The 144,179-nt window shown below is 38.9% G+C and overlaps 4 protein-coding genes across 5 annotated transcripts in view; all 4 read left to right on the forward strand.

The window, feature by feature from the left end:
• Positions 1 to 1,695: 1,695 nt before the first annotated feature.
• stard9 (StAR-related lipid transfer (START) domain containing 9) lies at positions 1,696 to 46,932 on the forward strand. The gene is made up of 32 exons (XM_084097779.1): positions 1,696 to 1,973; positions 6,141 to 6,210; positions 11,130 to 11,258; positions 21,416 to 21,532; positions 21,616 to 21,648; positions 23,024 to 23,082; positions 23,214 to 23,326; positions 24,936 to 25,078; positions 25,969 to 26,036; positions 26,409 to 26,506; positions 26,582 to 26,782; positions 26,862 to 26,959; positions 27,052 to 27,129; positions 27,630 to 27,707; positions 28,486 to 28,665; positions 29,295 to 29,349; positions 30,629 to 30,754; positions 30,876 to 30,958; positions 31,636 to 31,697; positions 31,991 to 32,163; positions 32,476 to 32,947; positions 33,536 to 40,642; positions 41,442 to 41,642; positions 41,717 to 41,900; positions 42,007 to 42,147; positions 42,230 to 42,323; positions 42,408 to 42,574; positions 42,694 to 42,758; positions 42,833 to 43,035; positions 44,865 to 44,944; positions 45,036 to 45,194; positions 45,623 to 46,932. Exons 1-32 carry the CDS (start codon positions 1,927 to 1,929, stop codon positions 45,722 to 45,724), a joined length of 10,986 nt encoding a protein of 3,661 aa, XP_083953905.1. The 5' UTR covers positions 1,696 to 1,926; the 3' UTR covers positions 45,725 to 46,932.
• A 2,026-nt stretch (positions 46,933 to 48,958) lies between these two features.
• On the forward strand, positions 48,959 to 84,565 carry LOC311072209 (spectrin beta chain, erythrocytic-like). Its single transcript, XM_084097043.1, has 37 exons — positions 48,959 to 49,220; positions 55,257 to 55,495; positions 68,922 to 69,073; positions 69,164 to 69,337; positions 69,921 to 70,027; positions 70,136 to 70,216; positions 70,570 to 70,685; positions 70,780 to 70,892; positions 70,980 to 71,167; positions 71,257 to 71,374; positions 71,982 to 72,140; positions 72,280 to 72,582; positions 72,720 to 72,870; positions 72,992 to 73,862; positions 73,976 to 74,113; positions 74,201 to 74,960; positions 75,142 to 75,344; positions 76,056 to 76,146; positions 76,269 to 76,415; positions 77,227 to 77,496; positions 77,646 to 77,870; positions 77,963 to 78,052; positions 78,220 to 78,504; positions 78,661 to 78,791; positions 78,958 to 79,162; positions 79,303 to 79,526; positions 79,738 to 79,888; positions 80,057 to 80,301; positions 80,389 to 80,527; positions 80,620 to 80,704; positions 80,790 to 80,986; positions 81,146 to 81,219; positions 81,296 to 81,359; positions 81,559 to 81,815; positions 82,141 to 82,314; positions 82,453 to 82,495; positions 82,605 to 84,565. The coding sequence occupies exons 2-37, from the start codon at positions 55,339 to 55,341 to the stop codon at positions 82,788 to 82,790; spliced, it is 7,074 nt and encodes a 2,357-aa protein (XP_083953169.1). The 5' UTR covers positions 48,959 to 49,220; positions 55,257 to 55,338; the 3' UTR covers positions 82,791 to 84,565.
• Positions 59,388 to 62,227, forward strand: LOC311072459 (uncharacterized protein; the record flags this gene model as incomplete). Its single annotated transcript, XM_084097483.1, has 2 exons — positions 59,388 to 59,973; positions 62,031 to 62,227. The coding sequence occupies exons 1-2, from the start codon at positions 59,448 to 59,450 to the stop codon at positions 62,225 to 62,227; spliced, it is 723 nt and encodes a 240-aa protein (XP_083953609.1). The 5' UTR covers positions 59,388 to 59,447.
• A 3,763-nt stretch (positions 84,566 to 88,328) lies between the features above and the next one.
• ccdc88c (coiled-coil domain containing 88C) overlaps positions 88,329 to 144,179 on the forward strand; it is a 58,300-nt gene continuing 2,449 nt past the window's right edge. Inside the window, exons 1-29 of one of the 2 annotated variants that reach the window (XM_084097044.1) lie at positions 88,329 to 88,772; positions 90,501 to 90,601; positions 95,158 to 95,266; positions 110,094 to 110,163; positions 115,273 to 115,331; positions 116,627 to 116,710; positions 116,789 to 116,929; positions 117,047 to 117,234; positions 117,480 to 117,561; positions 118,143 to 118,301; positions 118,677 to 118,823; positions 119,510 to 119,654; positions 120,631 to 120,812; positions 120,897 to 121,034; positions 121,142 to 122,212; positions 123,915 to 124,042; positions 125,998 to 126,139; positions 126,275 to 126,460; positions 126,548 to 126,709; positions 128,013 to 128,290; positions 131,383 to 131,526; positions 131,835 to 132,021; positions 132,198 to 132,343; positions 132,919 to 133,008; positions 133,130 to 133,416; positions 137,483 to 137,689; positions 139,396 to 139,470; positions 139,561 to 139,629; positions 141,710 to 141,957. In XM_084097044.1, the coding sequence (XP_083953170.1) occupies positions 88,692 to 88,772; positions 90,501 to 90,601; positions 95,158 to 95,266; positions 110,094 to 110,163; positions 115,273 to 115,331; positions 116,627 to 116,710; positions 116,789 to 116,929; positions 117,047 to 117,234; positions 117,480 to 117,561; positions 118,143 to 118,301; positions 118,677 to 118,823; positions 119,510 to 119,654; positions 120,631 to 120,812; positions 120,897 to 121,034; positions 121,142 to 122,212; positions 123,915 to 124,042; positions 125,998 to 126,139; positions 126,275 to 126,460; positions 126,548 to 126,709; positions 128,013 to 128,290; positions 131,383 to 131,526; positions 131,835 to 132,021; positions 132,198 to 132,343; positions 132,919 to 133,008; positions 133,130 to 133,416; positions 137,483 to 137,689; positions 139,396 to 139,470; positions 139,561 to 139,629; positions 141,710 to 141,957 (5,106 nt within the window). In that variant the 5' untranslated portion in view covers positions 88,329 to 88,691. Of the gene's footprint in view, positions 88,773 to 90,500; positions 90,602 to 95,157; positions 95,267 to 110,093; positions 110,164 to 115,272; positions 115,332 to 116,626; positions 116,711 to 116,788; positions 116,930 to 117,046; positions 117,235 to 117,479; positions 117,562 to 118,142; positions 118,302 to 118,676; positions 118,824 to 119,509; positions 119,655 to 120,630; positions 120,813 to 120,896; positions 121,035 to 121,141; positions 122,213 to 123,914; positions 124,043 to 125,997; positions 126,140 to 126,274; positions 126,461 to 126,547; positions 126,710 to 128,012; positions 128,291 to 131,382; positions 131,527 to 131,834; positions 132,022 to 132,197; positions 132,344 to 132,918; positions 133,009 to 133,129; positions 133,417 to 134,938; positions 137,021 to 137,482; positions 137,690 to 139,395; positions 139,471 to 139,560; positions 139,630 to 141,709; positions 141,958 to 144,179 lie in introns of those variants that run through there. The other variant, XM_084097045.1, reaches the window with a different exon arrangement.

Here is a 144,179-nt window from a genome sequence, read left to right on the forward strand (position 1 = left end):
TCTTTCAAGACAATTGTCTAAATTACTAATCAAGTCATTAAGTTTATAAAGCAGAGACAGACAGGCAATTAACGTGTGCCTTCAGGCCAGTGGTGTAGTCTAGTTTTTTGTAGTGAGTATACTGTAATATACCCCCCCCCCCCCCCCCCCCCCGCCTCATACTCACCCATCCCAGACCGTCACCCCACCACACTCACTAATGCATACAGTATGCATCGACATGTAATTGAGAGCATTATGAAATATTAGGTGTTATCAACATGTCAATTTATTATAAGCAACATAAGACTTTAACAGCCAATGACATTTACAGCTGGGGAGACTGGACTGATTTTCTACTGTTTAGTGTTAATCACCATCTAACTCAGCCAGTTAAGAGCTACATTTAGCCTTAGATGTTATATGAATATGGCCCCTGAAGCACAGGTTTTATCAGCTGACAATTAAAAAAATAAATAAATAAATAAACATTATAGGCACAAATACAAATTTACTTTTAGAAATGGTGTTTTTGAGGAAAAAAAATGGTGTTATTGTTTTGGCAAGTTTACTCTTTAAATTAAAACATGTATGAAAACTTCTGTGATATTCCCTTAAAATAACGTTTTAATAGATTTTATTATTATTATTATTTTTATTCATTTTACTGTGCAATTTCTTTCTAATTTCTTTGAGTTAGACCAAACTTTTATTTTGGTGTGTTGTAGACATTTGAGTTTCTGTGTGTTTAAATAAACTATTATTATTATTATTATTATTAGGCCTACTTGAAGTATACTCTACTGTGCAATAGTAATATATTTCTGTTATAATTTCTTCAAGTTATACCGAACTTTTATTTTGACAGGTTGTCGTAAAGACATTACAGTTTCTATGTGTTTGTATATGAAACGAATGAATGACTTTTATCAAATGAAATGGTGAAATTCTCGTGAAGTGACTCTCATAGCAGCTCTGCGATGAAGTGCACATGTAGTAGCTCATGTCTCAATACAGTGAAACGTTGAAAACACCACGAGCGTGATCACGCGTGCTTCCTTCAGTGTGTGTGTGTGTGTGTGTGTGTGTAGTGGAGCACACACTGAGCGCTCATTCATCCCAGAGACGCGGAGAACAATTGCAGTCTCTTTTAACTTTAATATTCACAGACACTAGTCCATATCGAGATTTGATTCATTGTACAGCCCTACTTTTGATTTATTCATTCAAAAATAGCCAAATTCGGTGACGTTCGCTTAGAAAGCTCCATTTGTGACTGGATTCCGCGATTCGGTGTCGCTTCGCAAACACAGACGGGGTGAATTTATGAATGAAAGTGAAAGTTCTGACACAAAACGAAGTTGTTACGTATCCTCACGATTTTTTAAGTGGGTATACGGAAATCCTTGGCCTTTTCTAGTGGGTATACGGCGTATACCTGCGTATCACGTAGACTACACCACTGCTTCAGGCGAGCATTCGCCTTTGTCTTGCCCTAGTTTCCTACTATGGCGATGGCTGAGCTCATTAATGTTAAAGTCCTACTGAACGAGCGTCCAGTAACAAATCATTATGAATGTTTAGAAGCCACGCCTTATGCAAAGTAAGCTTACTCGTTCAGCAAATCAGAAAGTACTATTGAACTAACGTCACGTTGCACTCTGAATATTCATGAGCAGAGCCTTCGCTATAGTAGGATTCGTAATCTCCCCTCCTGAAGAGTCGGCAGGAAGTTTTAGCGCAGTTCAACTGCGGCCACGGCTTCATAATGTGCTCTGTGATTGTCTAGACTCTAGACGATATCAATAACATGACCCGAAAAACGTGCATTCGGTTTCATCACTCTGCTCGGGATAATTCTATGCTGTTGAGACATTTAATAAATGGACTCTAACGGACAGCTGAACTTTAATTCATCGTTTCCCTCCTCCGCCTGGTGTCAAACGAATGGCAAACGTGAAAGTCGCGATTCGAGTCCGTCCGCTGAACTCCAGGTACGACCAGCTTTCATGGATCTTATATGCAATTGATTGTAAAAGTGTATGACAAGAACTGCTGAATGATGTCCTATGAAGTACATAAACAGCCTTGAGTTGTTGTACTGTTGCTATGTCTGGGAATAGACCTGCGCTGACAGCCAACTTAAACAAATAAGCTGCCATTCAAAAAAACTATTGCTTGATGTTTGCATGTAGCTACATCTCTTTATGTTATGTATATAATGTATAAGTAAGTAGTTTTAACATGCATCAATTTAGAGATTAAAAAAACTAAATCAAAGCCTATTCAAAAACCTGTATAAGCAGTGCATAAATGGAGATAATGTATCAGCAGTGCATGTTAAGTTTGAGATTAAGAACAATGTGTTTTGCTTTTTGTGCACAATACATTTACTATAATCTCCAAAATCTCATTAAATCCCCTTAAAACCCCTCCCCCAAAAGTTTATCTGGTACTGTATGATTTTAAGATCTTGCTTTTATCAGTTTCACAAAATTGCATTACAAATGTTATGCATGCTGTGTTAGTAAAAATCCAAAGCATGTGTTTTGCTTTAACTTTTTAAAAAGGGGGGTTTTCAAACAGAGTTTGCCCCATGAGAGCCCATTGCCCCACCCTCCAGCATTAGCCAAATTACTACAGTATGTGGGTGCTGGACAGGGGGGTAAAGAAACTCCTCCCAGATTTAGACACAAAGATGTGTGCGTGTGTTTGGCCGTTTCTGCTAGCCTTGACATTTAAAGAGTCTCCCTGAAGCGTGCATCACAAAGGATGACTTCATGGCTTTCCAACACTGTTGTGCTAATGAAGATGGCCTTTTAATAGGCAGCCGTTGGTTTTTATGAGCATGCGCATAATACATATTTGACTCTTTGCACTTTTTTGCATTTGTCAAATGCTTGAAATACAACTTCTTTTAGCCTTCTTTTTGAGTTTAGCTATTCAGCTGGAAACAAACTAATACTCATTCCTGGAGATGGCAGGAGTTGTGTTGGAATTGCACAGAAATCCAAGTTTGTAAACATGCTTTCCTCATAACGAGAGTTATTTTTTCTTTCCACTGATTATGTTATAAAATGCACCATTTCTAGGCAGAAGCATGCACACACACACAATGACAGGCGAGGTAGGTTGTGGTTGTGGACAGGGCCTTCATTCATCATTGGCAGAGTGAAACAGACCCATGTACTACACAAGCTAAGAGCTTCATAACAAGCTCCCAGCCTTAGGTGGATGAGTCCATTGCTTAAAGGGATAGTTCACCCAAAAATGAAAACTGTCGTCATTGACTCGCCCTCATATTGTTCCAAACCTGTATGAGTTTCTTTCTTCTGTTGAACACAAAAGAAGATATTTTAAAGAATGTTGGTAACCAGACAGTTGACAGTACTAGCCATTGACTTTCATTGTATTTTTCCCCCATATTTTTTCCCCTGTATGATTTTTTAAGTGTCTGGGACATGGCTTTTAACGATGAGCCTTTTGTATTTGCAATCAGGCTCTCAAAGTATTTTAAAATTCGGATTTAGATTTAAGACGATATATTAGACTGCCAATATATCGGTTATCGGCTTTCAGATATAAAGAATTATCGGTTATCGGTATTGGCCAAAATGTTCATATCGGCGCAACACTAATAATAATTGTAAATAATAATTTATTAAATATTATTTCAATTTTTTATGCATTTAGAAGACGCTTTTATCCAAAGCAGCTTACATTGCATTCACGGGTGTACATTTTTTTTCAGTTCCCTGTGAAGCAAACCCATGATGAACATGGTGTTTCTAGCGCCACGCTCTACTGTTTGAGCCATTATTAAGTATTTTGTGTTTTGAATATCTCGTTTGTCATTTAATGTTTGATGATTTCAATTTATATACAGTCTTTTTCATGTTTTGTGGTTCCATAAAAACATCAACAACAAACAGGTTGTTCCACCCCAAACTGAGCCAGACATTGACGTTGGCAGTGTTTTGAAAGTGCCACAGAGTCACACTGTGAAAGTCCACATACAAGTGACTTGCTAATAGTTGTGTGTGTGTGTTTGCACATTGAGCTGGATTGGAAGAAAACATATTTTTTAACATTGAAAAATGACACGCTTTAGGATGCAGTGTAGATGACAAGGCCTTCCCCAGCCTGCTCACGTTGTCAGACTTCAGGTTTGTACACAGCCATGCTCCTACACTGGATTTCATTCTCTTGCATCAGTTTATCTGGAACCCGATACTGGAGAGATTGAACAGCTGTCCTCGTTGCTCTCTCACACACTGACACACATATCCTGCACGCTCACGCACACACCTGCTTCATCTCAGCTGTGCGGCTCATGGAGGAGTTTTCAGCGCTCTGTTTTCATTTAAAGCTGACCTTCTCTGTGCAGGCGAATCCTGCAGACCCCTGGCCTCTCACTCTGCTGCCCTGTCTGAATATGATCACAGCCAAATAAACATGCCTCTGCGGGTTTTAGAAAGCTCAATGTTAACCTGGAGTCATTGAAACCATGCAATATAAAAACAGAAAAGTTACATATAAATTAAGTCTGTTATCTTGGAGAAAAAAAAATGATATGCAGAAACGAATCTTGCCGCATGACACATGATTCATTTTCGGGATTCTTTGAGTAGAAAGTTTAAAAGAACAGCATTTATTTGAAATAGAAATATTTTTGTAACATTGTTTAATGTCTTTATTGTCACTTGATCAATTTAATCAGTCCATTGTAAATAAATTGATTTTTTAAATCGTACATACAGCAAACTTTTGAATAATAGTGTAAAAAACCAGAAGAATTCTATGTGGGCTATTTTGCCTGCATATTCCAAATATCTGGTTCATTTTTGATATTTTTAATGGCCTTACATTCTACACTTTCACACCGTGTTCTAACCAGACGTGACACAGTGACATTCGATTAAAGGTATCTATTCATAATCAAAGTTTTTGTCCCAACCAGCCGCAACGGCAATACTCAACAATCCCATTTTAGAAACGTTTTCTATTTTTCGGCAACGTTGCAGCAGGAACAACACAAAGTATGACAATATTAATGTCAGGTACTGTTAATGTTGGTCATTCCTGGGATTCTGTGCCCTTTGTGTCCCCAGTAAAGATCATGATCTTACTGCCTTATAACATTGAACAATATCAATTTTAAACCTGTCTTTCTAAGCATATTGACATTAATACTTTTGTTATACAGCATTTTGAACCATATATTCACTATTTCACTATCTTCCCAAGAAAAATGTGAAATGGTGTGTTTGTGAGAAAGTACAATTTATACACAATATTTATATTTTCTGATAATTTATTAACTGATGTGCTTTTAAATGGATTAAGGTACATGAGTTGTTTAATGTACACAGTGCCCAATGCCCATGCATTAGAATCATAAGTATTTGATACAGTTGTTCATTTGATCTTCCATTTCATTTATTTTGTTTAATAAATGGTAACATTTATTTACCCGAGTTTGACAAAAAAACATGTTTTCAAATGTTTTACATCACCCTATCATGACTGAACAATTTATTTACATAATTTTTATTTTTTAAACTATGTTTGATTTTCTACATTTTATGATATTGAATACCAGGAATGATCCACATGCTTTATTTAATGTTAAAAGCATCTAATGTTAGTTTTAATATCATTTTGCATGCCCTTTATAGCCATACTGCATCAATGGATAATTCACCTCAGATCTTGAAAATAAATAAAAGGAAACAAGAATGTTCAAACTGTCAACTCAGTGTGAACAAACAAGTGTATTCTGTGACAAAGATTGTTTCAGTCACACAGTATGTATTTTTTAATAATGTCAAAATGGTGTAATAGTTATGAATTTGATATTTCATTGCAACTGTAGTGTGTTTGCAGAGAGACTCCGCCCACACGCTCTTCTGATTGGCTGTGATTTTGATTGGTTTTGTCGCCGCGTTGCGTCTGGTTTGCTTGTCACTGGAATCTCATCGCATTGCGTCTTGTTGGGATATGGTGTCACCTTGATCTTTTAGCGTGTTTCAACAGTGATCATTTATTAATAAGGAACTAGTCTATAAAAATAATGAATATGCTTGTATTGTAAATGTTTACTTAGCAGTGCTCTCTGCTCTGTACAGTGTCTTGAATATCAATTTGTTTTTGTTCTGCAGGGAGAGTCTGGATGGAGGACGGTTAGCTGTACAAGTGGAGGACAAAGTAGTGAGGGTCCGAAATGTGAAGGTAAATTCATGTTTGTTTTTTTAATTAAATGTTATTTTCAATAATTATTGAGCCTTATTTATGAAAGATTTACACTTCAGTTTAAAAGTGTATGGTGTCAGAAAGTACCTGCTTTTATAAAACACAGAAATACCACAGTTGTTGACATTCATTTACATTAACATTTATTCATTTAGCAGATCCTTTAATCCAAATGAGGAATACATGAAGCGATCTTAAAGAGGCAATACACGTGATAATCATAGATATGTATACATAGATGCCTCATTTGCGGCTGTTTATTTGGGCCGCGATACTCAAGTCATCTGCCATCTTGGAATGGTTAAAGCCGAGAGTGAGTTGACTGAGTCTGCAACCGTAGTTAGACGCATGTATGATTATCTATATCTGATACAGTATATTCAATTCGTACGAATTCTACGAGGTGGCTAATACGAATTAGATTTTTGCTAAATCGTACATATTTTACGAATTGCCCAATTCGTATGAATTCATACGAATGACCTACACCTGACCCCGCCCCTAAACCTACCCATCACGTGGGTTTAGACAAATCGTACAAATTTGTACGAGTGAGGTCGTACGAATTCGTACGAATTAGCCACCTTTTTATCACTCGTACGAATTTGCTGCTCACGAATTTCAAACTTCTTTTTACCCCTAGCGAAGAACGAAAAAGAACTTCGCCGTGAGTATATCAGGGCCAGCAAGACAAATGCGTTAGCTAACATAACATTAAAAAGATACCATAGTTTAAAAACCTGTAATGAGTTAATACATATAAAAACACAAACCAACACATTCTCACCTGTGAAAGGTTATCCCATTTCTTCAGGGCAGTTTTACAACCAGAAGCTATGCAATGTTGCGGCATCATTGATTCTTACTGTGAGTGACGACACTTTGACCATTCCAAGATGGCGGGCGCTCCCGTGTTTAGAGCGGAATGTGGCATCTACGTATATCTATGATGAGAAGTGTCGAATAGTACAAGCTAGAACATGGAGGGATTAATGAATAGTGAAAGCATAGAAGAAGAGTTTGTTGTAAGAGGAGTCAGTGTCAGGATTAGACAGCTATTTGCAGTATCTCAGTGACAGGAAGTTTATAGTGAAAATTATTCTCTTCCTGCTGGATTACTCAGTTGTTTATTTATGCATGTATGAACTGAGTAAACATATTCGAATAGCAGCACCATGCAATTATCGCTTTCCTCTTGGAATCCCCAAATGCCTAAACAAGCAGCACTCTTGCCTCACACTTTCTAATGTCATTCCACACCTCATTCTTCACTAAAGAGCTTCAAAACCTGATCGGTGGGATGACTTTTAAGATGGACTGCTTCTAGACCAAATAGTGATAACTACAGGCCAAAATATAAAAAAATAAATGTACACTATTGTTCTAAAGTTTGCGGTCAGTTAGATGTATACATAATTCTTTTTTCTAAAGAAATAAACACTTTTATTCAGCAAGGGTGCATTAAAATTAAATAATGTTTTTTTAATTTTTATTTTTATTTTCTACACCTCAAAGAATCTTGAAAAAATGTATGATGGTTTCCACAAAAATATTATGCTGCACTACTGTTTTCAACAGTGATATGAAGAAATGTTTCTTGAGCAACAAATCAGTATATTATAATGATTTGTGAAGGATCATGTGACCCTGAAGACTGAAAATTTCAGTCTTGCATCACAGGAATATATTTTTTTAATATTTTCAAATAGAAAATTTCACAATAATACTGTTTAATTGTATTTGTGATCAAATAAAAGATCTTGCTGAGTATAAGACACTTCTTTCAATAACATTAAAAACATCTTACCGACCACAAACTTTTGAATGGTAGTGTATGTAATTAGAAAAAATAGACATTTTATTTAAATTGATTCAAATTTAAATAAGTATGTGTGTCTAAATGTTAAGACTAATGCATAGCCTACATTCTTCCTCCTGAAGCAGTAAATACTCCCTTGCATTCAGTTCATGATTGATGGATTAATGAAATAGCAGGAGCCACATCTGGTCACCTGCTGTGAGCACGAGAGCAAGACAAAGACTTGCTTTCCACTAGTTATTTAAGGAAAGTAGGACAGTTTTCAAGGGAAAAGATGGGCTGACATAAACAAACAAAAGACAGGTGTGGAAAGCTGACAGGAAGACTTCATACAGAAATTAAGAGGCACACAAATTGACATAATATTATTTGTTCATGCTGCACACTTTCCCGGGTCCCGGGGCAGAAGGCAGTCACATTGATGAATGCCTTGAGCCCAATGTGTGTCAATCGACAGAACCTCATTTAAATTGTTAACATTTGAATGAGAATACAGAGGTCCAAGGAAATATGAAAGATCAGATGCATTATTATCCTCATCTATTGTTCAGTAAAAAGTTAGGATCTGGTTTTATATCAAACAGTTTTGGTGACCACTGACTTCCATTGTATAGAAGCCAGCAAACTTCTGTATTTTATACCACAGTAAAATTACGGTAAAACGAACTATATCAGTTTTAAGCATACTGTCAAATAAAGTACAGCATTATACTGTTATTTTTATTAGTATTATTATTTAATTTTACTGTTATATATTCAACAACACAAGTTATTGGTTCACATCAACAGCTTTATTCAGGTTTTATCTTTTACATTTCATCGCTGAACTTTAATAAAATATACAGAATTACCAGCATATTAACCACATTTACAAAATACAATTACAGCCATACCAGTAAAATCACAGTAACACATTGTGCCAGTGGAAATTATAAGTTACTTAATTAGTAGAAGTATACAACACTAACAAGCAAATGCATATCATCTTAAAACATTTTAAACCACATGCTTTAAAGGAAAATGTCTTCTTTATCGTGATGACTCTTCCTGCCTGTCTCACAATGGTTCAGCCGGTCTGCCAGTGACGTTGTGGGAAGAAAATGCTAGTTAGCATGGAGTAAACTTATGTTTCGTATTGTTTCAGGATACCAGGCCTATTGGAGCATGACAATATAATCAGATCTGATTTTGATTATTATTATTGAGCCTAAATATAACAGTGCTGAGTGCAGTGTTAGGGCTCATTAGTGTAGCTGTGGGCCATATTGTGAGGTCATTAAGTCAGCTGCGGGATTGCCATTTTGTGAATAATTACACACCAGAGCCGCAAAAGTAACGTCGTCGTGGTGATAGGCTGGCAATGCCCGGACATGTTTCTGCACACTATGCAGTGAAGATCTGTTTGACTGGGCGAATAAACTGCTGAGGTTTATGTGGTATTTGTTTTCTGAGATCTGGGTAATAACTTGATGCTGACAGTCAGGTCATGCTCAGATGCTTAAGTCATTTGTCCCCCAGCCTAACTACTTCCTAATTGTTGTCTTTGAGTGCGCTGAAGAGTATCCCAGGCGTAGGCTGTAGGCACACAGCCTTGCTTCTTGGCATCAGTGTGCTGTAATATTATTATTAGTAGAAAAATTGAACACATAAAGGGCTTGTCTCCTAGTAACCGATTAAATGGACTAAACAGACTTTCAATGGAAAAATCACTTTTCTCAATGGAGTATAATGTAGTTTGTGGCAGCACTTAATCAGAAGCAAATCATAATGAAGAGTTATCAGCTGTTATGAGTGTTGTTGTATTTGAAAACGCTATAATAGAAAACTTGGCTGGCTGGATAACGAACAGTGTGTGAAACCTCTTCAATCATTTTAACAGAAAACATGATATCACTGGCGCCAGTGACTATATCTGATGTAATATGATTTATGTTTTAGTGAAGTTGTTAAATATCACTACTGCTCATTCTTAGGGATTTCAATAAACCACTAACCCTGAGTATTACACTTTACCATGTACCTTAAATTGCATGGCTTGTTGAGGAGAGTTAGCAACTGCATAGCAATGCCATAAAAACACTCTTAAAACCCTAGCGACTGCATAACACCTCTCCGGCAACCACCCAGGGGTGCATTTTCTCAGAACCATCGTCAGCCAGCTATGTTCGCAATTTCCATTGATATAAACATTGTTTACCGAAACTAGTTCCAACAAACATTCGCAAACAGCATCGCAGTTGTGTTCTGAACTACAGCTCTCGACCTGTGGTTAGAAGCATCGTTTCTTGTCAGTATAACGTGGAGTTAAATATATAATTGAGCAAAATAAGCAAGCTATCATGTAGTACAATCTATATCTTACATCCAATCATCATGTGTATATATACATGTACAAATATAATTTAATGCCTTTTAAGAAATGAAAGGTTTTTTTAAAGGTAGGGTAGGCAATTTTCTGAGTGGCTAGCAATAGTGATCCCACCCTCCCTTCAGAGCGTCTCCAAAGCCACGCTTCCTTCAAAACACATGAACGCACAGCAGGGAGCAAACAAAAGCGTCAATAGAGACGGCATTTAACTACCTCATGTCTCAAAGCACATAACATTACAATAATGAACATAAACAACTTAAAGAGCACTGACCTGTACCACCTGACTGCTGCAGATTCATTTCGGCGTTAATAGTGTTGCCATTGAATCAATCGGTTAAAAAAAAGCCAAAAAAACAGAAATCATTATTTACAGCAATAATCTGACATAAATTCAATCTCTAACCGAAGTATTAGCAGAAGTTTTTACTCCACCATCTGCATGGCATCAGCATCATATATGTTGAACCAATATGGTTTGACTTTGAACGTTGGATGTGCAACAAAATTACTACAGTTTTGGGAAACAGTCATTACTAGCTAGTTCGTTTCTCCAATGACGCATTGTAATATGACATCAGTGTACAGGAAACACACCCCAGAACAGCATTGTGGCCGGGAGGAAGCACCGCTCTTCAGAAAATGTACAAATCTAGTTTATTCTGCTAACCACCTCCCGTTTATCACTCTTTTTTTCCCCCCTTTATATAGTTGGAGGGGCGTTTGGACGGGCGATCGGAGGGACTGGCTGACTCCAGGGAGAAGTTGATGGAGTTTGGGTTTGATTACTGCTACTGGTCTGTGGATCCAGCGGCTCCCAACTATGCGTCACAAGAGGAGGTGGGCTTCCACTCTCATGACTGTTTACTGCATCTGTGCTGATGTTGATGACACGCTGATGAGATTGTGTATGTCCTGTGTCGGGGCTAGTGCATGAGAACCAGAGGACTAATCAAAACAAAAAAAGCGTGCAAGCATAATCAAAAAACTTGACCCACAGGGAAAAGATCTGAGGATATATTATCCTTCTGCAGAATCAAAACACTGCTTAGAAGATGTTACATCATCTCGGTGAAGGGAGTCTTCACCTCCCTACTTAATCTGAGATTTAGTTCATTTTAACTTGTATGTGGGTGTGCTGTTGGCTGGACGAAACATATACAAGTGCGCACATGTTATGAATACCTAATCAATACCTCATATGAATTGAGGCGATTTTAATACATTGAATATTTGTACTTTGTACATTGCATTATGAAGTATTTGAAAACATTTGTGTGTGTGAAATAGACCTTGCGTAACTGGAATTCTTTGTGTTCACATGCTTACTTTACTTAATTTAAAGGCTCATTCATACCAAGAACAATACCTATAAATGGATGATATTGCACACTGCAGTTATGTCGTCAGGCGCTTTAAATACGCAAGCGCTTTAAAGTCGGGTGGATTCTGATTGGCTAAAAAATTATCGTTCTAAAAGTGATTTCAATGATATTATTCCTCTGTGTCGTTATCATTATAGTTGTGGTGTGGACTTCCCTATTCTCATAGAATTAGAACGACTATTAAAACTTTATAGTTATCGTTCTTGGTGTGAACAGGCCTTAACTCAATAAACCTTTTATTTGATTCACAAGTGGAAGTGACAAACTGACAGCCAATCAGAACATATTTGATGTTTAATATACAGCTGTGTGGGATATTGAAACAATGAGATATCAGCAAAAACTTCAGACCAACAAAAAGCATGGATCTCATATATGCAGTACTCACAGTTAACCAAGTTTACTGTTAAACAAGTGAACTTTATCTTTCCTTTGTCCTTTTGAGAGATAGACCGAGAGAGGCAGTGAATCGTCTCCTCAGTCCCGCCCTGGTGTTCCCTTCAGAGTGTCTTTGTCCGCACTGTATGAAAGAATGAGCTGTGATGGCCCACGTACAGAGGATGACCTTGTCTGCACAACACTTTTCTTTCTCCTCACTCGCTTCCTCTCTTTCAATTTTGCCCAGTCAGAGCTTTACGGCAGAGGCCTGGAGCTTGCATTCCTGAGGCGGCCTGCAGCAGGGTCTGCTCCGGAAGAGAGAAACTGACCTCTTTTTGGAGTCCTGTGGGAGGGTGTCCATCTGAAGCAAAAAAATAAATAAATCCAGACAATCTCATCATCATGTGTGCTCAGTGATCAGCTCACAGTCTGTGAGCTTGCGTCGTGCTGTGACCACTTAAAGGTAGAGTAGGCAATTTTCGGAGAGGCTAGCAATACCGAGCTAGCTTTGAAAGCATAGGATCCCACCCTCCCTTCAGAGCGTCTCCTTCAAAGCACATGAACGCACAACAGGGAGCAAACAAAAGCGTCACGTGAGATGGCAATAAACTACCTCATGTCTCAAAGCACAGAACATGCATGAAACACATTGATGACATGTGATGTCTGTGCGAGCAGAATGTGCAGAGGTATAAAAATACATATGTTAAGAGGCAGGTAGGACATCGGACCGAATGCAGTGATTAGACGAACATTTTATGGTCCTACGCCTCCCACAGTCGATATAAATACATATAAAAACATTTAGACTTAACTTAGTGATTGCTATCAGGATGTGAAGAGACTTTCAACCAGCTTAACAAAAAATGTTTCTAGTACAAATCACCTAATCTGCCTGTTTACACTAAACATGTCAAATCAAAAATTCTAAATCTATATTTGTACTGTTGTCAAGTCAAGTCAAGTCACCTTTATTTATATAACGCTTTTTACAATACAGATTGCATCAAAGCAGCTTCACAGTGATAACATGAAAATAATACAACAAAGTTTGTTTCTAGAAGAAAATTGCGTCATCGTCCACCTTAAATAAGGCAGATCAATAATTTTGTTGAATATTAAATGTCCCCAACTAAGCAAGCCAAAAGCCAAGGCAAAAAAAAGGTTGTCAAAAGCAGTGCAAGCGTGTGGAGTATTTCAGAAATGGAACGGGGCGTCAATTTACTGTAGGTGTTTCAATGGACTGCATCCAGTGTAGACAGTATTGCTTATTTTAATGGGTTCATTTTGATTCTTGTGTCCAGTCAGTGTAGACACTGAGTTCAAATTTGGCCCTATTTACTTTTTTTTTAAGTCAGCATGAAACTGAAGTTGTGATAGTCTTTTCTTCCCTATTGTGTTGTATATCCCAAGTGAAACTGTAGGTTGAGAATTGATTTGTCCATCGAAAATGTATTGGATTGTTGGATTGTTGTGGTTTGCTATTGCTGTGATCTCATGTGAGTGACAGGTTGTTCCACCCTCATGCCGGTAAACACTTCATCAGAGAAGCACAGATTTTTCTAATTGTGCATACTCTGTACACTCAGCTCTCAGATACGGCTTTAACTAATCAGTTTGTCGACAAGGTGGCAACACTGGCCAAAGTCATTGTCACATTGACACAGTCAAAAAAGAAACAGACAGAATAACAAAATACACGTAAGTCTAGTTTAAATGAGTACAAAGACATTTTTATTGCTCATAACTTCTGGAAAGACACAGTATACTTCGAAAGACTACGCGTTCAGCTGTACGCATACGCTAAGTACGCGTCAAAACTGAAGTTTACTTTGGGCTTTAGAGCACATTACTAGCCTTGTGGTGAACAATTTATCCATGCAAGTTAATTTTAACTCTCTCTCTGTTAAAAAAAGCTTTGTCTTTGTAATCTTTAATCAAATCTGAAAATTTGCTTCCCCTCCGGGATGATGTTTCTTCTCTGGTGACGTCAGTTTGACTGCTCTGACAAACATCCTTAAACCATTTTCCTCCAACCACCAGTTTACTGCGAGCTAAAGTCATTTCAAGCAGACTTTAATTTTTCTTAATCAAGTTAAGAGCTTATGCCAAGTTACCACAGTTTTACTATAGTAACAATAACTGAAGTCACTGTGGGATTTTGAATGAAAATTTGGTTAGCATGTAAATCTTTCCAAGGGTAAGTCTGACCACATCACAGCCAGTATAAATGCATTTCTCTGTTCACTACTTTTTTTTATTATTATTTAAATATTCACTTAATAAAGTCAGTAAATGCCGTCTTCATTTCAGATTGCACACATTGCTGGCATCATGAATTATTCCGTCTAATTTAGTTTAAAAGAGTCTCATGAAGTCTCACGTTACTCTTTAATTGGAACTTTCCGTGAAGTGCTGTTCTCTAAGGCTGCAAGCAACAAAATGAGACTGGAGTCTGTCCTTCCTGTGGGGTCTCCAGAGACGCCTCAGTGGAGGGGAAACCAGCCCTGCTCCTTCTCTCCGACTTCTCCCCTATTTCTTCCCTTTAGGATCCAGCTGCCCCTCCCTGCCCCCTTCTATCTGTGCATGTGGGAAGATACTGGCCTATGTGTTTGTTTTAGTGGCTAAAAGATTGGTGGTTGTCTTTGGCGGAGCATGTTTATCTGTATATTTCCATGTGTGAAGAGAAAATGGAGCACAGAGGGCTGAGAGGAGGACAGAGAAGAGGATCAGGCCTTGGAGCAGAATAGATAAAGATGAGAAATGGAAGCCAGCTGTTGTGAGGGCAAGGTTGCATCACATCCTGAATTCATTAAACAGCATCTTAACCATCTTTAAAGCTTTGGAGTATAACCCACACTTTTGTTACATCATAAACATAATCATTTGTGAGTGAATCATTCTTTTGAGTTGGTTCTTTTTAATGAGTCAGTTGAACAGATTCACAAATCAGTCAATAATGAATCACTCTTAAAGCGGTTTTAAAAATCCAGTAATCACAAATTACTGGACAGATCATGGAAATTCATCCGACAGATAACGACAGATCATTTCTTCCATATTGAAGAAAAAATGTAGGGGACTTGGTTCAGTTCATCAGTTGTTGATTGGATGGAGACAGGTCTGAATCCAAGCTTGCAGTCCATTGTAAGAAAGGGGCATGGTTTATGCGGACAAAAGGATCGGAGAAGTCCGACATGAACAAATACAATTAAAAAAAAAAATGCCTGGATAAATTGATCACAATAAGATCAATAATATACATTTAGTACATAAACAGGGTAAATTTCTGTTTTGCAGACTTCAATCAAAATGTGTCCAGACTAAAAGTAAAAAGTAAAGAAAAAAGATGTTTTTCATAATATGTGCCATTTAAATCTATTCTATTTTAGTTTCAATTTATTTGATTTTCTCAGGTTAATTTTCAAAGCTTCAAATAATGATTTTATTGGAGAGGATTGAGATGACACAGACATAAATAAATTATGAGTGTAAAGTATAAGGTGAAGCGCACTGGGGTCACTTTAGCTGCAGCCCCTCTCTCGCCAACAGCACAGCTGCTTTAGTAAATCATTTTACACATACAGATTGCACTAGGAAGACGTCATTGGTCCAGAGCTGGAGCACAATGCTGGTTTTCTTTTCCAAGTGAAGTCAGCTTTGTGGGGTTTTTTTTTTTTTTCACCCTCCCTCTTTATCACTCTCTCTCGAGTCTCTCCCCTCCCTCTTTTCCTTTTCGATACAGTGCACGACTTTATTATGCTCTTGGTATTTCTGGGTTTCTGTGTGAGTGGCATGAACAAAATTTGCACAAAACATCTTTACACACAGTCTTACCACGTACGTCAACTATCTAATTTTTTCAGTGACGCACAAATGAAAATGTTTCTTTACAAAGAAATTCTTTGATTTATACTTTTATTCAGCAAGGACGCATTAAATTGATTTAACGCATTTACAATGTTACAAAAGATTTCTTTCAAATAAATGTTGTTCTTTTGAACTTTCTATTCATTAAAGAATCCTGAAAAAATTGTAAGCAGCATAACCATTTGTTCAACATTAATAATAAGTAGAATTGTTTCTTGAGCACCAAATCAGCATATCAGAATGATTTCTGAAGGATCACGTGACACTGAAGACTGGAGTAATGATGATGAAAATTCAGCTTTGCAATCACAGGAAGAAATTACATTTTAAAATATATTCGGATAGAAAACAACTGTTTTTTACTGTGTTTTGATCAAATAAATGCAGCCTTGGTGAGCATAAGATAATTATTTTTTAAAAACCTAAAACATTTTGCAGACCCCAAGCTTTTGAACGGTAGTGTATGTACCTCTCCATAACTGTAGCATGGACTTTAAATCACGCTGCTGGCTGTGGAAGTCATTTACCCTCATAAGAACAGCTGCGATGGGAAGAACCTTTATTTGAATGGGAGTAGAAAAACTCCATTGGTTTTGGGTCTTTTTCTTCAATCCTTTAGTTTAGTTTTTGCTCCATTCGGCTAATTGCATCACCAGTTGGTGTCTTGGCGTTCCTGTTTGAAACTCAAGTCCAATCTCTCTCTCTCTCTCTCTCTCTCTCTCTCTCTCTCTCTCTCTCTCTCTCTCTCTCTCTCTCTCTCTCGCGCTCTCTCTCTCGCGCTCTCTCTCTCGCGCTCTCTCTCTCTCATTCTTTAGCTCTTTCTGTGGGCCGTCTCTGTGTAGCCCTCAGAATCCCCTGACCTCCTTCCCTCCCCTTGCAAATTTGACCCACATAATGTCTGTGAAAGTATGACAATCGTGTAGCAAGTTGAACCCCTGCCAATCAGCTCCGTGTCATTCTCTCTCCCCCACAGCTTTCCCTACAGTCGCATGCAGCTATAAACAGGATCTCAGTCATTCCATGAAAATATCTCAGTCAGAACAAGTCTAGTTGTTGTTATTCCCAGGTTTGTGAATACAACATTTGGATTTTGAGACAAAATCTCAAAATCGAGTGAGACAAGTGACAAAAATTACTTTCTCTTTTTTGCATGGAACACAAAAAAAGATGTTTAGCACAATGTCCAAGCTGTTCTTTTTCCATAAAATAACAGTCAATCATTTACAGTTGTGGTCAACACTCTCTTTCATCTTGCATTAGTTTTTTTGCAGTGATGATTTTGTATTTGACATTTTTAATATTTATTACTTATATGTTACATACACTACCGTTCAAAAGTTAAGTACAGTTTTTAAATGTTTTTTAAAAGAAGACTCTTATGCTCACCAAGGCTGCATTTATTTGATCAAAAATACAGTAAAACAGTAATATTGTGAAATATTATTATTATTATTATTATTATAATAATTTAAATGGTTTTCTGTCCGAATATATTTTAAAATCAAATTTATTCATGTGATGGCTGAATAAAACTGAGAAGTCCCTTCAATGTAAACCATGTGTTTCAGTATTTTTGTCCCAGTGCTCTGTATAAAAGCGGGACTGACGTATTGGTCTGTGGTCTGGGACGGCCCTTGCCTTGGATGAGCTCCAGTTGGCACTCCCATGAGATATCACAAGAAACAAGGAGTTTTTGAGAGGTGGCTATTAAGAAAGCCACATTAAAGAGCCTCTCCTCACTGTAGCGCTCCACACTCTGATTACAGGCCTTAGGATTTTAAAAGTGGGTGTATTATGAACTAACAGCTTTTTAACGGAGTGGATTATTCGTCCTTTAGCCTCCTTTTTAGAGTCTTTCACCGAGGCCTTTAAACTCTTTCACTGAGAAGCCAAGACTGATCCCATGATGGTGGAGTTTGTTATTGAAAGACGTCATCTCCCATAATTTAGACTGCCTGACACTTCCTTTCCACTGCCCCACTTTTGGATTTGCCCCTCCCAGACTGAGCATCTCCTCAAAGGGGTCTTTGGGATCACATGTTGCCTAAAGCACTGACCTTCTGGACAACTTCCTGTCCTGAATCAACTCTAAATTCAGCTTTCCTCTAGCATTGTGACCAGAAGTACATTTGTTTTTGTTTGTGGTATGAGGAGGAAAAAGGAGGAAAGCAAACATCAGATGCTTTTGTCCAAGGTTTCCTATGTCTGTACACATGCGCACATTCATAATTGCATGTACACATAATCTTAGAGGGGGATTTAATTCTATTTTGGCCAAAGTATTATTATTATTATTATTCATAGGATTAATAATATTAATTGTCATTGTATTTTTTGTGTATTAATGTTTACACAGTGAAACCGGTTAACATGAGCTGCCTTTTTTGCAGTCTATCAAATAAACTGAAAATATTAAGTTTGGTTTGTCAAAGTAAACTTCTTTGTCATGACACACATTATGTTTCTGAATTTTGTCATAATTGATCATCTCCATTTTCTCATGCCTGTTTGTGCATGTTTAATTGTGGGACCATCTCTAAAGAATCTACACTTACATTTTTTACTTTTGAATTGTTTTTAAATTAGGAGCATAAGTGAGCAAGTTTTGCTTTTAGTGTAGTCAGACAAATGACATCTGTGTTCGAAATCGCCCCCTGCACCATTAAATAGGGCACTATTTGAGGGTACAGCCATTTGTAGTAATATCCGAAACCATAGTGGATGTTATTGAGTGCACTCATTAAAATCCCATAATACACCGCAATAATGTGTACAACTGATGTGCACTCAACGGCTAGAGAATACCCATAATTCTCTGTGAGGGTCACGCCGAATGAATTCCCGCATTGTAAGGTTTATACATGCTATTTTCTGTGACAGTGTACAAGATAAATTGGTTATACTTTATTTTATGGTGACGTAGTTACATTGTACTTGCTCAAATAAGTACTGAGTAATATTAATTAACTACATGTAGTTACTATAGATTTACGGTTAGGGTTTGGTTTAGGGTTAGTTACTTGTAATTATGCATAACATCCTGTTATTACTATGTAGTAACGTGTAACTATGTCACCTTAAATAAAGTGTTACCGATAAATCTTTTCATTACTACTGGAATTACCAGTTTGCAAAGTTTCAAATGATTATTAAAAAACAAGCAAAAACAATGAAAAAGCGGCAGTCCTTACATCGCATTCCGTGTCCGAATTCACTCACTCCTTCAAGTGGACTATATTAGTGGAATAATGTAGGGCCGATATCGAACACAGCCCATGTCATGTGTCAGTTCACTACTTTAAGCCATAAACACTAATATAATGCTGTTTAAGAACTTGTTTGAGACTTGAGAGTGGTTTTGGCTAAAGTCCAGTAGTGACAGAGAGAGCAAATTAAAAGAGAGTGCTGTGACATTGAAAAGCATCTAACATGAGCTGAGTTCAGTGGAGAGTGAGTTAAGATGGACTTGTCTAACGAGCTCCCTCACTGATTCTTTCAAGCTGAAGAATGGAACTCAGGATAATTAGAGTAAGTCAGACAGAAGCGGCTGCTAGATCCACTCTCCCTGCAGACAGCATCCCAATTAGCCTTCATTCACACCCTACACAGAGACCGGCCTGGCCCCAGGACTCTTCTCATCTCTGCCAAATACATACCTGGGTTACAATACCCTGAGAGAGTCTCTTGTTTTGCTGACTCACTGGGTTTTCAGTGGACGTGAAGGTCAATTACTTTCTCTCTCTCTCTCCCACACCTGTAGTACACAAAGAAAGATGTATTTTATGTGTTTAGTTTTGTAATCCTTTTCAAAGTTCATGAAGATAGACAAGGGTGTATGAAAAACAAACGTTTGTGGTGATTTTGTTCTTTTCGGCTCACTGGATGGTGCTTTATTCGCAAATGTTTTGTGTGATATTCCAATTTTGCGCACAAGTTACATTCACAACTTTGGATGGAAATATAGCTACTGTGTCAGTATATGTTAGAGGTACAAAACAGATTTTAGTAGCAGAAAAAGGGCTGAATTAATTTGTTTTTTTCTGTAAAAATGGCAGTTTTACAGTGTACAATCCCTCTTAAATTACTCATACTATACATAATGGGGGTTGTTGATATGGTGTGCTTTTTTAACATGTCAGACTGGCATGTGTCAGTGTCTTATGAAGTGTAACATAAACACAGGGTAAATGCCAGCGTAGTGCTGAGATGGACAACATGCTGTCAAGGAGATTTCGTTTAGACACAGGAGTTCAATGAATTCTGAAGAAAAACAAACTGAAGGAAGAGAAAGAGGAAAATAGAGCAGTCCAAGTGGGGCTGGTGATAGAGGAGTAGGTCTCTGTGTTTTCATTTCTCCTCTCCTTACAGTTAAAAAGGCCAAAGCTTGATCTCCACTCGCTCTGAGGGTCTCAAGCAAACACAGATGCAGCACATTCTCTTCACTCTAAACATACACAAACATACGCAGGCAACCTTCAAAGACCAGGTTGGCTCTCTCTCTCAAACAAACATGGATCAACAATAACGCTCTCACAACAAACTCATTCAAAGTATACAGAACAAGAATTTCAACACCTTGAGATTGTGGTAGATTTTTCCCTAAACTAACTATCTGGGGCGTCTCCAAATCGACACCCAATCGATCTTAATATCTGTGGCATCTCCAAATCGACACCAATACCTTTATCTTGGGGCATCTACAAATCGACACCCAATTCCTTAAACTGGGGCGTCTACTTATCGACACCCAATACCTTTATACTCTAGCTCTTGCGTCTTCAGTCGACAACTGGCCGAGTTCTAACTAACTTGCTTCCCTAAACTAGCTTCCTGCGCAGGAATAAATCGACAAACAGACCTGCAAATGTCCTTTAAATGCTTTAATCACGGCCAGGAGATCTTCCCGAGCAGTTCTCAGGGAATCTCTCCCAAGAAGCAAGACCGGAGGATCTCGGAGGATTTCACCGAAAAACACATATACCACAGTTTTTATAGAATCGAGAAAACAAATAAGACTAACATGTCACCTTCAATATGATTGGTTCAAAAGCCCCAACCCTTTTCCTCTGTCACTGGCACAAGCAAACTCTGATCTTAATGATGACTTCATTGTTAATCACAAGATTCTAACAGACTGTCTAGTTTCATTTCCCCTTTCTGTATTTATACACATAGACACATACAGTCAGTCACAAGTTTTTCCCCAAGAGTTTTGACACATTAAAAGCATATGAATGTTGTTCCTGCAAGAAAAACAAATGTTAGTTGATTAATTATAGTTGATTAATTAAAATCCATCACAAGATCCAGGCAGGTTTTGCACTAACCTAACAAAATTTGTCTAAAAAAGTGTGTCGTCTCTAGGTGTTTCAGGACCTGGGTGTGTGTGTCCTGTCTGGGGCTTCAGAGGGGTATAACGTGTGTCTGTTTGCGTACGGACAGACGGGCTCAGGGAAAACGTACACCATGATGGGTACTCCGGTGAGTAACAGCACTAGCATGAGATGAAGTCATTGATGAAGCTTTATTTCAACCTAAATATTATGTTGTCTTCATCTTTGTAGGACTCCATTGGGCTGACACCAAGGATCTGTCAAGTAAGATGCACACTAGTAATGTTTTGAAATTTTAAAAAGTTAATTAAATGTCCTAATTTAACTAAGGTCCTAAACCTAACCAAAACCTAAGCCAAAACCTAGTCCGGGCTTAATCTAAGCCCTGTCTCTGAAACAAGGCCATCATTTCTTTCATCTTCAAAATACAGTTGAATATATTTCTGTCCCTCCATTGAAAGTCTATGCAACCAAAGTTGATACTTGAAAAAGTTGTAATTTTTGTCATTTGTAATATTTGCGGAGGTTGTCTGTGATCTTAATCCCGTGCAAATTGGCCATGTCTGTAATTTGTAAAGTAAAAATTCCCCCGCAAATGACCTACCATATTTCGGCGAACACCAAGGTCCTGTGATAATATTAGTCCAGTGCGAATCGGCATCTCTGTGATTTGGCAGGTTCGTATAGAATTTTTTCAAGGTTTTTGTTTCCTGTGCGCCTTTTTATCCATCTTTCGCGAAGAATGGCGGCTGCGTTGGAGAGTTTTGATAGTAATTTGGGTGCTGGGTAATATCGCTATACCTACACCACAACTATACAATTTGCAGAAAGATAAGGCTGAAAATCATCAGAAGAGCGAAAACAAAAAGAATGTTTAGATGGAGATGGATGACATGTATAACAGCATGCGGTAAGGAACATTATTCTGTTTATGATATATCATACAGCTAGACCTATAACGACAAGACATTTCCAAGCAATAGCCTATTGACATCATATCCGGGAGATAAGTCAGTAAATTCAAGTAAAATCACAGGCTTCGCTTATCCTGTGCGAATGCGCCACACTAAATTCAGATGTGGGTGGGTAATTTCTAAATCACACGAGGTCCCCAGATAATACTAATCCAGTGTGAATGGGGCTAAAGACATTGGAAAAGTAATCCATATAAATCAACCTGTTTTAAGCATGTCTTTTGAAGTAATGGACTATTTAAATAGAAAATGGAAGATCAAATGAGCTTTCTTGACACACATGCATCAAGCAAGTACCGTTGAGCTTCTGTTAACCATATTTGATGTGCTCTGTGTGTGTTGAACAATGATCATAAAAAACAATTGTAAACAGAAGACTTGGATTAAACAACTCAGTTCAGATGAATTACTTTTATGATGTCTTTATGAACTTTTTGAAGCCTCAATTTTTTCTTTTGTGGATTTTCAGTGAAGCGCTGAAAAAATTCTCAGTTATAAAATAAATATGTCTGCATTTGTGTTCTGAAGATGAACGAAAATCTTTTATTGGGTGAACTATCCCTTTAATAATGACATTTATTTACCAGCACTGCCACTTTACATTATCCATGGCGTTATCTTTGAAAGTTTTCTTACAAAACAAGCCTTTTTTATCGTTTATTAAGGGTCTATTTAGGTCTGAAGTTGACTCTTCTGATGGACAGAGCTGTAGAGTTGAAATAAGGTGAGAGGAAAACCCTTGGATTCTTTTCCTTTGACACTTTCGCAACAGTACCAACAAACATATGCTGAGAATGAAGCAAGAAAAATGCCTGTAAGTGAAAGCAAATCACAACCTTATGTTTTCCCTCTCAGTTTTTTAGAGATTTATAATGAGCGTGTCCGCGATCTGCTGAGAGGTGCGGAGCAGAAGAAGCCAGCACCCCTGAGGGTTCGAGAGCACCCAGAGAAGGGGCCCTACGTGCAGGGTGAGTGTTCACACAGCAAACTTTAAATGGCTTTCAAGCTGATTTGTTGTAGAAAGAACAAAACTGGTAAAGTAAGTCTGGTGAATCTCCTCAAACAAAGTCAAAATATCTCTTGTAACCTACACTTATGAAAACAAGAGGAAAGCGCTCACTTTGTTATAACGTTTAATTAATGGTTGTATATTTTTATTAAAGAAGTAATTGTGTACATAAGTTATTCGTTCCTGATTGTTTGCATTTGTAACTCAGGGTGTGTTCACACTTGGCAGGTTTGGTTCGATTAAAACGAACTCTGGTGCGATTGCTCTGTCATGGCGGTTCATGTAAATAAGAATGAATGCTGCCATCCAAACCCTGGTGCACACCAAACAAGCGGACTGAGATGGTGAAAACAGTGGGTCCAAACAATCGCTAGTGCGGTTCAACCGAAATATGAATGCAACACAGACCAAAGACATAACTAACCAAAAACAGGACGTAATGTCAGAAGATGGGGCCCTTAAAAAGGACAGAATGCTGAAGCATACCTGTTTTTTCTCATCATAGTCACGGTGTTGCCCATCACAGTTCGGTACAGGCATCAGAAACACTGTCTCCTTGCATCAGATCTTTATTTGTGCGCTATGGAAGACTCCTTTACACATTTTATAAACTTTTCACGAGTTCTCAGCTGGTCAAAATACCATCATACGTACGCACATACAAGCCTAGAACACAGCATTGTTTTGGATGTTCAAGTTAAGTTCCGTCACAAAATAAAACTTTTTTTTTTTTTTTTCTTTAGGTTCAGTCTTAAAATGACAGTGTGAACGCTAAACGAACCAGGACTAAATGTATTGTTTTCTTTTTTTAGTCCAGACCAAAAGAACCAAGAGAACCGAACCACAAGTGTGAACATAACCTCAGTTCCCACCACAGCTTGTGTTGAGAGTAGCCAACTTGTAGGCTTTGCTCTCTCTCTCTTCCTTCTTGTCCAACATCCAGTCATTGTGTGTATTAGGAGAAAGCCCAGTGCAGCAAAGGAAGTGACCTCACTTCAATGTGGCTGCTGGGAGCTGAGTAGAAAGGCATTGTGTATTGACCAGATGTCTTTCTCAAACATGTAAACACAGTAACTCCAAAAAGTATTTGGACAATAATGGATACTTGAAAAGGTTGAATTTTCCTAGCGTTAAATAACAAAATACATACCTTTTCTCATAACTGTTCTGTTTTTTCAATTATTTTGAACTGTTTTGCTAATTCCCGACAGATTAACATCCAGTTGGACAACCAAAACTATATTATAATATGTATATATTATACATATATTACAATTTAAAACCTAACAAATGAAAATATAATGTAAATGTTTTGCTTAAAAAGTTGTGGTCACTGTACGCACATGCACATTTAAACTGAGGCTAAACTCAGACCAAATTACACCATAAAAGACCAATTAGTAAATGTTTTAGCACCGCAGTCCATATTAAAAGAGGATTTTGCATCATTCTCTTCCTGATTTTGTTCCTTTTACAGTAATCTGAGTGTCATTCTCAGGCAGGAAGAGAGTATCTGTGACTCAAATTGTGGAAAGGATGATGATGATGCTATTATGTGTTTATCATAGGTCTTTCTCAGCATGTAGTGACCGACTACAAGCAAGCAGTGGATCTGCTTGAGGAGGGCATCGCTAACCGCATCACAGCCGCTACACACGTTCATGACGCTAGCAGTCGATCTCATGCCATCTTTACTATTCAATACACACAGGTTTGAATCTCTGATCATGTCAATAGCATCTGAAGAAGCTCTAAATGGCTGCAAGTCACACTGGATGTTTTCTTGCTTCATCATCCAAGTGTCAAAAAATATAATTAAATTACCTCTACATTACCATTCATATGTTTCGGGACAGTACGCTAATACTTTTTAATACTTTTAATATACAGCAAGGATGCATTAAATTGGTCAAATTATTTCTGGTCCTAATAAAAATTTAACATAGAATTGAAAAGAGTTGAACTTTCTATTTATCTGCAAAGAATCCTGAAAAAAATGTATCACGGTTTCCAGAAGAATATTAAGTAGTACAACTGTTTTCAACATTAATAATAATAATAAGAAATGTTTTTTAGCACCAGATCAGCATATTAGAATGATTTCTTCAGGATCATGTGACACTGAAGACTGAAGTAATGATGCTGAAAATTCAGCTTTGCATCACAGAAATAAATGACATTTTACAATACATTCAAATAGAAAATAGTTCATTTAAATTTTAATAATATTTCACAATATTACTGTTTTTCCTGTAGTTTGATCAAATAAATGCAGCCTTGCTGAGGACAAGAGACTCCTTTCAGAAACATAAAATATCTTACCGACCCCAAGCTTTTGAATGGGACGCTGTAAAAATTATTTTTAGAAGTTGTAAATAAAACAAAAATTGATGGAGTATGTTTTACAAAAAAAAAAAATACTATTATAATTTTTCTAAATAAAAATGTAATGTTTAATTCAGTGTATTACTTGCAGTATCTTTGTAATTATTTGTGACATTTACTGGAATTTAGCAATTTCTGAGTGAAAATGGTTTCTACACCCATTTTCTTTTCCAGTGTAGTGTATATTGTAGTGTGAATAGTGTTTTCTTTTTATAGGCTATTCTAGAAAATAACCTTCCTTCAGAAATAGTGAGCAAGATCAACTTGGTGGACCTGGCTGGCAGGTTAGTGTCTTTTGTTTAACTTTAAATAATCATTCCTTTCAGGCAGTATAGATCCTGTAAAGTCAACATCTAGATCAAGGATGTCCAAACACAGTCCTGGAGGGCCACTATCCTGCAGAGTTTAGTTCAAACTTGCCTCAACACAACAGCTTGGATGTTTCTAGTATACCTAGTAAGACCTTGATTAGCGTGTTCAGATCTGTTTAAATTGGGTTGGAGTAACCAGGAGCAGGATTGGACACCCCTAATCTAGAATGTGTCTTTTACTGAACATGATAGAGATGCCCCCTAGTGGGTGATCTCTGGAATGCAAGCGCAATGGTGAAGAGTAAAGTTCTGACACTGATTCTGCCCCTCTTTGTGCTGTGTCAGTGAACGAGCAGACCCTCAATACTGCAGAGACAGAATAACTGAAGGAGCCAACATCAACAAATCTCTTGTCACCCTTGGCATTGTCATCTCCGCTCTTGGTAGGCACTGGCCTTCTTAACTCTTATCATCCTTTCTTATCTTCCTTGTCATCACATTTCACTTTGTTTTTCTAGCCCAAAACTCTCAGATGTTCAGCAGCAGTCAGAGCATTAACAGTGTGCTCAGTGAGGGTGAAGGGAGCACCGTGGGCAGCCAGTCCAGCTCTCTGTCGGGCAGTGGGCGCAGACACTGCTTCATTCCCTACAGGGACTCTGTCCTCACCTGGCTTCTCAAAGACAGTCTGGGTGGCAACTCCAAAACCATCATGGTTGCAAGTAAGTCATTCAGAGTGGTGAGTTGTTGGTGTTTGTTGCAGTGCCAGAAGAATTGATTCTGAGAGTTGTTTTTCGCCAGCTGTCTCGCCTTCCAGCAGCAGCTACAATGAGACTCTGAGCACCCTCCGCTATGCAGCTCATGCCAGGAACATCGTCAACAAGCCAAGAGTCAATGAGGTTTGTCCAAATGCATTCAAAATGTCGGCACAACATGTTTTTCTTGTGAGATGAAGTTAAGGAAACTAAAAAAAAAACGTGTTTTACCTCAGGACGCCAATGTGAGGTTGATCAGAGAACTGCGAGAGGAAATTGATCGTCTGAAGAGCATGCTGCTCAACTTTGAAATGGTATTAGAACGTGTCTGTGTCCTGACTTTTTCATTGTCTACATATTTTAGTAATCATCATTGATACCTTTTGAATGCATAAACACTGCAAATTCATCCTGTTTTAAAATTGGACATTACATTTTCTTGGAACTTTAAAACTTAGCGGGCTCAATTTGTGTGACATCAACTTCAATTTTGGAATACAGCTTTGATTTGTTTTTGTTTTAGAGTCCAAATTATTATGTAGTGAGTAACCTGTCAAGCCATTTAGAACATATTTGAGGTTTACTAACTAAATGGAGTGAGAATTTGGACATATGAGATTTCACTGTCCAAATTTCACATCAACAATAACAGAAATCAGTCTTCTTGTCCTGTGCTCTTTGCTGGTGCTTAGGAATGGACACTTGTCAGGTGCCTGGTTAGGATATGGTGTCACAATGCCAATGATGTTAGCCAAATTTCCATACTCGTATAAGACAAAAGTTGCTGACTGCTAATTGTTTTTTCCATCCACAGCAGAGGAACCCCAGTCCATCTCTCAGTGATGAGAGAGAAGGTAGCTTGTCTGATATAGTCCTACAGAATGAACTGAAGGTTAGTTCAAGTCCTTGAAACGCTGGAGTCTGTGTTCATTCTGAGCTCACTCTGTAGGAGCTCTCTTTTATGTGCACTACTGTTCAAAAGTTTGGGGTCGATAAGATTTTTAAATGTTTTTGAAAGAAGTTTCTTATGTTCACCAAGGCTGCATTTTATCGTGACTTTACTTCATGTAATTGCAACTTTATAACTTGCAATGTGACCGTTTCCTCATAATTACTATAACGAAAAATACAGTAAAACGAGTAGTATTGTGAAATATTCTTCAAATAAAAATAACTGTATTTTAATATATTTTAAAATGTACCATAATTTATTCATGTGATGGCAAAGCTAAGTTTTCACATGATCCTTCAGAAATTATTCTAATATGCTGATTTGCTGCTCAGAAACATTTCTTATAATTATCAATGTTGAAAACAGTTGTGCTGCTTAATATTTCTGTGGAAACTGTGATATATATTTTTCAGGATTCTATGATGAAAAGAAATTTCAAAAGAACAGCATTTATTTGAAAGAGAAATCTTTTGTAACATTATAAAAGTCTTTTTATATAAAGGTATTTATTTCTAAACAAAAAATTAAAATCTGACCCCAGACTTTTGAACAGTATTGTACTTTTATAAGGAATTCTGTAACTGTTCTGTTACACTTCTCATGTTACTGTCTTCCTAGGATGATTCACTTGTGTCGTTTTTGTGTGTGCACGCACGTGTGTGCTTTCCAGTTGTCTTTTCACTTACTTTTTTCACAGTCGCTCATGTTTCCTCTGCAGGTGGAGCAGCTGACTAAAGACTGGTCTGACAGTTGGCGTGATAAGCGAGCTCTGTTGGAGCGCTACAGTGTGGACATTAACCAGGACAGGGCAGGAGTTCTTATCCGCTCGCTTCTGCCCCACCTCATCGCTCTAGAGCCAGACGTCCTCAGCACAGCTGTCACTATCTACCACCTTCGGGTAGAATTATTCAGCTAATTATACATTGCTTTTTCCTGTCACATCCATATTGCCTTCAGCTAGTCTTTGCTCTACAAAATCCTTTGCTCTTTCAGGTCATTAACCAATGATTCTTTCTCTTTTCCCTCCAATAGATTCTCCCTTCACCTTTATTTCTCTTCTGTCTTTTATTTTCTTGTTCTGTGTGCAAAACTCTTGAGATTCTTCTCACAGGAAGGTAAAACAGCCCAGAGCTATGGTCATGTGGTCCAGATATTCGCCCTCTCCTTTTTCACTTTCCTTCTTTCGTACTTTTGTGTGATTTGTGCTGTAACATTTTAGTGAGTTACTCAGTTGTGTATGTAAATCTGTGCGAAGAGGTTAATCCTGATAGCCTGTAAAAAAACTCAAGACTGCAATTTCAGCAGTTTCCTTGCTTTAAAAGTTAAAACCACCTGGGAATGATTGTGCGCCCTTGGAACCAGGCTTATATAAGCAGGCTTTTTATCCTTTATAAACAGTAGACAAATCCTGTGCTAGGCTTTGAGGTGTGAAAGAAACAAATGGAAGAAGAAAAAGGTTTCATTCTGGCCATGCACTAAATGCTCACATTGACTCCTTTTAATGTTTATTTCATTTTGGTGCTATAGGAAGGGGTGACAAGAATTGGGCCTCAGGGCGACAATCTGGAAGAGCCTCACATAGGTATCTGATATTTATCTCAACATCTTTAAGTACTATGGTCCGTTTACATCTGGTACTAACAGTGCTGAATAGAGTTCTGCAAGGATGATTTTGTAGGCCAAAACCTGTGACCTCTAAAAAGTTAGCATTTTAGAACTTCCGGTTTCATTGTCCTGAAATCAACAGGTGTTTTGAATGGGGTTTTTGGTTAAATGCCTGAAATCAGGTCTGTGGTTAACACAAACTCAAAATATGTTTATGTTTTATTCTAAGGCCGTGTGTCCACCAAAGTGTTTTTCCACGCGGCTGGCGTGTTTTTTCAATTGTTTTCAATGGGAACGGCGCGTTTTTTAAACGCCATGAGCGTAACGAGGCGCTGAGCGTCTTTTTCACGCTGAAGCGCTGAGCGTGCGGCGTTTTTTACAGGTCGCCGAGAGTTGAAGAATGTTCAACTTTGGGTAAAACGCTGCGCTCATCACTGTCACTTTTTACCCAACCGACCAATCACAGTGGAGGAGGGGCGGGACTAAAACCACACCGACCAACTGTCACAACATTCTTTCTGTACAACGACATCAACCAGCAGAGCTAACCAAACAAAATGAATGAAAAATAAATTTTTAGTATGAAACAAATTATCTGCGAACTCAGTTACAAGTAAACTGTGCTGCAGATATTCTGTATCATAGCAACGAAGCGTCTCAACTGAAAAAACACTGCACTGCCAAAACGCTCTCAACCGCCCACAGCCAGGCGCTTTGGTGGACACACGGCCTAAGACATAAAATACATCAGTAATACCCCTTGTGATTTTTTAAAAAAAGCTTTTACTCATCTTTAAAAGGTGGTTGCTAACAACTGGCTAAATCGGACTACTGAGGTTGTTGGGGGCATTAAACATCATTATGAACAAACTTTATGAAAACTCATCTACTGACGAGTCCACTTTCACAGCCTCATTGTGTTTATAATCATGCTCTTGCAATTATTCTATCTTAAACTTTCAGGGAACAAAAAGTGGTCAGAAGCTTAGTAATGGTTATGTTGAAGTCATGAAACTGGTGTAGATTGTCTATAGCCTACGTTTAGCTTTTTTCATGTGGCGACTGTATTTAGGCTTGCGTCTTGTGATCCGGTCACTCAAACCACTTTCGGAGGTGGTCAGAGACGCATATTTTGCCACATCGCAATTGTAGTGTAATACCAGTGTTGACATGTGTTGATACCAGTTGAAGACCTGTATGGCAATATAATAGTTTGAAGTGGACAGCAGTGATTAACTTGCACCTCAAACCCTCAGTCTTGCCAGAAGGTTCCTCCTGTGAGATCGGAAATAAGAGCGGGGTGGTGACTCTGAAGCCAGTCTCAGGGAACATCTGCATGGTCAATGACAGAGAAATCACGGAGCCCTGCAGGCTTGCACAAGGTAAATGCAATGTGCAGAAAATTACCCTTCATACCTATTTCATGTACGAACAAAATAATGTGTTTACATGACATATTTTGATTATCCTGATGTATTATTGTGTATCTCTATTTCCCTTAAGGTGCAGTGATTACCTTAGGAGGACTCCATAAGTTTAGGTTCAACCATCCTGCAGAGGCGGCTGTTCTGAGGGAGAGGAGACTGGTACAGTCCATGCTTTGTAATGCATGTATCCACTAAAAATTACTTTGAGATACGAGGGCTGAAATATATTTTAACAATGTCTTTTGTACTTTTTAATGTGAAATATTACGTACAAAAATGAAAAATATCTTCTGACTAGTCTAAAAAAAAGTCTTCCTTTTGGGTTTGGAATGACTTGAGGGTGAGTATATGATGACTGAATTTTCATTTTTGGGTGAACTATACCTTTAGGTTTTTAGTCAGTGGTCCTAAAAAAATAATATTACTTGTTTATAGGCTTTTTTTCCAGTTTATTAGCATATTTTGTAGGTCATCTTTTAATTTATTACTCAGTCAGCCTTATTTACTTAAATAGTGGGCAATTTTAAAGGGAGACTTTAAGAACTTTGTTACATTCCTAGAGATATTAGTTTGATTTGTGCTAGTGCACTGTTTTTGTAATAAAGAGTAATTGTATTTCTTAAATCTAAATGCCTAGCCAAGGTAGAAACCTTCTGAAAAATAATGTCTCTGATCCAAATCTGTTGAGAAAAATCAGATTTATTGAGGTATTAAATGTATTTTTTTTTTTTAGGGCTTTCAAAGTTAACATACAATTAATTAATTAACTTGTCTAATGGCATTATTTTTTATGTAATGCAATTAATGGATATAATGTAAAATGTTGGTCTTTGCAGACCAGTGAAGGAGGTTTGGTCTACAGCTCTACAGAGCTCAGCCTGCCCAGTTCTGACACCAGGTAAATATGATTTTTTCATTCAAAAGCAGTAAATTTTCAAACTATATATATATCGTACAAGTTCATGATGTTTCTAAATGTTCCTCTGGTAATGAGCCCTCTGGAGAAAATATTGTTTATAGAGTTGTCACGGTGTTGCTTGGTTACTACAGGGAGTATGTCGAAAACAAAAGAAATGAACAATGGAAGTAAATTAGACTTGTGTTAAAAGGTCTCTGATTTTTCAGCACCATCTGTCATTTTCTGGTTGACAAGTGCATCATCCGTAGAGTTTGCGTTTGTTGTGTGCTTAGGGTTGCTGGAGCAAGTGTCCATGAGAGCGGCAATGGGACAGCACCCAGACATCGACTAGAGGAGCAGCAGTGGTACATAGAGTGTCTAGGAGAGGAGATTCAGATGGAACAGAAAAGAGCGGAAAGAGATCTGGAAAGAGAGCAGGCATGTCTCCGACAGCAGTATACTGAGAGTGAGTACAGAAAACACACTGAGTTGTGCTTAAATGCTGGATTAAATACTGAATTGCACTTTTGTTATAAGAGAGTTTACTGCTATTTTTATAGCATTCAGAAAGGTTGAACTGAAATGCTATTATGTTCTTCAGCAAAGAACTTAAAACATAGGCTTTTAAGTAATGGATTAAAACCTTTCACCCTAGTCAAATACTAAAGCAAATGACCATTGAATACCTGACAGTAACTAAGAAATTGTCCTTTCAAATTATTGTTTCAATTGTAAAGCCTTGTGCTTCTCTAAACTCTGGTTTCTTTTGCATCTAAAGTCAAGCGGTGGATCTTGCAAGAAAAGCAACGGCTTGCAGCCCACAGGGAAAAGGGAACACTTGAGTCAGGGGTTCAGACAGATCTCATACTTCCTATTGGTTTATCAAGTCAGGGGACCGAGAAAGAAGGCAGTGCTGAAACAGTCCCACCGTCACTCTTAATGGGTGACAGGAAAAGGGTGGTGCAAGAGGAACTGCTGAAACATCATGCATTGCGCAGAGCTGAGAACCGTGTGCGCCGCAAAAGGTTACATTACCAACTGGAGAAGATTGCACGAAAGCGCCATCTGTTGGAGGCTAAGCGAGAGCTGCAGAGGATGGAAAATGAACTTCTACAAGGAGGCGATGAAGCCTTGTCTCCAGAACTGGGGTGCTCCTCAAAGTTCAGGGGACGCCCAATGACTTTACGGAGGCATTCCTTTTCTGCTGATCTGCTGTCCCGATTGTATCCCCAGCACACTCCCATTTTTAGGTAGGTGTAAACCAGGTGAATAACTAACATTGGGTCTCATTCACTAACCGTGCATACGCACAAATTTGTGTGAAATCTGGGTTTTATTGTGTTTGAACTGGTTTTGAGGATCAGGATTTCTTTAGGATCTTGCTGCCAATGCTATCAGGCCAGAATGCATCTTTAGAGAGCATCTTAAGTGTGCTGAGAATGAAGAAAGGCTCTAAAGGAAAGCTTGTGTGGAAAGTACTTATATGGAGATGGTTTGAGCATGCAAATTTTATGCAAATTACTAACCTTGTGCACACGATTGCTTATAATACCTCACTTCGTTTATATAATAAATGTATTAATATTAGAATGAGCTGAAGAACAAATCCATGTGTGTATGTTGTGAATTAGGCAAAAAAAGTGATGTTTTTTTGTGAATAAGACCCCTGTGCCTGTTTTTTAAATTTACCTCATCAAAAGAAGGAAGTAGTCAATTTGAATGAGCAAAGTTTTATTCATGTGAAGATAACACTTAATTTAAAATAATAATCACTATCATTACACCAAGAACAGTATATTTTGTTTTTACTTAATCTATTTTCCTATTTCTCCAAACAGCCAATTCCTTAAAAGGAATAGATCTTCTGAGTGTACAGCATCTCAAGCTGGCTTAGCTTGTCCCACTAAATGGGAATCTGATGAATGTCTCCAAGATCAAAAGATCAGAAGGCGTTCAAACACAATGCCCTCAAGATATGACCAAGTATCCTCAAGTTGGGCCAGTTTCTCAGACAGCTTGAAAAGCCCTTTAAAAGATGCAAATTCACCTGAAGCGAAAAAGGCAAAAACTGCTTCCTCAAGATTGTTAGTCAAGAAAAGCACAAGTGACCAAGACAAGCACTGTCTGGATTCAAACACCAAAGGCACTAGAAAAGTATTACCTATAATAAAACAGAAAACTACTGTTAAGGGAACAAAGAGTCTATCTCAAGGTGGAAATAAAAGTTTAGAGACCATCCGCAAGGTTTTTGCACACTCGGTTGGTTCTGGGTTCAGGACTGCCTTGGCAAAAGTTTTCCGCAAGCCACCGTCAGGCTCGAGGGGACATAGAAGTGTGAAATCTGTTAACCAAGTGATATGTCAATTTAATGAGAAGTCAAACGAAAATAAGTCTGTGAAAGACCTAGAGAAAAAACAGGAACAGTGCCCTATCAAATCAACAATGTCTTATGAAAGTTTGGAGCAGCTTAGCTCACTAAAAAATAAGCAACCAAGGCACTGGCATAGTGCAGAAGCTCTGACGAGTACCAAGCAATGTGTTGCAGTGCAGAAAGAAGCAGCTGGGTGGATGAAACAAGGTGGTGGAGAGGATCCCAATGGTTCTTCAGATTGTGATAGTATTTTCTCATTGGATTCGCTGTCGTCAGCTTATGCTACAGCTCTGTCTGAGCAGCTTCAGCAAGAGGAATATGATTCCAGTGAAGCTGAGAGTGAAGACAGTCGGATGTCTCAAGATTCTCTTGTTATGGAGAGAAGTGGAAAGCATGTAACTGTCAGACCAGTGCTCAGGTTTAAAAAAGTCCCAAGCCACTTAACCTCCCATACATTATCGGCGTCATTCAGCTCTCAGTCATTCGGCAATAAAGAGAAGATGAAAATATCCAAAGATGTACCTGCAGAGGTTTTCTGGAGCCTAAATGGTAGTCAAAAGTTGAAACCGACGAATGGCCAAGGGTCTTATCAAGCGTCTGAATCTAGACCCTGTAGTGGTGCCAGTATCAGAGAAACAGAGAATCATCTTGCTCTTACTGATGCTTGGTCATCCACTGACGCAGCAGACAGTCCCAGAACCATCAGGGCTTCAGGACACTTGCTCAAACAGGATCCACACACACAGAGCAGTAAATGCCAAGGCTCTACTAGTCTGGATCTGTCAGACAACATGAATGTCTCAGAAAGCCAGAGCTCACCTCGCTCTGACTCCACTCAGGATGAAAATGCAACACTTGAAGAGCAAAATGACACGTCCTTTGAGAATACCTTGTTGTTTGATAGCAATGAGAGTTATTCTAGTTTTATAGTTTTAGGGCAGGAGATGGATTTTAAGGAGCTGATTACCAATGCAGAACCATGTATAACTCACACAGTGTGTGATTCTACAGATATCAATCCAGATGGGGTAGCATACACAAATAAACTAACCACTGAATATGAACCACTGAATCCCATTGTGACTGAAGCATTGGTGACTAACTCTTGTTCCAAAGATGGTGACATCTCAACAGATACTAGAATTTTAAAGTGCTTCCCAGTTAACTTGAGTAGGAAAGATTCACATATTAGTGAGGAGAACCCATCATCTTATCCAATGTACCCTGAGGATTCTTCTCTGAAGTCAAACTTAAACCTAACAATTGGTTATCAGGTTTCAACACACAACAATGCAGGAGATCCAGAAGTAAAGAACTCAAAAGCAACACCGATTCTAAATGAACCACTCATCAATGCAAGCAATGAACATGGCAAAACCACGGATGATGAAGAAAATAATTGTTTCTACTCAAAACAGTGCACTGAAATTGCTTGTGTAAAAGATACCAACAATTATGCCTTGACAATCGAACAATCAGAAAAGCATGATGAAGAAGTTAATAGTTTTGGCAGAGATGGTAAGCGCTTTTGTGTCCAGTTGGGGAATGAGTCAGTCACTGGAACATGTAAAATGAAAGACTTTGTGGGAAATTATGTTTCAGACATTGAGACAACACTCTTAAATATGGATCAGGAACAGTCTATTTGTTCAACTATCAACAGAGAATCAGTAAAAAATGTATCTGTTTTGGAAAATGTGCTCACTAAGATGGAAAACTCTGATCAAGAGCTTAAAGAGAAGAAAATGGAAAGTGCATCACCAACCAGTGATGCTCACAAGGATTTAATCAGCAAAGATCACATCAATATTTTTAGAAATGACAGCAGTACATTCGATTGTGGATTGACACCAACAAATTGTGATAGCCTGAAATCCTCTAGGAGTCCTGAGATTAAAAACATTAATGACAACTGTAAAGAGGATACAAAAGATACAATTCAGATTTTGGAGAGAAAGACATTCAATAACAGATATTTTCAAATGAGCAACTCTGCAATTAATGATAAAATATCAGAGGTGGTGAAAGAACATTTTAATTTGTCTCTGAGAGAAGGCTGTGGTGAAGATCATGAGTTGGACACAAAGAAAGAAAACACTTCTTTTGTTAAGCTGGATGATTTCAAGTCCAAGACAAACAACTATGAATTTGATTACAAAAGTACTCAGGATGGACATGGTGAAAATAGTAATTCCCAGCATTTCTCACGTATGCCAAAATCAGAGAATTATACGGACAACACTACTGTGCACTTGGAGAATGGAACAGAATCAAGACATTCTTTGACTATGAGTAGGAACTCTAATGGCACAGAAGAGTTTATTGTGAGGAAGACAGAGAGAAAAGTAGAACAAGAAAGTCCAAAATGTGGATATATTAACGAAAACGTGGAGTCAGTGCCATATTGTGCTATAGAGGCACAGAGCACAGATAGAGTAAATTCAAGTGAATCAGTGTTGTCATGTGTTAAGGAAACTATTATTGGGTTGAATACATCAAGAGAGAACATTACTGTATGCACGCAATTAAGAAAGTACATTGATGCTTCAACCCCTATTCAAAAACCACCCTGCATGTATGCACAAGCTACTCCATCTCTTAAGCTGACAAATGGGTTAGATAAAGTCCAGAAAGATCATCAGTCCGCATACCTGAATGCACAGATTGTCAACAATGAAACAAAACAAAATGAAAGTGTGCCGACCTCAATGGAAATGCACAAATTTGATAATAAACCACTAACACATGGACATTCAAGACTTTTGAATGAAACCAAATGTTCACTGAATGAAAACTGTTTTGTGAAGACCTCAACTCCTGTAATGTCCAGTCAATGCAACATTCCTCAGGTGTCATTACCTACCGAAGCAACAGTTAAACACACAGTCTCAGTCTCAGATTTACTCCCTGAAGAGACAGATATGGCTAACACATGTCAGCAAACCATGGAAGACAGTACCATAACGTTACCTAATTCAGAGGTAAAAAATAAAAAAACACGTTCATATAATTTTACAACATCAAGTATGGAACATTACCATTCAGCAGTGGACGAGAATTACCCTGCTCCTGAAGCCCGGCCTTTAAGCAAGCTAACGTTTTATGAATTTGGTCCAGGAAACCTTGGAAAATATACTGGTTTTGTAAGCCAAGATAAAAATTGTTCTAAACATTCCTTGGAAATCATTACTACTACTATCAGTAGTAGTAGTGATAAAGACAGAGTAAGATCCGTGGAGCACATACCTAACAGTTTCTCTGAAGATTTCATAAAAGATGTTACAATTTCAGATGTACACCATCAGGCATCACAAAGACCACAAATGCACAATGTGCTTAAAACTGGTGATATTGAAAAAGTTGACAAGGATCTACAATCAGAGAATCAGTCCATCTGCAAAAGTAATGATGTGAATTTTGTGATTAAATCTCAGTATAACAATAGTTACATCAAAGGGATTCAAAGTTTTGGTAACCAACCAATGGAAAAACAAGATCCATATATGCCTAAAAATCACCAGTCAAGTCACCAGTCAACTTGTAAACCTGATAAATCTGTGGCCAACCCCTCATCAACTGTTGAGGTATGTCACAGCACAAAACCAACTCCTTGCAGTCAAAATACAAAGGAATGTTATAACAGATGTAAATCTACAGACAGAGGTAGAGGAGAAAATTGCACAACAGCAGATGCTACAAAACATTTTGTTGGCAATGGCAATGATGATCGACGGAAAGGAAAACAAAAGCGATGCAGAAGGGCCCACTTTATGGCACCTCCAAGTTCATCCACTGATTCTGCACCTGATTTATCCTCAGATGAGAGTACCACATCTAAAAGTCATGTTTCTCATGCCAAACCTTCTTCACGGGCAAACCTGCTTGCTAGCAGACAAAATGTCCTTGGCAAACACGAAAAGACTCCACAAAACGAAAGCATTCCTTTACCTTCAAGAATTAGTCCAAGATCATTAGAAGCACAACCAAAAGAGAGATATACCCAGCAGCCTAACACAGGAATTACACCCTCTGTGTTTGGAATTTCCTTACGTGGGGAAGCAGAGATTGAGACAATTGCATGTCAACAAGAGCTTGGTTCCACTGAAGAAATGCAAAAGATAGAGATGATTAATTCAAAGGGCGACAAAGACATTACTTTCAGGATGAATGCTTCTTCAGAAGATATTTTAGATGTTTGTGTGAAAGACCACGCACATCCATTTGAGAAGACACAAACACAGACAAGGGATTCTGCAATGCATTTTGCTTCAAGTGATATTAACCCATTTATTCATACAAGAACTACTATAGGGGTGAAAACAGCAGTCCCCAAAAAGCAGGTCTTTGGAAGTGCTGCTAGTATATCCTGCCAACACTCTCCACTTAATAGTTCCAACAAGAATATGACCAGGTGCTGTAGTGTAGACAATGGCCTAAATATTCAGGACCCACCTTTCAGTTCCCATTTGAGCACTTATGTAAATCATAAAGGGCTCTCTAGCACAATGAGTGGGAATGGATATTCTAGAGATCAAATTTCTTCTGAGCCTGTGCTGAAAGATGCTTCTTATTCCTCTAGTTGTTCAAATAAGCAGACCCTAACTGCTTTGAAATGCGACTCTTGCAGTGGTGCCTCAGAGGAGTTACGCCACAGTTCAGGTCAAGTTGACGAAATAGTCCTGGTCTACTCCTCTGAGTATGAATCTCAGGAACATCCGAGTCCAAGCAGGTGTGATCATGGCACACAGACCATTGAGGTTAATAAGGATCTTAAAAGAAAGAGTCGTCACAGAAGAAGCAGCACCCAGACACCAGTGTCCAAACCGGGGAATCGTGCCCCAACCACATGGGCAAGTCTACAGAACATGTCTGAACATCTCTCTGACCTGATACACAACACCTCTGATCTTCTGGGGAACATACAGTGTATGCGAACAGGGGAAAGGCCACCAAAATATGACTCTCCTAAACACTGTTTCCAGGTTTCTACTGTGCATTCTGGCAGTAACCACAAGGTGGACAGTTGTACACAAACTTCATTGGATATTGGGGTCCAGACAGAGAATGCTCCAGTGTCAAAGAATGCTACGTCCCATGAAGTCAATGTTATTGTCAAAGTGATTGGCTCAGATATTTGCAATGTGTCCCAGCTAGATGGTGATGCAGAAAGTGAACAAGCCTTTGAAAGGATTAAAAGCCTGCCCGATTTACGTCCCAAAGGCTCAAAGGGAACTGACAGCCAAAATTTTCAGATTCCTCCCCAAAAGGTTCTTTCATTAGAGACTATTGTGCCGAATCTGGATTCCTCCACTTTGGAGGCTTTTGAAGGTAACACTGTAGATCATTCTTATAAGAAACACTCACATATAAAGCAAAAGGATAATCAGACTTATCACAGAAATGTAGACCAGAGGACATGCTTTAATAAACACATTATGCTCATGGATCGTGCATGCTCCCCTATCCTTACAGTGAAGGCTGCAAGATACACCCAGCAAAGACAAATAAAAACAACCCATGGTTTAATAAACTATAAGACAACTGAGGGACAACATATCGCAGAGAAACAATGTTCAAAAGTATACAACATGCAATTTAAAGGTCATAAAATGTCTAAACATGAGAATATTGTACTAGCCCAGGAGAACCTTCACAGTAAAAATTCAAAAACAATATCTACATCAGTATCATCTGTGACCTTTGAAAACCAGAGTGACCTTAGTTGTCCAAAACTGAATGGATCTGACTACTCAAATAGTGTCTTTCCACGAAGCAAATGTATGCAAAATGAGAGAAATGAATACTCTCGTGAAGTTGAGGACAGGGTAATAAGTCAACCCACTATTAACTGTTCTCCATCTCACCTACAAAGAATCTCCCTCTCTCCTTCAAGCAGTACCATTGGTGTCCAACTTGCATCATCCTCAGTTCAAGTTAGACCATCTAAATTGGAAACTTCAGAAAGGCCTCATTTGTCACCTGTGAAAAGCCAGTTGAGTCACAGATCATCTGAGTATATAATAAAGTGTTGGGATCATTCGAATCAAAGTACAATGCAACAGCAGGAAGATGATGTGATGTCTCTGGTGCCAAGCGATTGTAACACAGATGTTCTGGTCAGCATCAATCCTCTGGCAGAGACCACCATGCTCAGAGAATATCAGTGGATCCCTGATGATCTGCCCATGCACAACAAATTTACTAACTGGTCTGGCATCAGTCAGCAGTCACCATCAACACTTAGTAAAATAAACAGACCAACTGGACATCACTTCACAAGGCTCAGTCCCAGTTACCGGCAGCCAATGGAGTCACAAAGCCCTAGTTCTGTCTATAGACCAGAGTCATCCGAGAAAGTGGATAGGAGAACACAAGAAATTGAGAAGCTGAAGAAAGAACGTGAACAGGTTTTAGCATCTGTACATCTGGATCTGAGCCCTCATCCGCTGACTGTTGAACTCACAGAGGCCAGGCTGCACTATGGCCAAGGGGAAACAGACACTCTGCTTAAAATGCTCAAGTCTGGTTCTAAAGAAGTATCTTCAGCCTGTAACAAACAGGAGCTCCTTAACAGGTCTGTCTAATCTGTGATTTACGTATTTTAAGTATTTTTAAAGGTTTGCTTTCTTTAGTTTTATTATAATATTTGACAGTTGACATTTAGGGTGCTTTCACACTAGCACACACGCCTAAGAAATCTATTGGACGTCTCCAATAGATCCAGATTTTTCCCTCTATGAATGGAATCGATCCAGTCCGCACCCCACAGAACCTCGAGTTTAATTACACGTCAAACTCACTACTCCACCACAGACCCAGGTCATCAGCATGGTTTCATCTCTCAATTTCCCCAATTAAGTAATTTATGTTTGTCTCTTACCCAATTCTCAGAGCCACTTGAGTTCAGTTTAGAATCAAAAGAAGGAATACAGCGCAATCAGTCGGACGCACAGTGGATAAAGTTATAAAAAGAGTAAAAAGATTATACATAGATAAACTTCTCATCTGGCAAATCACCGGTGTATCATATTTTGCACAGCTGCTTGTTTTACTGTGAGATTTTCCCATGTTGATTGAACTGTGTCTGTGGTGTTCTTTTGGCGCGCCTAAGAAATCTATTTGACGTCTCCAATAGACCCTATTTTTTAAAATCAAAGTACAAAACTTAGATGAGCAAACGCTATGCATTTTGCCGTCTCCTCCTGTGTAGTCATTAATTAGCAACAAAAATACAGTGTGAACACAATCCAGTGGGTCAGGGGGAGAGTGGAACAATCAAACTCTGGTTTGAAACAACTAAGCAACTGAACCTAGTGTGAAAGCACCCTTAGTTTACAGAGCTTGTTATGAATGGAATTATATCCTGTCATAAGGCATAGGAAGAGCATTGCAAGTTTGAGAAAAGAGAGAGAAGCCCGTCTCCAGATGTGTCGTCGTGCTCGGAGTCTCAGTCCCAGTAAGCATCGGATCCCTATAAATTCTGAGAAGGAGCAATCTCAAAGAATTTCAGACCTGCCTAGCAGACGTCAGGAATATCTGCAGCAGCTCAGACAAGAGATTGTCGAAACCAGCAGGTAATTTGGAAATGCATTAATATAATGCATTATATTAATGCATTCTATATACTAAACCAGATGTTCTTCCCCAGAGTTCCTGATCCACCAAGGCGGGAGGGTCAGTGTCCATCTGATATTGAGCTTCTATTGCGTGACTACAGCCGAGCCCGCGAGGAGGCAAGAGTAGAGATTGCCCGTGCACGAGATCGACTCCGTGAGAGGGCCGAACAGGAGAAGAGACGAATACAGCAGCAAGCTGTCTCGCAGGCAGTCAAGGTCAGTGGCACTTGATCATTCTTAATTCTTATAAAGTATTGCTGCCCTTTTCTTATTTAGAAATCGTTTCATATTTTCTTTCCTTTTCTCCCTGTGTCTTACGTAGGATGACCTGCTGTTTCGCACACACATTAGTAACAGTACTTTGTGTAGTGGTTCAAACCTGAGTCTTTCCTCAGGGCCCACTTCAGGGTATAACAGCAGCAATGCTGCCATACTGAAAGACATTACCTCACCATTAATACAGGTAAGGCACCACACTTATAGTGTGTTTAAGTGTTATTTTAATTTAGAAAGCTATTTTTCAAGCTCTTCACCTCATTCCTCAGGTAAATGGAGCCTCAGAATTCAAAGCAAGGACTCGACCTCCTATGATCCCGTTGCAGACTTCAAAAGCTCAGCGTAGATGGCTGTCAGTCCAGGGTGAGCTATAACCCATAAACAATTTGAAACCCAAGGGCTATGCTTCGAATTCACTTAATTAATCAGATCCACTATTATCTCTAGATGTTAGCCTGGAGACATCGGTCACTGGATATGAGCCTGAGTCTTCCTCCACTCCATCATCTCCTCCCTGTGCTCGACAACGCACTCTCTCCTTTGGCTCTCCCTCGTCTATATCAACTTCATATCAGGATATTGCAGACTGTACTCTTGCCAGTGCTATCTCTGAAGTATGCTACTCCAACTTACTTAAGTATCAAAATATGCAAAATTTGCAACAACATAAGTTTCAAAACATGCAAGAGCATGTCAATGTGAAATACTTCATGGACTTACTTGTCTTTTTTAGGTATATTTGGCCTCTGGAGGTAATGCAAGGAATTTGCTGGCTGGGAAAGCAGCTTCTGGCTGGAGGTACACTAATATGCATATTGTGCATGTATAAATCTTTTACATGGATTCCGTCCTCAAGTTTCATTTCTCACCAGGCATCAAGGTGTGGAGAGAGGTGTTCAAGTCTTTCACAAGGCTACTTCCAGACCTTCAGCTCATGGGTTTCTTGGAGCAGTAGAGCTGGAGAGACCTTTGGCCAGTCTGTGGTGTATAATTCGAGATCATTCAAAGACTCACCTCTACCACGAGTCTATTAAATCTGCCTGGACACGACCACTGGACGAATGCACACAACTAGGTAAATACCAGTGTACACTGTACGATTTTGCCATCTGAGACAAATTTCTGGGATTGTAAAGGATTTCTGTTGTCCTAGGGTAAACTCGTGAGTCTTTGGTCACCTAGTGCAGTGGTATTCAAATAGCGAACCGGTTCCGGACTCCGGCTTGGAGTGTCCATTCAGACCATGGGACATAACTGTGGCTTTTTACAAGTTCTACAGTTTAAAGTGAACAGTGTGTAATAACAACGGAGCGGTACACACCACAAGTGCTCAGGGTCGTTTAATGTGATGACCTTTTGGTGCTACATCCTCTAATATTTTTATCTAGAGCCATACGCGCTTCATTCAAGCCCTTTCTGCTCCGTGCGTGTTACTTCTCTCTCCTGCTAAAGACATAAAGCGCCACATTAAGAGCTGCAGATGACACATATTTTAACAGTAGCAGAAACATGGTGCGTAGCAAAATAGATACTTTTGCTAAAATGCTGCAGAAAATGAGAATGTATAAATTATGTTTATGTGTCATACAGATGACACCGACCATTTAACTTAACCAGGTTTGTGACAAGTTAACTTGTGGTACCTTTAGATGTTTTTTCCCCCATACATTTAGCTTTATTCATTTGCATATTAAGAGCATTTCATAATAAATAGTGTTATTATTTGGAAAATTATTTAGAGATGGCAAGGGAAGACAAAAAACTATGAAATTACTAGTTAAGAGCTTTGATTATTAGATTATGTACATTGTTTGTTTTTAGTAGTTTATTACTTTAAGATAAATATAAAAATGGTCCATACCTTTCTTAAGATGTAAACCCCAGTGTTTTCTCACATCCCGAGGCCTTCTATGTGCCATACACGTAAGTGTCTAAATATAAAAAATGAATAAATAAATAAATAAATATACTGTAAAATAATAATAATAGCCTGATAAAACATCTGATTTGACCTTTTTATATTCATATCCAATTGGGAGAAATATTTACTACTTTTGGTATTATTGGTAAAAATATTAAAAATCATCACTGCTTTGGCTCTCAGGGCCCAAGATTCTCATCTTTAATGACTATTTTAAGTGTATAGGATTTTGTCATATACAAAGTACAACGGCTGCCCTGATGGAAATGTATAACTGTTCCAAAAAAGTTCTGGACCTCCGCTGGGAAGGAAATATAGAGACTTGGACCTCTTGGAACTTTAACTGAACACCACTGACCTAGTATGACATGTGGTTGATGAATCTAGATGTTGACGAAGTTCTGGCAGAGTCAGAAAATTTGAATCACGCCTACATTGTTACAGCTCGTGTGCACTGAAGAACCAATAGGACTAATGAATTTCAAACATATTGTTTTCTATGGATTGCAATGTTTTCTGTTGTGCTGACACCGAACTTCAAACCAACGCCACTTTGTTCATTCTTGAAGTGAAATTTTGTCTGTATGGTAATTAGATTCAACTGTCGCCTTCAACTTGAGAACACAAGTACAGAATGGTTTGTCCTGTGTGCGATACGATACCCGTGAGTTGTGTCTGTGTCGCAGTGCTGTTTGTGTGACAGGTTCGTCAACGCTGGCTAATCGTGGCTTGATGTCTTGGCTACAATTCATTATATAGTCTGACATGAAACACTGTACACATTGCACAATCTGTCTTGTCTATGTCTTTGAGATCACATTGTACACAATCTCATTACATTATCTCATTGAACAATCATACAGTGAACAGCAGGCTTAATAGGTAAGAGAGGTACCGATTATAACTTGCCTTCAAATGCAGGCAAAAGCAAAAATGTACTCTTACTGATGGATTGCTTTGTCTCTGTCTTTCTCTCCAATCAGTGTATTTGTTGATGGACATATCCAACTGCCAGCTTAAACAGCCGCGCGACTTCTGCTGCCTCAGTACAGAATCTAAACAGGTGCTCTGTACACTCTTTTCTGTGAATGGCTTTATCCAAAAGTACCTTACCTTAATCACACATTCATTTTGATACATCTTCTTTTCTTTAGGATGATATGTGGGTGCTGGCCATGCAGTCTGTATTTGAGGAGACACTGCCACGTCCCAGTGTGGATACTATCCGTGGTGAGATGCTACCCAGCGCGTGGATCCTTCAACCCAGCCAGCGCAATGGTCGAGAGGTTGTCACGGTCATCTACTTGTTACAAGTAAGCTTGTTTACCCTTGTAAGCATTTACATTAGCATTATGCTTGCTTAAAGGAATAGTTCACCCAAAAATGAAAATTCTGTCATCATTTATTCACCCTCAAGTTGTTCCAACCCTGTATGAGTTTGTTTCTTCTGCTGAACACAAAAGAAGATATTTTGAAGAATGTCAATAACCAAACAGTTGATGGACCCCATTGACTTCCATAGTCTTTTTTTTTCCCACACAATGGAAGTCAATGGGAATGTCAATGTTTGATTACCAACATTCTTCAAAATATCTTCATTTGTATTCAGCAGAAGAAAGAAACTCATCAGGTATGGAACAACTTAAAGAGTGAGTAATTATGAAATTTTTGGGTGAACTATCCCTCTAACTATGACGTTACCTGAGATGGTAAATAATCAGTTGTCAATCGTTCCCTATAGGTAGATTTGGGAAGCCCGTCCTTGGCTGCTAGACTGCTGAATGCAGTATCTAGGAAGCAAGCAGCTGTCATAGCAGACCTTGATTCTTTCTTTTCTTTGTGACAAATCAGGTTACACGTGTAGCAACAAGCACTTACACTAAAAGCCTGAAGGTTTTTGCTAAGATTTGCACCTTGTGTTCTTGCTCTTTACTTGATTCTTTTTCACATAGCACTGATGGTATGAATATTTTGTGTAACAAATTTATTTTGCCACTTAAAATATTTTCTTTATTTTTTTGTTATTATGAATATGTTTGGGGTGCCCCTATGTGCCAAAGTATTGTTTATTCTAAAACAAGGTTGTAATACTTTGATCAATGTAAAGACCCAAAGCTATTTTTGTTTTCATTTATGTACATATTTATCACGATTATCACTATATATTGATTACACTAAACATAGCTCGGCTTCACAATCCACTGTATTACAGTATTCCTTTAATGCATTGCATTGTCTTAAGCTACTCCATCAGCTGTAGAGAATTTTTTGGAAATCGTTTCTGTAATATGCAGTACAGTGCCTTCCATACACATCATTTTTGTGGAGTATTTGTTGGGTGTAGCATAATTTTGTTTTTCTGTTTGTGCAAAATTTCTGTGTAATTGCTAACACACAGAATTTATGACAAGTTCTATATCAGCTGAGATAGAATAGATTTACTGTCATAAAACTTATTGACTGCAAAGCAATTGTTGATATTGATACTTTCAGTATTGTCATTTTATTTGATTAGAAATGTGTATGCAAAATGTTCTTTTAAGTTTCTTGTTTAATGAAATGCAATCAAATGTTAATAATTTTGAATAAGAGTTATGCTCTACAGTGGCTTCAGCTATATAAATTATACACACATCTGGATTTGCAAGCCATTACAATTTGACATGGTAATAGAGAGAGCCTTTGCTCAAGCACTGTAGAATGTTACAAGACCAGTGGGTTTTTTTGTAACATAGACAGCTGATCTGAAGAATTATGTTGCCACTGAAACATTCAAAAAGTATACCCTATAAATGAAGGTTATTTTTTTATTATAATCGCATTGTTTTAATATTCTGTAAAGGCCTTCTATAATATGTAATCTACTATATATAAATGTAAAATAATTTATCATTTGATATGTTGTATGTTATTATTATATGTTTTTATGTTTTAAAATGGTCTCTCTTCATTATGACTTTTTTCTTTGCAAGAGCTTCCAAAATCTTAATGTCTTAATTTATGAACCAGAACATATTTTTATTAAATGCATTTGCCATTTTTTTTATACAAGTTTCTTGTTTTCTGTCTTTTTTTTAGTATTTAAAAGGTTCTCACTTGCATAATAAGAGACAAGTCAGTGAACAAGTACTTGAGTGCAAGGTTAAAACCACATCAGAGAAAAAAAAAAAAAAAAAAAATTGGTTTAAATTACTTTATGTAGTTAACATATGAACGGTAAAACTATAAAATGGGTTGTTTATATGTATATATGTGTATATATATATATATATATATATATATATATATATATATATATATATATATATATATATATATATATATATATATAGTGTGTGTAAAATATTAATTAAGCTTTAATGGTTTTGGAAATCAGAAGTTATTACAAACCTTCATAATGCATTCAAAATCTGATTTTTTACACTCTGGTCTATTTGAACCTGGTGGAACGTAATCTTATAAAACACTTTTCAACTAAAAATGGTATCTAATCAATAAATATTTTATTGTATATTGTATCTAATCAATAAATTATCATTAATGAGTGAATGTGGAAACATGTTAACGTTTTCAATATTACTGTGTTACTACCATGTTATTACTACATTTTATTAGAACATGTAATCTGAGGATTACCAGCATTTCCTTTGATTTTATTTAATTTTAACTCATGACTGCTCAAAAACAATCCAAATGTAAGAAACCCACATATTATTTCCTAACAAAACATTTTTTTTTTTATGTTTTCAAACTATATATATATATATATATATATATATATATATATATATATATATATATATATATATATAAATTCTGCATAAATGTTCACTTTCAGTTGAAATTTTTTTTTTCTTCTGCAATACACAGATAGTTATTTATAGTTTAAATGTTTATTAGTTTATAGTACATTTATCAGTAATTGTATATAAGCCTATTCTGTATTTTTTAATGTATGATCCCGAGTTAAGAGGCTGACCTCAGGATATTTGCTGGTACGAAATCACGACACTACATTTATAACTGTAAATTGAGTTGCTCAGATCTTTCTGGATTTTTAGTGACTACTGAAATTACTGTGCTCGCTTCTTGTTACATGAATGAAGCAGTAAACGCAGAAGATGATTTCTTAGGCCATTATAGTGGGGTGAAGATGACCTCTGGTGGTGATCTGTCAACATAAATCCTAACCAAAAAACATATTTAAAAAAGATAATGAGGTGATCAGGTAGCCTAAGTATAATTGAATCTTTTTCAATAAAATGTCTGTTAGTTATTTAGTAGGTTACAGGACTGATTGCCTAATCATATCAGTAGTGCCGAATTCTGTGTCCCTAGGTGCTGTAGTAATGGTTGGGATAGGATTGGGCAGGGGCGTAGTTTGTGGGGGGGTGGGGGGATGGGGGGGGAGATACCCCACCCCCCCAATATTTAAATCTATGCATTACAACCCCCCCAATATTTATACCATGATCACAATATCAGGAGGCATACCCAAACTTCAACCCCCCCAATGTTCAAACCAAATCTACACCCTTGGGATTGGGATTGGGATTGGGATTAGGAGGAGTAGGTCGGAAGAGCTCGATACAGCGCAGGCCTACTAGGGTGGGTCACAGAATTCAGCACAACAGGGGAACTGTGGTTCGGATCTAGCCTGGGTCATTCACCGATCCCATTCCCCCTCTACCCCCGCTTTCTGCTGTCCTTTCCCAAAAATAAGGCCAAAATGTGCTCTTAACTACTCTGCCATTAAACATTATAGATACAGTAGGCTAAGTAAACTGTATAGTAGCCTAGCCTAGCAAATATGTTATTGTTCAAGTGTAGTGTTTTTTTTTTTTTTTTTAATAGAACATTTAAGGAGGACTAGAAAAGCACAAACGAGCAACAAGTGTTCACCATGTAAAATAATCCTTAAAGAAAGTGTATTTAAGTAGCATGTCCTTAGCGGCACTAGTCGCTATTGATTCGTAGTAGGCTACAGTTTTGCGGTTTTATATTTATGCTGGGCTTGTGATGTAGAGGCGGGCAGTATAAGGGTGGGGAACGCCATTTAAAGTCAGCGACTCTTGACAGGAATGCGCGTGCCCTGCTCTCAGGCAGCGAGCGCTCCTCCGCTCCTCTACTTTATTTTTAACTCTTTGGGAGGGTCAGACAGCGCTGAGGAGAATGAGCGACCCCGCGCGCGCTCCCTGCCCCTTCAGCAGCTCCCCACCGTGACCTACACCTCACCGCCTCTCATGGGATTATTATTGCCCTTCAAATAACGGACTTTTGTTACAAAGACATCGATAAAGAAGCGTGTCATCCTCCCGGATTGCTTTTCATTTGTTTAGGTAAGTTTGTTACATATCAAACTGTGTATAGTTATACTAGAGCTTCTGTCTTCAGGTTAGGATTCCCAATGTTATTCGATAGCCTATTAGGCGTATTTCGCAGTTTGTTTCTTGCTTTGTTGTAATCAAATTTTATATAATATGTTTATCTGTGTGAATAGCAAAAGCATGTTTAATAATCCCACTGACAGGTCTGATTATTGTTTGTGAAAGTATCGCAGTCTTATGGGAAGAGTAACAACCTGTTGAGCACTGACCAATGTGTGAGCAGGAGAAAACATACTGAATACAAAACGATGCAAAAATGTCAGAACTGCTTTGAGAACTTTTTGAGAAGTCTTATGAAAGTTCAATTCTATTACAACATTCATCTCTCATACTTTACTTTGCTTTTAAATGATCAAAACTATGAGCAACTCTTTTGTCCTAGGTCCAAGCTGGTAATTAGGTTGGTAGACCACACTGGACCAGCAACAAACGAGCTTGTCATATAAGTTTAAAGCAGTTAAGCTAGATTTTGAAACATAATGACTGGTCAACCAGTGAATGACCAGTTTGGGCAGCTAAAACCAGCTACCATTTTTTTAAGCTGGATTTTCCAACATTTGCCTGCTCTTTGTTTCTCATCGAATAAACAAAAGAAAGCAGTTTCACAATATTAGCGAAAGAAAAACAGCTGTCACTACGTCTTTGAAATAAACCTACATCTTTGTTTCAACTTCACCTTATAGGGAGAACTGCCGTGATGTAAACACCATTACTTACTGCTCATAACTTCACTATATGACCATAAAGTTCATTTCAGGAATAGTTTTGTATCATACTGTTCTGCTTGCCTGAAGATCACTTGTGCTTAACTTACTGCACCTTTAAAGGAATAGTTCATTCACTTTGTTTTCATTTCATTGTGGTATGGAAAAGAGCAGAGTGAACATTCTTTAAAACATCTCTGTGTTTTACAGTAGAAAGAAGGTCATACGGGTTTGGAATGACATGAGTGTGAATACATGACAGAATATTAGTTGTTGGAAACTTATTTCTTTAAGTTGGTGTATGTACCCACAATTTTCTTTCCTTAATCTAATTAAAACAAAGAATACTCTGGTGCCATAGTGCCATGGGTTCAGCTGTTCCTAAAGTAACATAGTACACAGGGTGCGTCATGATTCGTACCACACCTTGCGGCCTCTCCCTCACACATGCATGAAATACCCTGCTGTGTTGGCTTCCTGACACCCTTTCAGCTTTGGATGCAGAATTTTAGTGAAAACACACTGTGACATTATCATGTCAGTGATGGATATCATAGCATTAGCTAGAAATTTAAATTTTTATTTTATTGCCATATACTGTTATTTTAATGACCTAAATATTAAAATGTATTCAATACTCTAGCATATAGATGTATAATCATTTAAAGTTCACCCAGAAATGAATAAAGTATGTGCAAATGCAAATGAGATTTAAAATGATAATTCACCCATAAAAAGAAAATTTTGTCATCACTTACTTGCCCTCAAGTTGTTCCAAACCTGTATGAGTTTCTATCTTATGTTGAACACAAATGAAGATATTTTAAAGAATGTTGGTAATCAAAAAGTGAACTATCCCTTTAGGAGCTTCTGCAGAGGGTACGTTTTTAAGTGAACAACAACTTAAACTTCAGTCTGTTACTCACACAAAGCTATCGTATGGCTTCAGAAAGCAAATCATACTTTTATGGTGCTTTCTGACATATTTGGAGCTTGACAGTGCCGGGTCACTATACTGTATGTGTACATCATATGGAAAAAGAGCAGCATTTATATTGTTTAGAATTTCTGCTTTTGTATTCTATTGAAGGAAGAAAGTCATACAGGTTTGGAATGCCAATGACATGATTTTCTTTTTAATGTGAAGCAGTCCTATAAAGCTGTCCCTTCTGTCTCTCTCTTTCAGTTAAGATAGTGGAAACTTTGTCATAAACGTATGTGTGCATGTGAGCACATTGCAGAGACACCGTACGCAGAGAGAGCAGAAAAGTTGTGTCTCTTGTGATAACGGGTTTCCCGCTGGTGGGTGGAGAATATTTCTCTGATAACATCCCCCCTGCGCTAGCCTGATATAGAGAGAGAACCACCATCATCCCTCTCTCTGAGACCTGTTAGATTCTTCTCTTTCCTCAGTTTCTATATCTGTCTGTTGATTGCCATAGATTTTTGATTATATATTTATAATTGACATCTCCACCCCTAGCACTGTGACAGTACACTAACCCTGATGACCTACTAGAAACAGTAACATTACAGTAGGTGCATTTCATTCGGTACAGTGCTTTTTAATGGCTTAGATATTTGGAGCCAACTAGAGCAGAAGCTTTGGATTGTCTGAATCAGTTCACTGCTAATGTTTAGCTAAGCATTTTCCCCCCAATTATATATATTTTTTTATTATTTCAAAAAAGGACAGTGTACATTAACCCATTTAATCCCACCGGTCACAATAGTGACCGTAAAAAAGTGTTTCATTTCTAAGGCTATAAAAATGTTACTAAATGATCTATCAATGCATTTCCAGCAGATATTGAAATAATAAAGGGTCTCAATGAAATATGTGCAGTTTCGCATGTTTACTGTAAATTGTCACATGACCAGAGCTGTTTATTTCCTGTTTGCGCCAAGAGAAGAGGATGCCAGCAAGAAAGCTCCCAAAGAAAAGGGTGCTAAAGTATGTTAACATAAAGATAGGACATAGATTTTTGGTACATATCATGTTTAAGGTGTCTAGTATTGATATATGCATTTGCAATTACTCAACTTTGTTTAATGTGTTCATAGAACTCACAAACATGTCAACGGCAACAATAGTGACCGGTGGGATAACCCATTGTATCTACATACTAATACACATAGGCTAACTGTTCTACCTTACTATCTACCTAATTTTACACACACACAGACACACACACACACACACACACACACACACACACACACACACACGGTCACGTCTCTTCTGATGTCTGATCTCCACACACACACACAGACAAAGACACACACACACACACACACACACAGACAGACACACACAGACACACACACACACAGACACACACACACACACACAGACACACACACACACGGTCACGTCTCCTCTGATGTCTGATCTTCACACACACACAGACACACACACACACACACACACACACACACACACACACACACATACACAAAAACACACACACACACACACACACACACACACACACCCACACACACACACACACACACACAAACACACACACACACACACACACACACACGGTCACGTCTTCTCTGATGTCTGATTTCCACACACACACAGACACACACAGAGAAACACACAGAAACACACACACACGCAAACACACATACACAAACACACACACACACACACACTCACACATGGTCACGTCTCCTCTGATGTCTGATCTCCACACACACACACCCACCCACACACACACAGACACACAAAAACACACAAAAAAAAAAAACATACACACACACACAAAAACACACACAAACACAGTGCATAGGTCAAATAGACCTATATTAAATCAATACAATGGTTGATACAACACAGTTTCCCACCGGTCACAATTGTGACCGATCATAAAACACACTTTTTCACACACTTTTCCATGAAAATTTCAAAAAATTATTATTGATTGTTTCAAAGGGATACTAATGACACATGATTTGGATATTTTTGTGTCTGGGAAAAATTTGGGATTAAATGGGTTAATCAACATTCATTAATGTAAATGTACCCAAATTAGTCCAAAGGCTAGTTTTCATTGGTAGTCCCTTTGCCAGATGTCATTAGGCATAAAAACTAAAAGAAAAGAAAAGAAAAGAAAAGAGAGAAAATGTTATTGCAAGGAAAAAACGCAAGCAAATATCTGATCACGTAGTGTATGACGAAATAGGAAAATTTGTGAAGGGTGCTCTTCACATTCTCTTGCTCAGAGGGGTTGCCCAGCCCCACGTTCAGGGCGATAAGACTACACATGAGCAACATGCCTCACAAAGATAGAACTATCTTAGCAGCTAACCTTCACCCGCCATTCCACAGTAGCACGCGCAAATACACACCCTCATTACGACTGACGGTTAGAGGACATGTGCTGAAAATGGCGCCCTTTGGAATCCTGAGGGTATAGAGAAACAATCTATAAGGGAAACAGGAATACATTTATTAGTTTTATTATGTATTATTTTGTCACTTTATAGATGAGGACAAGCACAGATTCAGGAAAGGATATAAGAGGATTGACAATGAAAAAAACAATGGGTATCTCTTACATTTATGTGCCATATAATCTAACTTCATAAATCTTCTATCTGATTATTGCAAAAGTATTGATGTTTGAGATGTTTTCTAGTTTAAATTTTGTATCTTTCTAATTAAAATATTTATTCATTACAAATTTTATTATCAATATAACAATTTAAGTAAAAAGTTGGGAAACACTTTATTTTAAGGTAACGTAGTTACACGTTACTACATGTACTTACTATATAACAGTAAATTATGCATAATTACAACTAACCCTACAGTAAACCAAACCCTAAACGTAACTCTATAATAAGTACATGTACATGTAGTTAATTAATGTTACTCAGTAATTATTTGAGTAAGGACAATGCAACTACGTCACCTTAAAATAAAGTGTTACCAAAAGTTGAATTTTAAAACAATTAAAAAATTTCTTTGTATTTGGTTTGTCTCGCTTTTGTTTTAATGACAGCTGCGCTCAAGCTGACATGAACAAAAAAACTGATGATCAATGTTCTCCAGCACAATTTGAGAATGTTCATCTTGTTAATGTTCTTCTTAATGTTCATCAAGAATCAAGGGCATCTTGTGCTTCACTGGAAGCAAGAACATCTGACCTTTTGGTTCAAAGGAGTTTGCACGATCAGTGTCACGAATTTGCTAAATTGAAGAGTGACCTAAAAATAGTTTGAGAATTTTCTAACTTTCAAAATAGAGCTCAGCAGTTTGGTTCCGGAAGTAAAAACTCCATTCATTTTCTCCATAGGGAAATGATAACTTATAAGAAATCTTTTTAGACAGCCATACTGTGAGCTACGAGGTTGTTAATCGATGGTTTTTGCTTCTGTTGAAGCCATGAGCTTGCATTATTCCAACTTATTTTTTACCGTGTTTAACAGTGGAATTTGTGGTGAAAAACTACATTACCCATGATGCTATACAGAAAATTCCTCCAATCAGAGTTGAAACAAGCAAACCCCGCCAAAAGTGCTCTTTAGCCCTGCCCACTCCCATGAAGCACCGCGAATGACGTAATCGAATCGATCTCTCTGTGCTCCCCGAAATACTTAAATATTTGCATGTATACCTTAAAATATAATGTTTATATAGATATAATCAAAAAATTTAAACAAGTAGTTTTAGATTTCTACATCATTTTTAATTTGGTAATGCTATTTGCAATGTACTGCAAATAGCATTGATTTTCAAATACTTGAAAATGATTTTCAAATACTTTTGCTTCAAATCAAAGTTTGCAATGTTATGATTCACCTCGTAGCTGGTTGGTGTGGTTCATGGCTTAAAATGCTTTAATGAAGATTAAAAAAAAAAAAAAAAAATCCCTATGGGAGAAATGAATGGAAAAAACAACATCGCTGAAAAAGTGGCCAGGCACTGTTGCACTCTATACTTTCAATTACAATTATTGTGGGTTCTCTGACTTTTGGACCCCACTGTATATAAATAGGCTTTTATAATCATAATGTGTGCTGAGAGTGTATTTGGGAATTTGTGAGACACATCAAGAGGCTGTGCACACAGGATGCGCTTTTGCATTCCATTAATGTCTCAGAATGTGTTTTCTGTGTGAATGACCCCTTATGAACAAGTACTGAATGTCTAAATAAGTGAGATATAGTGAGATGCAAATATATAACGGTCATCAGTGCAATATCTATAAAGTCTTTTTTGAAGTTAAATGTCCAGTTAAACTCCTCCTCCATCTCTTTCTCCTTTCAGATCATCCATTTCTGGCATTCCACTGTCTTGTGTTCGTGTGGCACGCTGAGGTGTTTGGTCCCTCTCATTCCTCAGCATCTCGATGGCAACTATGACCTCCACAACAGACTTTGACAATGCTGAAATCACTCAGCAGTACAGCCGCATCAACACCCGCTTCGAACTGTCTGATGAAGAGCTTGACAACGACAACAGCTCGGCCAGACTCTTTGAGCGCTCGCGCATTAAAGCTCTTGCAGGTGAGTCGTCTCAGGTGACATAAAAATGGTGGTTTTAGTGGTTTAACTTCCACTTCTGTATAGTGGTTTAGATGTACAGAGGCCCACAAATGTGCGAATACATATACAGACGTACAGGCAGCTGAACCCTATGCTCTCCTGCCCCCCTGACCAGCCAGGATCATTTGCACATACCCAGCATGCCTCTGTATGACTGAGCTGGACAGCTGCCCTACCCGTCTGTGCCCATAGCTTAGATCTCTGTAATAACTGCAGGAGCTTGTCATTTTTGGCACACCTGTGGGGTCTGTTGCTCTCAGAAACAGCAGGTTTTAAATAGTGATTTCACGACCACACTTACAAGCTCCTTTCCAGGGACTAGGTAATCCATACATGACATATGAAAACTGTTTGAGTGACAGTACACTATCATATTTTTTTTTCCTGAAGAAAATGCTCAGCCTGTTCTCATCCCAAGGCGTCATATACTGACGCTTTTGACATTTCGTCTACATCGAACGCACATGGCACCCTTTAGCGTCAATATGAGACGCAGATAGATATGGGCCAGAAGGCGCCTCCTAGCGGTCTAACCCTAACCCTACCCCAGACCTAAACCTACCCATAACCGAACAAAGCTCTGTGCGTGTCATATTGACGCTAAAGGGTGCCATGTGCGTTCGATGTAGACGAAATGTCAAAAGCGTCAGTATATGACGCCCTAGGATGAGAATGCGTTGAAATGCTTTATAATGCCAGGGTGTTGCTATGTGGTTGCTTGGGTGTTGTGAGTGGTTTCTGGGACATTGTTGGACATAAACACTTTAAACCAGTTCATTTAGTGAAGACCAGATTTTGTTACATGCATCTAAATAGCAAGAACAGATGTCCAATGTAATGTTTTGCATCCAATTTGGGACACTTAATATCCACTGTAGCGGAATACTTTTCTTGAGGTATGAAATGGCATGTACAGTAAGAAGAAAAATCATTTGTTAAAATGCAAGATTTATCTCTCATTTGAAATTGTATTAATTAGTTGATGTATATTTTAGAATATAAAATTAAGATCATTTAGGAATAAAGTCAGAAGTCTGGCATGGGCTTAATTGGTACTTTGGCACCATTTAAGCCTGCATGTGTTCCAAATAAGCCCACATCATCATTGATTCACAAAATATAAAAAATTTATTGATTTTAAAGAAGTAAAACATCAATATATTTATTCAGTGACAGGGAAGTATTAAAAAAAATCCTTTTGCTAATGTTTGATAAGAGTCCTGGGTGGGATGGGTAGGTGTTAGTGGCCGGTGGTCTGGAGCCTTAAGTCGGCTTGACTGGAGTTGTAGCTGGAGTCAAGCTGGAAGTTTGTCCGGGTGTATCTTGGGAGCCAAGCCGAGTTGTGGCTCCATACTCTGGGCTTAGGGGGGCCTCCTAGTGTGCTCCCCACACCGGGAGTATGGAGCCTTAAGTCAGCTTGGCTCCTGAGTTATGTCTGGTTAAAGGTAGAAGTTAAACCAGGTGTATCTCAGGAAGGAAGCCGAGTTGGGGCTCCAGACTCCAGACTGTCGGGGGGTCTCTTAGTGGGCCCCCCACACTGGGAGTATGCAGCCTTAGGTCGGCTGGACTTTGGAGTTATGCTCGATCAAAGTTCCACAGGAAGTGACCATATCTCGGGAAGAAAGCCGAATTAGGGCTCAATAATCCCGGCATAGGGGGCCCACTAGGTGACCCCTCCATTCCCGGAGTCCAGAGCCCCAACTCAGCTTGGGTCCCGAGTTTTGCCCGGACAAAGCTGGACTGGAAGTGGCGGTATCTCGGAGCCGGACGGTCCCAGGGGCTCAGGACTGTGGGGAATGTTGGGTCCCTCTGGGACCTCTACATGCCTAGAATCTCAAGCCTTAACTCAGCTTGGCTCCCGAATTATGCCCAGTTATACATAAAGGACTTTAGGACAAAACAGGCTCTATCTCATTTTAATGAATGTGTGTAATTTGTGTGTAAGTTAGGTAAGGTTAAAAGGTTAGTAAGGTAAAAGCACACAAAGACATGTTATCATTAAACACTTTCAGAAAATGTATCAAAGTTTGCAATTGAAACACATAAGGTGGGCTTAAATGGTTCCACAGTGAGTAATGGTGAAAAAAGACAATGTTTTCCTTTAAAAATGTAAGATATGTTTACAAATACATGCATGGAGCTTAAATATACTGTGGACTAGTGTCATAGTAATTTTCATTGTGCCCACATTGAGAAATGTTTTTTTCATTCAAGGTTAGCTTGTGTTGGCTGTAGTTTGCATGTGTTTTGTGGCACTGTATCATTTAAGCCCATCTTAAAAAAAGTTAATTTATGAAAATAATCTTCTCTACAAACCTATTTATGATGTATTTATTTGTAAATTAATGTAAAATGAATCACAAAACATTTATTGTTTGCAGTTCACATGCTTAATTCTTTGGCAGTCTAGCCTTTCTGTAAGGCTAATGGTTTGACCTAGAGATTAGCTTTGAATGCAAGCTAATAAAACTCATCTTTCCAAACGATATAAAATGATAAAGTACTATTTGTTCATACACAAAAAACAATACATTTATCTCTTATCTGACATAATAGCAATGTAGTTACCAAAGAAATGGCTGAAAATTGCAGCAATGTGTTGATTTCTGAAGGGTCCCGAAACACCAAAGGTTTTTTACCTTGAAATTCCAAAATCGTAACAGTGGTTCATCAAGTCGTAACAGGGTGAAAGGCACTTCTGGATTCGCTTTGCAGCCCTATATCTGCTATAACCACACTATGTAAGTTTGCCAATCCGGGTCGCGTTTCTGTAGTTTGAATGAGACATAATAAAACTACAAATTTGACTTGCTTTAGTCAAGCATTACAATAATCATTATTTAGCTTTTCTTCGTTTCTGATGTCACAATACATCATACTTTCATGAAATCATGCAACATACTCTACCTTGTCTGTAGACATCGTTCATTCCAAAGCCAGTGCTAGATAAACCGCGAGCGTGCGTGCGACGGTAGGCTGCGGGTGGCAAAATTATTTTACGACATTATACGACAGCGGTAATGGACAATTCCGCTTCCAACCTGTAGGGCGACCAAAGAGGAAAAGTTCCTTAGTGTTGCTTTAATGGGTACACTTACCCTACTCTCTTCAAGTACACTTAAATGGCCTTTTATTTAATCTGTAAGTACATTTTTTTAATTAGTGAGAGAGTTTTGTGAGAATGAATTATGCACAGTTGTTTAAGGCTACGGGTCTTTTTGTTTGAAATGCATTAGTGATGGTGAACTCGAATTCAGGCCTGCTTCTTTAAGTCAAGTGTATGTTGCTGAGCCAGGGCTGGTGTGATGTGTTCTGTTGGTGCGTCTGTGCTCTGCTCTTTCTGTAATGCAATTAGAGAGAGTTAAAAAGTGGGGGCGAGCGAGAGAGAGAGAGAGAGAGAGGAGTGGTTCCCATTCTTCACCTTTGATTTACAGCCTTTGAACAGACACACATCCCTCTGAGTATACTAAGTACACTTTGAGTACACAGTCATTAATACATTTGTAGTTGGTATTTACATCAGGGCCAAAACTGCTTATGCACGCACTTGCAGTCTGACATCACATTGTGTTTGTAACACAAATCAACACACACACATACGCCCATCAGAAGACATTTTAGATGAGTGTGTTTGAGTGTGCGTTATGGGGCAGTCAGGAATGGGGGCATATTATATGCATGGCTGGGGTGCTGGAGAACCACTCCATGTGCTACTGGGGAGAGGCACAACAGCATCATTGCTAAGTGAAGAGTGAGTAAGGGAGGGAAGGAGAAAGAGAGGGAGGGAGGGAAGGAGGGAGGGCGGGCGATAGGACGGGAGAAGATAACAGAACTCGAGACAGAAGGAGGGAAGAAGAGTGTCCTGTTTGTCTCGTTCTTTCCCGGCTGTGCGTGTTGATTTAACGTGGTGAGGATGAGCAGCCCCTGTTTGTGTCGCGCGGTGCCCGTGAGCCAGACCCGGCTGAGGGAGGTCAAACTCAGCTTGAAGACCAGCAGAGAGACCATACCAATCCGCCCTACCCCAGTCGTCCGGGAGGTCAGCAGCCGGCATTATACCACGGTGAAAGAAGTCCCAACCAGGACCAATGCACCAGGCAGTCGGAGCAGGAGCACCCCACCAGTTTATAGGGCCCAGAGCAGGAGAGGGGCTAAAACCAACAGTCCCCACAATCGTGAACCTGAGCACTTGCCAGAGAGGAATGGAACTTTACTGGGCATCACATCTAAAGTAGCACCCATGACTTTCACTCCAGTCTCCTCAACTTCATCCTCTTCCTCCTGCACCCCGAAGGGCCATCGGCCCTCACCTCCACGATCCTCACCATCTTGCCCGCTGTCCCCATCCCGGAGTATGAAACGAGCACGCTGGCTGAGCTACAGTGCTTCCAACATTTGCTTCAACAACTCCATCCTGGATGGGCGCTTCAGACAACTGCAAGGTAGTGTCCTGGTGGAGTTTTTCCCTCCCCCCTCAAAGAGGGGGCAGTCATTCCCGACATACCCCTTTACTACGCCACAGGGGAATTGTTGGATTAGGTAGAGATCCGGACAAGGGTGTGGGAAGTGCTTTAAGGTGGTATGCTAGATTGTTTTCTATTGGCCGCTGTGGGAACTGAAACCTGGTTTTGTTATTTTATGTGCAGTATTTATTAATTTCATTATTTATGCTGTATATATGCCTAATTGCTCACAGTGTTACCTCTAAATATTTATTTGACAAACTCATAAAAAGACCATTCAGTGCAAAAAATACTACTTGTCCCCCCATCAATCATTTGAATTCTTGCTGAATGACAAAGTGATTGGTACATTGGCAGACTAACCACCATCTACTTCTTGTCTTCTGCTATTCTTGCCTCTTTCAGGAATATGTTTTCTTTGTCTATGCCTTTCTGTGATTTGGGGTATTCATCATCGAGGTCTCTTACCTCACTTATTCAGCGCTGTTTATTTTTAGAAGAAGTTGACTGTCACTGTTAATTTGTGTAAAACTGAGCTTCCTGTTTCTCTCTGATGAGAGAGTTCTTTAATGCTGTGAAACAGAAAGAGTGTAGTTCAGAGAGATTGTATTTTTTTTCCCTTAACTATCCCTAACATTTAGATGCATTATATGAATGCATAGGGATGGATTTAAAAAACAAACATGCACTATAATTTGAATACTATTCTCATATTTTTGCTCATACAGTACATAGAACTTACAGGGTGAGATATAAAGTTGTAATTATGAAATATAGTCACAACTGGTGGATATAAAATTGCAGTTATTAGAAATAAAGTTGCAAGTACCTAGGACATGGGTGCTGCCTAAAATTGAGCGATAAAATGGGTAGAAAAATCGTATTTAGATTGAAGGAGGGATTTGAGCTATATCTAAAGACAAGAACAACATAAAGACCACTCAAAATGCTTACATCATGGCTGCATGTTTTACACGGACAAGCACCACTTGCATTGCATTTAAATCTATTGCTTCTATGTGTCCACCCATCACACTAGCTTGTAGTGTACAGGGAAAATCCATCAATATAAATATTTCACAGACCTTTCGTGTGAGCTAGAGAGAATATCAGAGATCAGCAGGACCCAGACTCACTGCTGTTCTAATGGAGAGGAAGAGAGAATCATTTAGTAGAGGTTAGATTGCAGTCCTGCTGTACAAAGTGTGAACAGGAAGAGGAATCATTTGGCAGCAGTTTGGTCATGAAATATGTAGTGTTGCCGGGCTTAGCTCTCTTATTATGCTTTAGCACATCTGGAGCTTTCCTAACTCTGGCAGGAACATGGTAAATTGCACTTTAAAAAGTGAAACTGTACAGCTGGTGCCTTGGAGAGCTTTTCCTACCTGACCTGACCCTTAATAATTGCTTTTCTCTGTGTAACCAAAGTCAAGCTTTGGCTGGTTAGCATGGCCTGTTAGCCCTGGCTATTAGATGCTGTATTTACACCATCTGGACACACACCCACACACAAAAAACATATTTCCATTGATAGCTGTTTAAACTAGCCATTTATTCTACATACAGTATATTATTATTATTTTCTATTTTTTTGCAAGCGATGTTTCGTTATATTGTAGATGTTTTACTTTTCATGACACAACTCAGTATAGCCACAAGTGAAGGGCTTGGGACTGATTTCCAATCACTGTTGTTATGGCAGCATTTTCCTTTGGCTCCAGGGTAATAAACCACATGGCATGGACAGCTCAGGAGATTGGCGGAAAAACATTTGTGTCCATAATTGAGCAAGTATTTTATTATAGATCTGAAAATTAAAGCTATTTTGTCTCTCCACGGATGTGTCTTTCAAGTCTGTTATGCAGAACAAACATTTTGTAATATAAAATTGACTAATCTTAACATGGATTATTCCTGCACATGCTCAAAACTGGTTCAGACATCAAGCATTACACATTTGAATGATTATTATTTTTTCATAGCTGTGTGATCCAGATGGAGGACACATGCTTCCACACTGTAGTTTTTCCATTCAGGTGATATGGAAAAACTTCAAGGTGTAGTCGAGACCAGTTCAATTAGTCCAGGTCCAGGCCGAGACCTGAGTAGGTTGAGTCTGACTCAAGGCCGAGACCAGAAGAGGGCCGAGTCTGAGTCAACACAGGGACCATTGGAAGGTCTGAATGATTCAGACAGTGTAAATATTCTTTCCTTTGGGGTGAATGAAGCCTAGTTTTGTGTCAGTGCCACACGAATCTCCGCAGCACACACACAGTGTGCTCTGGTCCAGAGACACAATAGCACAGAGCAGATCATATAGACGAGTTGGCACAGACCACAAAATGTATCCATTGTTGTAGTACTTGAATCGTCTCAAGTTCAAGTCAAGACAAGTCCATGACAAGACTAAGATATTGAAAATATGGTATTGGACTCGAGTCTGGTCTCAAGTACTACACTGTGTTAAACTAACATTGTAATTAAATGACTGTTCCCTTTCAAGGGAACTCGCGTTGCGTCGAGAATGACGCTATGGGGAACGCTTTGCGTGATGACGTCTTGAAGCACATGTAAAATCAGTCCAATGGTGTGGCGGAACGTCAGAGGCGGGTGACGTCACGTACCAGGAAGCTATAAAAGCCGGCCTGAAACAGAAAACGAAAGCTTTCTGAGTCTTCAGTCGCGCTCTGTGTTGAAATCTGTCCTTGTTATTTGGTGTTGTCTGTCTATATATATATATATTCAGTATGGCGAGCAAGCAGCAGTTTAGAGTGTGTGTTCATCCTTGCCCGCGTTATATAACGGGAGGTGATACTCACACTCTTTGTGTTGTTTGTTTGGGAGAGGAGCATGCCCAGTCAGCACTCGAGGGTGGTGACTGTGTGCATTGCTGTGCGCTTCCATTGCGTACGCTCCGATCCCGCTTGGCTCGGTTCAATCCCGACCACGTTCCCCAGGGCTCGGGTCCCGCCGCGGCTGAGGCTCGGCGGCGATCTCAGACCTGGGGTTCGCAAATGGATCTGTCAGTGGATGTTGAGACGGGCTCTGCCTTATCTCAGCCTCCTTCTGACAGATCCAGTGCCTCTCATCAGGGTGTGGAAGCACGCGCTGCGGTTTCTTCCCCCCCGATAGAGGTACCAGTACTGCAACTATCCAGCTCTGAGGAGTTGGATGTTGTGAGTATTGAAGCTGAGTCTGAGGATTCGCCACCTCAGTCTCATGCGTTTGAGGAACTGCTCGATGCCATTACTAGAGCTGTTGACAGACTGTCTATTGAGTGGCCAGAAGATAGGCAGGACGTTCGTTCGAAAAGTAAGCTCGACGAACGCTTCCTGCCATCTCGTGCGCAGCCCCAGCGCAGGAGCCTGCCGTTTTTCCCCGATCTCCACACCGAGGTGTCGAGATCGTGGGCGAAACCAGTGTCTCACAGAGTTTATACACCACAAACATCTCACTACTCCTCAATATCTAAATATAAAGAGTATGGTTATGGGGAGATGCCGAAGGTGGAAGAGACGCTTGCGGGCTATCTCTCTCCAGCAACGGCATCTTCTCTGAAAGCTCCTACACTTCCCTCTAAGCCAGTTAAAGTAACATCTTCCCTGGTTCATAAGTCGTATGCAGCCGCTGGTCAAGCTGCAGCGTGTCTGCATACGATGTCCATTTTACAAGCCTATCAGGCTGAATTATTGGGGGATTTGGAGGAGGGCGGGGGAATTGGTCCTGACACTGTGGCCGAACTTCGCAGAGCCACAGATTTGTCTCTCAGGGCCACCAAGGAGACCGCTAAATCTATCGGGCGGTCTATGGCAGCCCTGGTGGCCACTGAGAGGCATCTGTGGCTCAATCTAAGTGATATCAAGGATAAAGAAAAGCATGTTCTCTTAGATGCTCCGGTCTCCACTGTTGGTCTGTTTGGTGATGCAGTTAGTGTTGCGGTAGCAAAATCACAAGAAGCCGCTAAGCAAGCTGCTGCTCTCCAGAAACTTCTCCCCCGCCGTTCTTTCTATGAGGCTGCTGAGCGGGAGCAGCCTCACTCCTCTAGAAAGAGCGCTGAGCACCGTGCCACTCAGAAACAGAGCGTGTCCTCCCGTGCTCCCCCACAAAAATCTCGGGGACACGGAGGGCGCGCTCAAACCCAGCAGTCCTCGAGGGGTAAAGCGGATCTGCGGACCGTTATTACCGCCAAGAAGGCTGCTGGGAAGAAATCCTGACGTCCGAGGGCTCAGGACTAATGAGGGTAGTCCCCCCCGAAGCAGAGCGGTTAACACCTCTTTTTACGGTGCCCGTCTCTCTTCGGTACCCTCAGGGGACCGTTCTGCTAACCCTGCCGCCTCCGGTGTTACAGGGCGCAGCGGTCTCCGGCGAGCACATATCTCAAGGACCACCCGGAAACGTAGTGGCCTCGGGATGCCCGCCCCCTCCGAGGAGGGTGTTAGAGCAGTCTGTTCGATCGTTCCCTGCCGGTGCGCCGTTACAGGGCGACGAATTGACTGCTCAACAACAACAAAATCCAGAAACCAGTCTCGAGAGGCTGGTACCTCTAGTAGAATCTTTGACAGCGTGGAAGCTACTGTCAAATGTTTCTCGTTGGGTCCTGCAGACCGTGGAAAAAGGGTATCAGATACAATTCAAAAAACGCCCACCTCGGTTTATGGGGGTCCTGCCCACAGTGGTGGGCCCCGAGCAGGTTCTGGTCATGGAACAGGAAGTGAACACTCTGTTAGAGAAAGGGGCCATAGAATATGTACCTCCCTCCGACAGGGAAACCGGGTTTTACAGTCGGTACTTCATTGTTCCGAAAAAGGACGGGGGATTGCGTCCCATTTTAGATCTTCGAGTTCTGAACGATTCAGTCATGCAGCTCAAGTTCAAAATGTTAACATTGAGACAGATCGTGCCACAGATCAGGTCCGAGGACTGGTTTGTCACGATAGATCTCAAGGACGCATATTTCCATATTTCCATCCGTCCGTGTCATTGGAAGTTCCTGAGGTTTGCTTTCGGGGGCAAAGCATACCAATATCGTGTTCTTCCATTCGGCCTAGCTTTATCACCCCGCACTTTCACCAAATGCATGGATGCAGCTCTGGCGCCGCTGCGCCTCCAGGGTATTCGCATCATGAACTACATCGACGATTGGTTGATTTTAGCTCAGTCGCATCAGTTGGCGGTTCAACATCGAGATGTTGTTCTCGCCCACATGAAAGAGCTGGGGTTACGGCTGAACGCCAAGAAGAGTGTGCTTTCTCCACTCCAGAGGACCACTTTTTTAGGCGTGGTTTGGGACTCAGTGTCGATGCAGGCGCGCCTGTCACCGCCACGTATAGAGTCCATCCTTGCAGCTGTGAAAAGTGTAAAGCTAGGCCAGCTACTCACTGTCAAACAGTTCCAGAGACTGTTGGGTCTCATGGCAGCAGCTTCCAACGTGATACCTTTTGGACTGCTGCACATGAGCCCCCTGCAGTGGTGGCTCAGGACCAGGGGGTTTTCCCCAAGGGGCAACCCATTTCGCACAATCAAGGTCACGCGGCGATGCTTACGTGCCCTGGTTATGTAGAAGAAACCTTGGTTCCTGTCCCAGGGCCCAGTGTTGGGAGCTCCTTGTCGTCGCAAACTGCTAACGACGGATGCTTCCCTCACGGGTTGGGGAGCGATCCTGGAGGGTCGCTCATCTCAAGGTCTGTGGGAAGACCATCATCGTTCCTGGCATATCAATCGCCTAGAGATGTTAGCTGTCTTCCGGGCTCTGAGGAGCTTTATCACAGATCTCAGGGGACACCATGTGTTAGTACACACGGACAACACGTCGGTAGTCGCCTATATCAACCACCAAGGGGGTTTGCGCTCGCGCCCGTTATCCAACTTGGCACGCCATATCCTCTTGTGGTCCCAGGGGAAGTTACTGTCACTCAGGGCAGCTTACATCCCCGGGGTCCAGAATATAGGAGCAGACACTCTGTCGAGACAGGGGCTGAGGCCCGGGGAATGGAGGCTCCACCCCGAGGTGGTGGAGCTGATATGGAGGGAGTTTGGCCAAGCTCAAGTGGATCTGTTTGCGTCTCGAGAGACGTCTCACTGTCCACTTTGGTTCTCCCTCACGCATCCAGCCCCTCTGGGACTGGATGCTATGGTGCAGACGTGGCCGAGGCTACGTCTGTACGCTTTTCCCCCAGTTGCTCTGCTCCCGGGAGTTCTGGAGAGAGTTCGCAGGGACCGGGTTTGCCTGCTTCTTATAGCCCCGCGCTGGCCGGGCAGAGTATGGTTTCCCGATCTTGTGTCGCTCCTCGACGGGCCTCCTCTGGAGCTACCCGTCAGGAGGGACCTTCTGTCCCAGGCGGAGGGCTCGATATTTCACCCCCGCCCAGAACTGTGGAACCTGTGGGCTTGGCCTCTGAGGGGGCCCAGCTCATAGAGTCAGGTCTCTCAACTGAGGTTGTGGAGACCATTCTACAGTCCAGAGCTCCCTCCACGAGGAAACTTTATGCCCTGAAGTGGAGAGTCTTCACTTCTTGGTGTAGTGACCGTCGGTTGGATCCAGTCAACTGCCCAATTGGTACAGTTCTGGAGTTCCTGCAGGACCGGTTCACTGCAGGTCTGACCCCGTCCACCTTAAAGGTTTATGTGGCGGCCATAGGTGCTTACCACATTCCTTTGGGTGGAATGTCTGTGGGGAAAGACCCTTTGGTATCTCGTTTCCTTCGTGGCACTTGGAGGCTGAGGCCTGCAGTTCGCTCTAGGGTGCCACCATGGGACTTGTCCATTGCATTACAAGGCTTGTCCCTGGCCCCCTTTGAGCCCATTGAGGAGGTTCCTGAGAAGTTTCTAACTCTGAAAGCTCTTTTCCTTCTTGCTATTTCTTCTCTCAAGAGAATAGGGGATCTGCAAGCATTGTCGGTTGCTCCGTCATGCTTAGAGTTTGCTCCGGGTATGGTGAAAGCTTTTCTACATCCGAGACCGGGTTATATCCCCAAGGTCCCCACTAATGTGGTCAGACCTATTGTTCTGCAGGCCTTTTGTCCTCCTCCTTTTCAGAATGCGGACCAGGAGGCTAATAATTTGCTTTGCCCAGTTCGGGCGTTAGACGCTTATGTCCACAGAGCTGCCCTGTGGTGTAAAAGTGATCAATTATTTGTGTGTTTTGGGTCTCCTAACAAGGGAGGTCCAGTGTCTAAGCAGAGGATGAGCAAGTGGGTGGTCGAGGCTATCTCACTTGCTTATGAGGCGGCTGGGCAGCCTTCTCCTATGGCTGTCCGGTCCCATTCTACAAGGAGTATGGCGGCCTCTAAGGCCCTTATATCAGGAGTATCGTTACAGGACGTCTGTGATGCGGCAGGCTGGTCCTCACCGCACACTTTCGTCAGGTTCTACTCTCTGGATCTAGACTCTGCTCCAGGGTCTCATGTTTTGTCTTCCTAGTGCTGCTCACCAGATTTCACACGGGACAGACACTTGTAGCTATGGAGGCGTTGGTATAGACGTTCCCCATAGCGTCATTCTCGACGCAACGCGAGTTCCCTTGAAAGGGAACGCCTCGGTTACGACTGTAACCTCGGTTCCCTGAAGAGGGAACGAGCGTTGCGTCGCCCTGCCATATCTCCTTCATGCCTGTCAGCCCGACTTCAGACTATACGAAGCTTTCGTTTTCTGTTTCAGGCCGGCTTTTATAGCTTCCTGGTACGTGACGTCACCCGCCTCTGACGTTCCGCCACACCATTGGACTGATTTTACATGTGCTTCAAGACGTCATCACGCAAAGCGTTCCCCATAGCGTCATTCTCGACGCAACGCTCGTTCCCTCTTCAGGGAACCGAGGTTACAGTCGTAACCGAGGCGTTTTGTGTCTTTCAATTGTATGTTTGTATGATAGTGCAAAACCGAGATATATGTTGGCAGAACAAGGCCATATGTGACAAATAGCCCCTGACTATGATACTGAACTGTTTATCTGTAGTTTAAGCATAAATGGCAAGGTAATGCCTAATGGTTCTAGGCTTAAAAGAATGTATCCTTTCCACTCTCCACCCTCTTAGAATTCTAATGTTTTTCCTTTCGTCTTTTTCTCCCTTCCACTCACTCTATTTTTTCTACCTCTCTCTTTTTGTCATTTACATCCCTCCATCCTTCCAGTTTTCTGCAGCCATAAGATCTGAATCATTTATAAAACACATCATTAAGAATGCACATTTCTGTTCTTTTTGTGGTAGAATCTTAAATAAACGTGGTACTGCAGAAGACTTGCTCAGGGAAAACACATGGCTATAGGCCTACATACACTATGAAGAATACATATGCATAGATTGTACTGTATTTGAGTAAGTAACTGTATGATTGTGACAATATGAACTGTCTTTTTACTTTATAACTATTTTACTCTACATGTTCCTTATATTGTACATCCTTTCCCAATCTAAAAGGGTGAATCTCATGAAAACTGTCAAGAAAGGTCTAATTTCACTCCAAAAGCATGAAAATGAAGCCTATTTTTTAGGACTCTTAAGGTTGTTAACATTGTGACATTATTTTCAGGACTAATTTGCACACTAACAATTAAGAGCATTTACAGTGACTGGGTTTTTTTTTTCTTAGCATTTGTAAATTACATTTGTAAGCATGATATTTATTGTACTGAATTTAAGTTGATATTAAGAAATTAAACACTGTGTCTGAATAGGATGACTTTTATTGTGATAATTTGGTGGAGATATGCCATCACAATGAAAATTCTTATTGGTCCTAAAAGTAGACCTCTTTTTACTTTTTTAAAATATTATTTAATATTTTATTTTGATTTCTTTACGAGATTCATGTAAACATTATCATTAAGGTTCCATTAAGTTTATTTTCCATGCAAATAAAACATCAGAAGTGAAAGTACCAGACCACATCAGAATCACCGAATGTTCTTCTCTTGCTGTCAAAACCAGATGAGCGAGAGGCTGTCCAGAAGAAGACTTTTACAAAATGGGTGAATTCCATATTAGCCAGAGTCAGCTGCCGAATCTCAGATCTCTATCTAGACCTGCGGGATGGTAGAATGCTCATCAGACTACTGGAAGTTCTTTCAGGGGAGAGACTGGTGAGTGTGTTTAGTGTGTAACCTTGAATTGACAACACCACTGATGTAATTCCAGTAATGTCTTTGATTGCCCATCTTTCCACCATTCAGCCCAAGCCGACCAAGGGCCGAATGCGCATCCACTGTCTGGAGAATGTGGATAAAGCTCTACAGTTTCTAAAGGAGCAGAGAGTGCACTTAGAGAACATGGGATCACATGATATTGTAGATGGGAATCACCGGCTCATCCTGGGCCTCATCTGGACCATCATTCTTCGCTTCCAGGTCAGCCCATCATTCTGATCAGCTTTATTCATTCTGTGCATCGAAGTATGATTTAAACTGAATAACAAGGAATTGGAACTATCATACAACATTGCATTGGCTATAAAACATACAGAACAACCCAAACTTTCTGATATTTACAGTAGACCTAGAGTAGAGTTTTTGTATTGTGTCTTATGCTGATGGAAAAAGCGTATATTTATTTTTAATCTCTCAGTTTGATAGCAGGATATTTTGAGCCCAGCCACTTCAAACAATGTAGTCTGCTACATAATTCAGATCCTCAAAAATGAAAGGAAACAGACTGGAATGGTAATTGTTGACTGCTCTGCTTTAGAAGTCACAATCTAAATAAAGTAACAATGCCTCTGCATATCCAAGAATGGATCCAAGATCCATATTACAGTAGCTCTTCTAGTTAATTTAGAGTTTGTTAAATACTATGAGAGTTTACCATTTTATTATTATTGCTTTTAAAATCTTTAAAACAGAAGGTATGTCTAGTTGACAGCAATAAGGTATGAATATAGTTTAAGTGGGATTTATTTAAGTTTTTGTTCTTTCTTTCCTCGTATGCATACAGATTCAAGACATTATAGTAGAGACAGGACAAGCTGACCAGACAGGCCGACTAGAGACCCGCTCTGCCAAAGATGCACTGCTCCTCTGGTGCCAGATGAAGACTGCGGGGTAGGACAACAATTGTTGTATTTTAGTAGTAATGAATTTGACAGCAAATGCTCTATTTTTATTATGTGTTTGCAGATGGATTTGTCTGATATTATTTTGTATCTGCAGGTATCCCAATGTAAACATCACTAATTTCACCACAAGCTGGAAAGACGGCATGGCTTTCAATGCTCTCATTCACAAACACAGGTGATAAATATCAAGAGAAAAGATCAAATTCAAAGACAAAATATAAATATTGAGACAAAAGATAGCTTGTGGAGACATTGCTTAGTGGTTAGGAGAGATGCAATGACACACAATCATATGGATGTCAACTGTTTCTTTCATTCATTGATCAAGTTCCTCAAAGACCAGTTTTACAGGTAACAAAAAGTTGACACTTAAATGAAACATAACTAAAAACTCAATTAAACCACCTGAGCAATAAACAAACAACCACTGAGAAATTAAACGTATCCTGTTCTCCCCTCTTGCCTTGCCTTCTTTATACTATTCTATCAATAAAAATATTCTTTTGTATTCTCATTTCCCTCCATCAGGCCAGATCTGGTGGAATATGGCAATCTACAGAGGTCCAACCCCACTCACAACCTTCAGCAGGCTTTTAACGTAGCTGAACAAAAACTTGGTGTCACCAAGCTCCTGGACCCAGAAGGCAAGTAACACCTTTTGACTATTAAGTTAAAACTTTTAATAATTATCCTCCCATTATAGAGATAGATAACATTTTTATATTGTATTGTTTGCAGATGTGTTCACTGAGAACCCAGATGAGAAGTCCATAATCACATACGTTGTTGCATTTTACCACTACTTCTCTAAGATGAAAGCTCTGGCAGTTGAGGGCAAGCGAGTCGGGAAGGTGCAAAATATGAGCCAGTCCATTCCCATGTGAATATGTGTTTAATTCAAGAGTACATTTGTATTGATCTATACTCATATTCTCCAGGTGCTGGACCAGGCCATTGAAACAGAGAAGATGATTGAGAAGTATGAGACATTGTCATCAGACCTGCTAATATGGATTGAGCAAACCATCATTGTGCTGAACAACCGCAAGCTTGCTAACTCCCTTACAGGTGTCCAACAGCAACTGCAGGCTTTCAACTCTTACCGTACCGTGGAGAAACCACCTAAGTAATTCAGGCTATTTATGAACAAATGTCTCTTTTTTGTAGGACTGTTAAGCATCCAACTTTAATTTCTTTTTAACTCTTACTCTTCAGGTTTCAGGAGAAAGGTAACTTGGAAGTACTGCTGTTTACCATCCAGAGCAGAATGAGGGCCAACAATCAGAGAGTCTACACACCCAAAGAGGGTGCACTGGTGTCAGATATCAACAAGGTGAGACGCTAAGATTAATGCTGCATTCATTTCAACTCAGAAAGTATGAACTTCCAACCTCCAATTGTGTGAAAGTACAGTCTAATGCCACTTAAAGTCAGACTTTGAACTTGGAAACAGAAATCTACAACTGTGATTTTATTGTGATAAAGGTGACATCATGCAAATATGGTTGGACCCAGGGAATAACTAAAATACATCAATGCGTCAATGTTCCTATATTACTTTACAATAGAACCTATTCGCTTTTCTGTTGATAAATGTACATCTACAAAACCAACTTGTTTTTTTGTTTTGTTTTTATACATCTCTATATCTTCTAAACATCAAACAATAGAATATGGTGGTTATCTGGTGACATCATGTACTGTAGGAATATCTCATACCTGACTTTGTATGGAAGGCGCCATAAGCTCCAGGAATGACATCAATCAATTCATAAGAAAAACTTTTATGAATCAAAAGGACACCTGCTAGTCCCAACCACTTTGGTTATATTTTCTGCAGGCACAGTGACAGAGGTTGAACATGATAGTCATTCCAGTGGTCTGAGAGGCTCTGAGCTGTTTGAATACGTGTGTGTGTGTGTGTGTGCCTTTATTTTCAGGCTTGGGAGCGGTTGGAGAAGGCAGAACATGACCGTGAGCGGGTCCTGAGAGATGAACTCATTAGGCAGGAGAAGCTGGAGCAGATGGCTCGTCGCTTCGACAGGAAGGCAGCCATGAGAGAGACCTGGCTTCTAGAAAATCAGAGACTAGTTGCACAGGTAACTAGCTTTCCACAGCTTCTGTCATTGTAAGATGAAATGTGAAGAGAGCCTTTATATAGATACCCATCTTTTCATGGTTGCAACACCTGAAGATTAAAATTAATGGTCATTATTTTGCTTGCTTTCTACTGTGAAGGACAACTTTGGCTATGACTTAACAGCAGTGGAGGCAGCTAAGAAGAAACATGATGCCATAGAGACAGACATTGCTGCATATGAAGAACGCGTTCAGGCATTGGTGGCCCTGTCTAAAGAACTGGAAGCAGAACGATACCATGATGCTAAACGCATTGATGCTAGAAAAGACAATATCTTGAGGCTGTGGGACTACCTGCAGGAGCTCTTGAAAGCTCGCAGAAGTCGTCTAGACAAGAATCTCACCCTTCAGAGTATATTCCAGGAGATGCTCTACATCATCAGCTGGATGGATGAAATGAAGGTAGGAATAGTGAATAGCGTGCTTGATTTATACAATTTGATTTATATTATGCTAATATTATGGTTGCATTGCAACTCGTGTAATTGAAGCAAAAAATAATAATTTAAACTATTTCTTATTGGACATTTGTTCTTCAGAACCGACTCTTGTCCCCAGACTTTGGAAAACAGTTATTGGAAGTGGAAGACTTGTTGCAGAAACATTCGTTGGTAGAGGCTGATATAGCGGTGCAGGCAGGAAGAGTACGATCAGCCAATGCAGCTGCTCTTAAATTTGCCAATGGTGATAGTAAGTACAGTTAAACCCTTATGTACTTAGCTGTTTACTTGGTGATGTAGGTGTGAAGTAGTCTTTGTAATCTTTACACACGATTCATTGTCATTTTACTTTTCTGCTCTTAATTGTCAAGGTTATAAACCATGTGACCCTCAAGTGATCCGTGATCGGGTACAGCACTTGGACCTGTGCTACCAGGAGTTGTGTGCTCTGGCAGCTCAGAGGAAAGCCCGTCTTGAGCAGTCGCGACGGCTTTGGAACTTTTTATGGGAAATTGCAGAGCTGGAGAGCTGGATTCGTGAAAAGGAGCACATTTTCTCCTCTCTTGACTATGGTAAGGACCTGACCAGTGTGCTGGTACTGCAGAGCAAACACAGTGTCTTTGAGGATGAGCTTGCTGCCAGGCGGGACAGCTTGAAGCAAGTGATGGACGAGGGAGAGAGCATGATCCAGGCCAAGCACTTGGGTTCCCCCAAAGTGCAGCAACGCATGGATGATGTGCGAAGACAGTGGCAGCAGCTGGAGGAACTGGCCGCCTTCCGTAAACAGAATCTACAAGACACCCAACGCTTCTTCCAGTTTCAGGGTGATGCTGATGACCTCAAGGCCTGGCTGGTTGATGCTATGCGGCAGATGAGCAGTGACGACATTGGGCATGATGAATACACTACCAAGCGACTTCTTAAGAAACATCGTGACTTAAGAGATGAAGCCGCTAAGAATGGTGCCACCATTGATGCTCTATCCAAACAGGCCAATGCACTTCCGGAGGAATTAAGGAACACACCAGACATTGAGGGGCGTTTGAATGATATCCGGGATATGTATATTGAGCTTCTGACCCTCTCAGACCTGAGGCAGAAGAAACTGGATGACACCATGGCTCTTTACACTATCTTCAGTGAGACGGATGCTTGCGAGCTCTGGATGGGCCAGAAGGAGACCTGGCTGGTTGGGCTAGAGACACCTGAGAATTTGGAAGATCTAGAAGTTGTACAAAACAGGTATGGCTATTGGTTTTATGAACCCAGGGACGTTACTGTAAGTGTGTTTCATAAACTGGGAAACTAATCCAATTTATGCCACGTTCATAAAATCCTGTTCTGTTTGTTGGTAGGCTAAGCATTCTTGCTCAAGAAATGGGTAATATGCAGGCTCAGGTTGATAACGTCAATAAAGCAGCCAAGCAACTCGAAGACAGCAGACATCCAAAAACAAAACAAGTGAAAGACTGTCAAATTCGTCTCAATAAGAGGTAAGTTATAATCCTGGATATGAATGCCAGTTTCATTCAAAATACTTTAGAATTGGTTTGTAATGTTCCTTTTTTCTCTTCTCAAAGGTGGGAAGCTTTTAAAGCAATGGTGGAGGATAAGAAACGTAAAGTGGATTCAGCCCTCAGCCTACATAACTATGATCTTGAATGTGATGAAACAGAGTCATGGATAAAAGAGAAGACACGAGTGATTGAGTCTACACAGGACCTTGGAAATGACCTAGCTGCAGTCATTACCATTCAGAGGAAGCTCTTTGGCATGGAAAGAGACCTCGCTGCCATCCAAAATAAGTTGGATTTCCTGCATGATGAGGCCCAGAAGCTTGTGAAGGAACACCCAGAAAATGCTTCTGATATACTTGTCAGACAGGAAGAGTTGGACGCAGCATGGAACTCCTTGAAACGTACCCTGAAAGACCGCGAAGACTCTCTTGGGGAGGTCAGCAAGCTGCAGACCTTCCTACAGGACATGGATGATTTTCAAGCCTGGCTGTTCAAGACACAGAAAGCTGTTGCATCTGAAGATATGCCTGATGGTTTACCAGAGACTGAGCAGTTTCTGAGTCTCCACGATGCTGTGAGGGATGATATGGATGGCCACGAGGAAGACTACCATCGTGTGAGGGACACGGGAGCAGCAGTCATTCAGGGCCAAGAAGATGATCCTCAGTACCAGCAGCTGGAGCAGAGGCTGGAGGGCCTTGATAAGGGCTGGGATGAACTGCACAAAATGTGGGACAGCCGCAAGAATTTCCTTGATCAGGGTCTTGGCTTCCAGCAATTCATGAGGGACGCCAAGCAGGCTGATGCCATATTAAATAACCAGGTATACATAAACAGTTTTCATCTATAATCAAAATAGATGTCATTTTGTTATGCCGTCTTCTTATCATTGAGAAGAGTAATCTTTGGGGAAACCTATTCTTTGCAAATTACCTTCAATTGCCAGTCAATAACATTGTTCCTCCCTTTTAATTTGCTCCCATTTTTTCTGTACTTTTTGAAAGGAATACACTCTAGCCCATGTAGACAAGCCTGACACCCTGGATGGAGCAGAAAAGGCCCTGAAAAAACATGAGGACTTTGTTACCACCATGGATGCTAATGAAGAGAAGATACTCAGCACACTGGAAAATGGTCAGAGGCTGGTGGACAGTGGAAACCTTTACTCAGGAAGGGTGAAAGACAAGATGGGCTCCATTGAGGATAGGTATGTTTTTTTATATTATTTGGTCTATTTTACATCCAAGGTCAGACATATAATTTTTTTCTGTGATTTTAGCATATGAGCTATCCACAAAAATGAACTTGCCATTTTATTCTAAATTCCTCATAGGACATCATAGGACAAGTGGTTTGAAAAATGGATCAATAGGTGGATTTTCAGTTCAATATGGATTACCGTGACAACAAAACAATTACATAAGGGCCTTAGAAATATATTAGCATGACAAGAATTATATTTAAATATTATATAAATTGGCATGATAAGAACATCGAATACTTGACTGTTGTAATCCCTCAATGTCAGTGTAATTCAGAAAACAATCATAGGTTTCTTTTTGAAGTTCATGTTAATGCACCCATACATTTGTGCTTTCTTTGTTTACTTGTGCTAACTCAGCAGTGAGTGAGATAAGCATTATTCTGTAAAGGAGTAGCCTGCATTTGCCCAGGCAGTCTGTAACTCCTTAAGATGGGCGCCTGCCCTGATGGTTATTGATCTCTTTGTGAAAGTACACCTAATCCATGGGGTTATGTTGCTCTTTTAAAGTGTTCTCTCTAAAGTGGAAATGGAGGAGTAAAGAAAAGCCATGTCAATGTCTGCTAGTGTTCATTTAACCATATACACTTTTTACACCAATTTGCAATAGAGACATTCCAGTAAATAGCCCAAGTATTTTTGTGTGTATGACTTCAGGTACAACAAGAACCAAGACAAAGCCAAGGAAGTCTCAGGGAAACTCAAAGACAACAGGGAACTTCAGCACTTCCTTCAAAACACCCAGGATGTGAGCAATACTTTACTCAATTTTCACTGGCAAGATCTCACAGCTTTGCTTCTAATAAAATGTTCTTTGTGATAGACTGTGTTCTTTCTCTCATTCAATAAACATTTACTTCTCTCTTTTAGCTTACACTGTGGATAAATGAGAAAATGTTGACTGCACAGGATACATCATATGATGAGGCTCGAAACCTCCATAGCAAGTGGCAAAAACACCAAGCCTTCATGGCAGAGCTAGCATCGAACAAGGATTGGCTTCATAACATTGATAAGGTATATAGCAATTGTATGTGTTCCATATCTTTAATAGAGCACAGCAGTTTGGTGTCGGAAGTAAAAAATGTCTACATAGGAGTAACGATTTAACAATATCTTTCATAGACAGACCTACCTTGAGCTCTGATTAAAGGTGAACTAAGTAACTTTTTTACCTTAACTGATCAGCTTCGGAGTCATTGGAATGGTTATATTACTTATTTCGGGTTGAATGGTGGTCGTTTCGCACCCCCCTGGTGCCCGTGAGCGGAAAATCCGCACTTGCAACTTTGAGCCAGCGGGCTGCCAGCCGCCGCGTCAGGAAGTATCGCGTGATATCAGGTCTCGCGATGTAAACAATTGCTTTACGGCCAAAAGAAATCTGCTAAAATGCTGTCATTATTGCGCTCCCTCACGCTGTTCGAACCCGAATGAAGAAGACGTTTTAAAGAATGTCCCGTCTGCTTTGATGTCGTTGATCTACTAGCCTCTGGTGTCTGAGAATCACCAACGAGTTTTTACAACAGTGTTGTCAAATATCTATTCCGAAGCTGTGGGGGGAGCTCTAGAGAGAAACCTGCGAGCAAAAAGTGAGAATACAGCGAAGAAATCCCGAAACTACTGAGCCCTGCTTTAATTGTTATTAAATGATGATATAGGATTCTGATGAAGCCTTTGGTTCACATTATTTTAAATCGTGTTGAATAACATATACAAAGTGGACAGGCCCCTTCTCCTGTGTAACATAATCCCAATAATTCCTTAGTATCAATGTGTTCAAATGAATGGAAACAATTATGTGTACATTGAACCATGCTCATATATTTAGGAGGGACAGGAACTGATGGAATCCAAGCCTGAGTATGAGCCCATTGTTATGGATCGTCTTGCTAAGCTTCATGAACTATGGGATAAGCTGGAGAGCACCACACAAGAGAAGGCTCGGCTGCTGTTCGACGCAAACCGTTCCGAGTTGTTTGATCAGAGCCTGGCTGACGTAAAGAAATGGTTGGCTAAATTGCAGCAGCAGCTTCAGGGTGATGTGGACGAAGAGGTCAAGGATCTTACCAGTGCCAACATCCAACTGAAGAAGCATCAGGTGTGACATTAAATTTGTGTGTGCTACAATTCTACAGTAGATTACCTCACTTAAGTTACAATTATGGTGTATTATGGTCTGTGCATTGTTTTTCCATATCTGATGTTACCTTATAAGATACTGCATAAATCTGCCTTTTTCTCTCCTAGATGACAGAGAATCAAGTTCGGGATCGTGCACGGGAGCTTGAAGAACTTCAGGAAGCTGTACAACAGCATGCTTCACTTAGAGAGGACCAACCCGAGTTTGAGGTTGAGCAGCAAACTCTTCAGAGGGACTTCCAGAAGCTCCTCACACCTCTCGCCCAACGCAGGAGCAGGCTGGAGGCTGCTAAGGCAGTGCACCAGTTCTTCAGAGATCTTGCAGATGAGATAGTATGTACATACATAGCATACCCAAACTACAGCTTTTCATTAGTTTTTTTCTAAAGAACTCTTACATAGAAGTTTTCATTTGTGCTCCTCAGCTCTGGGTGAACGAGAGGTTACCAATAGCAATGTCAGAGGATCATGGCAACAATCTTCAGACTGTTCAACTTCTGCTCAAGAAGAACCAAGTGAGTTTTCCATTTTTTTCCCAGTTACCCCCACAAATCATTCCTGATCATCAATTACTTGACAACATGGTCTATTTCTATAACTTAATATTGGAAATCATTTATAGTATATGTATTATGCCCCCTTCACCCACCCCTTTCATATACACCATTCATATCCTGTACAGTCTCTACAAAAGGAGATTGACGGTCACCAGCCACGCATTGATGAAGTGTTAGATCGTGGCCGACGAATGATGGCAGCAGCAGAGGGCAGTCCAGAGGAAGAACACATGTCTGAGGAGATGAAGAAGCTTCAGGAGGTGTGGGCAAAGCTGCAGGATGAGATGGACAAACGTAGAGCACGGCTCTATGGCTCTAATGAGGCCCAGCAGTATTATAATGATGCAGATGAGGCTGAGGCTTGGATAGGGGAACAAGAGCTCTACATGATTGCAGATGAAAAGGCCAAGGTAAGACTATGACAGACTGTGAGAGCCAATGAATAACAGTATTGTTGCTTTATGTCTTAAAAAACTCTGTGCTTGTTCCAAATTCTTTGTGCAGTGCTGCCATAAAAGCCATACTAAAATAAACTGTCTCTGACAATTATTCTCGCTGGATTGTAGGATGAACAGTGTGCTTTGATCATGCTGAAGCGACACCTGCTTCTGAAGCAGGCAGTGGATGACTATGCATACTCCGTCCAGCAGTTGGCGGATCGTGCTCAGAAGATGCTGGCTGAAGAGCACCCAGATGGGTATTTTTGACTGATTGCATGTCAGAATACATGCAATATATATAATTATATATAATTTATTGCATATTGAGATGAGGGGGCCAAGCTTAACTGTACCATGAGGCAGTCCAATGCAAGTTAAAACACTCTATAACAAAGATTAATCTCTATTTGTCTGTATGTAAAGTGAGGCCATCATCCGGAGACAAGGACAAGTTGATAAGCAGTATGCTGGGCTGAAGGAGCAAGCAGAGGACCGAAAAAAGAAGCTGGACCATACATATCATCATTTCTTGCTGAGCCGTGAAGTGGAGGATCTTGAGCAGTGGATTGCAGAGCGTGATGTGGTGGCCTCTTCACAAGAGATGGGCCAAGACCTTGACCATGTGACGGTAAAGCAGAACTTACCCACAAACATAAGCACATTTACTACCTCTCACACAAAAGAATGTCTTGTCATGTACAATGCAAGAATTGACATATTCAGCACTAGTATATTGTGTTGTTAAAGTCATACTTATCAATATTTTAGATCCTGCGAGATAAGTTCAGGGAGTTTGCACGGGAGACAGGGACAGTGGGTCAAGAACGTGTAGACACTGTAAACCAAATCATAGATGATATGATCGAAGGAGGCCACAGTGAGGCAGCAACCATGGCGGAGTGGAAGGATGGAGTCAATGAGAGTTGGGCAGATCTGCTGGAACTCATCGACACTCGTGCCCAGCTCCTCGCAGCCTCCTATGACCTGCTTAAGTAAGTATAGAAGAAGTAAATGGATTAAATGTCACTAAAGAGTGCAATGCTTTTATCAGATTATATTATTACAACTGACACAATGTATCTCACTCAAAAACAAGCCTATGAAACAAGATTATAATTATTCTACAATATCTTCACTTGTGTAAGATGTTGTATGGGGTACAGAAATTGACTTGAAAACATAATGTACTGTGAATTTGGTCAGGTATTTTGATGATGGGAAGGAGTTGGTCGCTCACATTGAGGAAAAGAAGAATGAGCTTCCTGATGATCTGGGTGAAGACTTTAGCAAAGCAGAGTCCTTCCACCGAATGCATGCTGCATTTGAGAGGGTTATAAGCTCCCTGGGCAAACAGGCAAGGAAAACACATTACATGAACAACTGGTGGTCATAAATAGTTAAATGTATTCATCTCAAGAAATCTCTGTGCCTTGTACATATTTATAAGTCAGTGGCTTTTATAGAAAATGTCAAATGTTATATATTGAAAAGTTTAGGATGTTCCATATTTCTCTGCTTGCAGGTGAAACAGTTCCAGGAGACTGCAAATAGACTGCGTGCCCAGTATGCTGGAGATCAGGCCACTGCTATTCAAGCAACTGAAAAAGAGGTTGTGGAGGCCTGGAAGGGCTTATTGGATGCTTGCGAAGGTAGGAGGAAGCGACTGGAGGATACAGCAAACAAATTCCGCTTCTTCACCATGGTGAGAGACCTGCTGGCCTGGATAGAAAGCATCATTCAGCAGATAGAGACACAGGAAAAGCCACGGTAAGAAAATGCATCATTGTGGTCATCACAGTAGAGGTGTCCATGTTCCCATTTTTAATGAGGTTTGTTTCTTGTTGTCCACTGAAGAGATGTCTCCTCGGTGGAGCTCCTAATGAAGTATCACCAAGGAATCCGTGCTGAGATTGAGACCCGTGAAGCAAAGTTTAATCAGTGTGTAGAGCTAGGCCAGGCCCTCCTGGAACGCAAGCACAAGGACTCTGCAGAGGTAACCAGACACAGGAGGTAGCAGTGTAGCTGTCTGCCATAACAAAGTGTCTGGCAGGAGACATTCATTTTCATTTATACTTGTACTCACAGATTAAGGAGAAGCTGATGCATCTGGTTGAGAAGAGGAAAGAGATGATGCTCAAATGGGACGATAGATGGGATTGGCTTAGACTTTGTAAGTCCACAAATGTCAGCATACACACATGAAAAGACACACAGGAATAGTGCTCACAGCTGCTTATAATTATATCTCCTTCTAGTGTTGGAGGTATGTCAGTTTGCTCGGGATGCATCTGTGGCAGAGGCTTGGCTGATTGCCCAAGAGCCATACGTGGCGAGCAGGGATCTAGGCCAAACAGTGGATGAGGTCGAAAAACTACTCAAGAGGCATGAAGCCTTTGAGAAATCCACTGCTACATGGGAAGAACGTTTTTCAGCACTGGAACGTCTTACAACAGTATGTGTTGTGTGTGTTTTTAACTTTGACATGTTTTAAACTCATCCTACACCATTTGTGCTCAATACATTAATAATACCTCAAATCATGTGAATTGTTTGCAATGGCAGGCACCACTCAAATGCAAAAACGTTACTGACTATTTATAATCTGTTGTAGTTGGAGCTGTTGGAAATTCGGAAACAACAACTGGACATAGAGCAGTACAGACAAGAGGAAGAGAAAGACAGCAGGTAAACATAAGATCTGGGGAACACTGTACTTCCCTTCCTCTGTATTCCATATTAAAAGTTGACATTTGACCTCCAGGAGAGAAGACACTGGTTTTGCAGAGGAGTCCTCACAACTCTACCCCACAGAAGAACAGTCTCTGGTGAGTTTACGTTTTGTATAAGTACATTCTTCGTGTCAGATATACTTTCACATTTCATATTGTCATCTCTAAATGTAAATACAGCCTATAATATTATTTTACTCCTTTTTGTACTGAAAAATTATTTTTTAAATATTAATTGTAATAATGTAATTATTTCTTAATTTGTACCTGAACTTTGTACTCATGTGGTCTTCAGTCTGGTTTAGGAGTAATAGAGCCTAGTTCCGGTGGAGTTGATGGCACAGCAGGGGACTCCACTGTGCCTTTGATCTCAGAGATGCAGGAAAGTGGCTCAATAGAGCTGGACCCTTCCACTTCCATTCAGGTTTCCAAAGAGACAGAAAAATCTGCCACACTTCCCACTGAATCTTCACAAGTTCAACCAGTCTTGATGGAGGGAACTCTAGCCCGCAAACATGAGATGGAAGGACATAATAAAAAGGCATCCAACAGGTTAGCAGTTGTTTTTGTTGGTCAGCAAAATTATGTAATTATTGGTGTTTGCTAAGGTATCACTATTATATGTAATTTTCTCCTGGCAGACAATAAAACAGATAAAAATACTACATTATATATTGAAGGACCCAAGCAATATCTAGAGACCAGAATATCACAGCGACTGGGCTCTTTTGACCACTGAGAACCACTCAGAACAGCATTGTTGCATTTACATTTTCAGAAGAAATCTATTTGTCTTGATTAAGTATAATGCTTCAAGATACATTTTCAATCACAGTAAGTAGCCATCATTTTACCAATCAAAACTTTCTTTTCTCAGGTCCTGGAACAACCTTTACTGTGTGCTTAAGCCTGGACAGCTCTCTGCCTACAAGGATGCCAAGAGCTTTAGTCACAGTGTCACCTACCATGGTGAGGAACCCCTGACCCTCACCAATGCTTCATGCGAGATCTTGACCAACTATAAAAAAAGGAAGCATGTGTTCAAACTCCGGTAAGGGTTTTGGTTATCAATCTTTATAATAAGTTAAACATAAAATGTAATATACCTCATTGTTGTGAGATTGTGAGGTATATTACATATAGGCCTTGCTTACCCGTTTTATCCTTGTTCCATTTCCTGGTTTCTTAGACATGAAGATGGAAGTGAATATCTGTTCCAGTGTAAAGATGAGGTGAGCTATTGAATGCTTCTTCCAATTAGTCCCTAATTTGTAGCGTAATCTTTGAAATAAGCAACTGAACAACTTTAATGATGGTTTTGTTTTGTCTCTCTGTCCACAGGAGGAGCTCCAGAACTGGACTCAGGCTATAGAGCAGGCAACACAAGCTCTGACAGAAGAACCAGTTGCAGGGCCATCAGGAGTGAAGGCACAAAGCCTACCTCCACCTTCTTCCACTACTCTAGAGGTCCCCTCAACCAAGAAGGACAAGGAGAAAAGGTTTAGTCTGTTCGCTAAGAAGAAATAAACCCCTGGACAGAATGTGACACAGGTGAAATGGAACAGATTATTAACACCATTTTATTTTTTACATTATATAATTTGTAAGAATTTAGCTATATGAAATGTAGATTACACTGCTGCCTGTATCTAAGCTAATGAGGCGTTGCTAATGTCCACATGTATTGCTCTTTATGTTTTATTGTGTTTTCCTATACTAGAGTCACATACCACATTCACTCTGTATACAAATAAAAGCACAGGAACCTGATCAAATTTAACCAAAAATATTTGTAGTAAAAAAAAAATTCTTTTTGTCTTGATTTTTTTTTTTATGTATTGAGTTTCTTCTAGGCATGCTTCAGTATGTATTTTGACTATAAATAACATGCATAGTTTTGTTAATCTGCCTTATTTCTTTAAAATGGTTGCAAATGTAATACTGTGTTCTTTGCATTGGAACTTATAGAATTTTCATAGAGACACGGGAGAAGCGTTTCCTTTTGTAAATGGCGCTCAGCTAGCAGGAGGTGTGGTAATGAAGGTGCATGGCATTAACATGCTCTATATGCAATAAGCACAGTGTTTAGTGTGCTTTTAGACTGTCCTAAGTGTTGTAAAAGCTATTTTCCACTATTCCAACAAACATATGAATATGAATATTATAATAATATTATATTCAAATGTGAACATATTAATGCTATTATATATTAATTCATTAAGAAGTACAGTCATGGTACTAAAGAAAAGACAAAGATGAGGGCAGTTTTTTTTTTTTTGTTCCAAAACAGCTATGTTAAATATGACTTTTTCAAAGCATGAACTGATATATTTATTTAATATGGTGCTAAATGTTTAATATAAGAGTTTTACCCTCTCATAACTCAGGTTTCCCACTATGGCTGTCACAGGCCTAATCACCTTATAAATACCCTTACACTAGGGCAGCAAAACCATTATAAGCACTAAAACATATCTCTCACATTATCATAACAATAATAAAAAATTCGAAAGAGATGTGTACAGCTTAAATAATGCAGTATAAATCAAACTTGGTAGCCAATGAATGTTTAAAAACATGGAAAATATTTGTAATACAAATATGAATGTAGAAGTAATGGTAGAGGGAAATTTTACAACAAATAATGTAACAAATAATAGTAATTATAATAATCATAAAGCATCATACATACACAAACTTAATACCTATATCCAGATCAAACTTATTAAACATTCATTATGCATTTAACTTATATTTGTCTCACAAGTTTCTGAAAGGAACAACAGTAAGTTATCTTTAGTACATTGTCTAATCTTCTGATTAGAATTAAAGTGCCCTGTTTCCAAAGTCTTAGTTTCTTTCAGTATTAGCCTATATATTAACCTTGAAGTATGTATATGTACTGTTTCTGCCAGGCACTGCAAGCTAAAACAAGTAATGTTTTAAAATAAAATGCAGATTTTTTTTTTTTTTTTTTACAGTAGATACATTTCATCTCACTGTTTGGTTTTGGATAGGAATACGTTTACAGAGTCATGTGTTATGAGGGTCAGCGTGGTGCTTTATTACGGTGGTGTTTTTTGTTGGCCACTACATCCCGGACCTCCAGATATTTCAGTTGTATTGCTTTAAACACACTGCAGTCTACTTTAGAATGAAGTAGTCCCTTTCAACTAATATGCCTCCATTCTCTTTTCTCCTTTTATATCTGTATGTTCAATGCAAAATCACATATAATAAGTTGAAAACAAGGTATGACTCATTTTGGGAGTATGAAAATCAATAAACTCTGTTTGCAGTAACCTTTGACCTCTGTTGTATTTTTAAAGCCTTGTAGTTTACAGAAGTCAACCGGTTTTTCCCCATTAAATAAATAAATAAATAAATGCATTTAATGTCTGATTAATGAAACAATAATTCTCTCTCTCTCTCTCTCTTTCTCTCTCTCTCTCTCTCTCTCTCTCTCTCTCTCTCTCTCTCTCTCTATATATATATATATATATATAAAATTATTGTTTCATTAATCAGATTAGTACTACTAGTGTCTTAAATCCTCTCATGCTTAAAGGTGCAGTATGTAAGAATAACAATTATTGGTCAAAATAGATACTGCAGTCCAATTCAAAATATCAGACATCGTTGTTTCTCCCGGCTCCTGCTCCTGCTCCTCAGACTGGATGGTGCTCATACGGGTTGCCAGTTTGAGCACACGCAACAGGAATGAGCGCAATGGACAATGAAAATTGACAAACTGGCAACGTACAGTATCACACACACCAAAACAATAACAAACATTCCAGCCTGGAAACGCACATTTCAAAGTGAAATAACTGGCTGTAGAAGTATTTTTCAAAGAAACGAGTATGAGAACTTAGCATGTTTCCTCAATATATGCAAACATATTATGGTATTTTTATGCTTTAGTAGAGTTAAAAAGTTACATACAGCACCTTTAATTGTTTTTATTGACTTACATTTCTATTGGTTGAGTATAAAACCAGTATGATCAGGTGAGGTGGAATTATTATAACCAAGTGAACAATCATTGTTAAAATATTTTCCTGTAGTAGAACTGCTGAGTAAGAAGTGTGAGAAATACAAATATAAATAATTGTTGTAAGAAAATATTTATACTACACTATTACCACTTAGCAATAAGATGAATAAATAAGTTTCTATTAATGTTTTGTGTTAAGGACTTCAGGGATTAAAGTGAAAAAAATTCTTCTGACTGAAATTTTTTTTAGGGCAAGTCATATTCTTTTACCTTTTTAAATAGTCGAGACCAATAGCGTTTTAAGGGGAGACGTTTTAACCGCTTTAATATTGCCAGTAGGCGTATTTTAAAAGCTATTTTAATCTATGAAAACCAGGCAGGGAGCATACTAATATCCTCCTGGGACCCAAGAGTAGACTTTTGTCCACTGTAGTGGACATTATATTTTAGTGAATTTCTCTGACATCATACATGTCACATGACACAACCTGGGTGTCCTGTAAAGAGCACATTCAGCAGGGCTTTTCAGAGACACCAAATGTTTGGAGGTTTCACCATGAAAACAACTTCGCTTAGTCTTTAAAAATGTCTGACATTAATTTAGTGATCAAATGTAGCATTCTTATGGAAATATGATAATATATTGTAATTATAATTTAAACTGGACTACTTTTCAAATTGTATTTCATAAAACAACATCTCAGGAAAATGTTAAGGGGTTTCAAATAAAAAAAAATATTTTCTGTTACAGAACAGGGCATTGATTTCAAACGTGTCCACTGTAGAGGACATCAGGACTTAAATCATGTTTATCAGGCATATTGGGAGACACACAAGTGAATATGGAAATAAATTATACATCAATATTCCTATGAAATATTAGATATTATTATTAAAATGTTGCCAATTATTACTCCAATTATTACACTTCTTTTTTCATTAAATGTTACTCCAAGAACACAATGTGCAAATTAGATATAGTGTATACATATACATTGCATTGAATGGGAATATTAATTTATGGCCATTTTACCCACATATTGCATAAAGTAAAATGGTGTATCAATTCATTCCATTATTTCTTTCATAACATAGTTGAGAATCATCTTTATACAAATTCTGGTTAAAAAAAAATGAAACCCCAAAATTTATTGGTGATTGAAAAAAAATCCTATTGTTTTTGCCTATACATATAATTTCATGTCATTTTATTTTTTAAACAACTTAGTCCTTGCGTCCACTACAGAGGACATAGCATAACGTATGAATAAAATATTATTATTAGCAGTCCCAAACTAGTTTTTGTTAATACAATGTTGGTATGAGCCACTACAGTCATTTAAAAATATAAAAAATAACACAAAGAAAAATAGTGGCATTTTGGGGTTAATATGGAAACGACAGTTACCATGGTGAATACACAATATTAACAATAACTTTAAATGAAACATGGAAACTGCTCCTGGTGAATAGAATGAGAATCATACCTGCATTACTTTTATTTCGTGTAATTTACAACGTAACGGCGTTGCATGCTCGTAGTTTCTTTTGCACTTGATCAGTGAGGCGATACAGCGCGTGCAAGTGAGTGTGCGCTCCGAGCACAGGATAACGGCTGACAGGACAAGAAAGTCCGTTTTTCTGAGGTGAAAAACTTTATTTCAGCGTACACTTATGTCACTGCCTGCCTGGTAGTTCCAATTGTGCTGGGTTTTCTGAAGTAGTCATGATTCGCCTCTCATAACATAACATGCTCTAAACACGCACGCAGAGTGGAAAAGGAGGGGCGGGGGCGCGGGGAGCAAGGATCATGTCAGCCTGACATGCACTTTCCGTGAGCGGTAATTGAAAACCCGGAGTGGACCATGAGCGAAGTGATTACACAGTGCTTAGAGTGGAGAGAGGAACGTGCTTTTGCTCCACTCCAGGCTTTGATCACATCCCCCTCAGCAGGGTGAATACACCTCGTCTTTCCTTAATTTAAGACCTATTCAAACTAAAATTAAGATATTTATTACACTATTTGAGAAATGAAAGCCTATTTACGGCCTTAAAATTATGAAAAGTAAATTGAAGACTTTAAGGACAGACTGGAACCCTGTAATTGACGGAAATCCGTCATAGACTTGCTGCAATTAACGGAAATCCGTCGTAGCGACGGAGAACTTTAATCCCTGGGACTTTCTTTGAATGTTTAAAAAGCATGAAAAGTATTATGTCAATGATGACGGAATTCATTCACAGAAATCAGGTTGCAACAAGGACTAAAACCACTGATCTATATAGATCAGTGTCTAAAACACACTGAGCCCAGATGCAACTGCACTAGCCTATAGGCCTAGGCTACTTCACTTCAAAGACTCAACTCAAGGCCCAATATTTGAATGACACATTCCTCTTAGTGACACAAACCTTTAATAACTAAATTTGATAACGACTGTAAGTTCCTCTGCGCTGTGTTCAAGCATTGACATTTTCACAAAAAGCCTACATTTTAATGTATATGTAATATCTTTTTAATGCCAAAACTTCTCGGTGGTCTTTTTTTGTGTGTCATATTTTGGTCAGGCGACAACTGAAACTCAAGGTTCGGTTTTGTGCACAAATCATACGTAATTAACGTAAATTACTTATTTTGTATTCAAAATGTGCATACAATAATTATGAAACCAAAGATAAAGTTTATTTTTCCTTCTTTAAAAAAATAATAATAATTCAAAACCCGTGTCCTTGACTGCTACTGATTCATGTCCTTTAAGTCCAGTGTCTAATGACAGGGCCAACCTGGGTAATTTTATAGTTAAATGATTACCTATAAAGTACGGAAATGTGGTAAACAAAGGCAAGTTTTCGAAATGTACAAAAATAAACGTGTTACCTGCTGAGGGTGCCAACGAGCTGTACACAGTTGAGCTTTGGTTGTCACGACAACAGTTTGGCCTGTCGGTTACGTCATTTTGAATGAAACCCTGTACCTACGAGTCCGCTATTGGTCGATTTACTTCCACCCCGCCTGTGGAAACGCACAGCTGATTGGCTTATGAGCATGTCACTCTCCCGTGCTCTTCGTGTGCGGGACTGCGGGTACAGGTTGAATACGCGGCGACAAAGTAACTCTAGCAATAGCTGAGAGTAAATGGCGAGAAGTTGAGCTTTAATGGTGCAAGTCCGCGTAGACTGTAGCGCTTCACTTATGTGGTTGTAACCTTTCACTTTTGGGACTGCAGGTCATTTAAAAGCTTTTTTAAACCAAGGAATGTCTTTTTTATTTCCCTAATGGAGTTTTTTCGCGTCCCCTGCATTGTTCTGCGACGGACAGTAATGTGGAGTACATAAAGCCTTAGAGGAATCCGACGCACTTAGTTTTTTATTTATTTCTTTAGACGCACTTTAAGGCGCAAACAATTTTAACTCTTGCGTGGGCATTTTGTATGCTGTTTCCTCCCCCCAAAATGGATATTACAGTGTCTGAACTGATGTCTAACTTCATGGATTCGCCGCTTGTGGTTTGGGTAAGTCACAAAGACACGATGGCACCTGCTGTGTTTGTGTTTGCGTTGTGTAGTTTGTTGAGCACCGGTCAGTGACAGTGCAAAACTGATCAATACCAATGTGGGATGTTTTATGTTTTTATCATCTCTACTGGAAAGAGACTAACATGCTTTCCATTTAGCAGATGTCTATGAGCATATTAAAATTGTGCCTTAACTTTATTGCAACATTTAATTAGTGTTGTTTTTTATTTCTTTTTATCTGTATTTATTTAAAAAAATTATGATAAAAGTTGTATTTATTCATCTTTATTTATATATATATTACTTTATTTGCAAACTTATGAATTACGTTTTACTACTAATAGTTATTTTTAATATAGCCTGTATAAGTATATATTGCGTTAAAATATTTTTCTATAAATGTAATGTAACATATATATATATATATATATATATATATATATATATATATATATATATATATATATATAATTTTTTTTTTTTTTTTTTTTTTTTTTTTCTAAATAAGTCCCATGAAATGTTAAACATAAGTTAGATGTGTTTAACCTGTACACGCAACAGCATAACATAAGTTTTCTTTATGTGCACATACATGAAGAGTTTAATGACAGTTGACAGGGTTTGGCGAAACCTGCAGAACTTCCTATGACCCCCTTTACCTTGACCCCTGTGTCTTGTTTGGCTGTGCTTTCTCTGGCCAGTGTGTTTCCAACTCGTATGTCTTCTTAAAGGGTAGTTCATCCAACAATGACAATTTTGACATTAATTACTCACCTTGATGTCATTTCAAACCCATAAGGCTTTCATTCATCTTCAGAACACAAATTAATCTATTTTTAATGAAATCTGTGAGTTTTCTGTCCCTCCATTGACAGCCTACGCAACTACCACTTTCAAGCCCCAGAAAGGTAAAGACATCATAAAAGTAATCCATGTGACCCAAGTGGTTTAACCTCACTTTTATGAAATGACACGAGGGCTTTGTTTGCGCAAAAAGTATAATTTACCTCTTTATTTATAAAATATTAATCTCCAACGCACATTCACGAGAGCACTACGGCGCATGCTTGTTGTTGACGCGAGAGCAGACGTTGTTGCAACGCTCGTCGGAGATTAATATTTTGTAAATAAAGTGGTAAATTATACATTTTTTTGCATAAACAAAGCACTCGCATTGTTTCATAAAACTGAGGCTAAACCACTGGAGTCACGTGGATTACTAATGATGTCTTTACTATCTTTCTGGGGCTTGAAAATGGTACTGTAGTTGCGTAGACTGTCAATGGAGAGCTCTCAGATTTCATCAAAAAGGTCTTCATTTGTGTTCCAAAGATGAATGAATCTCTTATGAGTTTGGAACGACATGAAGGTGAGTCATTACTGACAGAATTTTCATTTTTGGGTGAACTAACCCTCATTAGACAATCATCAGCAATCCCATGCTGATGATTGTCTGTTCCCTGATCATTTATAACACTGAAAGAAATGAGGGAGACATGGGAAGACAGTTGTATTTAGGCTTTGGAGTTAACTGTTTGAAAATATTGACAAGCAATATTTACTCTTTACACAGACAAAGTTTCTCTTTACAAATGTCTAAAATAACTGCAGTGCTGTTCTGAAACAGAAAGCTTGGTTGATTTATTGTGCAGCTGTGCATGTATCCTGTCGTGATATGACTACTTACTACTTTTTTTTTCTTCTTCTTCTTTTTTTTTTTTACAGGTCAAGACTTTTGGACCCCTTGGGTCCAGTTCAGAAGACAAGCTCTCTATGTTCATGGACTTAGTGGATGGTGTTTTCCTCCATAAGATAATGACACACATGTGAGTGACAGAGTCTGAACTGTGTGTGCGACTGTACGCACATGCTGTAATCTAGCAGCTGTTGTGTACCTATCTTTTTTCATTAGAAACCACATCCTATACTTTCCTTCCTGCCATCCAACTGTGCAGACACTCAATCCGAATCTTCACGCTCCATCAGTTTTGTTCCTCTTGTGTAATTAGTGTGTTAATAAAGGGGCTGATTTGGGGTTGTACTTTGCCCAGAGTTTTAAGGTCATGTGCAACATCAGTTAGCAAGCATGCAGTATATTTTAGGTGCGTTTGACTGAACGTTAGGTCACGGAAGTTTTGGTTAGCTCAAGCTGTAACCTCAGCTAAACAGGTAGGCAGCACTCTTGCGTGTGTTGCTGATGAACAAGGAAATCCCTTCTTTGAGAGTATTTGCATCATGCAAATCAGCTCATTACACTTCTGACGTCTGAAGTTTGTTCATCTAGATTTAGCTTTATAAAACCACTGTTATTGAGTTCTCAGATCCGCTGCATCAGCTTTGTCCTTTAACCTACTTTTACTCAGGCAGACTTGCCGCCCTCTCTGCCTTAATCAGGGGCTTAAACACTAGACCTTCTCAGACAAAGGAAATATTTTCTCCATGAATGGGGGGGCAAGTGGGAGGGAGATCATTCATGTCTAATAGGAAGACGACACATCTACTGTATGAGCCGTCCTTAGACACTCCTGTCACCATCCCCGATAAATTCTTGTAGCCTGGTGTCATGTTCTCTGCGTATCATGTTACTTGGAAGACTAACTGCATCAGTTTCATTCCTATAGTTGTTTTAAAGTCAACACAAAACCGCTTTTGCAACCCATTTTGCTTCCCTTATGTGGAATTAAAGTCACCATGAAATCAAAACTGACACTTTTTTTAATGGAATATTGCAGTGTTTATTATGAATTATTTATCCATGCACATTTTTTTGTATTCATGTGAGCTCATAATCCTCAATGTAAACATTAACATCCCCTTCCCCTTGTAATAACATCTTTTTTTCTATGATATGTACTGCACATTGGCGCAATGACCAATGTTTTTACCTGTTTTTTAATGCAATAACCCATTTTATACAAGCTCTCCCTATAGAAACAATAATTAGATAAGAAGAATGGAAATAATATGAAGAAGTATCTGATCAGCATCAAGTTAACCTGAAACCAGTCTAATTATACGTAGTCAATTATTATAGTTTGTGCCCCAAAAATGAACTAAGGCTACATTCAGACTGCAGGTAAATGTGGCCCAAATCCGCTCACATGAGACTCCGATATATTTTTGTCATGACAGTATGAACAGCACAAACCACACTGAATCTGATCTTTTCAATACCGATTTGTGCCACTTCCATATGTGGTACTAAATCCGTTACCGGTCTGACTTTTTGCAGCGTGACCTCAGTCTGAACAGCCATACAAGAATTTTAGAAACTTCAGAAAGACAACAGTCTTTTACGTCACTAGAGCAACCTGACGTTATCAAGACGTCCTTGTGAAATGTAATCAGTGGAAGGACAGTGATGTGTCAGAATTCATAAGTATTATAGTAACAGCTCTACATACAAGCAAAACATGAGGGCTCTTATTGTAATTGTTTCGCATCCTCCACTTTGTTTTTTATATTGCCTGTGCTTAATTTAGCTGGCTTCAGTGGCAGATCACACTATAAATAAACGTGCAATCACTTCCTTTTATGTCCTCTGTTTTTACTTTCGTATGACAGCGTGCTGGGTGATGTCTTTTTATTGTTCTTTTGCACATGCACGTCAGTTAAGGACCATGATCTGTTCGCACTGGAATCGGAATTGAACACTAAGGCTTGCAATGTGAACAAAGCCTAATATATATGTGAGCTTTGGAAAATAATGAGTTCTTGTATATTGTTAGTATGAAGATTCACTTACTCAGGTGTCCAGTGTTTCCACTGAACCATTACAAATGAGTGGAGATGTGGAATGCTGAGGGCAATGTACACACTGCTTCTTTCTCGTCACCCACATCCATTTATAATGTGCCCACACTTGTATGCCTGCAGCAAACCGACACCTTTGCTAGTGTTTTCATGCACCAGGTATGCGGTAAACACCATCGCTGTTAGCAAATGAGCTCATATGCTAATGCATCCCATCTGGCAGATGTCCTCTGTGTGCACCCTATCAGTCTTCCCTCGACTTTTACCAAACAATCATTGTTTTTTCAACCGTGCTGTCAGGTGCTGTATCTATGGTCGTAAAAACGGCACAAAAAGTGAAACTCAATGCAGTGTTCTTGGCTTCAGGCAATAGAAAACAGTTGAGACAGACACCAGAGGAAAAAACTGACCCTGATCTTTTAAGGTTCTTTCACTAGCAAGTGGGAATTTGTGGGCCAAGCTGGCAGAATTTGCATGCCATTCTCACAAAACAAATGTAAATGAGCATCACACAAACAGAGTCTATGTAGGATCTCAGAACTGTCCGGGCCAAGACGAGGACCCTCCTCTGAGCATCACTCAACTCACTGACATCAGCCTCTGCATCCACTGATCCAGTCCAGTGATATGAAAGCCTAATTACTTATGTCAGAATCATTTGGAAAATATTTGTTTATGTGAAAGATTACATCAACAATGATTTATTTGGCAAGGAATTACATATAGATTTTTTTTCCTCCCATTACAAACAAATCTTTGTTCTGAATAGGCTAAATCCTTTAAAGGGGTCATATTTTTTTATTATTATTATTTTATCACTTATAATGTTCATAAATATTAACGTTTTCTGCACATACACAAAAAAACTTACTTTGCTTTTCAGCCTAACTGATAAAGTTCACACATTATTTAAAACAAGTGAACAGTCAGTAATAAAATAAGAACAAATACACAAATTACAAACAGAGATGAATACTAAATAACAAAGTTACAAGTCTATACAGGATTCAGGTACAGAAATTAATAATTAAGCCTAAATGTAAAATAACACTTTGTTCACTGTAGAAATTAAACATAGTTTCATATTTGTTAAAGCTGTATATCTGTTTGTTGTTTTATTAATATTAATGACACAGACAACAGTAGAAATATTAGGTGTGTGCTGTCACTTAAAGACCGATTGCACGGACCAAAAAAACTGACAAACATCTGTTTCTTTCTCAAATCCGTTTCATTTATGACATAAATGAGAGAATACTTGCCGAGACTGGCATTTAGACGGGTATTTTGACATAATTTTGTGTTTATGTGTCCGTTCAAGGGCAAGGAAACGCGAAAGAGGAATGCTGTCTGAAATGCCTCTCTTGAAGGCAGGTACTCTGTTGAAGTTTAAAACTATTGGATCTGCTCAGAGCCACTGTGGATCTGCCATAACCAATCACTAACGTTTGGTTGTGACGTAACCCTATAACTCAAACTAGTGCATGACCTCAACGTCATCGTTCTCAGCCACTCCCTCTGTTCGCTGATTGGACCGGTACAAATTTGGCCGGAGAAAACCCACGAATATACCGTAAACCCAGACGGAGTACTGAAGGAAAACTAGCCAGGTTAGTTAAATTTAGCAGTTAATCTGCGAATCACATGCATGCTGAACTGTGGGTCCTGATCCGAACTGCGATCCATTCCACCCATTACAAAAAACATCCATATAAACCGTCATTTAAAAACAATGTATTATGAAATCATACAGTTGGCTGCTTCATCTTTCAACAAAAGTTTCTTTGCAAACTCTCCATTGCACTGTGCCTCGTTTACAAAACAAAATGCTCCGAACAAACATATAAACATATATATAAACATATATGACATTCTCATGTCATAACCCCTTTAAACCAACTAAATGTTTCTAAATTATTCTGGCATAACACACTTTCATATTGGTTAGGGTTTCATATCACTGGACTGGATCATTGGATACAAAGGATATATGGAAGCCAGTGAGTTGAGTTTTTTTTTTTTTTTTTTTTTTGACAGATAAAAATAAGACAATGCATTTCTAAACTTTAGAAACATTCCCACAGTAAAGGATGGATTAGAAGTGAATAAAAGGTCAGGAAATAGACCGAAAAGAACTGAAAGAGAGATGAAGGATTTAGGAACAGAAATGAGAGATTCCAAGTGAATTCAAGTGGTATAATTCATGGGTTTTTATTTTTATTTTATTCTTTATCAATTTGCCAACTGCAACATAATGCTTAGGCTTAGTAATATTATAATATTTCTTCCACACAAATTTTTGTACAATTAATCCGATTATAAAAACGAGCCTACACTTGTATTACGTTAAAGAGTAAAGGAAAAATTTATAAAAATACAACTCAGACTGTCAAAAGGTTTATTTGTAGCCACCTCTAGGTGGGTTGTCTAGATGACTAGTCGACTGGTCTTGAGGAAGTATATGTATAATTAGGTCCACCAAACGATGGATGGATGTATAGGTAGATATAACTAGTCGTTCTCACTAGTTAATTCGGTTGGATGGCTAGTTGAACATTCTGCCCATCCCTATTAAAGTTGTGCTTATGTGAAGATTTTCAAATGTCCTCTTGTTGCTTTTGGTCCACAGAGACCCAAGCCCCATGAATCAGCGAGTGAACAAACAAGTCAACAATGATGTCAACCTGAGAATACAGAACCTCAACACTGTCATCCGACATATCAAAAACTACTACCAGGTAAGATATATTCCTTCATGTCGTGTTGCAACTGGAAAGTACTTTCTGGTGTTCACCAGAAAGCAAGAGCTTAAGCTTTTTTAAAGATGGCATTGTGTATGTGTGTGGTTGTATTAGATGGCAGACAGCGGCTGGTCTCTGCAGACACAGGGTGGTGATTCTGGTGTCATGAGGATTAAACCTGTCTGCAGATGTGACTGTGATTTGTGGGTAGCTGGGCGCCTTATATTTGATCCCATAGAAGAGTTTAAGTCAACCCTGAAACCTCAGATCTTAGTTATTGTGGGTTGTCTGAATGACTAGTCACTTATGAATGGAGTAAAAAGTAATATAATAAAATAAAAAAATTATATTTAGCAAATCTCTTAATGCATATCCACTTTTCATACTGTACATTATAATATTGTCTAAATTCAGTTGTAGAATTAAAGCATTTTATTTTAAAGTGTTTTATTTTGAATTTATTTAGACAAAGACTAAAGAATTTTAATATTGGCCATTTTTTTTGTTTGGACCATTACATGAAAATAATTATTGGTATTGGCCAGACTTATATCATATTTTAAAATCCTAATATATACCATGCTGCTATGTTTTACGAACACGCTTTTAGAAGGTTTTTTATATGGATCTTTTTCCTTGGGGTAATATCAGAGTGAGAGTGCTTTTCAAGACCTCATGGAGTTGAAGGTGGTCTATAAGAAACTAAAAGTTTTTATGAGAGACTGTAGTCATAATGATAGTAATTATTGTGAAGAAAACAGGGATACATGAAAGGACAGCCTTTCTCAACACTATATTAGACAAAATGTATCATTGACTCAGTTTCTGGTCTCACAGAAAACAGTTCTCACTCACAATTACTGCTGGAAGGGGTATTTTATGTTGTTGGTTTTGGGAGTTGAAATCTTTTGATTTGGTTTGGTCTGTTCTGGGCAGCGTCCCACCATCTGAGTAAGCGGTTGCCACATCTGACCCCCTTTTCCCTTGGCAGAGCGTCTCAGACGCATTCCTGCTCAGATCTCACTGCTTTCCATCCCAACTTAGTGAAAGAAGACTTATTGTGTGTCAGTCGCTGGGAAATGTCTGTTCCCCCCCCTGCCCCACTTATTTAGAATAAAAAAATATAGATAAATCCCCCCCCCCCCCCCCACACACACACATTCAAGCAAGGATATAATCAAATATTCGGTATCAGAGGGGAAAGTTTAACATTGTGTCCCAATCAAGCATGACGCGAAACAGCAGCTTTGCATCGGAAAATGACTAAATCAAAATACATTTGATGTTTAATTTACTGTTTTAAGTATTTGGACATTGGGTTGGGCTGCCTAAATCGAAAACCAAGTAATTGACAACATGGTCTGTGGCTTTTATTTTATCTCTTATCAATTGATCGTGTTGAATTTGGTTAGGACATTGTTATACGTGGTCAGTGAAAAACCTATATTTATTCTCCACTTTTCGAAATATTGGTGGGGGGCATCTATGATGGTCCCTGCACTTTTGCCCCATCGTATACTTTTGCCCTCCAACAGTTCCCTTCTTTGTTCTGTTTAAAAGAACACTCTGCTGTAAGCAGCTGAGATATTAAAATAACCTCTTATTATGTATTATGTAAGATTTTTGGCAGAGCTTCAGAATGTAGTAATCACACTTAAGGCCCCCATAACCACATATTTGGCTTGGGTGGAGCTCATCTTAGTGTTTTTTTATAAGTCACCCTATGGGCTCAGTAATAAGTAACTGAGAGGTTTGTGTTCATACAGAAGTGCTCTCACCTTGGCGTAAGTACCGTTTTAACCAAGCACTGTAAAAGAGATGCTATCTGTCAGATATTTTGGGTCAACCATGGTAAAACTCAGGTTATTCATTAAAATTCTTTACACTGAGGGGTAAATACACACTCTTGGTTGTGTGTGTTGTTTGAAACTGGTCAGCTGTCTCAATTTCCTCATGTGGCTTGTCTAAAACACACACAAAAGTGCTCATTCCCAACCCAAGACAAACTGCCCTATATGATCCCGGAAATGGACTTCAGAAAAGCAACATTTGAAAAGCATCTGATTGGGATCAACGCTCTGCTGAACAGAACCAGATGTGTTGTTTTATCCCGTGTTAATCGCTTCCCCGGAGACCCAACTATGGGGGACTTGATGAGGGGGAAGGGTCACTGTAATGTGAGAACTGAAAGCCTCAAGACCCTCTGAAATTCTGTCCTTAAGACATTCGGCTAAATGCCAAAGGATATGATTTGTAACACATTAGCTCTCTCATTGCAAATTAGGCTTCGTATTTTCTTCTAGTGATTCAGGAGTTGGGTCATTCACTCTTTTTTTCTGTATCTTCTCTCTTATGTCTTACTTAGCTGTGATACACTATGGTGGTCCCTCACAAACACCCAGGGATCTAATTCACACATAACACACTTCACACTTCTGTACAGTTGCTGCATCTTGATAAGAAATAAGGTGGACACTGGATTGGGTGACTCAGTTTTATGGCTAGCTGCAGTTTACAATCTATTAATCTGTAATTTATTAATTTATCACCTGGATATATGATATGATTACTATAGCATTTATAATGTTCAAATTACAATAAATGTACAAATGTACAATTTAACTGTGCAGTGCAATGAATTTAGCAACAGTTGAGTTTTTTTTGCTAACAGTACTATGACCATAAGTAATATGCAATGCATGTTTTTATCAACAAATTTGCATTCAAATGCATCAGTGCATTGCTTACGCATCTGCTATGCAAATGTGTTGCCTTATTTGATACATCAGTGGATTGAAGTGCCATATTTGTTTTGGCTGACGAAAAAAACATTTAGTAACACCTGCAATGCATACAAACTGTATACTTTTTTTGGCACCAAATGGAGTTGGAAAAATAATGGAATGTTTTCTATTGTTTGCCCAAACGCGATATCTCGCTCCAAACATATGTAATTGGTTTAGCCACAGGTTTTGTACTTAGTCTGTGGCTTTTTCATAAATTGTTTTAAATGTGACCTGTGACTGCATTGTTAAAATCATTTTGAAGAGCCATCAGAGAGTTAGATACCATAACCAACCACACTTGAATACCAATAGTCAATGCCAAATATCTATACTGTTACATGATAACAATCAATATTAGTGACAATATACCATTCACAAATGGAACTAATCAATTTGTTGTCTTCCTCATTCTATTATTTTGGATTGATTTGTAGAAATAACTGGAGCGTTCTATTTAAGATCCCCACAAGACGGAAATCTGAGAAGAACTGTCGTTATTTCTATTTGCAAAGTGCTTTCTCTCTCAGCCATAAACTACATTGTATCTGAGTGTCAACAGGAGTCTCAGCCACTGTGTACAGAAATGACCCAGAAGGCCAGTGAGATAAGCAGATGGCTGTAGACTGGTCTTTTATGCTCATGTGAATAAGTCGAACAATGTCATTCATTTCTAAAAAGATGTATAAACTGGAACATGGTTGTTGACATGAAGGGTAAAATAGCGCACATTGTTTGAGCATGTTCATGCAGCAGCAACACAGGAAGTGAGTGTGATAAAGGAAGATGATTTTAGTGATTAATTAGTGGTGTTTGCTACGGCAAGTCTCACTATTGCTTTTGCTCAGTCTATTTCAAAACCACAAAGCCTAAGTATTAAGTTTTTTTTGTTCCACCTTGTTTGCGCTACAGAAATAAATGGTGGCTAGAATACTGAGGCTTAATAAGGAGAGGCGTGCTTACTTTTTAGTCATAAAACGTAAAAAATAATTGGCCTGGCGAAAAATAAAATAGGCAACCAAATCCCTTGGATTTCAATTGATTGAGAACTGAGCCATGTCGGAACCGTGAACCAAATGTATTAGAATGTGGAGAGTGGATGTGGAAAATTGTTTTATCCAAAATTGTTTTATTAAAATGTTTTGTTCAGATAAAAAAAAATCTTCTTGACTATTTATGTAGCCACGTGAAGTAATTAATCTGTTACATTACCGTTTGGTTCTCAAGTCAGTGGAAACACAGGTTCACTTCCACGAACCCTAACCAGGAACTGGTTCTGGCAACTACTACCCATCTGGGCATTGTGATGCCATGTTTTGCACAAGTTGGTGTCACTCACATTTACTTGAGAAACTGTATTTTGAACCGGGTTTGTCATGTTTGTGGGAATGATTAAAGATAGTGTTAATTGGTTCTCTTTGGACAAACATATGGATTTGTGATCACTATTTCTGCCGTATGTACTACTGCAGCCTGGGTAGATCAAAAACAACATCCTCTTAAGTTTAGATCCTACAGATCATTGATAGGTATTGCATGGTTTCTAAGGACTTGTGACCTGAACTCTATAAATATTTGCACATAAAGCAAATGTCTGTCTCACGGCAGGTTATGAAAGATTACACGCCTTCAATATCTAATGCCAAAATGATGCATTCTCCCAGCTTAGCCTAGATTTAGGTTTAAGCCTAAATCCTCACATTGGGTGATTTAATCTACACCGACCAGATTTGCCCCAGTTTCATCAAGGAATTGGGAATGTATAGTAATCCATTCGGACTGTGGGTTGGGGTCTCACCACAGCCCATTTCACTGTCCCAGTGTCATCTCTCAATGTCTGCCCACACTTTCTGCTCTCCCCTCATTAGCTCTAAAATGACTCTGTGCTTGCTCACCAGAAAGCATCCCACCGCAGGGATCAGTGCTACAGACAGTGGGAACAATGGACTTCTGGGGGAGGGGAGGGGTTGTATGTTGGTTCCTCCCTGCCTATTGTCTGAAGAGCAAGTCGTTGTGAACATGAGGTCCTGTAAGCTGACTCCTTTCAGAGCTTGAACATGAGATATGTGGCCTTGCCGGGCCCCTGATCTGCCCAGGGTCCATGCATAATGAACTACTGTGGACCGCAACATACTTAACATTATGTTAGGACATCCAGCCGAAGTTGTTTTGTTTTAGATGGCACTCAAAATAGTTCATTTGAAAATGTTGCACAGCTCTGGCTGAAAGTTTGTCTCCGACAATGACGTGCCAACTGTTTTTGTTTATGGGTTGGGTTCGAGGGTTGACCTTCTACCACCTGCCCAGCTAGCCTGGGTGGTGATGGCGCAGTGGATAAGACACATGCCTTTGGTGTGAGAGACCCGGGTTCGAATCCACTGTGAGACACCAATGTGTCCCTGAGCAAGACACTTAACCCCTAGTTGCTCCAGAGGCGTGCGACCTCTGACATATAGCAATTGTAAGTCGCTTTGGATAAAAGCGTCAGCTAAATGAATAAATGTAAATGTAAATGTAAATGTAGCCCAACAGTCTGAGCATTCCCTTTTAGTCTGTGATTGGCTGCGTTCCTTAGTTCCACATGCACTATTGTAAAAGTAAAAACCCCTCTTCACTGTCGCCATGTACAATTCGGTTTGAGTTCAATAGCTCTCTTGAAGGATGTGGTTAAGACTCATTCGTAGAATTTGTGAATAACCCCCACACAAGCCCTGTAAATGAGGACAGTCATGTTGAATTGCCGTTCCTTGGCGGGTTTTTACAGGTTCTGCTTCACTGTTGCTCTAAACGAAGGGAGGTGTCTCTTTGGGCTAGCTTGCTAGCTCTTTGTTCTACTGTTTGCTCGCGTACAGTGGAAATGACATGGCTGTTCCCAGAGGTGTACAGTTTCCCTTTTGCCATGTACCTGAACAGCTTTAGAGGAGCCCTAGGGGCTCTACTTGAACACTCATCTTGGTCTGACATTTCATTTCTGCATGATCTGCTTCATTTCAGGATGTAGATGTGTCTTGTAATGCCTGATCATTTTAATACTCAATGTCGCTTAGACATGAACATACACATGCTTCTCTTCACTGCTTTTAAAAGGCCTGTGTGTTTGTCCCTGAACACAGGAAACCTCCCTCCAGAGACAGACTGCCATGGGAAACCCAAAAACAAAGCCTCATGGACTGCTTTAAAGCTAGCCTTTCCCCCCCCTATTCTTTTACCCTCCCATCTCTTGCATTTTCTCTACCTCTCTCTTTCTCATCTTTGCCAGCACTTAACGATTATAAGATACAAATAATTTCTCTACACAAAAGTGACAGTTACTTGTCCATGGATTTCAAAGCGGATAGACCGTTTGCTACTGCAGACTTTGGCACAGCATGTATTCACGTGTTTGGTGAGATCATAAGTTCACTTGCTGTGCAAAAGAATGGAGACCAGGCTCAGGAAAAGCTGTAATGTAAAATGCTAACGAGGTAACCCTGTTATCATAGGCAAATAGTAATGATTATGCTGCCCTCAAGTCTTCCTGAGAGGTTTCTACTTATGACTTATGATGCAAATTCTTTCTCACTTTTTCAAAGATAAGTCCAAAGGATGCACGACACTGTGCCCTGACCAGGTGCGATGCAACAAACAATTTGTCTGTCTATACTGAATGCAGAAATAGGGTCTGACAATCACAATTCACTGCCAATCAGAACTGTAAAACATAAAAAGCATAAAACGTGTACCTTGGATGGATTTCATTACCTCCATGATGCTTCGCTACACGGCATGCTTTTTATGGTTTTCCTAGTGCAACTCGAGTGTTGTGTGGCATTCGCAGCAGGACAAACTCCTGATTAACATGGAAGAAAGAGATTAGGACTAAATGAGTAGTATTTTCTTGCAATTCTGGCTATTCATTCAACATTACAAAGTTAATCATTCTAACAAGACAACCCAAAGTTTTGTACCCTATGTTTTTTTTTTAACTGTTAGTTACACATTATGTTTCTTCATCCTATTGTTGTTTAATAACATAGTGCTCATTTTAAATTTTATGCTTGTTTGCATAAATCAGGTCATGGCTGAGCCTGTATTGTTTTAAGGGAGATTTGTTTTTCTGTGTGTCTATTGTCAGTTAATGTCGCCCCTTGTTTTTGCTCCAGATAACTACAGACTGAATGTTTCTCTATTTATTACGGGGTAGCTGCTGCCATATGGAGTAACTCTAGCCTTCCTCCTGTCTTTGATGGACATCTGTTGCTTCTGAATGTGACACATGAAGCAAACATGTCCTCTGTGGGCCACTGGTCAAAGATCAAGCTGTCTTTAAAAGGTAATGATTGAAGACGAGAAGTCTTATTCTCCTCCACTGCGGTGTACTTTTGGTCCCGTGGTGCCGGGACCTGAACATCTACACGTCCAGCTGCTGTGGTGGTCACTCTGCCTCTGTGGAATGGGACAGAAGTGGGGGGAGGTTCCACTAGGCTGATTTTATTTAATAAAGAGTTGGGGTAAAGAGGGAGGTGGTATGGCTCTCTAGGTCAATTGAAGTTGCCAGGGAGTCTGGAATGCCTCTCTTTCTGTCCCTTCTGTCCCTGCTGTTGACCTCGGAGTCAATGAGAAGTGAAAGCTGGTGTGTCCACGCAGATACTGAAGCCTGTAGGAATTAGGTTTCCCTTTCTAAGCCATTTGTTTTTGTTTTGTTCAGGGATTTGGGGTTGGACCATTTAATTCTGAGTTTTCTTGATTTTAAAAAGTTACCTCAACAACTACTGAAACCTAAATACTTCATGTATGCATTTTGCTTTGATGTTCCTGTGGTCTTATTGTGCTTTGTGGAGATATCACAAAGGCATTAAGATTTCTGGTAACAGGAAGTGGTGACATCACATGTGACTGTGTCACACAGCAGCAGTGCTCACCTGGGCCCTTTGTGTACACTACAGTTTTTTCACTTGTTAGCGGCTGATATTTATGCTCCTCTTTTTGGACACCATGTGACGTCTTGGTCTTTATGTGGTTTCCATCTTTTATGTCTCCCCACATTCTGCCAATATATCCTTGAATAGGGTCTCAAATTACACATCCTAAAACAGAATAAATGCGACTGACAACTGCTATATTGTGTGAAAGAAAAAAAGGTTCAGTTCTGAACACGAAAGACCACAGAATTCTTCAGAGAGATACACAACATATTGGTTATTAGTCAATGTTAAATGTAGTAAAAATTAAACACTTCAATAAAGAATAAATTTCTCATGAAATAAAAATCTATTTTGTAGATGCATGTTATATATCATATTGTGAATGATTCATCCATGTATGTTTCATTTATGTATTTTTTGACCTTGTAACATATAATGATAATGTCATAGCTCGTTCCTCCAGTGAAAATGAGAGACTTCTCTCTGGTGACGTATGCCAAGTTTTCTCTAAACATTTAGTTCACTTAAACCACGCCTCTCCACAATTGAGACCAATGACGTTAGCAATTGCAGTCTATGGGTAGATTAGCCAGGGCAGCATACCTCCGAGTACTCCATGGTGTTGATCGATGCTGATGAGACGGGCGCGTTCACAGAAAATCTGGTGCACACGCACTGACGAGCACAAACTCGATGGGAGGGTATTCGTTGATAGTGGGGGAGGGGCATGAGAGTTGTAAACATTCAAAATTTTGGCTAAGTCCACTCAATCTTCCAGGGTTGTCGACTGTAGCTTGAGTTTTTGAAAACACATCATTCTTACAATATATAGAACTGTTTAGGTTCTAATGTTGCCTGCAGTGTTTGGACAGGAGCTCTGTGGATTGGGCTTATTTTAAATCTATCTACCATGTGGGTGTGTGTTCATGTACAGAGCTGTAGTCAGCTTGTGGTTTACTCCACAGGAGAGTGAATATAGAACACTGGGTCACTGAGTACAGTCAGCAATGGGGCCACAAATTTGGTAAAATTGACCTTCACTTTCAATAACACAAACAGATATAGACACTTTATATGAGCAATCCAAATCAATCCAAAGTCTAAATCATAACCACAGCTCAGGGTGAACATGTGGCATGATCTGGTCTGGTGAATTGGATATTGATCATTTGTGGGTTTCTCCATTGTATATTGTATATTCATTGAAGAACCCTCAGGCAAACCTGCAATATGGGTCAGTGTAACAGAGGAGAAGGCCCATTGATCAGCCCCTTTTTGCCACCAGCATACCAAAATGAATTGATAAACAGATTTGCAACCATAATTTAGTGAAATAAGGCTTATGTATGAATTTGTTTTATTGTCCAGTAGCTGTACCGTCTCTAAGATTCTCTGTTTTCTTGTGTGAAGAACTTTTGCGTTTCCTCATTCCTGTATCTGTGATGGCTGTAGTCTCAGAATGGAACACAATGGCACTGAATACTCCTGTTTCTCACTTCTATTCATCTGAGCCTGGCCAATTCTAGCCGTGTTTGTATTGTGATGCACGAATGGTCATTTTGCTTTGACTTTCTACCCATCGAATCCAAATATTTACTTGAATTTGGAATCCAAAATAACATCCTCACAGGGAGCAAGTACATACCCAGTGACCCTGAACAGTTTAAAACAGTGATTGTTTTTTCACTTTTCTGTGACATTTGTTTTCTGGTATTGTCTCACTGGGCTGAGGAGAAGCTGCTGATGTTCTTTGATGTTCCCACAGAAGTCAGTGGGGGAAATGTGATTAGTGTGTTGATCCCAGAGCTCCATCACTGCTGTGTTATTGATTTATTACTACTGGAGCCGGCTCCCATTGCCCCCACAGCCCGTTTCTCCATCCATCCTTTCATCTCAGATGAAGTGCGCTATTTACCTTTAGATTTTTCTCTCTTTTTTTGTCAATACAATCCCAGATTTACCCTATTCTTCTTCCCGGGTTCATTCTGAGTCCATTTAATATCTACACTAAACTTAAAATATTTTTAAATTACCATAAAATGTACACTACCATTTAAAAGTTTAGAGTTGGAAAGTTTATATAATGTATTATTCTGACTAAGGCTCCATTTATTTGATCAAAAATACAGTAAAAACAGTAAAATTTAGAAATATTACGATTTAAAGTAAATGTTTTCTATTTTAATATATTTTAAAATGTAATGTTAACACTTTAGTGCAGGGTCCAATTCTCACTATTAACTAGTTGTTACTAGCACGCATATTACTAGGATATTTTTGGCTGTTTATTAGTACTTATAAAGCACACATTAATGCCTTATTCTGCATAATCATATTCTACATCCCTTAATCCTACACAATACCTAAATTTAACAACTACCTTACTAACTATTAATAAGCAATAGTAATTAGGAGTTTATTGAGGCAAAAGTCATAGTTAATAGTGAGAATTGGACCCTAATCTATAGTGTGACCAATGTAATTTATTCCTGTGATGGCAAAGCTGAGTTTCAGCATCATTACTCCAGTCTTCAGTGACACATTATCCTTTAGAAATCACTCGTAAATGCTGATTTGCTGATCAGTGCTCAGGAAACATTTCTTGCTATTATCAATGTAGAAAATAGTTTGTCAAAATGCCCTTCTCGGCGGGTATCCTCGTAAACTCGGTCACTAAAGGCTTACGTGAACGTAAACAATTGAGAAATAAAACTGATCCGTATCATCATACTGGATCCGTGCATTATCTCCTAATCACTTTTGTAGCTTTTACAAAGATGAATTGTATTTAATTTATACCATGAAGACTATGCAGTGCTATTTTACATTTGATTATTCTATATTTTACTCTGTTATTTCTGTACCTAAATACTGTTAGACTTCCATGAAAAACATAGGCTGAAGCATCTTTGTTCTATTATATTTATTTTTGCTTGTAATTTATTTTCTATGCAGATTCACTCCTATACAAAATCACCCCAATCATTCTAGAATGATAAATTCTATTCAGCTATTCATCTGATGAAATTATTTTAATTTCGCAATATAATATCGCAGAAAATCATTTTTTTCCAATATTTGTGCAGCCCTAGTGTACACGTAACATATAATTTAAATACATGAAACTACATTTGTGGTGCATGTGACTCATTTTAAATGGAACAGCAGGTAGTAACTTAGGTTGGGACTTGGTTTTACCAATCAGTATGTGATTAGATGGAATAATTTTAGGTTATTATATACTTGGATATAATTGTTCCCAGCCCACACAGCTTTGGTCATGTCAGCAGAAACATAACATCAGATGTGAGGAAAGTTACATTTTGTTAACTAAGTAAACTTGTTTCCATAAAATAACACGCACTGATGAAACATGCTCGATATAAGTAGGAACATTTATGTAAGGAAGTAAATGAGGTTAATTTTGATTTCATGTTGTTTTTAAGATCTGTTTAGATGATTTGTGTCAAAACCAATCTGAATGGCAGCGTCCACTCCCAATATATATAGATAATGATCATGTGTCGCACTGGCTCATAATGCTGAAGCTAGCAGGGGGTGGACAGCCCCAGAGCCAAAGGTCTGAAAGGGACAAATGCTCCTGTCCTACTTTACCGTTCAGGCTTTATTACGCACGGCAACAGAGGAAATGAGCTCAGGAAAGTTTCTATGAAACTTTCCAACTATCCCGACCAGTTGCGCCATGACCCGATGAAGTCATATGCCAAACCACCATTTTTAGTGGATGTTCCAGTGGGGTAACAAAGTATGAAGGTGTCAAGGTTATCTTTTGTTGTCCTGATTTTACAGTGGAAAATGCTGTTTGAATGTTGAGTGAAGTTTAGGAGGCCAGCAAAACCAACACTCCCATATTTCCTCAGTGTGAAATCAAAACATTGGCTTTTCGCCTTTCCTTTTGCTCTTTTCCCTTTGTTTTTCCTCCATTTTATAGAATATTTGTCTCCTTTAATGGTCATTTTGTTTTCAAAGGACTTTGGCTAGAAAATGGGAGGTTAGTCTTTCAACCAACACCTTGCCGGCGTTGTGATATGGATACATGTCCATGAATAATTTACTTCAGGCAGGTAATTTTCAGTAATGATGCAAATGCAGGTCCAGTATCGTCTTGTTATTATCTGCTATGATTGAAGGTTATCTTTGTGGTGACATTACATTTAGAGTTTTTCTCTGATGTGTTGTGTGTGTATTTGCAGTAGTTTCTACAGTGTTAATGTGTCTGAAATGGTGTAGGCACCTTAAGTTACCTAAGCCTGTCTCTGTCAGGTAAGGAACGTTAACTGATCCTTTATAATTTTTTCCATCCTCAGCTGTTAGTTGAAACGAGATACTGACGCTGGCATGAAAGCCTTCTCGTCTTGCATATGAATCAAATCTAGTAATTAGCCTGCTTGATCAAACAGTGCTAGAAATGATCAGGTTTACTGGAAATTTGAAGAATGAGGTGTTTATGGAGAGAATGCTTAACGTGACACAACTGTACACACCCCATCACGGTGCAGCTGTCGATTAAAACATCGTAAAGAGCTTTTTTTCTCCTCTCAAGTTGAAACGTGTACTTTTATGTAATTATACACACCAGACTGGCTGTCAGTCAAAAACACTTAAGTTTCTTCCCAGAGTGCCTTGCTTGTTCCATTGTGCATAGTTATCTCATAAGTGGTCTTACATCAGTGGTCCAGAAAATAGAAGAACGACAAGATTACTCAAGTGGATTGTAAGGTTTGTCTTGTGTATAGTGTAAAGAAACATTAGTTTTGATGATATTTAGAAAGTGTTTGATGTGTATAAATACAATGTAATGATGCAAATTAGACTTGGACTAAACTGAGTTTCTGAAATGAAAGGAGTAGGCCTAGTTCATCAAAAAGTATGAAAATTCTCACCCTCATGTCGTTCCAAACCTGTATGACTGTTTCTTCTGTGAGATCATTTAACCCGACCCAATCCGTCCGATACTGTTATGTTTTGAAGCCCGAACCCGAAATTGCTTTCTTACAAAAAGTAACTTTTTGTAACTGCTGTATTTCAGGATTGCGTGCAGCAGTCACTATAGTAACATGTAAATAAACACAGTTTCATCAAGGCACAGCGGCCTCTGCTGTAGAGTAGCCTACCTGTCGTCTTGCTTTCGTAAGCTAAAACATCTTTGCAAGCCCTGCACGTAACTGCTGAGCTCTTTGTTGGTTTTACTGACAAGTTCATAATTCTTCCCCAGTACAGCTTTCAGTGCATCATTTGCTACCGTAATTAGTTCTCCCTCATAGTGCGTTGTGCCGTCTGCCGTATTGTGACAGAGCGAGCGAGAGCACATGCGCGAAACAAGTTGCAATTAAATAAACCTGACCTGAACCCGAAGCAATTCATGAAAAATCAGGTCGGGTAGCAGACCTCTAGTCACCATGGCTCTCAAACTCTTCAAAAAACAAAACAAATACCAAATTATAATAATCGTTTCAAGTAATTTCAGTTGGAATCCAGGCGATAGGGAATTTCACACGAGGGCAAAAGATTTCCTCATGCAGATTCCACAATGGGTTCAAGTTGGTTATATGGATTCGCTGCACTGACCAACAGAAAGCTGCTTGGTTCAAAAGTGATTTCTGTGTGAGCTGTGCTTCATACATCGCTACTCTATTGACATGTGTTGATGTATTGAAACTCTTTCGGCTGCACATACTTATGGGAAAAGTAGATAAGAGTCTTTGGTTTGTTACTTAAGTATTCTCAGTGTTTGTAAGGACAGTAGTAAAGAAAGGAATGCTCGCAGGCCTATGTTTTGAAAAAGGCAGTTTGGTCTGGCCTCAGCTGGGGCAGCTCTATTATACTGGATGAGGGTCGTGTCTCTGGTCTCTATACACAAAGACCTCCCCTGGGAGTCACTCCTCTAAGCTGAAGATGGAGTTGTCAGTAGGGGGTCCGGGCTTGACGATTTCAAATTGGATAGCACTCTTTCTCATTAGCTGTGTAGCCATGCACTCGGGTGAGAGTGCATGTCCATTTGCCTACAACATGACTTCAGTTTGTTGAAAGTAGGAATGTACTGAACCACATATTTTGAAAACTGACTAGTCAGTGACTCAGTGGGTTGCCTGTACATCTAATTGGTCATAAGGATGTCCTGTATAATCAGGCTGGTTCACGTAAAATGTGTTCTTCCATTCAAAAATAGTAAAACAAAGCACAGAATGGAACTGAAAAACTTGTAAATATAAGTTTTAAAACTTAAATTGATATATAATACATTATATATTATATAAAATATATATATATATATATATATATATATATATATATATATATATATATATATATATATATATATATATATAAAATATATATGTATATATATATATATCTATATATCTATATATCTATATATCTATATATATATATATCTATATATATCTATATATATAATATACACACATACACATACATACATATATACAAGATCTGTGATAAAGAATGGTCACCTTTCAGAAATGATTTTCGAATATAATTTCTTGACAGTTGCACAGAAACAATAAATCTGGTATGTAATTCTGTCACTGATGTTAGTGCTCTTATCTAACTGTGTTTTGGAATGAAGGGTTTGGTCAATTGGACCTGTTTGGTCTTGTTCTTTGTGCACTTTGTTGAGCTTTGTTGCCCTGGAGGCCTTTGTGCCTGAAGACAAGTCCATTATTACATGGGCACACGTGCACTCCTGCATATTTATGCCTTTTAAATCTTGTTCCCTTCGTCTTTTTTTTAAATTTATTAATAAATATTGCTTAGCTCATATTTTGGCTGTATGCTGGAATTTGTTGTTCTCCACCCAAGACATGCCTCGTTTGGGGCTGCTAATGCTTCCCATTTCCATTTTGATTTCCTGCCTGTCTGTTTTGTAAGTAGGAGTTTCCTGTTCCCACGTAACCACTGACCCTGTTTTAGGTACTCGCCCCAAATATTGACACCCGTCCGTCTCTCAATCTGGCTGCCATCTTGATTAATGCCTATTTTGACCCTTCACTGTTGTCCTTTTACATAGATTAAATGTTTAAGGTGCCATCACAGTGCACTGAACGTTTTCATGTCTACCCGTTTACAATAGGCATGTTTTCTTTTTTCTCTCAGGAGAGTCTTCAGCAGCTCATCGTCATGAACCTGCCCAATGTTCTGGCCATCGCCAAGGACCCATTATCAGGTATTGCTCAATCATATAATTTTGAATAAGCCACTAGATCGTGGTACAAATTAGGTGCCTGTCTGGTTTAAGTACATTTTTATTCATTTTGTTAATTTTAAAACATTCTATAATGTGTTAATAAACGGCATTGTTCTTAAGATAAATTAAGCTTTTTTTACACACATTTTAATATGTGTGGAATACATGTATGTATATCTTCGGAAAGCTAACAGGTTTGATGGTGCCAAGATTATAGTTTTACTATTTAATTTGAAATGATTAGATCAAGGTTGTAAAACAATAAGGTGTGGTTACACTTTATTTTAAGGTGACGTAGTTACATTGTACTTACTCAGATAAGTACTGAGTAATATTATTTAACTACATGCAGTTGCTCTAGAGTCATGGTTTTTGTTTGGTTTAGGGTTAGTTACTTGTAATTATGTATAATTTACTGTTATTATTATTATTATTATTATTATTATTATTATTATTATTATTATTATTATTATTATTATTATTATTATTATTATTATTATTATTATTATTATTATTATAGCAAGTACATGTAGTAACGTGTAACTACGTCACCTTAAATTAAAGTGTTACCTAAGGTGTCTGTTAGAAAGAGAATTTAATGCTGACCTTTTTACCAATATCTACTTTTTAATTGTTTACTTTACAAAATCATGATGGGTTGACATAAAAGTCAAGTCAAGTCATCTTCATTTATATAGCGCTTTTAACAATGTAGATTGTTTCAAAGCAGCTTTACAGAGATAAGCGTATCATTTAAGGTAACAGAGATTGTTTTGGCTTTATAGCGGTTCTTTAATAAAGTTATTTTCCAGCTAAAGTTAGTTTTGATTGATTTGCTTCCGTCGCAACGATCATTTATTATTAAATTAGGGGCCGCTAAGACGACACCATTCTCTCTACACAGACTTTAAACGCGAACCTGTGAGAAACGCTGATGGCGTTCACATGCGCATTAAGAATTGGTTCTATAGTTATGTGCGTTTGAATATATACGTGCGCAGGTTTGGAATTCCCTACAAGCCAAGCCTAAACAAAGTACTTGTCTTTCCTTATAAATTTTGATAAAGAATTTTATTTTATTTTGTCGCTTCGGGGTAGGAACGCAAAACGAATTTTCCCGACAACGCCTTATCTGTAGAGTGGTAAAGGGATCCTCCATAGGGAGAGACTAGTTGGCACTTCAGCACTGCGCTGTCATCGGGTCCAGGCGAAGGTCCTTCCTCAGATCTTGATATGGCCTGGATCCGGCAGGCTGCGGGAAAACCTCGGGATAAACACAGACACTAAAATTAGCGTAGATGCCATTCTTCTTATGATGTAACGAGAACATCAGGATTTATGGGAAGTGTCCCCGTTTCCGGCTGACCTAATCTATGCAGCCTAACATTGAATTATAGAAGTCTATAATGTATTATGTGAATGCTAGGTCAAAGAGATGTGTCTTTAATCTGGCTTTGAACTGACAGAGTGTGTCTGCTTCCCGGACAATGTTAGGAAGACTGTTCCAGAGTTTTGGCGCTAAATAGGAAAAGGATCTACCGCCAGCAGTCGATTTTGATATTCTAGGTATTATTAACTGGCCGGAATTTTGAGATTGCAATAGACGTGAAGGACTATAATGCGTTAAGAGCTCGCTCAAGTACTGCGGAGCTAAACCATTTAGTGCTTTGTAAGTAATCAGCAATATTGAAAAATTGATGCGATGTTTAATAGGGAGCCAATGCAGTTTTGACAGAACCGGGCTAATATGGTCATACTTCCTGGTTCTGGTAAGAACTCGAGCTGCTGCGTTTTGAACTAGCTGTAGTTTGTTTATTAAACGTGCAGGGCAACCACCCAATAGAGCATTACAATAATCTAGCCTTGAGGTCATGAAAGCATGAACTAACTGTTCCGCATTTGTCAATGAGAGCATATGTCGTAATTTAGATATATTTTTAAGATGGAAAAATGCAGTTTTACAGATACTAGACACGTGACTTTCAAATGAAAGATTGGTATCAAAGAGCACACCCAGGTTCCTAACCGACGACGAAGACTTAACAGAGCAGCCATCAAGTGTTAGACATTCTAGGTTATTACGTGAGGAAGTTTTTTGTCCAATAATTAGAAACTCTGTTTTTTCAGAATTTAGAAGTAGGAAATTACGAGTCATCCAATTTTTTATATCAGCTATGCATTCCATTAATTTTGTGAATTGATAAGTTTCGTTAGGTTTTAAAGAAATATCCAGCTGAGTATTGTCAGCATAACAGTGGAAGCTAATTCCATGTTTCCTAATGATATCTCCTAATGGTAGCATGTACAGAGTGAACAGCAGCGGTCCTAGTACTGAGCCTTGAGGTACGCCATACTGAACTTGTGATCGATAAGACATCTCTTCATTTACTGCTACAAACTGATAACGGTAAGATAAGTATGATTTAAACCATGCTAGTGCATTTCCACTAATGCCAACATAATGTTCGAGTCTATTTAAAAGAACGTTGTGGTCAATGGTGTCAAATGCAGCACTAAGATCGAGTAACACTAATAGAGAGATACAACCACGATCGGATGATAAGAGCAAATCATTTGTGACTCTAATGTGACTCTAATGTGACTCTAAAACACATGGACAGCTTGAACTCTCTGCTTAATATGTTACTTTAATCTTAAAATACGTCATTGTTTTGTCTCAAGATGCACACCAGTAATGTTTTTTTCTAATGCATGTTTATAAAAGTTACTTAAATGCCCTAATTGAACTAAGGCCTAATCCTGGCCTAATCGAAGCCCTGTCTGTGAAACCAGGCCTAAAAGAGGAAAAATAGGATGGTAACAGGGCTGATGCATAATCTGTGGACAGAATTTCAAGAGAAAATAGTGCAACAATTCTATTATCATATATTTTGTTTTCTGCAACATTTGCAAGATCAAATTTAAAACGCAAAGTTAGGCATTTTTTTAAGAGAATGCGTATATTAACACAGAAAAAGAAATCAGCAATTCATTGCTAATGTCTTTTTATGCACGCTTATGACAGACCAATATAGCACTCGTTTTGTAGAATCACCATCCTATCAGCATGCTTTTATTTTCTTACTTTTATCTGGATCAGTTGCTGTATCTTCACTATAGTCACTATAAATCACCTACTACCACTTTCATCACCTCACATTCACACACCAGCCTTCATAAACACCCTTTCACCTTCTGATATGGGATGTGCGGACAAGGTTCTGGCTCTCTGGGGAAGGAAACCCATGTTGGGGACCTTGTAATGGCAGGAGGAAAGGAGAAAGGCCAGAGGAAACTTCTTGGGACCAAGCCCAGCCCCAAGCGCTGACTGGGGATCTTGCTGTTGACAGTAGAGCAGCTAGAGACATGAAACCAGAACAACTAGGAAATATGGTCTGGGACTATAGTCAATTATAAAGCTTTAATCTGTCATTATACTAAAATATTTGTCTGAACAATGCTGCAATGCTTGAAATCAGAATCAAGAGAGCTGTGTAATAAAATATGTAAAAATAGTATAGATATAAAATGAACTGTTAGCAAATGGTATAGAGTAAAAAAATGCTGCAATTAAAGTAACTTTGCAGATTTTCAATGTCGTTAGTGTATGTACGTTTACTTCTCAGCAAAAGCTCCAGGACTTTTGTAAAAACCGCAGATTATACTCCTGCATTTTTGTATCCCTCCTCACAGAAGGTCGGGTCGACTGAGGGTTATTAACAGAACAGTTATTGTAAGGGTAGGTTTATCACTGAAAATTGTATCATACTATATCTACTCTTTAAACAGCATTATTGTAAAAATAGAACAATATGGCAACAGCTTTCTTACCTGTACGCAACAGCATTTTGCTTCGGGCGGAACTGACAGAATGGCCGTTTCTTTCAGTTTCCCCCCTCCGTTTTGCCTAAAACACTGTGTTCGTGGTCATCCAGTTGGAAATGTTGACTACAAACTCAAAGGTATTTCCGATTTTCCGTCGTGGAATTCTTGCTCCCTGTAACAGTGCAAGCTGACATCATTATAACTAAAAGTTTGCTAAGAAGTATTTCCTACTAAAGCAAGGCAGTATTTGACTGACAAAAGTTTATTAGCTGGTAAATTGTTTATTAGCTAATAATGTTCAAATATCACTACATGAAACCTGTGGTGTATTGAACTGTTCAAAATGTGACTGACTTATACTAAACTTCTGCAAATACTGTAAGGTTTGCACCATGACACCTGATCACTTCTGCAGGTCTGCTATTATACTCCAAAATACATGCGGTAATGTTACGGTAGACTGTTGACAACAGACACATATAACTTTGTTATTATGAGGTGTGTATCTGATCTGCAGGTTGACCTTTGAGTATGTGCGTAGACTAGATTTCCTTCTCTGCTCATGCTTGCTACCTACAGGATGCTGTACAATGATTTTGCATATATAAAATTAACCCTTATAATGGTTATGCCGTCATTTTTTGCTTGTCATAGGTTATCAAAACAGTCCGAGATTATTATTTTTTTCCTGGATGCTGTATTGGAGCTTATTTCTGTACATTTTGTTCAGTGGGCTCCTGCGGACCACATTCTAGTCATGAAAAGCTTTAAGGAAGTATTGTTTTCCCAGAAAATGACTAATATGAATATATTTCACAGAAGGCCTTATGTTTAAAGGTTTTTATGTGCTGGTCGATTTGTTTCTTATCTTGTTACATGTGCAACACTCTCTGATGTTTGTGTTTTTTAGTAAGCTTCACTTGCAGTGGACAATAGAGTAATTTCCCCCATGACTGGCAAAGAGCTCCTCCTCTGCTGTCTGTGTAAAGGGGGGTACGATGTAGGGTGGGGTGGTGTTCAGCAACAAATGGTCGCCATGGTGACAGCACCCCCACACCCACTCCATTCTCTCCAGAGTATTTATTAGTCTTAAGACTGCCAGACAAGCAAACTCACCAACACACAGAAACAAGCTTTGAAAAACTAATTAAAAAACTTGATCTAAAAGGGTTTGTGTGATTTGTAAGAGTTGATTTTAATTTCTGTTGTTTATAGTACCTTTATTCTCAATTCGTGTGAATTGTTTATTTATTTTTTCCTCAGGTAAAAGCATGGAGGAGGTGAAGAGACTGCTGTTGCTAATACTGGGCTGCGCTGTTCAGGTAAACTGCTTGAACTAGCAGAAATCTCCAAACAACATTTTGAGACCAGTACAGGAAATCATATCCATATCACCATGTCTGGGCATGCCTCTGCTTTTCCAGAGTAAAACTAACACACGCTTATTATGCTGCAAAATCAAGCATCTATTCAGATATGTCCCAGAGAAAATAGCAAAGATAATTGGGTTAGATATGCTAAAGTTTTTGTCCCCTTCGCTGAGGATTGTTCCTCACATGTCTGTTCTGTGCAGGCCTATTTGTCCCCACACTTTTACCCCCCTCTCTAGCTGGTTTTTCCTGTTCTATGAATGGATAATAAACCGCTTGCATTGATTTAGAGCCTTAAACTTCACAGCATAACATTTGCCTGCTGACTTTCTTTCTGTTCAGAGTTTCTTTGAGCTTGTTTAATCCTCTACCATAACTTCCTCTCTCTGTATTCCAGTCACGAGATGCACAATGCCAGCAGTTTATTAGACTAATCACCATCAAGTCATACTCCTAAATTCTTTGGCAGTGCTAATTTCATAAATACACAAGATTATTTCCTCCTTTGCTCACCTTTGCTCATCTCTTCCCCTTTCCCACCCTCTCCTCATACCTTTCCTCTTTTGTTGTTTATCTTTGTTTCCTTTTTCTATCCTTTCCTCTCCAATTCTCTTCCTCGTCATCATCCTCTTTCCCTTTTCCATCCCTTCCTCTTCCCTTTCCTGTTCCTTTCCCATTCCTTCCTCTTCCCCTTCCGGTACCTTTCCATTCCTTCCTTCGTGTTCCCGTTCTCATCCTTTCATCTTTCCTTTCTGTCCTCATTCTCTTCCCTGTTCCTTTCCCATTCCTTTTCCCTCCCATTTTAATTTCCCTTTCTCTTTGCTCTTCTGTTTCTTCTCCATACTCTTTCCCTTTCTCTTCTTTCCTCCTCTCTTTTTTTATTCTTACCTTTTCCCTTTCCGGATCCTTTCCCTTCCTCTTGCTCTTCACTTTTTCTATTCCCTTCCCTTCCCTTTCCCATCCTTTCCTTTCCTTTCCTCCTCTTCATCTTCTTTTTTTCCTTTTCCTTCCTTCCTTTCTCTTTTCTTTACGCATTCCTTCCTCTTCCTTTTCTGGTTCCTTCCCCTTCCTTCTTCCTCTTCCCTTTCCTACCCTTTTCTTTTTCCTCTCCCTTCTCCTTCCCATTTTTGATCCTCTTTCCCTTTCCTTTTCTTTTCCCCTTTCCCACCCTCTCCTCATACCTTTCCTCTTCCTCTTCCATTTCCATCTATTGCCTCTTTCCTAATTATCTTCCTCTCTTCCAACAGTGTGATCGTAAAGAAGAAATTATTGAGAAGATCAAGCTGCTTGACATTGAGACACAGGCTACCATCGTAACTCATATTCAAGAAGTGAGCTTCCCAGATATCAGCCAATAACTTATAAATATCATACATGGAGCATGTATTTTGAGGGCTTTTTGATTACAGGTAACTCAAAACCAGGAGAATGTTCTGGACCTGCAGTGGATGGAGGTTGAGGAGATTCCTGCTGAGCAGTTGGACCCTCTGTCTCGGACCATGGCCTTTCACCTACGTAAACTCATAGACGAGCGAGATGAGTCTGCTGAGGTATGCCAATCTTAGCAGCACCAACTACTGTCAACTATTTTTTTTAGGAAGTTGCATTAAACTGAAGAGATTGATCATCACTGATTAGATGCTGATAGGTCTGTTTTGTGTCCTTAGCTGATCATAGAGCTGACACAGGAAAGGGACTATCTTCAGTCCCAGCAGCCTTCCGGTCTCTTTGGCTTTTCTAACCCTGAGCACACCTCTCTATCCCCCGTCACCCTACTGTCTAAAGAAGATCGTCAGCATTTAGCTGTGGAGCTGGCTGACACAAAGGCCAAATTGCGGCGCTCCCGCCAAGAGTTGTAAGTGTCTTTTGTACAGTTACGACTTTTTACTTTTTACGCCAGGTTCAAACTAACTTCAGTGACAGCCGCAGCACTGTTAAAATAAAAGTCCTGTTTCTGACACAGAAAACCTTTTCAGGATGTTTATTATTAATTTTATGTCATATTTTATTTTTATGTTTGCCTTGGCAATATATTGGTCATCCACTAGTTAAGCCTGTCAGTATTGTAAACACTTACTCTTGTGTATGTGCTCTCTACAGAGAGGAGAAGACAGAGCATTTGATTGATACCAAGAATGAGATTGAGCGCCTGGATGCAGAGATTCAGAAACTCAAGCAGGAGGTATCACATCAAGGGCCAGATTTACTAAACAGGGCAAATTAGCGTGAAAGCGCAATCCCATAAAAGCACAGATAGGAGTTGAAAGTTCAGCGTGTGATCTACTGACGACACGCAAATTAAAGAACACAGATGAAGCCAGATAATTTCTATAATGACAACGCAATCTACCAAGAGCGCAAATTTGGGCGTTAAATAATGGCACAAATACCATTAAATTGACTAGTGCAAACCTTAGTAAATCACCTTGCATGATTAATTTACATTCATTTGTATTCTCCTCCCATACATTTTGTGTCGGAAAGGGCGACTCCTCAGCCGCAATAAAAATAAGTCAATATAAATCAATAAATAGTCAATAAAAATAACCCTGTCCATGCTTTTTTCAGCGCTAATTTTTCACTGCGTGTCACTTAAGTAAATACTGACAGTTGTTTTTTAATGGCAAAAGATGGTTAGTAAGCTGTTAGTAAATCTGGCCCCAAGAAAAATTCACACTTTACATGGCTTAATCAAACTGGAAAACACTTTACTGTAGCTTCAGCGATCAGTTACTATCATATGTTGTATTCATGTATGAGTAGAACATGCAGTTGCTGACAGAGGCACGTTCGGTGCGGGTGTACCGTGATGAGGTGGATGCTCTAAGGGAACGTGCTGGAAAAGTGGATCGTCTGGAAACAGAACTGGTTCGCTGCAAAGAGAAGCTAAACGATGTCCATTTCTACAAGACGCGCATAGAGGTAACCACACACCAACCTATATTATATTTCCATTTTAAGAACTTGCTTTAAGCATTGTATAAAAAAAACAGTGTGCCAGTGTGCCTTAGAGACTTTGTCATTGTCTGGAAAAGCATGAATTATAAACTAGCCACACACCACTTTAATCAGAAGGGGAGAAATTGATTTCTTTGTGAGGTGACTGATGTACAGCTGCCTACTGAGAGCCCCTGCTGCTTTTATTTCTCAGATATAATGCCTCAGGTGTCCGCTGAGGCCCTGAGCTGTCAATGACAGCCCTCTCTCAGTCTGCTGTCGTCATACTCTCTATCACTTTTGATCTTTTCTTTTTGCCCATCTCTTTGTTTTTCTCTCTTGTCTCTCTTTTGTGCACAGGAACTAAGAGAGGACAATATGACTCTGTTGGAGACAAAGTCAATGCTGGAGGAGCAGCTTACTGGGGCTAGGGGGCGCTGTGACAAACTACACGAGCTGGAGAAAGAGAACCTCCAGCTGCGCTCCAAATTGCACGATATCGAAATTGTGAGTGTTATGGGAAATAATGTTTTTGGTGTTTATACATGTTAATCTTTACACACCTTACAGTTCAATTTGGTTTCGTTAACAATGTGATTACAAAAAAATCCTTGATTCATCTTTTGTTTTGTAGCGTAGGGGCGATAAAACATGCTGTAGACCTAGCTGATTCATTTAGACCTTTCCAAAGTATATGAAAGCTTTGATACTTGATACTTGAGGGTCCTCTGGAAGTGACCGCAAGAATGCCATTGTTCCTTCAGCTCTGGATGGAAACATGCATTATGTAACACATGCCATATTCCTGACCTATTTTAGCTTAAGGCCTGTTCACACAGAGAGAAACTCGTCAAAGGAGCATGATTTTCTGAAAGAAAATAAATGTTTGCTTAATTTTTGCCATACGAACCTCAGAATACCCTAGCAGCATGCTAGAAGCCAACTAGAAATAACTGTTACCAAAGTACCTGGCAAGTAACATCCTAGCATGCACTCAGACAGCCTATTCACAACCTAGAATACCTTGGCAAGCACATAAAAACTACCAAGAAACACACTAGGAACACTGTAGCAACTGTATACCTAGTTTAAAAATTTGAAGATTTGAGAAAACATCTTTGCAATGGATTTGTTGATCCTTTTTTCCCCCCATCCCTAATTATAAGATTTTTCCACTTTTGTATGTGAATTAGGACAGGGACAGTGATAAGAAACGGCTGGAGGAATTGCTGGAAGAGAACATGTTGCTGGAGATCTCTCAGAAACAAAGCATGAATGAGTCTGCTCACCTTGGCTGGGAATTGGAGCAACTGGCCAAGAACAATGAGGTCAATGAGGGTGAGTCCAAAACAGTGCTCTCACATAAAAGTTCAGTTTGAAACCTGATGTCTGACGATGTCTTGCGCCCTGTTTACACCTGGTATTAAAATGCGTTTTGGCTGATCGGATCACAAATGGATGACATTTGTGACACACATAGACTCTGCCCTTGAAAGAAATCAGGACAGAAGGGGTTGAAAGTGGACAAAAGAGACTGATTAAAACACCAGGTGTAAATGGTAATGTGTCTCCCTCATCTACTTTTGATCTAATCGACCAAAATGCATCTTAATACCAGGTGTTAACAGAGACACTACTTTTGGACTTGAATATTAGATTCTGTGCTTGTAATACTAACCCAACATAGAGCCCTTTAGAAAATTTTGGTCATGACCTATTTTCTGGTCAGTTGTTTGTTTATGAACCCATCCCAATGCAAATATTCTGCCAACAGAGAATCTTGCCGTTTTTTTCATGCAAAGTGAACAAACGCTTATTTGTTATTAATAAAGCAAGTCAATGTCATAATAAGTCAATATTATCTTGAGAGAACTGGTAACTGAAATATCTCTACCCTCAGGCTGTTTGTAAGTCGTTAGGTGTGTATACATTGTTTCAAAGGTAATGCTCAGTGACTAAGCATCTGCCTACTTAATGTTTGTTACTCAGGCTGCAAAATAAATATTATAAATACATATCTAATAAATAAATACAATGCATACACATACAAGAAACAACATATACAATATGTATAAGAAACAATATAAATACAAAAATAATAGTAGTTGGCAATGTGGGATTTAACATCTAATTTATTAAAGCATTATTTATTGATAATCAGTTATAATGAATAATCTGTAGGTCTTCTATTAAGAAGGCACCATTTTTAGCTGATGCTCATAATCTCAATTAGATATGTTGGTAGTAGTAGGGGAAGACAAAACAATGCAGCCAATCTCAATGACCTGCACTGTTTTGTCTTCCCCTACTACAGCCCGTAAGTCATTTGTGTTTGAGCTGAATGAGTCCACATCCAGCCAACTGTTGAAGCTGGAGAAGGAGAACCAATGCCTTCAAAGCACAATCCAGGAGTTAAGAAAAGCCTCCATCAACCTGGAAGAAGGTCAGCTGCATGCATTGGAGCTGGAAAGAGAGAACCAGAGTCTTAGTAAGAAGGTACATATCTTTTCCACATTTACTATTTACTGACAGCCAGAATATTGAATACTGATGAGATAACTTCTGTGTTGTGTGTTTTAGTTGGAGCGTCTGCAGTCCCAATTGGACCAGGAAAAACAGACAACTCAGGACAAGGAGAACCTTGGAGCTGAGCTACTAACAGAGAAACAGAGACTGGAGAAAACTCTAGAGACAATTCAGGCTGATAAAGACAGACAGGTGAACATCTAAAGAAAGAAAACTCTTGTTATGTAACATGATGATCATAACAGTATATGAATTATTCATTCATAAACTTAATTTGTTTGTGTGTGGGGGGGTATTAGATCTCAGAGTTGGAGCAGGAGAAGGAGCACCTGACCCAGGCAGTGAGCTCCCTCCGGAAGCGTGCTCAGGTGAACAGTGAGGCTCGTGTGAGAGAGGTGGAGACAGAAAACCGCATTCTCCACCAGACCATCTCTGAAACAGGTGGTAAACTTGCTCGCCTGGAGTCTGAGAAACGGCAGGCAACTAAAGAGCTAGACTCTCTCCGTGAACGAGGAGAGCGCTGTGAGGAGATGGAAAAGGAGGTAGCACGTCTGGAGCGAGTCCGAGAGCAACTGCAGCGGGAAGCCGCCTCCTTAAAGATTGGCAGTGAGCGTGTCGAGGCCCTGGAGTGTGAGAATGCTACTCTGGAACAAGACAATCGCCGGCTGAAGAAGCTGGCTGACACGGCGCAGAATGCCAGCATGCGCTTGGCTGTTCTGGAGAAGGATCACCAGCAACTTGAGGAGGAGAACCTGGAGCAGCGGCGTGCGTTGGAGACCCTGCGGCCGGCAGCTGCTCGCCTGGCACAACTACAGCAGGAACATGCCGAACTAGAGCGGGAACATGAGGAGATGTGCCGCACTTTGGAGGAGCTCCGCTCCCAGGCTAAGAGGAGCGAAAGATTGGAGATGAGCTACGGCAGTCTGAGCCAGGAAAACCAACGCCTCCAACAGACTCTGGACAACAGCGCCACCAAGATCCAAAGTCTAGAGGGCGAGCTGAGGCAGAATGAGGCGGAGAAGAAGGATCTGCGCCGAGAGTTAGAGGGCCTGAGGCAGACTCTAACATGGGCGGAAACAGTTGAGAAGGAGAAGAGAGGAATGGAGCAGGAATTGGGCCAGACAGAGAAGGAGAAGAAGCAGCTGGAGAAGGAGACACGTAGGTTGAAGCAGCAGTTGGAGACGAAGGAGGCAGCGCTGGAGGAGAACTGCCTCAGGCTGGCCAGCATGGAGAAAGAAAGCACGGCTCTCAATAAAGAGTTAGGCCGCCTTAAAGAGGCTGCAGGGAGACTTAAAGAGCTGGAGAGAGAGTACAAAGACCTGCAGAAACAGGCCACCATGGATAAGAAGACTCTGGCCACACTAAGAGAGGTATGACACGTTTAGTACATCAATGTCAATGACATGAGTGTCCACTATAAAGAAAAAATCTAAATCTTAAAAATGTTCTTGTAAATGTACTCTTTGTATTCATGTTGGTTTTTTAAGGTTTTGAAAAACATTTATACTATTTTCATAAAATTGTTAAATTTAATGACTCCAAGTAACCATCAAGTAAAATGTAACGGAAGTAGAGACATTTCTTCTATATTTTGACTTAGATCTGAGCTAAATGGATTATCGAAAATGAAAAAATGTAGGGTCCCCACCCTACTTGGTTCTATCTGTCGGTTGTTGACTAGATGGAGGCAGGTCAGAAAGGGTAACTCTTGCCAAAATGCAACCTAGGGTCTTTTTGTTAATCTACCCGAGGCAAACTTTCGTTTAAAAGCATAATTAGAATGGAAACGCCACTTAAGTTTGACCGTATTTTCGTTTCTGGTTTAAATTGCCTTTTGCATTTGAATGGGAGTGCTTGGGGCACTTCTATGATAGCATCAAAAATCGCTATTTTTAAAACTCTAAGAAGGCTCGACACAACATGAAACTTTGCTCGAAGTATCACCAAGGGCTCTACACATAAGCTCGAGCATTGAGAATATTGTTTGTGTACACAGAGTTTAATAAAAAAGAAAGATTTTGACAGTCAAAAATAGGTCGATCTCCAAATGCAACGTAACAGGGAGGAAAGTAAAGATGGAAAGCTCCTAAAGCTTAGTTCCATATAAATTCACGGATAGTTTGTTGTTTTGTCGTTAGTGAAAATCAATATTGACCTTGTATTTGAAAAAGGATGCTCATATAAGAAGCAATACTAAAATTCAGAGTCAGTTCATTCGAATTCGGAGATCGACTATTTTTGACTGTCAAAATGCCGGCGGACACAGCTACAGTGAGTTGTTTAAAATCTTTCTTTTTATTAAACTCTGTGTACACAAACAATGTTCTCAATGCTCGAGTTCATGTGAAGAGCCCCTGGTGATACTTCGAGCACAGTTTCATGTTGTGTCGAGCCTTCTTAGTGTTTTAAAAATAGCGATTTTTGATGCTATTATAGAAGTGTCCCAAGCACTCCCATTCAAAAGGCAATTTGACCGAAAACGAAAATACGGTCAAAATTTAAAGTAGCGTTTCCATTCTAATTATGCTTTTAAACGAAAGTTCGCCTCGGGTAGATTAACAAAAAGACCCTAGGTTGCATTTTGGCGAGAGTTACCCTTGAATGTGAGCTTGAGGTCAATTTTGAGAAAGGCACATTATTAATTGCAAGGGATCAAATAAGATGTGTATGTCCAGACATAAGCAACCGATCTGCATGGGTTGCTTTGGTAAAGACATAGGCGTACATAAGTATGTTACAAGGCTTTCAAATCAGATGCAGGAAAAATGGAGGTGCATCATCTCTAGATAAAGTGCCCTGTCATGTCGCGATGGAGAACAGAGACTTGTATATTGTGATGCTCCGTGCTGTAGTCACAGCCAAAATCTTTGGACATACTGTTTGAATACCAAATGAGTGCTTCCTGCATCTCCATTACTGGTTTTGGCCTTATCGTTGTGTCACATTAAGAGTGATGCAAAAGACAACTTTAAGAGACTTATTCACCTTGACACACAGTTATGAGGGTCTGTGCTGGTGCTCTGTATGATATCACTGGAGTTCAGTGTTGGCTTTGCAAATTCTTTCGAGCAGGAGCTGGTGAATGAGAAGTTGAGAGTGCAGCAACAGTGTAATGAACTGGAGAAGCTGAGTCACGAGCTGGAGAAGATCGGCTTGAATCGAGAGAGACTCTTACAGGAAGAACACAGCTGCGAAGACAAGTGAGTAATATGAGTAATAAGAAAACGATCAGTCATATAGTTTCTCGGGTTTAGAGTTCATTGGTAGTTTGTAATTACAAGGTGTTGCAAGATGCTTTAAAGTGTCTTGTTTGTTTTATGTGGACGCTGCCCTCTGAAAGGTGTAGCAGGTGAGGTGCTGCTAAAGTTGTAGACTTCCAATGCGACATGCTTGTTTTTCTCTCTTGTACATACCATCACCACTTGTCTCGACTCTTTCTTTCCTCTCACTGCCTGTGTTGAGGTTAAAGTGTTATAAGTAATGTGCCCTACACATTTAGATTATTTTTTGCTAGTAACACATTCATTTTTTAATTAACACCGTACAAAAAATAATGCAAAATGAACTAACTATGCTACTTGCATGCTACATGCTACTAAATTTACTTTATTTTTAAAAGTAGTGTTTCCCAACACTGTTAATTGCCTTAAATATAATCTGAGTCAAAGTGCATGCTAACTTAACTGTCTTTACTATAGTGTGTGTGGTTCAGTGACCTGTTATAAGTTCTTTACATGGTTGTTGTCTGCAGGAGCTTTGCTGTGTAGTGGTGTGTTTATAATTGTTTCTTTCATATTGAAGCCCCAGTATGAAGACATTACAGAACTGACTCTTGGTATATACTCCAGTTTGATTAGTTTTCACTGAATGTTCCCTGTAGAGGGATCAGTAGTGAAGGATTCATTCTTTAGACTCATTCTTTCTCTCTCTCCAACCTTTAACCCCATTATTACGGTGAGTGTGACATCTGACGTGTTTGTAAGTTAGATCAAAAGAAATAAACGTGGCTGAATGGAAACTGCAACATTTCTCACCAGCTAATAGTGTCATAAAACGCTAGTTGTCACTAATCGCTTCGTGTTTGAAGAAATTTACTATTAACAGTCACATTCCACTGTGCTTCGTAATCCCTCCAAGAAGGTGTGTGTGTGTGCGTGTGTGTGAGTGTGTGTGGACCTACTTACTACCATATTTTTGGGACAAATTTGTACCCAGAAGTGAGCTAAACCTGACTTCCAAAACCTCCTTCTGGGGACGTCCTCATTTGTAAAAATGTCTTAAAAATAAAGTAAATGCAGGTTTGTTTTTTGTTTTGTTATTTTATTTTATTGTAAATGCTGAAAAAAACTATAGAAGTCTATGCAGTGTCCCCATTTAGATAACTAAGTAAACGTACGTGTGTGTGCGCACGTTATATTTATAAATGATATTAAATTTTGTAAATGTGTCTCTTTAGCTATGGCAGTTTTGTTGTTGTTAACCAAAACTGTTCAAATTGTTTTTAATTGAAGTAAAGCTAAAATATAAATACTAGCAGAAAAGCTTAAAATGAAAATTAGAAATGTTCTAATGCTGACTTGGCAACTAACTGAAATAGTACCAAAATTACTAAAACAAAAACTGAAATAAAAGCTAAATAGAAATAATATATTAAAAAACATGAAACTCTAAACATGAAACTCTAAAAGTAAAAGCTAGTGACAATTGTAATAAATACTATTAAGTATATAAATAATACTAAAATGACAGTGAACTATGGACACGTTCAGCCCTGTGGATTTTAGCCCTTAAGCTTTTTAATACTCACTAGTTAATTTTTCTACTAGCTAATTTTTCTACTAGCTATTTCAAACAGAGAAACTGCACTTTGTTTATTTCAAACAAATGTCATTTCAACCTCATCTCATTCTGAAATGACTTTCTATTTTTTTTTTTAGATTATCAACTTTTTAGTTTGTGTTTCCTAAATAAACACAATTAAATATTTTTGCACAAAATATTTTTCGTAACTTGACAAGAGAATCTATTTATTGCTAAGGCTGTTGTAATGACTTGCTGTCAGAGGTCTAAGCTTTTCTATTTGACTGGTCAGATTCTGATGCTCACACAGATTTAACATTCTAATATACCAACATTTCATTTTTTCATTCTTCAGTAAATATAAGCTCCTGGAGACAAAGATTGAGTCGGCACTGAAGAAAACTCTAGAACTGAGAGAAGACAAGATCCAGAGACTGGAGTCTCGCCTGGAGGAGAGCAGAAGCTTAAACCAGCAACTTCGCACCGAACTCACCACTGTATGTTCAGGCCTTCTCAAACTACAAATGTATACAATTCAAAACAAAGAAAGTCGGGAAAATGGTGAAAGGAAGTCTCTGATATGTTGCATCTTATATCAGGCCTGATTTTCTGTTCTGTTCTCTTCTTTCCAGGTGAAAAAGAACCTGGAGGCCCTCAAGCAAAGGCAAGAGGAAGAAGCGGCTCACTCTGATATCTCCCAGCAGGCTTTGGGGCAGGCTAGATCGGTCCCAGATAAAGAGAAGTGGGAGACTGAGCAGAGGGAGGCCACAGCTGAACTTCTCAAGCTGAAAGACAGACTAATCGATGTTGAGAAGAATGTAAGATGACATATTTATATCAGCTCAGCTGCTCAACTTATACAGAATCGCCTTCAGTGTTGTAACATGCTTTTGTGAACTCCCCAGAATGCTGCCCTGCAGACAGAGAAACATCTTCTGAAGGACCAGCTGAAGCAGTTAGATTCCCAGAATGCACAGCTCAACGCACAAACACTAGCTCTGCAGAAACAGGCAACGTCTTTACAAGAGCACAACACCTCTCTTCATAAAGAAACTGCAAAATTGCAGGTACATTTTATTTCTGAAACATGAATCATTACTGTCAGGCTTCTGTTCTTATGTTTTAATGCAGTAGGCCTTAATTGTGTTCACTACTGAACTGAACATTATATTTTAATAAAAAACATTTTTACATTTTCACATTTCTTTTCTTTTAAGGCTGTTAATAAAAAAAGATCATGATTAATCTCATGATTTCTAAATGAAACGATAACCATGTCAAATTTTGTAATGTTACTTTTCTCACTTTTTTTTCTCCATTAAATTTTTTTTGCGGACCCCCCTAGCTCCCCCTAGCTCTAGCCCCCAGTTTGAAAACTCCTGGAAATAATTTTTGACATCTATTGATTTACTTACACCATTAAAATAAATGTTCCTGATGTTCCATCCACTTTATCCTTCTGAAGTCTCTACAGAAATGAGTACATGAGCTGTTATACAGGACGCATCAAAGTGAATTTTCCTTTACGTTTCCATGTACTCTTCTATTTGTCCTCTTGCCTCTGTATACTGTATCCAGTGTAGACAGCGGCAGTGATTATAATGGGTTTTATTTGCTTTTAACGCGACACTCGCATCTAGTGTAGGCAAATGTCAGCCGTTAAGTGACTGAACGCGAGTGGGCGGGGCCTATGATGCAGTGATGTATAACTATTTGTCTATGTCTTGCTCTGGAGTCCGGCATATGCAAAAGTATTTGCCCGTGTGACGTCACAGATCCCACAATATCCAAATGAGTAGTTTTTGGATCTTGATTAAATAAATGCTTTCGTTATTACGAGGAGGACGTTTTAAGATATGAAACTTGCAGGATGTTTTAATGGTACAAAGACATGTCAAAAAGATCAAGGCAAATTTGATTTCTCATGTCATGACCCCTTTAAGAATTTTGAGTGTACAGCTAATCAGTACTTCCTTTTTGATCTCCAAAAATATCTGCCATTTTCAGGCACATGAAAATGGTTGACATTGCCAATGCTTACTAGGTCCAGCAAATACCGTAAGAAAGAACAGGTGGTGATGATGCCGCCTTCTGTTTTTTGGTTATGTAAGGGTCATTAGTGACATGAGAAAGCAATTTTGTGACCAAAGAGATGGCAGGTGTGATACAACAGACTGTAGGATTGACATTTCCAGCATGAGAACAGAATGTTCACCTGTTCCTCTCTGACCCATACGGCGAGAAAGGCAGTTGCTTTGTTCCGCCAAGAATAAAATCTGTCTATCTGTCTGTCTGTTTGCTTAAAATATACAAAACAGAATCCTTAGATGTCCAATTTTCACGGTTGTTTATTTCCCTTCTCGTGTTCAGGTGGAAAATTCGACCCTAAGCTCCCAGAGCTCCTCTCTCATGGCTCAATATGGAGCTTTACAGGCCCAGCTGCAAACTCTGGAGTCGGAGGTTGAGTCTCTTCAGAAGCAGCGCGAGGAGGTGTGTGCAGCCCGCGACCGAGTCACGCAGGACCACGAGCGCCTGCTCGGCGTACACGACAGGCAGGCGACCGAGTACGAGCAGTTTATCGCCCAACACGCGGCGCTGAAAGGCAGCCTGAGAGCTCTGGAGCAAGAACACCGCACGCTGGAGAGCAAGTCAGTCCCTTTCCAACTCAATCAGTCCTTCAGAAATGCATTCATCTACCATCCAGCTCTACAACAAACATGATGGCATTAGGTCTATATGTGAAATGGGAAACTAGCATAGTTTGTGTGATATTCTGTATACCACCTAATATTTTTAAGAAGAATTGTCATGATCAATTGGAATTGCAAAAATAATTAATAATAATGAACAAATACTTCACATTTAGCTTTATTTTCTGCAGCAGGTTTAAGAACACAGTTGATCACCTTTGTTGAGTTATTCACCCTTTCCATAGGTGGCAGCTTATGCATCTTTCTGTCTGCCTGAGGAGGCTGTGTAACAATAGAGTAATGAGCTGCGTCTGGTCTGATCGGAGACGCCACAGTGACCCCATAACATTAGGACTGCTGACAGAGACGTTGAGAGATAGAGGGCCCTTAAAGGGACAGTCCACCCAAAAAAATCTAAATTCTGTCATCATGTACTCACTCTCATGTCGTTCCAAAACTGCAACTCTTTCTTCTGCGGAACATAAAAGTTTTAAAGAAACTAATAATATAATGTATAATACATAATATTTTGAAGAATGTTGGTAACCAAATGGTTTCGGCTCCCATAGACATTTCATTGTACGGACAACAATTACAATGGAAATCAATGGGAACTGAAACTGTTACCAACATTCTTTAAAAAATCTTGTTTTATGTTCCGCAGAAGAAAGTCACTTACACATGTTTGGTATGACATGAGGGCGAGTAAATGATGACAGAATTTTCATTTGTCGGTGGACTGTCCCTTTAATAGTAAGGAACAGTCAGGGTTTAGTGCTTGTAAAAATAGCCTTTTTTCCCCAACTATACGCAAATGTGTTTGATAACAATTGTAGGTTTTAAGGCCTGACTTGTCCTGCAATATGGTCTATGGTGTTGCTAATGAAACAGCCCCAATGGGAATCTGAATTGTTTTTTTAGAGGTGGGTCACAGTGGAAAATGTCCCTTATTTTTATACGCACACATTAGACATTAATTAGCACAAACACAACCTGCTCTAATACACACTAATCCACTCACGTCACACTCGTTTTTCCATGGTGAAATGTGGAAAGTTGTTTCTTTTGTTAGAGACAGGAAAAACATGGTTCTGTTTGCCTGTAGTCTCCCCTTGTCTCTTTTATCGCGCTGTCTCATGAATAATGCAGTAGTGTGTCTCTGGGGGGCTCAGCTGAGGGGTTCACCAGATGGCTGTCAGGGGCCCAATCAGCTGTAATGTCCACCGGCCTCAGCGTCTATGTCCAACATACCACCTGTCACACACTCTCACACACACTCAATCTCCTAATTACTATTATTTATTTAAACTAGCATCATCAGTTTAGAACAGTACTGGGTTTTTTGAGGACTGTTGGCATATGAAGCTGGTTCCCAAGATTCAGTGTTGAGGAAAGTTACTTTTTAAAGTAATTAATTACAATATTCAGTTACTCACTAAAAACTGATTGGAAACTAAAAGGAAATGCAAATTCAAACCTGGACAGTAGAGGATGCTGCTCAAACAAACCCTGCAGAAGAATAGAACGCATGAGAAGAAAGTTCAACACTTACCTCAGCAATAAATAAAATAAAATAATATAAATAAAACCCAAATGTGATGTTTATTTAAAGTCATTTTTGCTTATTAGTATGTTTGAATTGGATCATCAAAGGTGAGGTCAGCAACGAAGACTGCTTAATAAAGTGAGTTTAAATACATAAAGTATATTTGTGTAATTTAACATTTAATTATTGCAGGTTTGCATAATCTGAGTTTACATTTCACGGTTCTTATTCATTTTGAGGAATACTGAATCTGTTTTTTCATAAGTGAGATGAGTAAATGAACACTCACATTTAGTCTAGAACTATAATAATCATCATGTTCACACAGCACACACAACGCCTCTGCACTTAATCCTGATTTCTCAACATGGGGACTGAGGTGCAAGTCAATACATGGGAAAAATACTTATTTATTTGAAACAGTAACAGATATTTTGATGTAATTTTAAAGTAAAAAGTATTACTTTACTAGTTACTTGAACAAGGTAATCTGTTTATGTAACTTGCGTTACTTGTAATGCGTTACTACCCCCAACACTGGCAAGCATTATTTTTGTCAGCTGAACCCCTGTGACTTTAATTATTTACTTTAAATACCACCTAGGATTTTAAGTCATGCTAAACTTTCAATTAATATCTCCACAAATAATTAAAACATTATTTCTCCAAAATATATTTCTTCATGACTGAGTATGAAAAAGTCCAAGCCACTTACAAGCACTGCTTATTAAAAGTTCAGCAAAGTATAATAATAATAATAGTTGTTGTAATAATAATAATAATAATAATAATAATAATAATAATAATAATAAATGTATGTCTTCTTGAGTGTGCACAGTTAAAATACATGTTTTTTTTTGTTTGTTTTTTATCAGTGTTGGGTTTTATGTGTACATGCATTAAAAAAAATTTGATTTCCTTATTTTTTATTTATTTAAAAATTAATTAATTTTAAATGTATTACAAAATATTAATGCATGTATAAAAAAATACATTTTTAATTGAACAGTTTCCATTACAACCTCATAGCTTTGTGAGCCTCTAACCCTAACCTTGTGGACCTTTGTCAGATTAGACCCTGTCTTCAGTTTGACACAAATGAAAATGAGTCTGTGATAGACGTACAGTCTCTTCAGAAGGTCATGCTGTCCTATGGTCCTCCTAGGTTATGTCTAAGTGTTAAAAGTATTAACAATCAGACGTGTTTTTAGTCCACTGGAATTGATTTAGAAAGACATTTCTTTGTTTTGTAGGCTAAATGAATGCTATAAAGGAACACAACACTACAAACACATTAAAAAGACTGTACTGTTGGACAAACTTATTTTTATTGACATCAAATAATAAATATAGCATCTCCCTTAACTAAGACCCATGGGGAAAACCTGTTCTACATTAGTGTTAATCAGAATCTACTTCCTTATACTCCAGAATCATATGACTTGAATGTGTATTAGAGAAATTGTTTATTTAAAATCACTGTTTGTATGTTTGTGTTGAACAGGTATATGGTTCTCCTGAAGCAGAAGGACGCTATGGAGGCGCTGGAAGCGTCACAACACAGGGACAGAGAGAGTCTGGGAGAAGAAATTCACAAGAACACTCTTATCCTGGGGGAGAACCGCAGTTTAAGGGAAGAAGTAGACAGGTTAGAGAGACTTTTTAACAACAAAATGCACTCAGTAGGAAGCTTTCAGTTAAAAACATGCAACAGGCTGAGTTAATTCATTGTAAATATTTACTGCCCTCTGCTGGCTGGAATAGACTTCAGTAATTCAACAGTAGTAACAACTTGAATGTATGCATGCACAATATCCCAGCGACCTTTATTATTTATTATTAATATATATTATAATGTGTATAAAATATAATATTTTAAAATGCATTATAATATATACAATATTATATAAAGCATATCAAATAATACCAACTAAGCCTCTGTTTATGTCCCTGCAGAATGTCACAGAATCACACACAGCTGAGGCAGAAGTATGAAAGCCTGCAACTGCAGACCAAAGAACTAAAGACTTCTCTGAATGAGTCTCAGCTGGAACTGAACCGCTGGCAGGCTCGTTATGACCAACTGAAGGAACAGCATCAGGGCCTGGACATCTCAATGACCAAACTGGACAACCATTGTGAGGTTAGCATTTGAGATCTTACAGGATGAAAGAACTGAAGCGTCTTTACATGCAGCTTCTGCAGAGAGCCCAAGACTGTACTGTACCATCACAAGCCGGGCCAGAAATTGATTCCTAGGCTTGAAATTGATTACTTTTAGCTTCCAGCGCTAATGTATCTTTCTTTCTCTTAATTTAGCTGCTAACCCGTTTGAAGGGAAACCTGGAGGAGGAAAACCATCATCTTCTCAGTCAGATCCAGATGCTTAGCCAACAAAACCAGACCCTACTGGAGAGAACCATGGAGAGCAAAGAACTTTACCATGAAGAACAGAAGCAATACATGTGAGCAGTATGCCATATATCATCTTCCCATCATATATCAATGATTCCCATCCTGGGTACTAGAAATGACTATGATTTTGCATTGTTAAAGCTATAAAACAGAAATTACAAAACATTAGTTGATTTAAATAGCTCATTGTGCTGATTTCTATGTCATACTTGTTGAAAATTCTTTTTCTAAATGCATGTAATGATTTTATTGAGAACGATTCAACTATGTATATGTTAGAAAAAATTAACCTTGTATTTATAATCAAAATGTCATAATTGGAAATGACAAGCTACTCTCTTGTGACTCTCCAATCATTTATTGTGCTTAAACTCCGCCTCTTTCTTATGATCAACTGCAAGGTCGCATTCATGTCTGCCTCCATCCGGTCAACAACCAATGCATAGAACCAAGTCCCTGCATTCATTTTTTTTCCTTTGTGATAATCTAATGTTGCTATTCCTGTGACTTCAAACAAATATATTTATTATTTGGGGTACTTAAAATAATGTGAAACATTGATTTTAGTCAAGAAACCTATATGGCTTAATGCCATTTTCTTAATAGTCATGGTTTCCTCTTGCAGTGATAAGCTGAATTCGTTACGACGACAGAAGGAGAAATTGGAGGAGAAGATCATGGACCAGTATAAGTTCTATGACCCGACTCCTAAAAAGTGAGTCCAACTGATTAAGACTGAATACTTTACTCTTAGGGCAATTTATCAAGTTCATTTATATCAAGTTCTTTATACTATGAACCTTAAATACAAGTTTGTTTGTTTTTTCATAACACAGGAGCCGTCACTGGGCTGGAGCCAAAGCAATAGCAAAATTCATGAAACCTAAGAAAGAAAGTTCACGAGAACGGGCTGACGGTCCACGTGAGAGGATCCGAAGCGTTCCAGACATCCCTCTTCCGGAGATCCCCACATGCATAGACTGTCCTGAGAGCATGCCACCCCTTCCCCCTCCACCACTGCCCCCCAGACAGTCACGTCTCAGTCTGGACTCCATGAACGGTCACTCCTTAGAGGAGAATCATATACAGTCTCCCACCCTCTCACCTGCCCTTAACGGCCGAGGTGAGTTCTGCTGTCACAGAGCTGAACTAAGCTCCACACGTCAACTCATACAATGGTTTGGATCAATATATGAAGAGTTCAGATGCAAAAGCCTCTAAGTGCCATCTGAAATTTTCTTCTAGAATGATCATTTTTATCAGGCTCGTATATTTAAGTTCAATAATTTCACTTAAATGGCAATGCAAATGACCTATTAATTGTCATTTAAGTGAAATTACTTAACCTAAAATAAACAAGCTTTATAAAAATGATCATTCTAGAAGAAAATTTCAGATGGCACTTAGAGGCTTTTGCATCTGAACTATTCATATAAATCAGAGTTTGATTCTTCTACTTTTCCCACTATTATTTAAAGGTACAGTGCACCCAAAAATGAAAATTCTGTCATCATTTACTCACCCTCATTTTGTTCCAAACCTATATGACTTTCTTCTGTGGAACACAAGAGATGGTATTTTGAGAGATGTCCATACAATGGAAGACAGTGGTAACCAAAACATGCTGTTTGGTACCAACATTCTTCAAAATATCTTCTTTTATGTTCCACAGAAGAAAGAAAATCAAACCGTTTTGCAAGACAATACATAAGCAATTCTTTTAGAGCTGGGCAACAATTAATCGCGTCCTAAATAAAAGTTTGTGTTTACATACTATATCTGTGTGTACTGTGTATAATTATTCTGTAAGTAAATATACAAACATGCATGTATATATGTATATATATATATATATTTATATTTACATTTATGTATAATATAAATTATGTGTGTGTATGTATATGTATTTTGTACACACACACACACACACACACACACATTATTATACATATATTATGTAAACACAAACCTTTATTTTGGATGCGATTAATCGTTGCCCAGCACAATTTTTTTTACTTGGACTTAAATTATACAATATAAGTGGCAGCATCAATGGTGAAAGTGATTACAAATTAGAAAATTGCTTCCATATTAATCATAAAATAATAACACTAGAGTCTATATGAATCATACTCCTGATGCTCCTTTTCAAGAGATTTGGGGGTCTTGATGCCCATACGAGTTCAGAAAACTAAACTAAACATACTCAGGTCTGCACTAAAAGCTCAAATTGGTACGAAAAAAAAGTTGGGACACTTTCATTCAAATGCATTTTAGTTGCAGTAAACTAGCATATAGTGTGCTATCTGTATTTTCCACTAGGGGGCGCCATGCGACTTTTTTCTGGGTTATTGGTATTATACAACCTCTTTCTTCTTGACGTCCACTCAATGAACTAATCTTGATGTAAATTTCCAATTTCAGTCTATCATTTCTCAGCTTTCCAAGTAATAATACTTTCCCAAGTTTCATGCTATATTATTGCATGGCCAAAATAATCTTCAAAGGAAACCTTGGGGCTTCATTCTTCATGAATCATAGATGTAGCTATTTTTCAATCTCTGAATCATTTCTTCTCTTCCACTGACCCCTCTCTCTCTCCCTGTCTATGTATCTGTCTGTGCATTAACCCTCACACACTCCAGCCCCTCCAGCAGCGAAGCATTTCCGCTTTCTCAGGAGCAAGAGCCAGGAGAAAATGCGCGTTCCGGGGATGCCGCCATCTCGACAATCCATTACCAGACGCCTACGCTTCTGGTCCTCATCTGATAACATCATCCCCTGCCCCCCCTGCGAGCCTTTTTCGCATATCGGCCATTTCTAACTCTTCATCCTTTCTATCATCATCAGTCACCATCATTACTCTTTCCATCTACCATTATCCACAATTTTTTCTTTTCTTTTTTAAAAAAAGCGTCAAGCTACACTTATTAGGCACTAAAACCAGCCAATGCACACTATGAGCTAAACTCTAAATAAATAAGCATTTTTAAATGTTCCTGTCACCCTCACCATCACAAGCTCACAGTACTCAATCAAGACAATGAAACACACATGAATACGCACAACACACACCTTAACCACACCTCATTTAAATGCTCTGGGGGGCTCTGGGACCGGGCTGCGGGACTCTGAATGCCACCCTGCAGTAAGTAATGTGAATTAAATGGAGTGAAATGCAGCTTTGCGCTTGCCGTGAGAGATGTGTGTTTGATATGGCTAGCACTGAATAATGTGGGTTAGGTGACCACAGTTGCAAATCAATAGTAATCAAATTAAGTGCATGCATACAGAGAGAGGTTGGAAGGTAGACGGAGGCAACAACCACATCAGATACTCCTAGCTGAATGGAGGATATATGCTGTGTGCTTTGATGTGTGGCATGAGAACTTGCATTGCTTAAATTTAGCTCAAGAATGGCCTGCAATATTTAGATTATATCCAGCAACCAGTGTCCAAGTTTGTCACCCTTTTTTTTGTACGTCCACTGTAGGTCATGTACATGTGCATGCGACTGTCCCATTTATGTGTGGAGGGTTCACATACAAATCAGATAGACCTGATGCATTGATTTTTACATTAGACTTTTCAGTGCACATCACTTATAAAAGCCATTCTTGGGGTTGGGGATGTGTCGGTATGTCCCATAACCACCATTCTTAGGACAGCAAGAGGTATCTTAATTGTACAACAGCTTCAATAAGAATAAAATAATTAGATTTACATGTTGCATGGTTTGTATTAAGCAAATAAGAAAGTCTGAAGGCAGTGTGATTATATGTGTGAAGTTATGTTATCATACAACAGGAAAAACTAAACTCAGACAACATCCTGTGATAATTTTGAGGTGTAAAACGGATGCTTTCTGTGTCTGCTTCTGTGCATCTCCCATCATTATATGTTGTGAAAAACAAACAAACCAAGAAATTATCTACATTTACATAGTCTTGCAAGTTAGCACATGCACTCAGACGCATTGACCCATGGTGCTCAAATAGACAATGCATGTTTGAGTCTGGCTTGCGACATTTCTGATCTCATTCTAGTCATCGCAATAAAGGACAAAAAATGATGTAGAAAATATTCACAGCCGTAGTTATCAGTTGGCACATGCACTCTTACACTGAGCCATGCCGCTCATACACACAATGCACGTTTGAGTCTGGCTTGCAATATTTCAAATCTCATTTTTGACATTAAAAGTGGTAAAAAAGGCAAAAAATGTATCTAGAATTACTTGGGTCTGTAGCTTAGTGCTTAGCACATGCACTTTGACACAATTGAGCCATGGCGCTCATATAGACAATGCATGTTTGAGTCTAGCTTGCAACATTTCCCATCTCATTTATGTCATTTAAAGTAGTAAAAAGGCCAAAAACATTATGCAGAATTACCTAGAACTTTTAAATTATCGCTTAGCACATGCACTCTGAATCTTGCTTGCAACATTTCCTCTTTGCATTTGTCATTTAAAGCCATTAAAAGCCAATATGTAGAACTTCTGTTATAATGTTCTAGGCAGTAATGAAACTAATTTCTCCTCTTTTTAAAAACCATGTAAGGGATCATTTGCAGAATGGCTCTAATATAATCTCATGGAGCACCAGAGTTTTCCAGCTGGTGTTTTAGTTTGGACACAGCAGTGAAGCTTAAAGGAATTTTGGGTTAAATATAAATCCCAAACAAATCTATCCACAGCATCTGTGGCAACAGTGGCATGCTGTCAATATATCAAAAAAAATTGATTTATTTTGACTTGTTCGTCAATATGTAAAAGCAAACAAAAATGATGTTTACAGTAATCCACTTAGCTTGGAAGTCTGTGGGTCAAGACATTGCACCAGAATGCAAGTTTAAATGTGCATTTCTGACTGTACTGTGTAGCCACAAGACTTACCAAGATATAGTAGATTCTTTCAACTATTACATGATCATGTAAAGCCAAGTCCAGTAACTTTTGGAATCTTTCACAGATGCTACTGATAGAGATCTTAACTTGTTTTGAACCCGGAACATTCCTTTAACTAACACATTTTTACACAGTTTTACTAACACATGCTTGTGCTTTTGCCCTCGACACCTCCTACACAGCTTCCTGCAGCGTCACTGGAGCCCAGCAGCAGCGCTTGCACTGCACATGCTCTGGATACGTCACAGATACTGACCTTTTCTCTTGATTTCTTTTGAAGTGTTGAATGACAGTGGTGGGTCCAGAGGCAGAGAGGGCTATCACTCAGTAGGGAGCAGTATTGAGGGCATGAACGGGTACGAGGAACTGGTCCGATTGAGGTGCAGGGAGCCAGGAGCCACCTGTTCAACTCCACTGAGCCGCAACTCCCACAATGCACCAGGCTTCACGTCCTCTTCTAGCTTGCGGCCGGGACGCAGGCCAAAGGGTAACCCTAATTTACAGTGGCCTTGTGCATCAAATGACAGACCATGTTCATTCTGTCATGTCTGGTGTAATTTACTCATTCTTAGAGACACTGATTGATTGGTTTGTATTGTATTTATATTATAGCATAATTTTGGGTGCTTTTAGATTTCACTATTAAAGGAATATTTTGGGTTAAACACAAAGGGGAAAAATCAATTAAAGATTAATATTCTGTCATTATTTACTTGTCATTTCAAATCTACATGACTTTTTTTCTGTTTTTGCCTATACGATGAATGTCAATGGATTCCACAACAATATTTGACTCCAAATATACTTTGAGTAATTACTTTTAATTGTATGGTCAAAAACACAGAGACATTTTTCTAAATATCTTTTATGTTCAGCAAAATAAAGAAAGTCATACAGGTCTGGAATGATGTGAGGGAGAATAAACAATGACAGAATTTTCGTTTTTGGGTGAACGGATCCTTTAAGCTCTCAGTATCTGTTGTTTGTAATATGAAAAGAGTCTAATTTCAAAAGGATGATTTATAAAATATACACTACATTTACAATACAATTCAATTACTCTAATACATTTAAGGAAATATATACAGTACATGCAGTTATGTTCAAAAGCTTAGGGCTGTTAATGTTTTTGAAAGTTTCTTATGCTCACTAAGGCTGATTTAATCAATCAAATATATCAACATTGTTGAGTTGTCAGAGTTGTCATGACAGAAATATCATACCTTTTGTAACATTATTAATACATTTACTGTCACTTTTGATCAATTTAAATGCTGATCCTTGTTGAACAATACTATTAATTTCTTTAAAAAAGAAAAGAATGGTAGTGTACAGTATACACCAAGAGTTTAAAAAGTGAAGCTTATTATTTTTGTTAAAGTACTTTGGCTTCCTCAGTAAAAAAAATATTTTTTTCTTTAAGTCTACGGTAAATCATCCTTTTGAAATGAAACTACTTTTCTAGGTGAATGAATGTCTGCTTTAGTAATTGTTTGTATTACTTTAAACATGCTTCATTAATTTTTCAATTTGAAGGGTGAGTGGAAATAATTTTCTGTGGTAACCAGTAGCACACCATGGATAGAGCTTAAAGTTGGCGTCACGATACCTTCATTTTTAAACTGATTTCCAGGCTAAATTACTGATGGGTGTTCACGGTTAATGGCCCTACCTACTCTGTCAGCTTCTCAATTTTCTTCCATATTTAAGTTCAGTTGTTGAAGTTTCCGTTAAGAGAGTTTGTTGTTTTTCATACCGCATTAGTTTATTTAGCCATTAGCTAGTTTACATTGTGTGATGTGCCACGATGTACACATGGGGGCTTCATCTTTAAACACCACTGACCCTCTCAGTGACTCTCACCTCCCAGCCAAAAAGCCTGAAGCTCATTTCATCAATTCACTGTCAGCGTAATAGCGAAGCGTTCACTCTAAACCAATGTTTATTTTTAAGCGCTTGAAGCTTTCTCAGATATCCACTGCACTGCGTAAACAAGCAGTCATGTTCATACAAACGCACACAGGAAGACTGCAGTAGCCGGAAGCCTATCATGTAAAAATAATGACACTGTTCTTAGAAGAGCATCTTTAAAAGCAGAACTACATTATGTGGGAAGAAATTATACTGATACATATACTGCATATACTGATATTTTCACTGCCACATTGTTGGGCTACACTCTCTTACTTTTAGGGTTGGTCTCAGAGGAAGACTTGCGCCATCATTCCCCAGATGCTGGCTTTGGCAGCGGTGTCCATGGAAACATAGGTACGAGAATTAATCAATACATGTTGCCTTTTACAGCCTGTTTACTTCCTGCACTTATTCAGTATGTGATGTGTGCCCCCCCCCCCACAGGCCACCGGCCCAGTTCTGCCGAATTCAGCCGCAACACCTCCAGCAGCAATTCCCCCATCAGTTCCAAAGGTGTGTGTGTGTGTGTGTGTGTGTGTGTGTGTGTGTGTGTGCCGTCTGTTACATATGCATGCACAGTCACTTCATTAGCTGCTATGGGAAATGCCACCCCCACACACTCTCAATTTCAAGAACTATTGAGACCGTAATTGTTTCTCAGGTTGAAACAAAGAACATTAGCATGGCTCCCAGACATTATTAATTTGCAGAGGCAGCTCTGTTGTCGAGAAAGCATTATTTAATTATAAATAAACAATTCAATTATTTAAGTTAATCAAATGGTTATTTCATTGAGTATTAATTAAATGTATAATTTTTTTATAATCCTTATTTTTATATTGGTGTATTATTGTGGTATAATACACTAGCATTCAAAAGTTTGGGGTCAGTAAGATTTTTTTTTTTTTTTTTAAGAAATGAATACTTTCATTCAGATAGGATGCTAAAAAATATATATTTTTCAAATAAATGCTGTTTTTAGCTTTTTATTTATCAACGAATCCTGAAAAAAGCACTATTTCCACAAGAATATTAAGTAGCACAGCTGTTTTCAACATTAATAATTGTTTAATAATAAACATTGTTTCTTGAGCATCAAATCAGCAAATTAGAATGATTTCTGAAGGATCATGTGACACTAAAGACTGGAGTAATGATGCTGAAAATACAGCTTTGCCATCATAGGAATAAATTACATTTTAAAATTAAATTAGAAAAACAGTTTTTTATCAAATAAATACAGTCCTGGTGTGCATAAGAGACTTCTTTCAAAAAACATTGTGTTTACCCCAAACTCCAGTGTGTATTTCAGATTAACCCATCACTAAATGGCACTTAAAAACAGATTTAACAGTTTTGTCTATTTACATGTCAGTCAGCCTGTGTGTTTGTGACCAGAATAAGCTATGGACCAGTCATTTTGCTATTTAGTCAAATGTCCAGTTATTTCAGAGAACTATTATAATGGTTTATTTACACAGTGTACGGTTGCTCTTTATTTTACAGTACGTGTATTTAGTTTACTTCCCTAAGAAAGTACTGGGTAATATGAGGTAACTACATGGGTTAAGGTTGGGTTTTAAGGGTAGGTTCAGGGTTAGTACATAGTATTTTAATTACTATAATAAGTACATAGTATGTACATGGGGAAGAGGACTTTAAAATAAAGTGCTACCCAGTGTATTCATTTGGAGACTCGCAATCACTGTGATGTGGCAAAGTAGTTTGTGGTGCTTGCTAAGAGAAGATAAAAATGATGATGTGCTTTTGATAATAAAGTATCTTGAATTTTTTTCCCATTATTGATGAGATAAGACTTCCTAATGATCAGCGCTAGCCTATTAGCGCCATGTGTTTTTTTATGAACTCGAAAGTGAGTTGGTCAGGGAAGCTTTTCAATGTGTTTTAGTGCTTTTTTTGGTGATTTATTTCATTTGTGGTATTTGATAAAGCAAGCATCATTACCCTTGTGAAAAAGTACACTTTACCATACTTAATATTAAATGCAATAGCTTTTAAAGTACTTTTTGACCCAATTAATATTTGTGTAATTTCATAATTACTTCTATTGTCTTTGGTTAAAATATACTGCAGAATGGACTGAATAGCGTTTATGATTTAATAAAACACTTTGATGTTATTTATATTGAAAGTTTTATTTCCGATAACATTTCTAATAAGTAACTAGATGAGACAGTTTGAGGTGTGACATTTTGCTCTACAACGTAAACCTCACACACTCAAAGTATCGTCAAGTTATGTTTACCACAGATATGACTTAACTCCTAAATTGAAAAACCCCATTATAAAAAAAAAAATCTCGAAGAACCACTGCCGATTTAGTCTTCTGGGTTCTGACGTCATCCATGCATCACTCTTCATCACCCTGATTTTTGTCTCCTGATTCAGATTGCGCAATAAAAACTCAGGCTAGTCCGTGTAAATGCTGAAACTATAATTATACTTACTGTGTGAATAGTGTTATTGACACACACAGACCCACATTATAGCTACCTTTTAATGTGCACATTTTTACGACCTCTCACACTCTTAAATTGTACAGCTCATCTTTTAATTTCCTGTCTTTCTCCAGGTTCTCTGGACTGTCTTCAGGGTCGATCTGCCAGTCTGTCAAGCGATGATGTCGTTGGACTGGGTCATGAGGGTTCACGTCTCAGTCAGTTGTCTCTGATTCCTCGTAGCTCCACCCTTCCCTGTGAAGCCACTCCTGCTTCACGCTCTTCCCAGCGGCCCACTTCTCGGCGCCCGTCCTCTCCTGGCAGCGAGATGGTTACCCTGGAGCAGTTCTTGCAGGAGAGCAATGCCCTGTCCCCACCCACTGTAAGTTGTTTTAACACCTCTTAGTAGATTTATTTGTTTGGTTTGACTTTTTAACCCAGGTATAAGATGATCCCTTTGGGGAAATAATGACACATACATCAGAATAATTAGCAGTTGTTTGTAGGCGATTTTAAAATATGTAGTGAATCATACATCGTGGTGAAAGTTGTGGGTGTATATTTATGCAGTGAGAATGGCAAAAGGGATCTTTTTAAATGTAAGTCATGGTCAATTGGTCAGTAGAGACATTTATGCTTCTAATTAAATTAAGCCTGATATTTGATCTGCACTATGGATTGTTGCTTGCTAATTGCGGATTAAGATAATGTATTTTGAGTGTTGTGTGAGATGTTTATAATAGAGATGTTGACCGTGATGGATCTTAACCATTTTAGCTACTGGCCATCAGAGGTGGACGAAGTACACAACTTCCTTACTTGAGTGAAAGTATAGATACTACTGGTCAAATATTACTCCGTTACAAGTAAAAGTTGTAAAGACCTATTTTTACTTAAGTAAAAGTACAGAAGTACTTGATTTTAAAAGTACTTAATTATCAAAAGTAAAAAGTAAATGTCAATGCATTGTTTTGTTGCATTGTTGTATGTAAGTAGGCTACCGTATGCCTCTGAATCTATGCCTGCATACCTAACCTCATATCAATATCAAATTTATTTCTAGAACACAGTTCCAGTAGTGGGATTGAATGTGAGATTGAATAAGTGCACTCAATAACGTCCACAATGGTTTCGGACACCCAAATGGCTGTTCCCTCAAATATTGCCCTATTTAAAGTTTTTTGGCTTTTAGTATGAATATGTTAGCTTTACTGTTATCTATAAGCAAGGGTGCTCCAAAAAAGTGACAAAATTCGCATTTAGAAAACCAAACCCAACGTTGAAAATGAAATCAGGTTTATGTCAGAATCCAATGTCAGATTGACGTTGATCTCCAACGTTGGACAGACGTTGTATTGTGGTTGAAAATGAAAATCGGGTTGACGTCAGAAACCAACATCAGTCGGGTTCTGACGTCAACCCGACTTTTATTTTCAAACAATATCCAACGTCAATCTGACGTCAGGTTCTGATGTCAATCAGATGCAGGGTTCTGACGTCAACCCGACTTTCATTTCCAACCAAAATGCAACCCCTGCAACCAAAATCATGCCCTGACTGATGTTACTTTCTACTCAAGGACCTTGACAGAATTGTAGTGGAGTAAAAAGTACGATATTTATCTTTCAAATGTAGTAAAGTTAAAGTAAAAAGTTTAGTAAAGTAAAGTACAGATACTCAAAAAGTGTACTTAAGTACAGTACTCAAGTAAATGTACTTTGTTACTGTCCACCTCTGCTGGCCATAATATTCATATTGGATATACATATCTGTTATCATAAAGGAATATAATATGTTTTCTGCATGCAAATTTTGAGAAATGCATGCAACAGGATTCCCATGGTCATAAACAATTAAAATAATTTTAAAACGATGATTTCCAGTTATGGGGTCCCCCTCCCCCCAAATTTTTTTATTTCTTAGAGTCGTTGAATTTTATAATTTAGGATGCAACAGGGCTGTCAACTCTCGCGCATTCAGCTTGAGACTCACACGCTGTTCTCACACCCTCATGCCACAAGTCCATTTTCTCACACTGTGAAAAAACCACAAAGAGGACAGACAATAAGCTGACGACAAGACAGCAGGTTACTTATGATATGGAACCAAGTCTCTAAGCTGAACATTGAAGTTGGCAGCCCCGGGATTAAGTGTTATTTAAATTAGTTAAATATTTTTAACACCTTTTTATTGTTGTGCACACAATTATTGTTTTTGTCAAAAATCATGAGATTAATTAGTCATTTTATTAAATTAGCAATTAATGTATTCAGTTAACCCTTGTTGAGCCCTTCAACAGAGAGAGTAAAAACTAAATCTGTTTTTTATGTTTATATAGATATATATCTAACATTGTTTCATCATAAAGTATTTTTGTATTATTTTTAATAATAAATATTTTAATAGTAATATTTTAATTAAACTCATTTTTTTGTAGATTTCCCTAACATTTTAATAATTTGCTTTAGTACAACAATGAATAAAGAAGCATAAATATTGTAGTCAATATTGTTCTTATACAAATGAAAATATACATGGAAACATAATAGCTGCCTTTCTATTGTAGTAAGGGCTCCCTTACAAGAGGGTGTTTCCTTGGCATCT

The sequence above is a fragment of the Abramis brama genome (assembly GCF_963993115.1).
Source record: "Abramis brama genome assembly, chromosome: 21".
Classification (NCBI taxonomy): domain Eukaryota; kingdom Metazoa; phylum Chordata; class Actinopteri; order Cypriniformes; family Leuciscidae; genus Abramis; species Abramis brama.

Bases quoted from the DNA above. Each gene is read 5' to 3' on its own strand.
- LOC311072209 (XM_084097043.1), top strand. From the start codon at position 55,339: ATGGCAACTATGACCTCCACAACAGACTTTGACAATGCTGAAATCACT. The intron at 74,961-75,141 runs GTATACATAAAC...ACTTTTTGAAAG, and splicing joins ATGCCATATTAAATAACCAG to GAATACACTCTAGCCCATGT. The intron at 82,496-82,604 runs GTGAGCTATTGA...CTCTGTCCACAG, and splicing joins TGTTCCAGTGTAAAGATGAG to GAGGAGCTCCAGAACTGGAC.
- stard9 (XM_084097779.1), top strand. From the start codon at position 1,927: ATGGCAAACGTGAAAGTCGCGATTCGAGTCCGTCCGCTGAACTCCAG. The intron at 11,259-21,415 runs GTGGGCTTCCAC...TGTCGTCTCTAG, and splicing joins ACTATGCGTCACAAGAGGAG to GTGTTTCAGGACCTGGGTGT. The intron at 23,083-23,213 runs GTGAGAGGAAAA...TTTCCCTCTCAG, and splicing joins AGCTGTAGAGTTGAAATAAG to TTTTTTAGAGATTTATAATG.